This window comes from Pseudonaja textilis, chromosome 15 (genome assembly GCF_049901715.1).
Source record: "Pseudonaja textilis isolate UNSWEBS1 chromosome 15, rPseTex1.2, whole genome shotgun sequence".
NCBI lineage: Eukaryota > Metazoa > Chordata > Lepidosauria > Squamata > Elapidae > Pseudonaja > Pseudonaja textilis.
In genome coordinates, this window is record NC_142004.1 from 8,955,429 (window position 1) to 9,099,607 (window position 144,179).

General features: G+C 42.8%; 1 long non-coding RNA gene across 1 annotated transcript; it reads right to left on the bottom strand.

Moving 5' to 3' along the window:
- Positions 1–13,754: 13,754 nt before the first annotated feature.
- LOC148124645 (uncharacterized) lies at positions 13,755–97,185 on the bottom strand. The gene is made up of 3 exons (XR_015739585.1): positions 97,088–97,185; positions 54,708–54,795; positions 13,755–13,841 (listed from the first exon to the last, which is right to left on the bottom strand). It is a non-coding gene; the product is annotated as an uncharacterized LOC148124645 (long non-coding RNA).
- Between the last annotated feature and the right edge of the window lie 46,994 nt (positions 97,186–144,179).

Below are 144,179 nucleotides of genomic sequence, written 5' to 3' on the forward strand. Positions count from 1 at the left end.
GACATACTGGCACTTCCCTGTATTGATATAACTGTGGGCAAAAGCTCTGGTATTTTAGCGACAATCTTTTAAAGATAAGAGTTGGAATGTACTTTCGCTTTCAAACCACTGCACTGCTCTTCCAGATTCCCCCCCACTTTTTTAATGGCGACTACTAAAACAGGCATAGGAATGTTTTATGAGTGGACATAAAGTTTTATACTCTTGGGAAAAATAATGTCCCAGGAGTTTCTTTTTCTGGTTTGGCCAACTGGACGGTTGAACAGTCCCTTCAAAATTGCTTAGCCCTTTTTATAAACCCTCAAATGAAGTTCCTGGAAACTTTTGGAGCTTGTTTGAGAAACGATGATGAACCATAGCCCACACCCTACTCTTAAGATTGCTGTTTCAGAAGAAGCCACCAGCCTGGCTTAGGCTCCGCGGGATGATCCTCGTCCCCAAGCACGGCCAATTCAACCTCTTCCTTTTCTTCTGTCGTTAGGGAGACCGCCATCCATCCTGGTGTCCGCAGAAGCGAAACCTTCTGGAGAAAAGTGTGCCTGGGCTAGGAGAAGACAACCAACTATTAGTCCTCATTTGGGTGTTTAATTGACAGTGGAGGAAATGCAGAACAATGGGCCCATTGTTTTGTTATGGGCCATAAACTGTTTCATGAGTGAGTCATTCTGAGTAATTTGATGAGATCTTCACATATCTCTCTCTCCCTCCCTCCCTCCCTCTCTTTCATCCATCCATCCATCATCCATCATCCATCCATCCATCATCTAACTTATCTCTTATCTTGCACCCCCCCTCTCTCTCTCTCTCTCTCTCTCTCACACACACACACACACGGCTGAAAATTATATTCATCATCTTAGTTTGCTCTAGTTGTGTATACACACATTTATTTCATCAAACGGGTTAGTTTGGGAGTATAAAATTTAGGCAATTCCATGGATTCTCCTCCCTTTCCCCCTTCCCCCCCTCTCTGTCTCCCTTTCTCTCTCTCTCTTTCTCTTTCTCTCTGTCTCTGCTGTCTACTGTCCATAGTCTACTATCCATAATGGCGTAAGAAACACTAATTAATATTAATGCGTCTGAGTAACTAATCTACCGTTCACTGAGGGACTCATTTCTTCTTTCCTTCCCTTGGGGGAATCTACTTGTTGCCTTGGACAAGGAGTTGGGAAAATGGGCTCGCGTGGGATAATCTCAAAGCAGCAAATAAAACACAGGGGGAGTTAATTAACACCCAACCCTTTACGCCATGATTAATTACGGTTCGGACACCAAGTGAAATAGCAGGTAAGATTTAACCGCCGATAATTTTCTTTTTGCAGTCTCTCATATGTTTCCCCCCCACCTCTGGTTCTTAATTATTTTTGGACTTCCACCATTAAACGTTTGCTAGTTATTTAATCGGAGATAGTAAACATGAATGTGGTGTTTACGGAGGAAAACCCTTGTAAATCATCTCTGGTACCAATCCGTTTCACATTTGCTTTTTCACGTCTCCAACTGCGATCCCATTCCAACCTCAGTTGGTGGCTGGTAGTTTTCAAAATGGGCTGTTTTACGATCCAAAAGTGAAACTACAAAGGCATTAACAAATACAGGTAGCCCTCGATTTACAACAGTTCATTTAGTGTAACGTTCAACGTCACAACGGCACTGGAAAAAAAAGTGACTTATGACTATTTTTCACATTTACGACTGTTGCAGCATCCCCACAGTCACGTGATCAAAATTTGAATGCTTGGCAACTGGCATACACTTTGTCAGGGCTCTGGCAGTTACCCCCATTTAAATCATGAGTCTAGAGCCAAACTTCCAAAACTTAAAAAGGATTTATTAGGAGTAAACGTGCCAGCACTACCTGGGTGTAGCCAACTCTGAGTCACATCATGCACTGTCACCCTTGACCCTGGTTCCCCCCACCCCACCCCCTGGGTGTATCGTGATTCATATTCTCTGCGATGGCCCAGGGTGGGATACAAAATAAACACAGGCACAAAAACAGGTGAAGCCCCTTTAATTCCTTCAACTTGGCTTTAAAGCTCCAAATATCCTTGACCGGAGACAAGAAAAACTCCCCCACAAACAGTTGCAAAAAGGAAGAACTTCTGTTCAAACTCAACATACATATAAATTATAAATAGAAAAAAAACAACACAAACCACAGTGAAGCAATTAAGGAAACCAGGCAAGACAAGGGCTTGAAGTTCAGAGAAGAGAAACTCAGAGGATCAAAGGCGTGGAGGTTAAAACATAGGAAGAACGGCTGCAGGTTTTGGGCTAGCTAGTCTAGAGAAAAGAAGGATAAGGAGGGACATGATAGCAGTCTTCCAGTATTTGAGGGGCTGCCCCAAAGAAGAGGGAGTCAAGCTGTCCTCCAAAGCACCTGAGGGCAGGACGAGAAACAACAGATGGAAACTAATCAAGGAGAGAAGCAACCTGGAATTAAGGGAGAAACTTCCAAACAGTGAGGACAGTTATTCAGTGGAACAGAAGTTGCCACCAGAAAGCGTGGGCTCTCCATCACTGGAGGTTTTTAAGAAGAGACTGGACAGTCACTTATCTGAAACGGTATTGGTGAGCAGGGTACTGGACTAGAAGACCTTCAAGATCCCTTCCAGCTCATTCTCTTCTAAACAGAATGCAAAAAAAAAAAAATTGAAGTTGTAAATATATATTTTGCATTATATTTTAATATTTAATTTTTTGCTGTACGTTGGAAAGAGTTGGAAGTCAACGCTTCCCTTCCCCCCATTTTTTTCTTTGAATCCTGCACCCCTCTTTCTTCTTCCTTTATTTTCATTGTATTTTACAGTGTTCTTTTCTTTTTCAATATAGATTCTTTATTTTTAGTATATAATGTAAGAGAATGTTTATATAAGTTTCAATGTCTATCTAAACAGGGCGTTGTCTGATTACGGTTAATTTAAGCAAGTCGTCATCATCATTATCATACTGTTCATTGATAGTGACCATATAATATCAGTATTTTCTCCACATAATAGTAATACTTAATTGTTCTTAAGTGTTCTTTTAAACCTTAATAAAACATTGGAAAAAAACAGAATTGGATTGTTGTTCAGCCCTGTTTTACTCTTCAGAGAAGTTACTCTATCAGTTAAATGATCTCTGTTTTGCATTTTGTTTTTTGAAGTCCTGGTAACTCTTATATGGAGCTATGAGGAGGGAGCCTTTTTTCCTGGCTCTTCCGCTCTTTTTTTCCCCTCTGGTTGAGAAATGGGCTAATTCATGACACGTAGCTTAAAAAGCAAGTCACGAGGGCTATGGATGACTTCTCCGTTTCCCTCTGGCAGCTCCCATTATTTCGAATCTGTTGCAGTCATTTGGGATCACTTCACTCACAATATGGGAAGTTGTTTTGATGATACTGAACAATCTGTTCACTTAGATGGATAACAAGGTACACATGGCTTCAGACCAGAGAATAGATAACGCTTATTCTCTACAGGGCAACAATTTAAGATATTCATATATTCATTCTCTCTCTCTCCCTCTCTCTCTTTCTCTCTCCCTCCCCTCTCTCTCACACACACCCTTCTTCCCGTTACAATGTGTGCCTCGTGCCATCTTTGTAGTGAAATTGCATTTCAATCAGCTTCTTTTTTAAAAATATGGAAGGAGTTATGTTAAAACGTGCTATTGGGAAGGATGTGTGTAGATTCTCTCTCTCTCTCACACACACTCTATTTCTCTCTCTCTCCTCTTTCTCTTTCTCTCTCCGTCTCTTCTCTTTCTCATCTCCCTTCTCTCTCTCTCTCTCTCTCATTCTCTGACTCTCTCTGGTTTTCTTCTCTCTCTCTCTCCTTTCTCTCTCCCTCCCTCTCCTCCCCTCTCTCTGTCATCTCCATCCCTCTCTCTATTCCTCTATCTCTTTATCTATCTGATGGCTATGCCATCTTTATAGTGCAGCTGGATTTCAATCCCTGTGTCAGAGAAAGAGAATACAGAATAACAGAGTTGGAAGGGACCCTGGAGGTCTTCTAGTCCAGCTCCCTGCTCAAGCAGGAGACCCTGCACCATTTCAGACAAATGGCTGTCCAATCTCTCCTTAAAAACCTCCGGTGTTGGAGCACATACTTCTGGATGCAAGCCACTGCATTGACTAATGGTTCTCACTGTCAGGGAATTCCTCCTTAATTCCAGGTTGCTTCTCTCCTTGGTTAGTTCCCCTCCATTGCTTCTTGTCCTGCCTTCAGGTGCTTTGGAGAATAAGTTGATACCCTCTTCTCCATGGCAGCCCTTCAAATATTGGAAGACCGCTATCATCTCACCCTCTCATCCCTCCCTTGGTTAGACTACGTTGCACAATGGAAACTTGAAGCTGCCGCTCAGCCCTAAGGAAGACTGAAGACTGATACGGAAAACTCCTACAGATAGAATCAACTAATGGAAAGAAATGATCCTGCTTGGTGGTCAAAACCCATCAGATGCTCCTGTTTCTTGCTAAAGCATCTTTTACCTGGCCCTCCCCTGGAGAATTAGCTCCCTGTGACCTTCCGCAAGGTGACGGTACTTTATCCCAAATATAGCACAGTCTGGACACTGTTCTGGAAGAAAGACAACCATTCTACACGGTCCTTAATAGAGGTTCCTCTCTCTTTGGTCTGATTTATAAGCTTCTTTGCCTATGATGGATTCGATTTGCAGCAGGCAGCTGCTCGGCAGAGAAGGGTAAGAGCCTTATAAATCTCTCCCTTGACCAATGTGTTTCAAAAGGGGCCCTGCTTCCTTCACTGATAATGTTGTTTTCCCATTAGATTGGTTTCATGCCGATTTATTACCCGTGAGACTCACCAATGGGCAGTCAAGAGTAGTAGCTCTTTCCTAGTACACTTTCCTAGTACTCTTTCCCATTGGTACACTTATGCATGCCCTTTACAGACCTCTTAGGAAAGGGGTGAGCTCAATAGTAGACAGTCTAAGGTTAAAGTTTTTGAGGTTTGGGGAAGAAACCACAGAGTCAGGTTGAGTATTCCAGACATTGACCCCTCTGTTGCTAAAGTCCTATTTCCTGCAATCAAGTCTGGTGCGGTTAACCTTGAGTTTGTATCTATTGTTTGCTCTTGTGTTGTCATGGTTGAAGCTGAAGTATTCACTGACAGGTAGGACATTGCGATGTATGATTTTATATACTATACTTAGATCGGACCGAAGGCAGTTTAGTTTTAGGTTTTCTAGGTCTAGAATTTCGAGTCTGGTGGCATAAGGTATTCTGCAACGAGTAGAGGAGTGGAGAACTCTTCTTGTGAAATATTTCTGGACTTTCTCAACTGTACTAATATCAGATACGTAATGTGGGTTCCAGACTGATGAGCTGTATTCGAGTATTGGTCTAGCAAATGTTTTGTATGCTCTAGTTAGTAGTGTGATATTACCAGAGAAAAAACTACATAGGATTAGGTTAACAACTCTTAATGCCTTTTTGGCTATGTAGTTACAGTGGGCTCTAGCACTTAGATCATTAGAGATGAGAATTCCAAGATCCTTGACAGAGTCTGGATCATCAACAAGGTCTTGACTATTCAGCTTGTATTTTATTTTCTGATTTTTTTTTGCCAATATGTAAGACAGAACATTTATTTGTTGAGATTTGAAGTTGCCATTTGTTTGATCATTCTGATACATAGTCAAGGTCTTTTTGAAGAGTAGCAGTATTGTCTGTGGTGTTGAATAGCTTTACATCATCAGCGAAGAGTACGCAGTTGCTCTAAATATGATCACAGAGGTCATTTATGTAGAGTATGAAGAGAGTTGGTCCTAGAACACTGCCTTGGAGGACAGCACTATTGACAGGTACAGAATTTGATAGGACGCTCCCATTTGTTGTCTGTTTGACAGGAATGCTTCTATCCAGTTATGCAGTTGTCCAGAGATACCGTAAGATTTTAGTTTTAGTAGTAGTTTGTTGTGTACCACTGAATCAAAGGCTTTACAGAAGTCTATGTAGATTGCGTCTATTGCTTTGCCCTGATCGAGTTGTGTAGTCCATATGTTTTTGCCGTGTAAGAGTTGCAGATTGCAGGAAAAAAAATTTCTGAAACCAAATTGTTTATTAGAGAGTAGGTTGTTTGTTTCTAAGTGGAGGATGATGGATTAGTTAATAATTGATTCCATGATTTTACAGGTGACGCAGCATAAGGAGATTGGTCTGTAATTTTCAACTAGGCTGGGGTCTCCCTTTTTGAAGATGGGGATGACTGTGGCTTGTGACCAAAGGTTAGGCAAGGAGCTGGTCCTGAAAGATTTTTCAAAGATTTTCCTTTCCTTTCCTTTCCTTTCCTTTCCTTTCCTTTCCTTTCCTTTCCTTTCCTTTCCTTTCCTTTCCTTTCCTTTCCTTTCCTTTCCTTTCCTTTCCTTCTTTCCTTTCCTCTCCTCTCCTCTCCTCTCCTCTCCTCTCCTCTCCTCCCCTCCCCTCTCCTCCCCTTCCCCATCCCACCCCTTTCCTTTCCTATCCTCCTCCCCTCCCCTCTACTTCCACATCCCATCCCATCCCTTTCCTCTCCTCTCCTACTCTACTCTACTCTACTCTACTCTACTCTACTCTACTCTACTCTACTCTACTCTACTCTACTCTACTCTACTCTACTCTCTGCTTCTCCCTATCCTTCTCCTCCTCTCTTGCTCTGGAAAGGATGGTGCCATACTTACAGCCTTCTAAGTTTGCATCTAAACTGTATGGGGGAGAGAGGTCCTATGTTCCTGTTTAATCTAAAGAGCCTCTCTGCCAAGATAATCTCTATTGGCCTCTGTGGAGCTCGATTCATGCCAGATTTGGCCTCCATTGTGCATGTCAGCTATCAGACTTATTTATTTATTAAACCCCACTTAGACAGCTGCCCATCTAACTCCTGGGAGTCTGGGTGGAAAGGGAAAATGAAAGCGAAATACAATGATCCAAATCAATTAAAAGGAAAATAAATGGAGCCGAGGCCCTCACAAAAATCTCAATGCCAACATATTGTGCAGAGTCACACCAGAGGGTGATATTGGCTTAATGGCTAACGCTAATGGTATTGCCACTCTGCCAGCCCAATTAGCTGTTGGCGTGCATTTCTTTTTCCTCTGCTATGATATTATTGAGATTGATTTGCGTATCTTGTTGGTTCATTTTATTAATAGAAGAGAATATCTGTAGCTCAGGGTTGATCTGTAAGGTCCCTGGTGCTATCTGAGTTTAGCTGTTTTCTTGCAGACATTTCATAACCCAACTAGGGAATGTCATCAGGGCTAGAAGGGGGTGGGGTTTGTAGGGAGGAGGAGGAGAAGGAAGAGGACTCTGGGTCCTTGGGCTCTATGAGCTAGGTGGCTTTCTTGCAGACATTTATTCACCCAACTAGGTAATCTCATCAGTGTTAGAAAGGAATGGGGGTCACAGACAGGAGGAGGAGGAGGAGGAAAAGGAAGAGGAGGAGGACTGAGAGGTCCTTGCTGCTCTCTGAGTTGTTTTCTTGCAGACATTTCATGACCCAACTAGGCTACATCATCAGTGCCCTGGTATAATTCCTTGTCTAATTTATGCAGTTTTCATCTTTGCATCACTTTCTTCCACCTGATTTCCATCACCCACTAGAGTGACCATTAAATTTCCAGTTAGCAGGACAAGCGAGAATGAAAAATGGAGATTCCATAATTCTCTGTCTTTCACCAGGATGAAACCTTTCTTAGGCCCTCTGTTCTCAAGTGACAGTCCTACATTTCTGACCCTGTCTTTGAACATCCTGCGAAAGAGGAGTTGAAGGACTCACAAACCATCTTTGCAACATTCACATTTCCCTTGAATCTCAAGCTCAAACTTTCTTGGTGTCACCTACCTTTCAAAGGGAGACAAGTTCAAAGGAAGACGGACAGGCCTAAATATTTCTAAGCCTCCTAAACAAAACAAATATTTTTAAAAACCCAGATTTATAATTTAATCTGAAAAATATATCATTGATGGCCTTTGGAGTTTCGACATCCCAAAACAGCAGGTCCATCATTCTGCCTTCTGTGGCTTAGAATCTTTAGTATTCCGTTCTACTTATCAATATAAATAACTTCAAACACTTATCTGGATTCTAAAAGTATCCCATACATGCTAACATGTTCTCTTCCCAGCTTAAAGGTTGTGTGTCTTTAGTGGGCTCTTTTGTATAACCTGTTTTACTTTGAATTGGTCTTTAGTTGGCATTTAAGCTTTGAGAAATAAAATCATGTACATTTTTGTACAAATCTTGTACATTGTCAAAAGCCAACTCCCTGGATGTTTTGGGAAATCAGATGAGTAATGAAACATCTGCAAGAAAAAAAACCAAGCATCAAGGACTGACAGTCCTCCTCCTCCTCCTCCTCCTCCTCCTCCTCCCTGAAAACCTCACTCCCTTCTAGCACTGATGATGTTACCTAGTTAGTTCATGAAACATCTGCAAAAATACCATCAAGCTCAGAGACCACCAAGGACGTCACAGTTGTCGTCGTCCTCCTCCTCCTCTTCCTCCTCTTCCTCCTCCTTTTCCTGAAAACCCCACTCCCTCTAGCCCTGAAGATGTTACCTAGTTGGGTCATGAAAAATCTGAGTGGCATTTTAATGTTCTCATCAACTTGAGAGCACCCCTTCATTTCAGTTGCACATGGCAATCACAGTCCTAATGTTCAATGTCGAGCTGAGCGCTATTTGCAAACAAACAAACAAACCCACGCTTTTATCTCCCCTAAAGTAGGTAATTCATCATCACGCAATGAATAAACAGGCACGCTTTCATTGCTTCTTTTACCTGTGTCAACCCCAGCACTTAGATTTCCTTGGAAATGTCATCAAAGCATCCAACCCTGCAATCAAAGCCCATCAAATAGCTCTTTTCAAAATTCAGCATGAGACAGTAAATGAATAGCAATTTCCTGACAACAAGCAAGTCCAAACTCTGTCTCTCCAATTGGTCGGTCATGCTACAAGGAGACAAAAGAATGACTGAGGAAGCATGTTAAGTCAATCTCTCCACCCTGTTTGATCAGCAGATTAAAATCCCAACAGAAGACTTGAGCCTGGGGACGATGTTACACTGCCGCTGGGTTCCCATGTCACTCTCAGTTATGGGTTGTGGAGTCCTTGGTGCATCTACAAGCAAACCACCAAGCAATTGGTGTTTGCTGTTCTAGGAATGTTGTTTCCACATTCCAAACTTCAGAACCAGCTTTTAAAATAATATTTATGGTGGGCGTGTTGCATGAGGTTGACAGCACAGCCAGTTTCAGTTACACTGAAATTAGACACCTCCAGTGCTTCTTAGAGCAATGAATTGCCTAACATAATTATCTGTTGCACAATAGAGTAGGGTAGAGTAGGGTAGGATAGGGTAGGGTAGAGTAGAATAGAATAGAGGAGAGTACAGACTATAGAAAATAGAATAAAATGGAATGGAATGGAATGGAATGGAATGGAATGGAATGGAATGGAATGGAATGGAATGGAATAGACCAGAGTAGAGTAGAGTAGGGTAGGGTAGGGTAGGGTATAGTAGAGTAAGGTAGGGTGGAGGAGGAAGGAGAATGGAATGGAATGGAATGGAATGGAATAGAATAGAATAGAATAGAATAGAATAGAATAGAATAGAATAGAATAGAACAGAATAGACACGCCCACCTCAGCCACTCCCAGCCTGGTTCCCCGAGGTCAAACACAACGCTGATACAGCCCTCAATGAAATAGAGTTTGACACCCCTTTCCTAGACCCATTTTGTCAACCCTCTTTCTGGCTCGTGCAATATGCGGGTCCTCGCGGAGCAGCTGATCCAGTTCTACAGAGGAATTATTTAGTCTGTCATCTGCACCTCTGTAACTGTCTGGCTTGGCTGTGCAACCCAACAAGACAGACACAGACTTCAGAGAGTAATTAGGACTGCAGGAAAAACAATTACTACCAACCTCCCTTCCGTGAAGGACCTGCACGAATCAAAAAGAGGGCTGTGAAAATATCTACAGACCCCTCACATCCTGGACATAAACTGTTTCAACTCCTACCCTCAAGATGATGCTAATAGAGTCCTGCACACCAGAATAACTAGACACAAGGACGTTTTTTCCCCCCGAACGCCATCACTCTGCTAAACAAATAATTCCCTCAACCCTGTCAAATATTTACTAAGTCTGCATTACAATTACTATTATTATTAATCCTCTCATCCTTCCTTTCTCTCATTTCTCTCATTTCTCTCACTTATAACTGTATGACTGTATCCGAACAATTTATACTGACTGTTTCCTAGTATGATTTGATTGCTTATTTGTACCCTATGACTATTATTAAATGTTGTACCCGATGATTCTCGACCCCTGGTGAATGTATCTTTTCTTTTTATGTACACTGAGAGCATTTGCACCAAGTCAAATTCCTTGTGTATCTAATCACACTTGGCCAATTAAAAATTCATTCATTCAATGGAAGGCAGGCTGGTTGCAATAGTTTTATTCCGCAGTCCTAATTATTCATTGGAGCCTTTCTGTACTGGTCCTGTTTGGTTGCTATGCCAAACCAGAATGTTAGACTACTTTTAAGGCAGTTTTGTTGCCTTAGTGAAATCAAACTCCCAATCACTCTTTCTGCCTAGCTCTATTTTAAAATGACAAGAAGGGGAGGGGAAAAAAAGTTATATTGATTATTTTTTCTCTGGGCAAGAAATATAAATTCCTCTCTTTGGGCAGATGAGGAGGGGGACATAAACCTAGCTAGACATTTGAGGGATGGAACAGCCTTATCTTGCGTTTGCCACGGGAAATGCCTGGAGCTTTGTTCAGATAGAGAGTTCCGTGTGTTTGTGATGAATTACTTTATTCTTTTGATTGCTCTGCAAAGCAAGGCAGAAGCAAGGGTTGGACATTCTGCCAATCTCATTTTGTGCTGGGGTTCTCTTTTTTGTTGATTTCTTCGATTGGAATAATACTAATTAAAGGTAGCAAGGATCTGAGGATATGCATAGTTGTTTCAAAAACATTTAACCAATTCTTGACTTAGTCCTAAATCTTCCTCCTCCTCCTCCTCCTCATTCTTCTTCTCTTCCTCCTCCTCCTCTTCCTTCTTCTTCTTCCTCCTCCTCTTCTTTCTCCTCCTCCTCCTCCCCTTCTTCCTTCCTTCCTTCTTTCCTTCCTTTCTTTCTTCCTTCCTTCCTTCCTACCTTCCTCCTCCTCCTCCTCTTTTAATTAAAGACATTCTTCCAGAAACAATACAAATTTTAAGTAGTTAAAATAAGGAAAATGAAGAACAGTAAGGCAAAAATGAAAAGGGAGAGAGGAGTAGAATTAAAGATGATATAAGCCTCTCTCTTGGCTCCCTTCTTGTAAAACACATCAATATCACCATCCTAAATCTCAGCTTCTTTATGGCTTCAATAAATATCTAATATGATCACCCTAAATATTGTCTGCTTTCTGTTCCCCTCCCTCTTCAATGGAAGCAACTTATTTTTCCATTGCAGTAATGAAAAAAAGGAGTAAATGTTGACACAATACTAATTCCCAACATTAACCAAAAAACTGACAAGGAACTCAGAAAAATCTCTATCAATTGACAGAGATCTAGAGTCATTTGAGATGAATTTCAAAGCCCCCGAAGAGCACCATGTTGCTTTTCCCCTGTGGGCAATCTTGAAAGATGCATTGTCAGTTCAGCTTTATATAAGATAGAACATAGAAAAGTACAAGGGACCTTGGAGGACTTCTAGTCCAACCCCCTGCTCAACCAGGAGACCCTAGACCAGTGTTTCTCAATGTTCGCAACTTTAAGATGGGTGGACTTCAACTCCCAGAATGCTCCAGCCAGCTATGCTTGTGGACTTCAACTCCCAGAATGCTCCAGCCAGCTATGCTTGTGGACTTCAACTCCCAGAATTCTCCAGCCAGCTATGCTTGTGGACTTCAACTCCCAGAATTCTCCAGCCAGCTATGTTTGTGAACTTCAACTCCCAGAATGCTCCAGCCAGCTATGCTTGTGGACTTCAACTCCCAGAATGCTCCAGCCAGCTATGCTTGTGGACTTCAACTCCCAGAATTCTCCAGCCAGCTATGCTTGTGGACTTCAACTCCCAGAATTCTCCAGCCAGCTATGTTTGTGAACTTCAACTCCCAGAATGCTCCAGCCAGCTATGCTTGTGGACTTCAACTCCCAGAATGCTCCAGCCAGCTATGCTTGTGGACTTCAACTCCCAGAATTCTCCAGCCAGCTATGCTTGTGGACTTCAACTCCCAGAATGCTCCAGCCAGCTATGCTTGTGGACTTCAACTCCCAGAATTCTCCAGCCAGCTATGTTTGTGATCTTCAACTCCCAGAATTCTGGGAGTTGAAGTCCACAAGTTTTAAAGTTGCCAAGTTTGGAGACCTCTGCTATAAGGCAACATAATCCTCTTCAATGCTTTGATAAGTGCTGGGGTGGGGTGGTCTGTCTTGACAAACATTTTGAGACAATGTTGGGAATATGCTTATTTTGAGAAAAATGTCTTCTATCCAAAGTTACTTTTCTCAATCGGAGCAACGCAAAAACACACATGCACACACACACACAAAGTGAAGTATTTCTCTTTCATACAGGCACTCTGATTGATATTTTATATTATGGCAACTCTTGTTAAACTTAACTAGACATTGGAATGCTCCCTCACATGCTAACTATATGGATTTTCAGCAAATATCAGTTGTTGCCGCTAAGGGTTTGTGCAAAATAGAAAAAAGCAAAACTGACAACCAATAATTCATGTTTATTAGAATGGCCGTATCTCTTTTGATTGAATAGTATGATGGATTGGGTTTCTTTCTTTAAATGTTTTTTTGCAGTCCAATTTTTTTTTTAATGGAAATACATTTGTGATGACTTTTTCAATATTATTTTGAGGGAAGCAGAAAGATGAATGGAGCACCTCTAGGATCAAACTGTCATTTCCTGATTTTTTTTTTTAATGGCCATCAATTTCCATAAATTCTCCAAACTGTATGCCCCAAATATGCAACAAATAAAGGTTTTCCCAATGTGCAGAAGACCTTGTGAGACTTTGCCAAAGATGAGGATTACCAGGAAACCAGAAGGATGATAGCTCTCATTTTGGTCATCATGATAATCAGAGATAGTTTTATCTGTCTGTCTCTAACTCTATCTTTATTTCTCTGTCTGTCTATCATCTATATATCTAATCCATCCATCTAATCTATCTAATCCATCTATCTAATTTATCTATGTAATCAATCAATTCATCCATCCATCCATCTAATCAATCAACCTATCTATCTAATCAATCATTTCATCCACCTAATCTAATCTAATTAATCTAATCTTATCTAACGATCTATGTAATCAATCAATTTATCCATAGCTCCATACATCCATCTTATCTATCTATCTAATCAATCAATTCATCCATCCATCTAATCTAATCTATTTAATCAATCAATTCATCTATCTATCTATCTATCTATCTATCTATCTATCTATCTATCTATCTATCATCTGGTGGCCATGTGGACATTTTGCATTTCAAAGTTATTCCACAACTTTTATGAAGAATAAATGACATACCGTCCTTTCTGTGAAATTTCCGTTAAAAAGAAACCAATCAAATGGAATTCTCACTCATCCACACTTACAAAGAAGTTAACACCACCTTTGGTTGTCCTTGTGGCAAGGGGGTAACAAGGCAGAGTTTCATTTATTTTCCAAGCCCTTTAAAACAGACCTTCTGATTTCAAAGAACGAAGTGGTATTATGAAGTGAGTCTTTACCTTGACTTATTTCCATCTGTATACGTTGGGGAAATCTCTCGAATGTCATATTTATTTCATATCCTTCCACTGATTGTTGATGATAGTCTAAGGTCACAGGAGAAATAGAAACAGGGGTTGACTAGAAATACAACTGCAAATATGCATTTCTGGAGAAATGACTGTCTTTTTCTGTAGACCTAAAAGCCTTCCTTAGCTGTACTACAGATGCAGGACAGAAAACTGGCCAGGATAGGATGTGAACTCTAGCCCCAAAGATGTTTTTTTTTCCAAAGACAACTGGACTTTCTTGGTTTTTTTTTCTCTTTGAAGCTTCTCATCCAAAAGGTTTCTTCAATTCTCCAAACTTGAGAACTGAAGAATCTTCTCGGATGAGAAGCAAAACGCCTTCAAAGAAAAACCAGAAAGTCTAGCTGCCTCTGGAAAAAAAAAAAAAAGCACTTTTGGGACAACCACGACCTCGGTTGTCCAATTCAGCATTGTTGTCAATTCATAAAACATTTCTATGGTCTTTTTAGAGTTGCCAACAGAAACAGATGGGGGGAGCAGTGCAGCTGTTCGGAAACAGAAGGTGCATTCCATAAATAGTTTTTCAAAGATAGTAAGTAGGTGACTGAAGTTTCTGCCAGGCAAAATTCTAACTGGAGAACATGATTGATGACTCTGGGCTATGGATGTGTCCCATTGGAGAATGTGAATTACAATACACCCAGAGGGGTGGGGGGAAAACCAGGGTCAAGGGTGACAATGAATGATGTGTCTCAGAGACGGCTACACCCAGGCAGTGCCAGACATGTTAATTCCCAATAAATCCTTTTTAAGTTTTGAGAGTTTGGCTTGAGACTCATGATTTAAATGGGAGTAACTGCTGGAATCCTGACAGCAATGTCTCTAGGCTGATTACTCGCTTGACTCCACCCCCAGGCTTTGCCTGTCCTGACCATTGTCCTGTAATTGAAGATATCATTTTGCACAATCCCAAAGTAATTCTACTTATATTTAAGGTTTGCTTACACTAAGCTTCTGTTCTTGCAGATGAACAAGTAAGTATTTTGAGTAAATATTGAGTAAATATGAGTAAATATTTGAGCATCTTTAACTTCACTTGGCTTTAGTTTTGTCAAGAGACAAGGCGAGAGCTTTTGAAGTCCTCTGGGGAATTAAGAAACGCCTGCTATTAATTCTAAGAAGAGCAAATTTAGATAATGCAGCTTGTGTAGCCAACTTTGCCTGTGGCCAAGTTTCTTCGGAGAATATTTATCTCCTGAGATGAATAAGATGGACACATTGAAAAATGTTCACACTAGATACTTTTATGTGGCTGGCATAAATATCTTGCCCAGACTTTTCTTAGCTGAGTGGTGTCAAACAATAGTAATTCTGACGCATCTGAGCAGAAAATTAGATTTCTTCTCATTTTGAAAACTGATCAGAAGGGCACCATTCATACAGATTGGATTTTTAAAAATTAATTGCTCAAGAGGAAGAAACAAAACAGATTCTTGGCAGGCTGTAATCAAGATGATCAAAACGCTATCAGAACTGGTTGTCTTTTATGGATTAAAGACCGTCAGTCTCTCTGCCACGTCCAAAGGAACATTCTCGTTTGCTCTCCTTATTTGTATAAAAGCGACATCCATTTACAGAGATAATATTGGACGCAGGGAGGGCGTATTGATTCAGTTTCCAATAGCTGATAATCTCAATCAATGACTCTTTTGGAATTACAATTCAAGTACGATTATAACTGCAAGAACATTTCAAAACTAGAGAAACAGGAAAAAGCATCCCAAATAAAAATGATTAAATAATTAACATGAGTAAACATTCAAATAAACACAGGTAGACCTATTTATTTTATTTTTGTCAATTGCTTACAAGATAATAGGTATAAGTAAAAACATAGTTATGAATACATGAAATGAACACATATAAGAAAAATAAAAAGAAACAATAGGACAGGGATGGTAGGCACGCTGGTGCGCTTATGCACGCCCCCTACAGACCTCTCAGGAAAGGGGTGAGGTCAATAGTAGACCGTCTAAGGTTAAAGTTTTTGAGGTTTGGGGAAGAAACCACAGAGTCAGGTTGAGTATTCCAGACATGGACCACTCTGTTGCTGAAGACTTACGAGAGTTTGTTCAGTGACCATTCAAAGTTACAATGGCATGGAAAAAAATGGCTTATGACCATTTTTCACACTTACGACCTTTGCAGCATCCCCATGGTCATGTGATCAAAATTCAGAGGCATGGCAACTGACTCAAATTTATGACAGTTGCAGTGTCCAGGAATCACCTGATCCCCTATTGTGACCTTCTAATAATGGAATGGAATGGAATGGAATGGAATGGAATAAAATAGAATAGAATAGAATAGAATAGAATAGAATGGAATGGAATGGAATGGAATGGAATGGAATGGAATGGAATAAAATAGAATAGAATAGAATGGAATGGAATGGAATGGAATGGAATGGAATAAAATAGAATAGAATAGAATAGAATAGAATAGAATAGAATAGAATAGAGTACAATAGAACGGAGTGGAGTGCAATGGAATGGCATGGAATGGCATGGAATGGCATGGAATAGAATAGAATAGAATACAATAGAATAGAATAGAAGAATGGAATGGAATGGAATGGAATGGAATGGAATAGAATAGAATAGAATAGAATAGAATAGAATAGAATAGAATAGAATAGAATAGATAGAATGGAATGGAATGGAATGGAATGGAATGGAATATAGAATGGAACATAAAGTGGAGTGGAGTGGAGTGGAGTAAAGTAGAGTAGAGTAGAAAAGAATGTAGAATAGAATATAGAATAGAATGGAATGGAATGGAATAAAATAGAATGAAGAATATAGAATAGAATAGAACAGAAGTTGGAAGGGACCTTGGAGGTCTTCTAGTCCAGCCCCCTGTTCAAGCAAGGGACCCTATACCATCTCAGACAAGTGACTGTCCATTCTCTCATTCTCCCATTCTCTTCATGCCACACCCCCGAATCACCGCATTATTTATCTACGTACACACACGCGAAATCAGATGATGCATCAGAAGTCAGTTTATTGAGATTCTAATCATGCTGATCCATGACCACGTTCCAGACAGAGATGGCTCGCCTTCCTCCTTCTCTTCTCATTTCGCAGAGTTTGTCTCTGGCTTGTCAAAGAACAGACAGAACAAAACGTGGCTTTAAATGCTCTGCGAAGCTGTGCCACAAGGCTCTCCTCTGGCTGAGCCATCCGTCTTCATGAATATATTACGCAGGTATCACAAGGTGCTTACCATACGACTCTGCAAATTTGATCAAAGCGTGGATCGCATTAGGTTTTTCCGAATTTATAAAATTGTCACTGGAGTGGCTCAAGCGTGACATCGGCTGATGGACAAAGTCACTGAGCTCTGGTTTAAAGCCACCTTTGGAGAAAACTCAGCCTGCCCTTGGTCAGTTTGTCCTACAATTGAAAACCAGCCAATGGGTCAGTAAACGAAGTGAGGGTGTACTAGAAAACCACAGACAGGATTTTCACTATTGCCGGCTCCTTGCAATTTTTTAATTGGAATTTAAGCTACCTGGAAAAGCAGCTAATAACTAAACGTTCCGTAAGGAAATAGATTTCACAGTGTTTTCAGTGTCCAGTTTAAGGTGCTCACCTAGAAACCAGGAGACTGTGAGTTCTAGTACTGTCTTAGGCACGAAAGGTGCTCACCTAGCAACCAGGAGACTGTGAGTTCTAGTACTGTCTTAGGAACGAAAAGTGCTCACCTAGCAACCAGGAGACTGTGAGTTCTAGTACTGTCTTAGGCACGAAAGGTGCTCACCTAGCAACCAGGAGACTGTGAGTTCTAGTACTGTCTTAGGAACGAAAAGTGCTCACCTAGCAACCAGGAGACTGTGAGTTCTAGTACTGTCTTAGGCACGAAAGGTGCTCACCTAGCAACCAGGCGACTGTGAGTTCTAGTACTGCCTTTGGCACAATTGGTGTTCACCTAGAAACCAGGAGACTGTGAGTTCTAGTACTGTCTTCAGCACGAAAACCGTTTGCAGCATCCCCTGGTCACCATTTGTGACCTTCCCAGCTACCTTTGACAAGCAAAGTCAATGGGGGAAGTTGGATTCCTGTAACGATTATGATTCACTTAACAACAGCAGTGGTTTTCTTAACAGTCCTGGCAAAAAAATGGTCATTAAAATTGGTAAGATCCGCTGACCAACGGAGCACTTTTCTCATCTCATTTGGAGGTGACTGGATGGTGGGGAATGGAAGGATTCCGTTCCAAGTTGAAAGCAACTTTCCATTCCCCACCATCCAGTCAGAGCTGAAGAAGCTTCTCGGGTAAGAAGCAAAACACCTTCAAAGAAAACCCAGAAAATCCGATTGTCTCTCGAAAGAAAAGCACCTTTGGGACAGTCGTGGCCTGGATGACTGAGAGCCTCCATAGACATCAATCTGGATATTGTGCCCCTTGCAACTTTTACATATAAATTATCCAATATACATAAGTGCGCAGCATTCACTAATGGTGACATTAATATGGTAACTATATACATAGGAGAAAGATTTGGTCCTGATTGACTACAGCATGACTTGTAAATGTAATTTAGCTTGGCCAAGGATGATTCTCTTTTGGAAATGAATATTTAAAACAAAACATGAGCCAATTTGGGAGAAAGCGAGGGGAACTCTGATTGCAAACACAGGTTGAGTTTATACGTTGCGCTAACCCACGATTTGGAGGGGAAAAGTCAGATGGTGTTGAATAGCAATAGCACTTAGACATATATACCACTTCACGGTGCTTTACATCCCCTCTCTAAGCGGTTTACAGAATCAACATATTGCCCCCAACAATCTGGGTCCTCATTTTACCCACCCCGGAAGGATGGAAGGCTGAGTCAACAAGCTGGTTCAGAATCAAACTGCTTGCAATGGGCAGAGTTTGCTTGCAATACTGCATTCTAACCACTGCACATCATGGAAGGGGAGGAATGGAAGGAATGAAAGGAAAGGAAAGGAATGGAGGGAGGGAGGGAAGGAAGGAAGGAAGGAAGGAAGGAAGGAAGGAAGGAAGGAAGGAAGGGGGGAAGAGCAATAGCCCTTAGATTTATACACCTTGTCACAGAGCTTGCCGGCCCTCTCAAAGCAGTTTACAGAGTCAGCCTCTTGCCCCCAACAATCCAGGTCCTCATTTTATTGACCTTGGAAGGATGGAAGGCTGAGTCAACTTTATTGCATTACAGTGAAATCATTTCTTTATTTCTCCTTCCTCTTGTCTGTTTTGAAGAAAGGAACCCTCAATATTTTTTCAATGAAAAGACAGAAATGGCGCTCAAACGAAAACCAGTTGCATATGGTTGGGTTTTTTTCCCCCGGTCTTCCAACTCCAGTTTTTTTTGATTTGTGAGGGACGATCCTGTAATATTAAGTCACCAAAGGAATTGCAATTTGCAGGCTGATGTTTCCAACATCCATATTTTAAAACCCACCCTTTTGTCCCTTATAAAGAATGGTAAAATAACATTTTTTCTCCACGGTGACAGCATATATTCCCTGGAAAGATAATTATCTGCCACTTAGACATGAGGTGGCTGTATTTATTGCCACTATTAGTCTTGGCGGGCTTGTAAAAGCTAAGAACAGCTAACAAATCCACTCGGCAGGTTGTGGAATCAGAATTATGCATATCCCCCCAAAACACTGGTCGTCCATCTGAAGCGCTGCAGTGATAACAGCAGCACGGAAGGGCAGACATGTAATTCCTTTGCAAACCAGACAGGTACGTGAGACAAGACAGCTGTCAAAAAGCAAAGCAATTGGAGGTCAAACCTAATCGAAATATTCTGTTTTTTCCTGATCTGGAAATCCAGGCTCATTTAGATTAGAGAAGGAGAAGGTATCTTCTCTTTATCCTCTCTGTTGGACAACCATTCTCCAAGGACCCTCCCTCCCTCCCTCCCCCCTCCCTTCCTTCCTTCCTTCCGTCCTTCCTTCTCCCACTTCTCTTCCTCCTTCCTTCCTTCCTTCCTTCCTTCCTTCCTTCCTTCCTTCCTTCCTTCCTTCCTTCCTTCCTTCCTTCCTTCCCCTTCCCTTCCCCTTCCTTCCTTTTCCTCCCTCCCTCCATTTCCTCCTTCCCTTTCTCTCCTTTCCCCTTCCCACCTTCCCCTTCCTTCCTTTCCCTCCATCCTTCTTTCCTTTCTTCCTTTTCCCTCCTTCCGTCCTTCCTTCTCCCCTTCCCCCTTCCTTCCTTCTTTTTCTTTCCTCCCTTTCCTTCCTTCTCCCCCTTCCCTTCCCTTCCTTCTCTTTCTCAACCTTCCTTGCTCCCTTCCTTCTCTTTTCCTTTTCCTTCCTGGTTCGAAGTTAATGAGGGGGGTTTCTGCCACTCAAGGGAACTTACAACCTGAGCCCTGTCCCTCCCAGTCCACCTTCACCCTGACATCACTCTGTTCCCCAAAGAGGATTGTTTCAATAGCAAAAAGACATCCACCCTCTTCCCTTGACCGTTTTCTTCTTAAACAGTAAGGAAAACACAATTTCCCACACCGAAAAAGTCCAACTGAAATTCTCTCCTGCTTAAGGAAGGCAATTCAAAAGCCCATTTTCTGTTCACAGTCAGAATGGAAACGGATAAGGGGGGGAGGGGGATGGAAAATCGAGATGAAACTCCCCTCTCGACTTCATTTGCAAGAAATAATTGACTTGGTTCCCTTAGTTAGTTGTTTTTTTTCCTCAAGTGGGAGTATAACAGCTCGGCATAATTCTTTGTAATTTGTCTTTCTCTCCCTGAGGATCTTTGGAAACTGAATTTCTTTTCCTAGCGACGGAAATCCAGAAACCAGAGAAGCGCATTTGTGATGATGGCCTGCTTTTGGAAGAGAGGCTGGGGTTTTCTAGCAGGTCAGGGCTGAAATACAATTCCCTCCTCTGCCAGGAACAGGCGCGGTACCTGCCAGACATTAACCACCCATTCTGGACAGTGCAATCCTGGATTCAGGCTAAGCCCTCTTCCTCTTCCTCCTCCTCCTCCTCCCCTCAAGTGGCAAATGGGGCCAGGTAAAAAATGGATCAACACACACACACGTACACCCGTCCATCCCTTCTCCAGTTTTATAAACATTTGATGGAATTTTAACCACAAGATGGGCAACAGATGCAGCTTGGTTTACCTGCATTGGACAGAAAATCTCTCCAGAATAATTTCGTATTTTTAACCCCTTTTCCTCCCTCCCTCCTTCCTCCCCCTCTTTCTTCTTCCTCCCTCCCTTCCATTCCCTCCTTCCTCCCCCTTCCTTCCTTCCTCCTTCCTTCCTGCGTCCCTCCCTTTCTTCCTCCCTCCCTCTCTCTCTTCTTCCTTCCTTCCCTTCCCTCCTCCCCTTCCTTCCCTTCCCCTTCCTTCTTTCCTTCCTTCCTTCCTTCTATCCTCCTTCCCTCCTTCCTTCCTGCATCCCTCGCTCCCTTCCTTCCTTCCTCCCTCTCTCTCTTCTTCCTTCTTTCTGTTCCCTCCTTCCCTTCCCCTCCTTCCTCCCTCCCTCCCTCCCTCCTTCCTTCTCTTCTTTCCTCCTTCCTTCTGTTCCCTCCTCCCTCCTTCCTTCCTGCATCCCTCCCTCTCTTTCTTCCTCCCTCCCTCTCTCTTCTTCCTTCTTTCTGTTTCCTCCTTCCCTTCCCCTCCTCCCTCCCTCCTTCCCTCCTTCCCTCCTTCCTTCCTTCCTTCCTTCCTCCCTCCCTCCTCCCTCCCTCCCTCCCTTCCCTTCTTCCCCACTTTTGAGTCAGCGTGAGCAATTGCTGCTCCAGTTTTCCCATTGATTTCTGCTCAAAATGAGTTAGCTGAAGCCAGCCGGAAGAGGCGCCTTTAAAAGCTGCACCCAGCAAGAGCCACTTTTAATCAGGTAGCATTGAGCTCTCACCTCTCTTGCACGCCCTCTCCTTTAAAAGGAGAACAGAAAAGAAAAGAAAAGAAGAAAAGAAAACACCCTGCAAAGCCCCAAAACCCTCAACTTGAACAAGGCCTTTTAGCTGCAGTTTTATTTTTGAAAATCTCAGCAGAGATCAAAGGGACGGGGGAAAAATGGGGGAGGCCAAGGACCCGTTTCTTGATTTTTCTACTTGACCTCAGCTGATTTATGGAAGTTTCTCAGCAAAGCCTTGATTGCCTGAATGGAGGAAGAGAAAAACTCGTCCTCGGTGTTGCATAAAAGGGAACAACGAGATCACCGGGTCCTGTGGTTCTTCTCCTTTTCACACCCCGTCTCCAAGTAAGGTCTCGCACAGGAACCCAACAGCACGTCGAAACAACCAAATATATAAAACCGTCAAGAAATCCCGCGGCAGAGTCTTAACTTTCCGCAGAGAACGAGGAAGTCAACTTCCCTGAAGAGCTGGACTGCTGTGTTGCAAAGCGTGGAGGTTAAGCTTTCCAAACCTGCCCCGGGGTTTTTCTAGCAGGTCAGGGCTGAAACAAAATTCTCCCCTCTGCAAGGAAACAGGCGAGATATCTGCAGGACGCTAACTAGCCATTCTGAACAGTGCAATCCTTGGTTCGTGCTCCTCCTCCTTCTCCTCCTGTTTCTCTTCCTCCTGCTCCTTCTGTTTTTTCTCTTCCTCCTCCTCATTCTCCTTCTCTTTCTTTCTTCTCCTCCTCCTCCTTCCCTCCTCCTCCTCCTTCTTCTTCTTCTTCTTCTTCTTCTTCTTCTTCTTCTTCTTCTTCTTCTTCTTCTTCTTCTTCTTCTTCTTCTTCTTCTTCTTCTTCTTCTTCTTCTCTTCCTTCACCTCCTCATGCTTGTCCTCCTTCTCCTTCCCATCTCTCCTCCTCCTCCTCCTCCTCCTCCTCACCTCAGGTGGCAAATGGGGCCAGGTAAAAAATGAACCCAAAGGGTCACCAGATCCTTTGATCCTACTCCTTTTCACACCCCATTTCCAAGTAAGGTCTCACAGGTGAATCCAACAGCACACCAAAATATATAAGCCATTTTTGTTTCTCTTCTCTGCAGTCTTTTTCTCAGCATCTTCTGGTGACCACAAGTGGACATAGTAGCCCAAGTGTGGCCTCACCAGTGCACTACAGAGTGGTAATATCACTTCTCATGATCTTGATGCTGCATTAGCTTTTTTTGGTTTTTTTGGCGGCTGTGGCATTCATTGTTGAACACTTATGACTTTTAGAAACCATTGAGATGGACCTTAATGGATCTGTAGCCTCTTGTATGGCTCCTCCCAGAGATTCAGGAAGTATCATAATAGATGCTTTCAGATTAGTCCTCCTCCATTCAAAAATTTTAGTAAGGAATTCTCCCCCCGGTTGCTGGGTGGGTGTGGCCTAGCCGGCCTCCTGCACCAGAGTGGGAAGGGGTGTTTTCACCCTCCCCAGCCTCTGGAGGCTTTCCTTGAGCCTCCGGGAGGATGAAATGGCCTCCTCAGACTCCGGAGGCTCTTTGGAAGCAGGAAATGTGCCCATTTCCTACCTTCTCAAACTTCCCGGAGGCCCAGTTTTCGCCCTCGTTGAACCTCTGTGTGCACCCTGCACCTACCTGTATCCAAAATGGGCCACACGGGGACTCCGGGGAGGGGAGGGGAGGGATGGGCAGGGCCAGCCAGTGGGATTGGGGGGTTCTCCAAACTGCACACAATCTTAGCTAGAGGGCTCTTCCGAGCCCCTGCGCACCCCCAGCAGCCCAGCCCTGTCTTTGCCCTGGGCAAAGGATTAGACAATTTCATTCATGACTGGGTGGGCGTGGTCGATGGGTGGTGCGGCCACCTGGATGCCATTCCCTGGGCATGGCTGACTGGGTGAGCATGGCCAGGTTGAAGCCACTCCCCCAAACTGCTGGCCTGATCTTTCCTCTTCACATTGGGTAGTTGAGGACAGCACCGTGGGCTGGATCTGACCACATGGCAGGCCAAATCCAGCTCACAGGCAGTGGGGGGGTATGCTGCCGGTTCGCACTGGTTGTCGAGATCTGGTGACACTTCAGTTGGCCCCGCCTACCCACCCCCCATCTTTTCCTGTGCTATATTTCCTTTGTTTGTAGCTCGGCTGATAGGTGCAGCAGAGTGGATTGCCGTGCCTCAAACATTACTCACCTCAAGCCAAAGTCACACGGGGCTGGGCTCCTTACATTTTCCAGCACGGCCCCACGGCCCGGATCTGACCACATCGCAGGCCTTGAGTTTGACAACCCCTGGACTAGATGGTCTCCAAGGACCCAAGCCGTACATTTCAAGATAAATTTTTGAGAGCTGGTTTAGACTCAGTCTGCTTCACAAGTTCTACAGGGATCTTTCCCCAGGTTTTTCACAGCTTTTGATCCAAAGCCATGGATATTTCTTTCTTTTCCACCTCTGCCTTAACTGAATTTCCCATGTTTTATATTCTTTAGAAGCAGAAGTGACCTGAATCTCTTAGATACTTCAGAGACATAAAAGACCATTTCTTAATTAAAGGGGAGAAAAACAGACAGCCCACTTTTCCAATCCTTCTGCCATTTTTTTCTTCCAAGCCACAAATCTTTATAATTTAATTTCTTGCTATGTGAGTACGGTAAATCTTTCTTTTAAAAAAAATCCTTTTAAGGAGACACAGTTTATCTTCGTATATTTGTGTGTGTATGTGTGTGTGTGTGTTTTGTCAACAAGGAAGATCATAAAATTAAGAAGCAGCTAATTTAATTTGTCAAGTGCCTGGCCCTCGTATGCCATTTAGGGGTATTCGTATAATATTATTGATTACCAGGAAAGGCTGCAGCCTAGGAGATGAATGCGGGGGAGTGTTTGTATTTGTCTGTAAGACGTGGCACATCACAAACAGTGTGATGCTGGGTTTGTGGGGAGGGGGCAGTATCTCCTCCTGCACTTGAAACGGAGATAAGGGATCAGCTTTGAAAGCAACTGGGGAGAAGTTTGGCTAAAGCAGAACTAAAGACCTGCATTCTTCTGGTCTGCAAAGTTGATTGAAGTATGAAGACTTCCTTGAATTCATAGGAAGTGACTTCTGCAAATGCATTCTCTCTCTCTCCATCCATCCATCCATCCATCCATCTATTGCCTGTCTATCTGTCTGTCTGTCTGTCTGTCTATCTATCTATCTATCTCTATCTGTCATTTTCTCTCTCTCTCTATCTATCTCTATCTTTCTATTTGTCTGTCTATCTATCTATCTATCTATCTATCTATCTATCTATCCACCCATCTATCTATCATTCTCTCTCTCTTTCATTATCTATCTCTATCTTTCTATTTGTCTGTCTGTCTGTCTATCTATCTATCTATCTATCTATCTATCTATCTATCTATCTATCTATCTATCTATCTATCCAACCATCTATCTATCTATCATTCTCTGTCTCTCATTCATTATCTATCTCTATCTTTCTTTCTATCTTTGTCTATCATCCTTCCATTATCTATCTGTCTGTCTGTCGTTTTCTCTCTCTATCCTTATCTATCTCTATCTATCTTTCTATCTACCTTTGTCTATCATCCATCCATCCATCCATCCATCCATCCATCCATCCATCCACCCATCCATCCATGCATCTGCCTGCCTGCCTACCTACCTACTATCTTTGTCTATCATCCACCCATTATCTATCTGTCTGTCTGTCTGTCTCTGTCTGTCTGTCATTTTCTCTCTATCATTATATATTTCTATCTTTCTATCTATCTTTGTCTATCATCCATCAATTATCTATCATCTATCTAATTATCTATCTATCATCTATCTATCTATCTATCTATCTATCTATCTATCTATCTATCTATCTATCTATCCATCAATCCATCCATCCAATATTTTCTTAATAATTTCCTCCTGTGATGGTATTTTCTCATCTTTCCAGTCTTTAGCAAATACAATCCTAGCCGCTGTTAATACATTTACAATCAGGTATTTCAAGTCTTTATTATATATTTCAGGTAAAATTCCCAATAAAAATATTTCTGGTTTCAAATCTATATGCTTTTTTGTCATTTTTTCTAACCATGTGTGGATTTTAGTCCAGTATTAGCATCCGCACAAGTCCACCACATATGGTAATATGAGCCAGGTATCTGATGACATTTCCAACATTTTTCGGATTTATTCTTGAACATTCTTGCTATTCTTGTCGGGGGGAAAGTGCCACCTGTGAAACATCTTATACAAATTTTCTTTATATGCTGTTGACATTGTCATTTTATAATTTTGAGACCACAATTTTTGGCATTTCTCTAAATCAATCCCATATCCAAGATTGTTCCCCCAAGCAATCATAGTTTCTTTAACTTCTTCTAGTTTAATTTCTAATAAATATCCATACAATTTTTAAATCACCTTTTCATCAGTACCTGTCAAAATCTTATCTAAGTCAGTCAATTTATCATAGAAACCTTCTGTTTTAGAATCTTTATCACACCCTGAATGGATTTGCGCATATGAAAACCTATTCATCTTCATACCTTGTTCCTCTAATTTTTGCATAGATTTAAGTTCACCCTTTTCATTCAGTATTTCACCATATCTAACCGTTTGTTCCTTTTTGTATATTATAGGATAAGAAAATGCTTCAATAGTCGATAGCCAGACTGGAATTTTCAAATAACATTGTCTTTTAATCTTCTCCCAGTTTAACCACAGAGACTCCCGTATATAATGTCTTCTAAAGTACTCCTGTGTTTTAATTCCTTTATACCATAAATGTCATGCTACTTCTTGCAAGCGGTTCTTCATATTCTTTTTCTTTTCCCTCTCCTACCTCCTCCTCCTCCAGATTGTCCTTGGCTGAACAGCAGGGTTAAAATGCATCTAATCAGTTAAAAAAAATAAAATGTCATTCATCTGCCCATGGCGGGCCAGCTTTTTAAAGGAAAATAATGAGAGAACAACAGGGCCCTCTCAATTAGGCCAGCAGTTACCCTCCATCATGGCCTTTCTAAAACAATGCTAATATAATGCTGTCACCACAAAAGCTCATAAAATTGTGATTCAGCTGGAGGACGATTATTGAAAACACTTCCACTTGCCCTTAGAAAGAATGAACGCATGCGGGTTGCATGTTTGCAACGGAGCAAGACGGAAGGCGACGTGCCTAAGTCTTAAAAAAAGCACTTTTTAAAATTAATATTCTTCATTTAAAGGGGAACGTTATTTTCTCCGTGACCTTTTAAAGTTAACTCCTACTTTCAACGGGGAGAAAAACCCCAGCCGGCCGAATGGTAGCAATCCCTTTGCTAAAATCGAATTCACACCGTGATAGAATCCGAGTGGAATTGGTGGCCTGCTAATTCATCGATTATTTCATCAGCTAGTTTTGACAGCTGCAGCTGCCAAAAAAGCCAGTGCAGCCCTAGGCTGCTTTAACAGAAGGATAGAATCAAGATCACGTGAAGTGTTAATGCCACTTTATAATACTTTGGCAAGGCCACACTTGGAACACCGCATCCAGTTTTGGTCACCACGATGTAAAAAAAAGATGTTGAGACTCTAGAAAGAGTGCAGAGAAGAGCAACAGAGGTTACAACATATGATGAACGGTTGCAGGAATTGGATATATCTAGTTTAATGAAAAGAAGGACTAGGGACATTTTTATTTTTATCTTTTTGTCAAACATGTACAAGATAACAAGTATAGGTATGAACAGAAACAAGAACAAAGGAAGTAAATACAGATAAATGGGGACAGTAAGACAGGGACAGTAGGCACGCTGGTATGCTTATGCACGCCCCCTTTAAGGACCTCTTAGGAATGGGGTGAGGTCCACGGTAGACAGTTCAAGGTTGAAGCTAGGAAGGGTTGAGGCTGTAACAACAGAGTCAGGTAGGGTGTTCCAGGCATTGACCCCTCTGTGGCTGAAGTCATATTTTCTTCAATTGAGTTTGAAGTGGTTTACCTTGAGTTGGTATCAGTTGTTTGCCCGTGTATTATTGTGGTTGAAGCTGAAGAAGTCATTGACAGGCAAGGCATTGTAGCAGACAATTTTGTGTACTATGCTTAGATCGGACCGCAGGCGGCGCAGTTCCAGATTGTCCAGGCCCAAAATTTCAAGCCTGGAGGTACAGGGAATACTAATGTGAGTGAAGGAGTGGAGTACTTTTCTCAAAAAAATACCTCTCAACCCACTCAATTGTGTTAATTTCCGATATATAGCGTGGGTTCCGGGTGGACAAGCTGTATGGCATGATAGCAGCGTTCTGATATCTCAGGAGTTGCCACAAAGAACCAACGAAGCAAGAAAGAGGAGGATCTGGTGGGGTTTTGACCACCAAGCAGGATCATTTCTTTCCATTAGTTGATGCTATCCGTAGGAGCCTTTCGTATCAGTCTTCAGTTTTCCTTGGGGTTAAGCAGCAGCTTCAAGTTTCCATTTTGCAACCTAGTCTAACCAAGGGAGGGATGAGGGGATGAGATTACAGCAGTCTTGCAATATTTGAAGGGCTGCCATGGAGAAGAGGGTATCAACTTATTCCCTAAAGCACCTGAAGGCAGGACAAGAAGCAATGGAGGGGAACTTATCCAGGAGAGAAGCAACCTAGAACTCAGGAGGAATTCCCTGATAGTGAGAACAATCGATCAGCGGAATTACTTGCCTCCAGAAGTTTTATGTGCTCCAACAGTGGAGGTTTTTAAGGAAAGAGTGGACAACCATTTTGTCTGAAATTCCTTCTTGAGCAGGGCGGGTTGGATTCCAAGGTCCCTCCCAACTCTGACAAATTTCCAGGTCTTCTGAAAAAAAAAAAAAAAAGCTTTCTGAAGTGGGTAGAGGATCCATTTTACCCTCCCTGCTTCCCTGAATAAAGTGTGCACGAGCCGGGTGCGTTTTGAAAACAGCTATAATATTCCTTGAGGAATCAAATTGAGGGCAATTTCTGCTACGCCCGATCAGCATCCTTCTTGCATTCTGTCTTTCTTTTCAGTTTGTGTTATTTTTGAAAAGTTGGAATTACTTTTCTATATTAGGTGGCGCCTAAGTCCCAAGGCAAAGCCGGGAACAGCTGAGATTTTGCTCGGCGATGATAATCAAAAAGAGAAGGAATCTAATAATTTGTTGCTTAGGAAAGCACATCCCACTTTCAAGCCATTATTTGTATTCAGTGGAGCTTGGGGCTGTAGTCTGCTTTAACTGGGGCCCAGATTATTGGGGGGTAATATGCTGGCTCTGTAAACTGCTTAGAGAAGGCTGTAAAGCACTGTGACAAGGTACATAAGTCAAAGGGCAATTGCTATTATTATTATTGTTCTTTTCCCCCTTAGTTCTTCCTTCTTTTCTTTTCTCTTCTTTCTTTCTTTCTTTCTTTCTTTCTTTCTTTCTTTCTTTCTTTCTTTCTTTCTTTCTTTCTTTCTTTCTTTCTTTCTTTCTTTCCCATCCATCCATCCATCCATCCATCCACGATATGCAGTGATTAGAATGCAGCATTGCAGGCTAACTCTACCAATTGCCAGCAGTTTGATTCTCACCAGCTCAAGGTTGACTCAGCCTTCCATCCTTCCAAGGCCGGTAAAAAGAGGACCCAGATTGTTGGAGGCAAGAGGGTGGCTCTGTAAACCACTTAGAGCACTATGAAGCGATATATAAGTCTAAGTGCTATTGCTATTGTTCTTTCTCTCCTTCCTTCCTTCCTTCCTTCCTTCCTTCCTTCCTTCCTTCCTTCCTTCCTTCCTTCCTTCCTTCCTTCCTTGACTCTGCCCACTTCCAGGTGTTCAATTCTGACCGGTTCAAGGTTGATTCAGCCTTCCATCCTTCCGAGGTAGGTAAAATGAGGACCCGGATTGTTGGGGCAAGAGGCCGACTCTGTAAACCACTTAGAGAGGGCTGTAAAGCACTGTGAAGTGGTATATAAGTCTAAGGGCTGTTGCTATGGCTATTGACCAGGATGTTGGGATTTTTAAACAGATTAATAGAGTTGAAAGGGGCCTTGTAGATCATCTAGTCCAATCCGCCACCCAAGCAGGAGACCCTGCACCATTTCTGACAGATGGCTGTCCAGTCCCTTCTTGAAAGCCTCCAGTGATGAAGCTCCCACAACTTCCGAAGGCAGCTTCTGTTCCATTGGTCCTTCTCTTCCCTAGACTAGCCAGGCCCAGTTCCTGCAACCGTTCATCATATGTTTTAGCCTCCAGTCCCCTAATCATCTTGGTTGTTCTTCTCTGCACTTTTTCTAGGTGTGTTTTTTACACTTTTTTTACCTGTGTTCAGGAGCATGCTACCTCTGGACATTGGGGTTCAAATATATAAGTTGTGGGTGATGAATAAGTTCATCGGAAGTAGAATTTGAAGAAGTCAACCCATGACTGAAGGAGGCAGCTCCTCTCAGCGGTATCTGGAAACGATTCCATTTGATTACTAAGTTATAAACTTAACAAAATTGTAATATACCCGCCCTCAATATATTCCTCCAGTCCCCTTTGGGGAGGGCAGGGGATGGGAGGAAAGTGAATATATATACTTTGCTACACCTTTAAAAGCACAACTATAATGACATGGGAAAATACCTGAACAAAGCTGAATACCATACATGGAAGTACCCACGAAAACTTAATTGACGTGCTTAACAATTCCCTCCGTTCCCCCATAAATGACAAGGATGAAGAAGCTATTTTTTTTTGTTTTTTGTTTTAAAAGACAATCTGGGGATTTGGTTTTAATGCATACAAATGCCAAGTGAAAAGAGGATTTTCATCTTGGTAATGAGGAATATATCTGAAGAGGGGGAGAAGGGGACGGGTGATCGACAGGACGCGTCTCTTTCGACATTATTTATGCATGAGCGAGCGATGATTAGAACAATGCTAGATATGACTTTGATGCCACAAAGGGGTGGGGGGTGGGGGGCTGGAACCGGCGGGCAGGGGGGGCATGCTTTGCATTGCAAATGTCAAGGCCCTTTGGGAAGGGAAGGCACAAAAGCAGCGCCACCTAGTGTCCGTCTTAAGACCAGAGAGTCCAGTTCAGCGCCAGCATAAAGGCCACGGTCAGTTTGACTGGTTGCCTTTTTTGTCCTAGCTTGTCATCAGAGGTTGGCTAAAACCCTGAACTTCCTTCAACCCCTTCCCTCCCTTCCTCTCATTTCTCCTTCCTTCCATCCTTCCTTCCTCCCTCCCTCTCTCCCCCTCATTCCCACTTTCTTCTTTTATTCCTCTGCTTCCCATTTCCTCCCTCCCTCCTTCCTTCCTCTCCTTCCCATCTCCTTCCTCCCTCTCTCCTCTCTCTCTTCCTCTCCTTCCCATCTCCCTTCTTCTCTCCCTCCCCCTTCCTCTCATTCCCATCCCTTCCTCCTACCCTCCCTCCTTCCTTCCTGTCATTCCCATCCCTTCTTCCTCCCTCCCTCCTTCCTTTCTCTCCTTCCCATCTCCTTCCTCCCTCCCTCTCCTTCCCAACTTTCTTCCTCTCCCTCCCTCCTCCCTCCCTCCCTCCTTCCCATCCCTTTCTCCCTCCCTCTCCTTCCCCTCTCCTTTCTTCCTCTCTCCCTCCCTCCTTCCTCTCCTTCCCATCTCCTTCCTCCCTCCCTCCTTCCTTTCTTCTCGTTCCCATCTCCTTCCTCCCTCCCTCTCCTTCCCATCTCCTTCTTCCTCTCTTCCTCCCTCCTTCCTTCCTCTCCTTCCCATCCCTTCCTTCCTCCCTCCCTCCTTCCTTCCTCTCTTCTCATCCCTTCCTCCCTCCTTCCTCCCTCTCCTTCCCATCTCCTTTCTTCCTCTCTCCCTCCCCCTTCCTTCCTCTCCTTCCCATCCCTTCTTCCACCCTCCTGCCTTCCTTCCTCTCCTTCCCATCCCTTCCTTCCTCCCACTCTCCCTTCTTCCTCCCTCCCTCCTTCCTTTTATTCTCATATCCTTCCTTCCTTTCCTTCCTTCCTTCCCAAGTCAGATGACTCCATCGCATGAAATCTCAGCCATTCCAGTAATGCCAAGAACGCAAAGGCATTATGCGCAGCGTTGTGCTACACATAAGTCTTTGTGTAGTAGTAACGCCATGTTGTCGCATTATCACTTTTCTGCATTGTTGTGATTTTTCACACCATCTTCGGGGGCTCCCGGGCCTACCAGCCCTCCCCTTCGTTTTCCCTTGGCTGCTGTGTTACATTCCTTGTTGTTGATGCTGTTTAACAGATTGTTTTCCTTCATTCAACGACACGCTTTAATTTGTTTGCACACAGCCAAGAGAACTATTGTCAGTGAAGAGGGGAAAAGAACCATCCATCCATCCAAAACTTTCTGCCTTGACAACAGCAAATGCTTTTGCCACGGAGCAAAGAGCCAGCTTGGGCTGGTGCGAATGTCAAATGAGAACATCTTTCTGGCAACAAGGCCGTCTTGGAGAAGGAATACTGTCAGGCTGTAGCGGCAAGCAAGGAAAGATCTCCAGACTTTTACACACACACACACACACACACACACACACACATATAAAACCCTCCAAAATTTATGTTCAGGCAGACTTCTTCTGGCACCTTTGCAGCTCAAGAGAAGAACAACAGACGTGAGGCATCTCGCCCTGGCAGAGCCAACTTTGAAAAGCCTCTTAGGCGATTTTTCTTTTTTCTTTTTGCGTGCAACAGAGAACATAAATCTACTTTCCAGCTCAGCCTGCTGTACTTGAGAAACCTGTGCTGAAAGGTCTGTCCATCCTTCGGTCGGCTATTTCAACCCTTCACCTTCAGAACCAAAAAAAAGAAAGAAAGAAAGAAAAAGTATGACATATGAGCAAGGAAAGCCACCAACTTCTAACTTCTTAAAACAGTGCCTGGAGATGATTTTTTTTTCTTTTTCCTTCTCTGCAAATTGATCTGCCTTGCAACTCAGGTAGAATTCGGCCGTGGAATTTAATTTAGTTTAAATTTGAATAGGCAAGCACTCCTGGTACCAGCTGCCGTTCCCGGGGTGGAAATATTCCTTAATAACAAGCCATTTGCAATATTAAGTTCTTTCTGAATGTTCAATTACTCGTCAGATACAAAAAAAAAGAGAACATTAGTGGCTCACTCCAGCCCCTTTGGGAGAATTCGATGGCTCAGTCTTTTGCCATCTGTCGGACAGCGTTATGAACATGATGGCGGAATGGAGTTGGGAAGGTTGCTGGTTCTGGTTTTTAAAAAAGGAAAAATGTGAAAAGTAAAGGTGAAAAGGTGTGAAAAATGTCTTTTTTCTTTTTGAAGTTTTCCACCACGGTAAGGGCCCTTACGCAGGTAGTCTTCAACTTACGATTGCAATTGAGCTTGACTTTTCTGTTGCTGAGAGAATAGAGTTGGAAGAGACCTTGGAGGTCTTCTAGTCCAACCCCTTGGTCCAGCAGGGAGACTTTATATGATTCCAGACAAACTGCTGTCAAGTCTCTTCTTAAGTGATGGAGCATTCACAACTTCCAGTGACAAGTTGTTCCACTGTTTAATTGTCCTCATGAAAAGCAAAATACTAAGAGGGGTTCCTTCCTTAGTCCTACTATCGCTTCCTTCATCCGAGCGAGACTTTTGGTGTTTGTGCATTCTATACCGCTCACAGTGTCCTCTTTCATCTTCTTTTCACAGATGACACTGACATTTATTGCACACATTCTGCCTGCATTGCAAGTAAAGGGATGGTGCATCGGGAACAGGATGATGGTATTTGTGTAACACACTTGAACAGGTATTTTCATGGTCATGATGTGCACTGAAGATGGCGTTTGATTTCATTGTACGAGGTGCAATGAGAATAAAGTAAACTAAACTAGTCCTTTAATCATCTTAGTTACTCTTCGCATTCTTTCCAGAGTCTTAAATTGTTCCCATCCCATCCTCCTCACGAATTTCTTCCCCCACCGGATCCCTAGAGACAGGAAAAAATTGGAATTCTTCTGAGATGGAGAGAGCCAGTTGTTGAACGAACATTTCTCACCACAAGTGTTAAATGACGCACTGTCCACTTATCCACAGTGGGTAAGTTAACAGTTGTTTTGTGAATCTGGCTTTCCCACTGAGTTTGCTGGTCAGAAGTTTGCAAAAAGGGCTCACATGACCCCAGGATGAAGCAACCATCATAAATAAGAGTCAGTTGTCAAGTGTCTGAATTTTGATCGTGGGACCATGGGGATGCTTCGATCAGTGGTGGTATTCTATCGGTTCAGCCTGGTTCTGCCGAGCTGGTAGTGCCGATGAACAGCGGAGACGGAACCAGTTCTCTCTGACTCTGCTGTTGGGCCAATCCACACAGGCGTCTGTGCTAATTTTTTATGTCCTGCTTTTGAAGCACAGATGCTTTGCAGGGCACAGCAGACTGTCGCGCGGCATCTGCTGGAGTGACAGGGAGGGTGCAGGATTGCAGGAGGTGTCTCTCTCTGCACCTGGGCAAAATGCGTGTTTGGCGCACGTGCACAAAGTGTGTGTGCATGTGCAAAGTATGCCCACCAAGGCACACCCACTGTGCCGTTGTTAAAAAAAAAAAATTGAAATGCACCACTGGCTTCAATGGTTGTAAGTGTGAAAAATAGTCCTAAATTACTTTTTTTTTCCCAGTGCCATTGTAACGTTGGTCACTAAATGGACTGTTGTAAGTCAAGAACTGCCTATAGTTCTGCTGGAATCGAGGCGGGTGCAACCAGAGGGGTGCACATCTTTGAAAGAGCATCTAATTCAACTGAGCTTTGGTTGAAGGTGCCATTTGGGTGAAATGCAGAGATGGTATTGAGCTGGTTCCGATCAGTTCTGGAGAATTGGTAGCAGAAATTTTGAATAGTTCAGAGACCCGGCAAATCCCGCCTCTGACTGGCCCCGCCAACCCCATCTCTTCTCTGCCTCCCATTGAGTCCCAGCTGATCGGCTGGGTCTCCTTTGGTTGCCCTGCCCAGGATAACGGAGCTGGAAAGCAGGTCAGTAGAGTGAGGAGGGAATGGGGATTTTACAGTATCCTTCCCCTGCCATGTCCACCAAGCCACGCCCATGGAACCGGTAGTAATTTTTTTTAAATCCCACCACTGGTGAAGTGGTATATCATGGTGGCCCAGTCCTTCAAACCCCCAGAGAGACATGGCTGTCCTGTTTTGAGCAGCAACTGGAAAAAAAAAAAAAGGATTCTGCACATCTCAACTGTGGTGCCTCTTCTGACATCAATTGCTCTTTCCTAACCTTTTTCCAAGGTTCCTCACACTACTAACCTCCTGGAAAGCCACTAAGTTCTGAAGGTCCTTTGGGGAAATGAGTTGTCTGAGTAAGCTCAATCTTAAAACCCCCTCCAGTGCAACCCAAGCAAGATACTAATTAAGTTGAATGACTCCTGCTACTTAATTTACACCTTTTGATGTGGTTCCAAGTCCCTTTTATCTCAACAGGTGGGTTTGTTTCATTGTAAAAAAAAACTATCACTCAGCTTAAAAGCACCATACTTCTCAACCAAATACCAATTCAACCCTGTTCATTAAGCCACCATGTTCTTAACTATCATTGAACATTCACATATGTGTCTCCTACAGATGTTGGCTAAACTAACTTCGCTGAACTCATATATAGTCCTTTGGCCAATGTGCTGCTACAGATGTTGGCTAAACTAACTTCGCTGAACTCATACATAGTCCTTTGGCCAATGTGCTCCTGCAGATGTTGGCCAAACTAGCTTTGCTGAACTCTCTCTATATAGTCCTTTGGCCAATGTACCCTTGCAGATGTTGGCTAACTAACTTCGCCGAATTCATACACAGTCCTTTGGACAACCTGTAGTTGAGATTTCATTGGGGAAGAACAGACTATTGACAAAGTACAGGAGAGCTTCCTTCAACGGGTACTTTCCAGATGTGTCAGATTACAAGCTGTCCAGAGGTGGAAAGGAACCAGATCTCTTAAGGACATATGGCTAGGAAGATTATTTTGGAGCATCAGACACGACAAAGGGAGAGAAAGATACGAGTTGGGTTAAAGATCTTTGGAATATAGTTATTGTCTAGAGACTTGATGCATGAATAACGGTTGGCTGCTTCCAAGCAAGGATTTCCTTCTGTTATATTCTCTTTGCACATTTGTAAACCCAGCACAGATGCCACAAGATTTCAATCCATTCTCCTCCATGGGAAAGAGATTCCAGCTTGATCCCTGGGATTTTTGCTGCTGTGGGAAATGCATCATTGTGGCTTCCAGACTGTGTTTAGACCAGATTCCAGGAGGGATGTTTACAAGTCCTGCCTCTCCGAATTCCTGCCTGGAATGCCAATGTTCTGGTTTAAGTTGGCCTTGCTTCTCGCGTGAAATGAATGCATTAAGAATTTGCCATGCTTGCCTGCTGAAATCCAGAAATTCTCTGAAACAATTTGCTTTGCTGCATAATTCAGATCAGTTTCTGACTCCCCGCTTCTCTTCACCACACAAATAAAACACCCTCCAAGGTACGGTGAAGCAACAGCCTAGACATTACAAGGCTAGACAAAAATAGGAGTCAACCTAAGCAGGTGAAGGCGATGGAGCTACAAAGAGTGAAAGGCTTCTATAGTCAGAAGAACAGAATAATAAAAGAATAATAGACTTGGAAAAGGGACATTGGAGGTCTTCTAGTCCCTGCTCAAACAGGAAGCCCTGTACTATTTTAGACAAATGCTTGTCCAATTTCTTCTAAAAACCTCTTGTGATGGAGCACCCACAACTTCTGAAGACAAGTTCTTCCACTGATTAATTGTTCTAATTGTCAGGAAATTTCTCCTTAGTTCTAAGTTGGTTCTATGCTTGATGAGTTTCCACCCGTTGCTTCTTCTCCTGCCTTCAGGTGCTTTGGAGAATAGCTGGACTCCCCCTTCTTTGTGGCAGCCCCTCAAATATTGGAAGACTGCTATCAGGTCGCCCTTAGTCCAGTGGTGGGATTCAATTTTTTTTTTAATACTGGTTCTGTGGGCTTGGCTTGGTAGGCGTGGCATGGCTTGGTGGGTGTGGCAGGGGAAGGATACTGGAAAACCCCCATTCCCTCCCCACCCCACCCCGCTAACCTGCTTTCCAGCTCCATTCTCCTGTGCAGGGCAACCAAAGGAGACCCAGCCAATCAGCTGGGACTCAGGAGGCAGAGAATAGATGGGGGCGGGGCCAGTCAGAAGTGGTTTTCCAAATTACTCCAAATTTCTGCTCCCGGTTCTCTGAATTACTCAAAAATTCTGCTACTGGTTCTCCAGAACTGGTCAGAACCCGCTGAATCCTCCTTTTCATGAAACTAGACACACCCAATTCCTGCAGCCATTTTTTCATATGTTTGATCCTCCAGCCCCCTCATCATCTTGGTTGCTCTTCTCGGCACTCTCAGCTCAATCCTCAGAATTTCCCATTAAAGGAGGGAAATAGCAAAAGATGGAAATGACATCATCGCCAAGCCATGGAGGACCACTGCAAATCAAACGGACAGTGGCATATTGCAGGGGTGCCCAATTCCTCCTATTTGGAATTGGGCTGCATGAGGGGATGGCCGGAGCATGAGCGCGCATGCGCACAGCTCAACCTGCATTAGCGCTGGGCCAGTGGACATTTGCATGTAAGTGTGCTGGCCTACCACTCATGCTTGTCAGTTCCCCTCTCTGCGCCCAACAGCTGGGCTACCAAGCTGCAAAGTTTGAGAACCGTCGACATATTTGATTCATAAATGGTTCAGGCGCAAACAGTTTTTTAGACGGTGTTCGTAGGGCAGAAGGATTTTTCAGAACAGCCAATCCATAATCCTGACTGACCTCAATTAATGCTACGCCTAGGACTTTGCATTTAGTGGTCTTTGGGGATGGGTCTTATTTTAATTCAAATTTTAGATGACCCCACTCAGTTTGGGACACCATCTGCGACTCCATTCTGTCAAGGGGAATTCCAACCCTTTGTCCTAAAAAAAGATCCTATGAAGGTCAGCCTGGCTTCAGAAGAGCGGAAGATGTGGCGAGGAGAGTGGCGTGGTAAACCCGGGACATTATGCATACGGTGACATCATCGTACAACCAGCATGATAATGAATGATACCATTCATGTCATTTGCAGGTATTGGGAGCAAAACACCAAGAACAACATGATGTATTCCTCAGAGTAATTTCTTTATTGCTGTTTGCCCATAGGCAGGAATCTTGCCAGACTCGAGTACACTCTACATAATTACCAACTATATCCCGTGAAGGTTTGGAGAGGAACCTGAGCTGCTTTCTGCATAGCAAGGACTCAAGGCCGACCTGTCTCTTAAAGGCTCTTTGGTTAAAGGGCCCTTCCTTCCTGTAACTCTGCACCAGATTCTACCTCGCTAGCGAACATCAATCCTATGACGCAACTGAAGGTTGTACCGATGCTTTTGATTGTTAGAAGACAAGATGGATATGGAGCCTTGGAGACCTGGTTTTGCCAGAGGGAGAAAGGGGCCCATCAAGGAGCTTGTTTGATTGCTTGCAGTTGCTGTTGTTGTTGTTGGGTTTACTCTTTGTATATTCAGTTTCTAGTTTTTGTAAGCTGCCAGGAGACACTGAAAGTGAGTGGGCAGCCATATCAATCAATCAATTAATCAATCAATCAGTCAGTCAGTCAATCAAAGAAAGAAAAGAAAGAAAGAAAGAATGAAAGAAAGAGCAAGCTTGAGTGATTCTATAGAGAGAATATTGGCTGCATATCAAGGAGGATTTAGAATTAGTAATCTTAAGAAGCAGATGAGAATTTCTTGAAGTTCTTGGTGATCAAGGTTTTTTTTTTTCTATCCCTCCCCTTGTAGCCTTGGTGACATTTAATTTGAAATATCTGCTTAGCTAACTTTTCTTTCTGTGAGCAATTTGGAGTGCATGTCTATGCTTTATAAGTCAGCCACTCCACATGTTGCTCTTAAAAAAAACGCCTTCCTTTTGAGAGCTCCAGCTGCGTGATGAGACTTTTGCCCTGGGGGTCTCTGTGCTGCCCCACTGAGTATAAACCTTTCTTCCTCTTCTCAAAATAAAAATCTATCTCACTCCTACAATGGGGTGCCTCACGTCTCAGATCCTTCAAAAGATGAGGCGAGGTTTTAAAAACTGGGACCAGATTTTCCTTTCTCAGCTAGCTGCAATTCCCACCAGGCGGTTTGACAGGAATAATCCCAAAAACCTGCTTTTTAGTTTGCCAAACGGTGTGTCTGGCTGCCTTTCCACCCACACTTATACAGTAAAGCCACAGCTAACTGCACACATGCAATGCTATTACAGCAGAACTGCTCAACTCTGCATCCGTTGAGGAGGAGGAGGAGGAGGAGCAGGAGGAGGGAGGAGGAGAGAGAGGGGGAGGGGGAGGAGGATGAGATGTAGGAAGAGCGGGAGGAGGAGGAGAGGGCGAAGGAAGAGGAGGAGGGGGAGGAGGAAAAAGAAATGGAGGAGGAGATGATGGAGAAGGAGATGGAGGAGGAGGAGGAGAAGGAGGAGGAGAAGAAGAAGAAGAAGAAGAAGAAGAAGAAGAAGAAGAAGAAGAAGAAGAAGAAGAAGAAGAAGAAGAAGAAGAAGAAGAAGAAGAAGAAGAAGAAGAAGAAGAAGAAGAAGAAGAAGAAGAAGAAGAAGAAGAAATAATTAGAAATCTTACTATTCATGATGATAACCTGCTGGTTTTCACTGAAGAGCCCTCCCAAAATAGGGGAAAAAAAACCCCTCGTTACAACAATTGCAAGTGATTTACAATTCAAAGCAATCTGAGAGTTTTAAAGAGCCATTTGCAGTTTTAAACAAAGAGAACTCTCTAAAACGCCAGATGTTCCCACCATAAACCATCTTAAAACTTCATGACCCACGGGCACTGACAAGGAAGCAGAGCTGAAGACCAAGCAGCCCGGATTTAATCGGGAAACGAAGTGAGGCCAAAGCTGAAAACTTAATAAAGCCAGATGCCAAACCCTATATGAATAAGAAGTAGATCTCACAGCTGGGAGCCTTGGTGGAAATTGCACCAGTAATTGTGAAAAAATAGAGGATCTGCTATACAGGGACGTTATTTTTCCGGGGATGATGATGAAAAAGAGAACAGACGGGGGGAGAACAGCGGTTCTTAGGAATTTTTGCCTGATCATCATTGAAAGCCATTGGTAGTCTCTCCTTGGGATGGAACCGGGGCTGGACTGCTGGGGATTCTGGGCAGTTCAAACAACCCCCAAATCCCACTCCTGGATAACCAGGCCCACCCGTCCCCTCCCAGGAGTCCCCATGTGGCCCATTTTGGATGCAGGCAAGGGCAGGGTGTACGCAGAGGCTCAGGGAGGGTGGGAAACAGGCCTCCCAGAAGTTCGGGAAGGCCGGAAATGAGCCGGTTCCAGCTTCCAAAGAGACTCCAGAGCTCAGGGAGGCCATTTTTGCCTTCCTGGAGACTCAAAAAAAGCCTCTGGAGTCCGGGGAGAGCAAAAACGCCCCCCCCTCCCCCGCCATGGTGCAGAAGACCGACTAGGCCACGCCCACCATAGCCACACCCACTCAGCCACCAGGCAGAGAACCCATCGCTCTCATTTTTGAAGCCGACTCCTGGATGGAATGGTCTTCCACCCAGAGCATCTCCTAACAGACACACCAGGTTCTATCCATCATCTAGCTTTCTCTTTTCCCCCCATCCTGATTGCTTCATTTTTCTCTTCATTTCTCCCTCCTTTCCCTCTCTGGCGCTTGGAAGGCGAAGCTCTTACAACAGCATCGGGACGAAAGACAAAGCTTTCATCGGAAAGGTTTTTATCACCTTGGTATCACAGCCGGCCATCTTTGCCATCTGGTTTGGAACCACAGTTAAAAAAAGAAAGAAAACATAGGCGGCAGGATCAGCGGTGTGATTCAAAATTTTTTGGTACCAGTTCTGTAGGCATGGCTTGGTGGGTGTGGCATGGGAAGGATACTGCAAAATCCCCATTCCCTCCCCACTCCTGGGGGAAGGTTACTGCAAAATCCCCATTCCCATTCCCTCCCCACCCCACTAACCTACTTTGCAGCTCCATTCTCCTGTGCAGGGCAACCAAAGAAGACCCAGCCGATCAGCTGGGACTCAATGGGAGGCAGAGAATAGATGAGCGCAGGGCCAGTCAAGAAGTAGGATTTGCTGGTTCTCCGAACGACTCAAAATTTCCACAACCAGTTCTCCAGAACTTGGTTAGAACCTGCTGAATACCACATCTGGGCAGGATCCAAAATGGGCCGGTCATCAAGACCAAAGTCTTTTTGTCTTCTGAGTTTCAGACTCATACTGGATCCCATCTCCAGGGAATTTCTCTCTAGCAGAGTGTGTGCTTTGGTCTGTTCTGGGTGTGGTATTTATGTGGTGCTTGTTGTGTGTGACTTTTAGATGTTGGTGGCTGGCTAGTAAGCATCAGCTCCTGAGTACTGGACTGGTGATAGATCAACACTCCTATTGACTGATGAGGGGGCCTGTTTCCCAGGCTTCAATCACTTCTCTGGCTGTTTTTGTGCCTGCCCATCCAACAATCTTAATAGCTGCAAAATTGAATGTAGGTTGGATCCTGCCACATTATCCCGGATACGTTTATTCACCTTCTTTCATGAGAAATTATATATCTGTTGACATAGAAGATACGCTCAAAATCCAGATGGATCTTGATAGACTTGAACACTGGGCCCTATCTAACAAGTCCTACACTTAGGGAAGAAAAACCAAAAGGACACATATAGACTGAGTGAAACCAGGCTCAATAGCAGTAACCGTGAGAGGGATCTTAGAGTCTTAGTGGACAACCAGTTAAATATGAGCCAGCAGTGTGCAACAGCAGCCAAAAAAGCTAATGCAATCCTAAATTGTATTAACAGGGAGACAGAACTAATATCACATGAAGTGTTAATATCACTTATAATGCCTTGGTTAATCCTCACTTGGAATACAGCATCCAGTTTTAATCCATATTATAAAAAAGATGTTGAGACTCTAGAAAGAGTGCAGAGAAGAGCAACCAAGATGACTAGGGAGCTGGAAGCTAAAACATATGGAGAATGATGTTTGTCTAGTCTAGTAAAAAGAAGGAATTGGGGTGACAGGATAGCAGTGTTCTAATACTTGAGGGGCTGCCCCAAAGGAGAGGGAGTCAAGCTATTCTCCAAAGCTCCTGAAGGCAGGACAAGAAGCAATGGATGAAAACTAACCCAAGGAGAGACGCAACCTAGAACTAAGGAGAAATGTTCTAACAGTGAGAACAATTAGCCAGTGGAATGGGTTGCCTGTAGGAATTGTGGGTGCTCCATCACTGGAGTTTTTTAAGAGATTGCACAGTCATTAGTCTAAAATTGAATAGGGTTTTTGGCTTGAGCAGGGGGTTGAATCTCCAACTCTTATTCTGTTGTTCTGTTAAACTTCATCTTTTTTTAAAAAAAAAATGGTTTGAAATAACACTTCATGCTGTCCAGCAGAGAGTCAGATGAGATTTGGGCTCAGCTCTGTCAAAGGAGTTGAGAAAAGGTTCAGAAATTTGACAATTCCTTCTGCGGAATTAGCTTCCTTCCAAGACACGGTTGAATATCTTGAATGTAAGAAGCTTTCTGTGGAGAAAATAAGCTTCTATTTTTGTCTTATTCTGAGTTGTGTTATTTAGGCAGGTCTGCTGGGCCAGGCAAAGAGGACAGCTGTGGCTAGATAAGGCGTAAGCTGCTGTGACATGGCGAGATCACAAAAGCTAAATCTATCAGCCCGTGAGTGATATTATGGTCTGTTATTTCACTTAGTGGTGAAGCAATGACAAACTTGAACCGAGTGGCTGGGAAGGAAACAGATGTTTCCAATATCATCAGGGTAACACAATATGACAGTCGCGGGGTTGGAAAATATGAAAAAGGACGTGTCACCTTCTCAAGCACTGCAAAGCCAGACGTTCTTCTTTTCACAAGGGAATAAAAAGCGATTAGCAACTGGAGAAAGGACGCTTTGGAAACCAATCCACTAAGGCGGATAGGTGGTTGTAGGGATGGTGCCTACAAATAGGTAAAAGTGTGATGGACTGCCGGCAGGGGTGGGATTCTACCAGTTAGGATCGGTTTGGGTTGAACCGGATTTTAAATTTACACCTGGTTCATTGAACTGGTAGTTGAATCGATCGGCAGGCTCCTCCCACCCTGCCCCTCTCCTCCCAGGAGTCTCCACGCAGCCCTTTTTTGATGCAGGTAAGGGCGGGGCATGCATGGAGGCTCAGGGAGGGTGAAAAACAGCCCCCCTGGAAGTTTGGGAAGGCAGGGAATGGGCCCATTTCCGGCTTCCAGAGAACTTCTGAAGTCCAGGGAGGCCATTTTCACCCTCCCAGAGACTTGAGGGGCCCAGAGAGGGCAAAAACGCCACCCTCAGCCATGGTGTAGGAGGCCGACTAGGCCACACCCATCATGGCCACACCTACCCAGCCACCCCACAAAGAACCCTTTGCTAAAATTTTTGAAGCCCACCCCTGAACTCTACACTTAGCGGGAAATGGCCTTGGTTGGAAGACCTGGCCCAAAACTCTCCACCAGGTATGCATTACGTCCCATATGACGGTGTCATCTCATGCACGATGTCACTTCTCCATCCATGTTCCTCTCTGGATTGTTAAAAGATTCTTACATTCAGTGTTCTCATCCAAAGCCCCTAAGTCCCTGAAGAATTTCCTAAGCATTTACATGCTACTTTATTTTTCACAAGTTGCAGGGAATGTTAAGTGAAACTCACCACGTTGTACTGATAACCACATTAATTAATGAACCATCTTTCGCCTTATTGATGCAGTGATGAATGGTTAACTTATTCCAACGCATGAAATGAAAATTTGCATACCAGGTTAGACACAAGAGGGCTTAATCGTTGTAGGGCCAACTGCTGATCTAAAAAGTTACAATCTTGACATCCTTTACTGGGTTTTGAGTCAACAAAGGACAAGGGATACAGCTGCACTTTTGTCGAGTAGCGTGTTAGGTATCATGCTGCTATCATCAGCCTGCATAACCGGGGGTGGGATTCTACCAGTTTGCACCTATTCGCTAGAACCGGTTGTTAACATTCTAAGCAGTTCGGAGAACCGGTTGTTAGAAGAAATTACTAGGCTAATCCTGTAAGGAAGGCAGGAAGGAAACATTCTGGTGTTGCTTAGAGAAACTGCCTCTCCATTAACCCTTATTACGTTCTTGGCAGGACTAGACTTCCTCTCTGGAGTTTTTTTCCCTCCTTTGCTGGTACTGTGCTTGCGTGGAGTGACCATTCAAAGTTACAATGGCACTGAAAAAAGCGACTCATGACCACTTTTCACACTTATGACTGTTGCAGCATCCCCACAGTCACGAGAGGCCAGGCAAGGAGATGCGTGCCTCAATGTGAGTGATATTGAGTTGGCCACACCCAGCCAATAACATGACCCCCAAGCCACGCCCACCACCTAAGCCAAGCCCACAGAACCGGTTATTGAAAAATTTGAATCCCCTCCCTGTGCATAACCAAAGATGTGGTTTACATATCTGCTTGAAGAGATCAAAGGAGGCTTAGAATCAAAGTCACACCAAGTATTAGTACCGCTTAATAAAGCCTTAGTATAGGGACGCCGTGGCTCAGTGGCTAAGGCGCTGAGCTCGTTGATCAGAAAGGTTGGGAGTTTGATGGTTCGAATCCCTAGCGCCGTGTAATGGAGTGAGCTCCCATTACTTGTCCCCACTTCTGCTAACTTAGCAGTTCGAAAGCATGTAAAAAATGCAAGTAGAAAAATAGGGATCCCTTTGGTGGGAAGGTAACAGCGTTCCGTGCACCTTTGGCATTCCGTCATGCCGGCCACATGACCATGGAGACATCTTCGGACAGCGCTGGCTCTTCAGCTTTTGTAACGGAGATGAGCACCACCCCCTAGAGCCAGAAATGACCAGCACATATGTGCAAGGAGAAACTTTACCTTTACTAACAAAGCCTTAGTAAGACCATACCTGGAATAGTGCATCCAGTTTTGGTCACCACTTTACAAAAAAGAGGTCGAGACTTTGGAAAATGTGGAGAGAAGAGCAACTAAGACGATTAAAGGCCTAAAGACTACAGATAATGAAAGTTTGCAGAATTGGGTTTGGCCAAACTACAGAAAAGAACTAGGGGTGACATGATAGCAGTATTCTAGTATTTGAGGGGCCGCCAGAAAGAAGGGGGGGATGTCAAGCTATTCTCCAGAGCACCAGAAGGAAGGACAAAATTCAATGATGGAAACTAATCAAGGATGGAAGCAACCTGGAACTAAGAAGAAATTTCCTGACAGCGGGAAGAATTAACCAGTGGAACAGCCGGCCTCCAGAAGTTATGAACGCTCCAACACTGGAAGCTTTTAAGAAAAGACTGAATGGCTGTCTAAAATGGTATAGGGTCTCCTGCTTGAGCAGGGGGTTGGACTAGAAGACCTCCAAGGTTCCTTCCAGCTCTATTCTGATTGATTGATAATTGTTCATAACTGCACACACTGCAAAGTCCAGCTTTTTTTTTTAAAAAAAAAAAACAGCCACCTTCGTTTGGCAGCCAGTGGATTCAGGCAGCAAACGCTCATGCATCAACTTGCTTGCAGCGTGCACATATATGCCAATTCCTCAAGGAACGGAGTCGAGGCAAAGGTGGATAGTCAATATTTGGAATTGATTTGGACCGATTCCAAGGGTCAAATTGATTGGATGAATTGAATGGATTCGGACTGAGTCAGACTCTTTCCTGCATGTGTATTTTAATAGCCTGAACGATTTGTCAGCCTAACCGTGTAAACTGGGTAGAAAACATGGTCTCCGATGAGCTAATTCTACTTTCTCGTAAAAGCTAAATGAAGTGAGTCTCAGATCCGTTGCTTCGTCTCACTGAGGAGAGGTCAGTCCAAACAGTTCAGGGTAGAGCAATCAGTTGGTGATTTAATTTAGTCCCGTGCCCTCTGTGCTAGGTCATCTAAAAAATTTCCCACTTGATGGACATCAATTCTTGTAGTATGAAAGAAGGATGGAGTGGTCATTGTTATAGGCACAAGGAATCAGGTTTGAAATGGTGGGAAAACAAGGAATCGAGCCCACACAGAAGACAGAAATCAGAATCAGAAGACAGCTGGAAGGGACCTTAGAGGTCTTCTAGTCCAACCCCCTGCTCAAGCAGGAGATCCTATTCCTATATACCATTTCAGACAAGTGGATGTCCAGTCTATTCTTAAAAGCCTCCAATGACGAAGCACCTACAGTGTCTGAAGGGAAGCTGTTCCATCAATCGTCCTCACTGTTAGGAAGTTTCTCCTGAATTCCAAGTTGCTTCTCTCCTCGATTAGTTTCCATCCACTGTTTCTTGTCTTGACCTCTAGTGCTTTGGAAAATAAATTGACCCCCTCCTCTTTGTGGCAGCCTCTCAAATACTGGAAGACTGCTATTGTGTCTTTTCTCTAGACTAGCCAAATCCAAATCCTCCAACCTTTTTTCATATGCTTTAGCCTCCAGGCCTTTAATCTTTGCAGTTGTTCTTCTTTACAGTTTTTCCAAAGTCTGAACGTCTTTTTTGTAATGTGGTGACTAAAAACACGTTAAGTTCAATTTATTGCCGTACACAAGAATCTAGTCAACTAATGGTCTGCACTAAATTGGTACTAGATGAGAATCAACAGAATTCAAGAGGGAATGGATTTAGATAATTTGTGGGAACATAACGACTCTGGGCTGTTTCCTCACTTGACTTCACCCCAAGTCTCTGCATGTCCTTCTGCCATAATAATTCAGATTTCAAGGTTATTCTTAGATCTCTTCATGCTTGCACTAACTTTAATTACTAGAAATCTTGGCAAGGGAGTGCAGAAAACCAACACCCACCCTCCAGAAGAATGGAACATTTTAGGAAATATTAAAAAGGCAGAATATCATATTTTCCTGAAGGAGAAATGGAGAAACATGCTCTCAAAGATAGAAAGCAGTCTTTCTTAATAGCCGCAGCAGATATTTTGTGCCCATTAAGAAAGATTGGGTCAGCCTATAAAGAAACCAGCCCCAAGCAGAAACTGAGGAGGCCAGTTTTTAGAAATGCAGATTTGGTAATCCATCCAGAAAGTGGATCAAGACAGAAATGCAGAAAAGCATCAAGTAAAAGGTTGACAAAATTAGCTCAGAGAAACAGCTAAGATTTGCATTTCTCCTTTTGCCTATAGAGCCAGATATGACCCCTACATGACCCCCATAGGAATCTGACAACAGCCAATAGAATATTAAAGGACATGTTCTTGCATAGGAACAGCAAGCTCAAATACAAAGCCCAAAGAAGGCATAAAAACCCACCCACTCTCAACTCCATTTTGTCAGCTGCCCAGAATCACATGTGGTTCTGTTTCATCAATAAACCATCTTTCCAATCAGCCTCCATGTTTCCAGTGTCTTTCTCCCAGCTTGGAAGTGAACCAGATGGATTTTCCTTCCCACAGGAGTAACACCTACTTTATCCCCGTTCCAGAAATTGCAATGCTACTCAGTTCCATCTCATACTTGTCCTTCCTGAAGGAAGGCTATTCAATTCTCAGTACATACTACAAATTAAAAAGAAAAAAAGAAAAAGGAACAGTTAGATTTCTCTATTCTCTCCATAATTAGTGCCTTTGTGACATTTTCTATTCACTCGGCACCTCACATCATTCTATTAAAGGCTTGAAGGAACAAAGGGCTACAAGCTGTTGAACTATGAAATCCATGCCATCGTGTGTTTCTAAAGATAAGTGTGTGTGTGTGTGTGTGTGTGTGTGCATGCGTGTGTGTGTGTGTGTGTGTAAGTTTGGTCAGAGCAAAAGACCAGTTTTAACTAGCACTCACTTAAACACACACACACACACACACACACACACACACACAGAGTCACACGCAAATTGTATTAGATAGAATCTATCTGCTATTAAATTCTGAATTTTGTGCATTAGAAAATCGGAAATCCCCCAGGGTGGATGTTGCTAAGTTAGTTTCTCTTTTCTTTCATTTTTCTTTCTGATCGGCGCATCTGAAATTCTCCACTACATTGATTCAGCACCTGGTTGTCACCAGAAATGGTTTCATCTTTTCTCCCAAGCTAAACAAAACCAAATCCTTCACATCTTTCTCACAAAGTATTTTTCCCTTATACATTGGCTGGGCTCCTAACTTCTGCTAAGGGGTGGTTTGTCAGAACTATCGTGGTATGTTGAACAAATCATAATTATTTTGGTTCACTCATCACACTAAGGGAGTAACTCCAGAGGCAAAACAACCACACCGTAGCTGGGTACAACTTGCAAACTTGTGCATTGCGTATGGTAGCTGAATTGCAGTCAAGATAGATTAAGCATGCTATCTTGTTTGCATTTCAGCTGGGGAGGTACAAAATTAGAGTTGGTCATCTGGAAGCCAACAAATGTCATGCATTTTGAAGGAAAATGAGAGAATCCTGAAATCTACTTGTGTTGGGCCCAAAACCATACATTGTCATGCCCCTGGTGGAGATTGACTCTGAGGGAGAGGAGAAACAGCCGACAGGGAGTGGAAGTGTGGCTCCGGAGGTTGTGGAGGAGGCTGGGGAAGGGCAGAGGCCGGCTGAGCAGTCAGAGGAGGACCCAGGCCCATCCCCTCTCCATCCTAGGGCACGCAGGGAGGAGAGGATAAGGGAGAGACGTGGTCTCCTCGGGTGGAGAGGGCCTTGATCCTCTTCATGGGCTGCAGCTGTGACAACTGAATAAGAGTTTGGGCCTGCGTACTGGCAAACGCTGGAAACAAAGCATGTAAATGTCTCCAGTTTATAGTTCCTCTCTGGCATCCTTCCCAGTGTGTGTTATCTGTGGGCATCCTCCAGCCCTTATCTTGCCTGGTTTGTGTTGCTTTTTCCCTTCTTTGTGCAACTGTCTATGAGTTTTTTTGTCTTCCATCAAAGATATTCAGAGCTTGGAAGCAAAGTGAAGGAATAAAAGGGGCTTCACCTGTTTTCTGTGACTGTGTTCGTTTTGTATCTCACCTTGGGTCATCGCATACATGGTGATTCTTCCAAGCTAAGTTCTTTATTATTTCATACCTATAAATAGAATCTTGCAGACTATTCAGGAACTATTAGGGAGGAGCAATCCTCACCTGCTTTCTCTCACACAAACTATCTGAACAGAGTTCTCTCTTACTCGTCAGGAATGCAGCTCCTCCTTCCTGGGAATCCAGAGTATATTCCAACACATATTTCCAGATTGAGGACTCTACTCTCTGCATCTATAATATACTCTGGAAACTATGAGGGAGGGGCTGTCTTCACCCTCTTTCTCTCACATGTAATATCCAGGCTGAGTTGCCTCTTACTAGACTGGAATACCCCTTCTCCTGGGAATCCAGACTACATTCCGCCACATCTTCCCAGATTGAGAATTCAACTATCTGCTTCTACAGTATACTCTGGGACCAGTAGGGTGAGGCTGTCTTCACCCTCTTTCTCTCACACATAATATCCAGGTTGAATTGTCTCTTCCTCCTCTGGAACACATGACCTCCTTTCTGTGGAGCCACCTCTTTACTACATCCCATCATAACTTGCCTCACGCTTCCTCCTTCTTCAAGAGAGTATGTCTAGTCTGATGAAATGGATGAGAGTGACATGATAACAATGTTCCAATATCTCAGAGGCTGCACAAAGAAGAGGGAGTCAAACTATTCTCCAAAGGGCAGGACAAGAAGCAACGGGTGGAAATGGATGGAAACTAATCAAGGAGAGAAGCAACTTAGAACTAAAGAGAAATTTCATGACAGTTAGAAGAATTAATTAGTGGAACAACTTTCCTCCTGAAGTTGTAAATGCTTCAACACTGGAAGTTTTTAAGAAAAGATTGGATAACCATTTGTCTGAAGTGGTGTAGGATATCCTGCCTAAGCAGCGGATTTATTTATTTATTTATTTTTGTCAAGCAAGTATGAGAAAACAAGTATAAGTATGAACATAACATACCTGTTTATACTTATATGTTTATATGAGTATGAATAAATGGATAAATGGGAACAGTAGGACAGGGACGGTAGGCACTCTGGTGTGCCCTTACAGACCTCTTAGGATTGGGATGAAGTCTAAGGTTGAAGTTTTGGGGGTTTGGGGAAGAAACCACAGTCAGGTAGAGTATTCCAGGCATTGACCACTCTGTTGCTGAAGTCAAGTTTGGAGCTGTTTACTTTGCGTTTGTATCTATTGTTTGCCTATGTATTATTGTGGCTGAAGCTGAAGGAGTCATTGACAGGTAGGACATTGTAGCAGACAATTTTGTGCATTAAGCTTAGTTCAGACTGTAGGCAGTATAGTTCCAGAAGACCTCCAAGGTTCCTTCCAATCCTGTTATCCTAAAAGGGGATGGGGATGATAATTTGTGCCCGTCAACCCTGGTGTACCCACTTTCAAGCAACCTGGTCCTTGTAGGTCACCATCTGGAATGGCAGTAGGTTCCGCCCCTCCTGTAGGTAGAATCCGTCTAGTCTATTGGATTTACAGCTCTTATATTTCCTGCTTCCTGCTTCTGAGAAATATTTGGCTCTTAGAACATCCACCAACGAGAAGTCAGTCCAGGCTAGCAAGCTTCGATAGTTGCCTGAATGCCAGTTGTCTTTCCACCGTGGCAGAGAAAGACTAGCAGGAGGTAAATTAAAAATACAAACAAAACAAATACAAACCAAGCCTGCCTCATAAATATTCCACGGAATGTAAAATACGGATGTGTTGTAGTTGCCAAGAAGTTGGGTCAGTGAATGAGGTTGTTAATCAGGTCTTAGCAAGCTGAAGTCAATGTTTTTCCACTGGGGAAGATTTCGTCTCCAAAAGGATTGGAGACACAAAGAATGAGGTTTTGAGGTTTTTTTTTTTAAAAAAAAAACTTTAATGCTCTTTCAGTCCAAGACTCCTTGACTAAATCTTCTCGCTCACTCTGAAATTGCGGCTGGGGATTTTTTAAATCCCTACCTCCAAGTTTAAATTGAATTATAGAAACCGACAAAGGTATATAAGATGAGCCAGGGAGGTGAAATTAATCTATATTCTTTTAGTGTAAAAGTTTGGGAAGGTAGAACTGCACTGCAGAAGAAAGACGGTTTGGGAGTTTCTGGAAGGCAATAGTGACAAACGTCTTGATGTTGCTTGGAAGTCCTTCAAGTGGGGCAGCAGAGTGAATTTTCCAAACAATAGCAGCTTCCTTTTCTCATAATCCTGACCCTTACAACTAATAAGGGAGAAAATTATCTCCTCTCTTTGACGTACAGCTGAGAAACTCACATTGACTTTCAACTTGTTTGACTTAAGTCATCCGTAGTTATTCTGGTTGGGTGTGTGTGTGTGTTGGGGGAGTTAAAGGAAAAAGGATGCAGATGACCAGCTGTCTGCAAGGAGTATAAATCCTTCCATTCCCCACCGCTCAGTCAGAGCTGAAGAAGCTTCTTGGATGAGAAGCGAAACGTCTTCAAAAGAAAAAAAAAACAAGAAAGCCCCATTGTCTCCTGAAAAAAAAAATTTTTTTTAGGACAACCATGACTTGGAAGACTGAGAATCTCTACAGATTTTTAGCTGTACAATTTGGGATGAACACCTTTCGAATGGTGTGGGAGTTATGAATGGATTTCCAGAGGGAAAAATTGCAGACTACAGGAACCATTTGCACCACTCAGGTGACCCTGAGGACACAGATAAACCTCCAAGTGGCCTCAACAACCCTCTCAAAGGATGCAAATGACCAGCAAGGAATATAAATCCTTCCCTTCCCCACCATCTAGTCAGAGGTGAAGAAGCTTCTTGGATGAGAAGTGAAATGTCTTCAAAGAAAAACCAGAAAGTCCCGTTGCCTCCTGAAAAAAAAAAAAAAACCACGTTTGGGACAATCATGACCTGGATGGCTGAGAATCTCTACAGACTTTTAGATGTACAATTTGGGATGAACAACCTTTGGGAACAGGAATGGATTTCCAGAGGGAAAAATTGCAGACTACAGGAACCAGGAGCACCACCCAGGTGACCCTGAGGACACAGATAAACCTCCAAGTGGCCTCAACGACCCTCTCAAAGGATGCAAATGATCAACTGTCTGCAAGGAGTATAAATCCTTCCATTCCCCACCATCCAGTCAGAGCTGAAGAAGCTCCTTGGATGAGAAGTGAAATGTCCTCAAAAGAAAAGAAAAAAACCACCAAGGAAGTCTAGTTGCCTCCTGAAAAAAACATAACCAGGACCTGGATGACTGAAAATCTCTGTAGACTTTTTGCTTCTGCCCAAGTACTATTAAAATATTATTTTAGGATAGAGACTGATCTTTCTTTGCCATTGCTACAGCCACCCCTGATGCTTTATATTTGCAATTCAGCCCCAAGCAGTGCAGCTACAGAGCATGGAGGAAGCAAGTACATTTGTTTTTCTCTTCTTTTTTTTTCATTTAAACATATTTCACATACATCTATTAAATCGGCAGCCTCCAGACTTTTTGGATACCAGAGACTGGTTCCATGGAGAGAGGTTTTCTCACCGCCCGGAGAGGGTGTAGTTTTGTGTCCTGCCTGCATGGGGCTTTGTTTGTTTGCATGGCCCAGTTTATGGCATGATGTGGCCCGGTGCCGGTCCACGAACTGGGGGTTGGGGGGCCCTGTTGTTATGCCCCCGTTGGAGCCTGAATCTGCAGAGGAAGATGAATTGGAACTGGAGCTGGCGGAGATCGAGGGGGCGGCTTCATTGGCTTCGGAGGAAAATGGGGAAGAGCAGGCCCAATCAGGCCAGGGCCTTTCTGGATTGGGATGGATTGTAAGTGGGGAGGAAGTGGGGCAGGATGACCAAGAGAGGCTAGCAGTGAGACAGAGCTCAGGCGATGAGCAAGGACCACCCCCTCCTGATCCCTGAGCACGGAGAGTGGAAAGAAGGCGAGAACAGCGCAGACTGACCCGACTACTTGGGAAGAGAACACCCTGAGGACCGAGACAAAAAGAGACGTCGTGGGGAGGGCTGTTTGTTGGGAACAAATGCTGACTTCATGGAGTGTTGAGTGCCAACGTTTGGACTTTCCTGGATCCCTTGCATTATTTCTGGATTTCTGGATTCCTTGCATTCTTTCTGGATTTCTGGTTTTCTTGCCTTGCTCCTTTGCTTCCTGGATCCCTTGACATGCCCTGCTGGATTTCTTGCTTTGCAGCCATGGTGCTCACAGCGTTGGGCTGGACTATTTGCAGCCAGAGGCTGCTGGAGGTGTGTACGCCTCTCTTTCTCTCTCTCTCTCTCTCTTTGTGTAGGTATATGTGTGTGTCATCACTTTGCTCTGGTACTTTCCAGAAATGCACGAACATTTGGGGCAATTTGGAGCAATAAAGGGGCGATTTTAACTACATCTCCCTGTGTTGCCTCTGTGCCATGCCCGGGGGTCATCGCACACCTGTTATAACTGATGCCAAGAGGACATGTATTGATTTTTTTAAACTTTGGCTTCACAGCAGGCAATCCTTTTTTCTCCCGATAGCTGTAGCTCTACCCCTGGTGACTGTATACACTTACAGGTAAAAGCCAAAGAGATTATGAATAGCATCCACCACAAGAAAAAAATAAAATAAAACCAGTCATCTTTGAAGCCAGGCGCACATTTCATATGCCTCCTAGAACTCAAAAGTTTTATGGAGCAAGTCAAGCTCGATATTCCTTCCTTTGTTTAAAAAAATCTGCTTTTATAAAAGATGCTTTCCATCTTTTGTGCTTGTCTAGTGGGCAAACAACTGTGTAAAATATTTGACATATTTAAATATTAAATTTATTTAAATATTAAATATTTACATATTTATATGTGCCTACATTCACACACGCATACCCCTACACAAAGAGAGAGAGAGAGAGAGAGGGAGGGAGGGAGGGAGAGGGAGAGAGAGAATGAGAGAAAACAATAGGCAGAAATATAGGTATTCCTCGATTTACAACCACAGTGGGGGCCAGAATTTCAATTCCTAAGCAAGACAGCTGTTCAATGAATCACATTCAATTTTACAACTATTTTTTTTTTGCCACAGTCATTCAACAAATCACTGCAGTTGTTAAGTGTTTTGTGTATTCATTCAGCAAACCCAGATGCCTTCATATACTTGTTGGAAACTGCCTGGAAAGGTCACAAATGGTGATCAGTTGATCCCAGGTGATACCGTGGTACATGTGAGGACTGGTCCATAGTCACATTTTTCAATACTGTTGTAATTTGGTTGCTATATGTCTATTGTAACTATCACAAAATGAATGGTTGTAGTGGAGTAGTAAAAACTAGTCAACAAACTCCTCCTCCTCCTCCTCCACTGCACTCCTAAAAGATGTGTAAACTGCATGGTTCAATATACACAGCACTCTTTTTGAGGCTAAACTGGAATTGGGAATAACACTTAGACTTATATATCACTTCACACTGCTTTACAGCCCTCTCTAAGCAGTTTTACAGAATCAGCCTATTGCCTGCAACAATCTGGGTCTTCATTTTACCGACCTTGGAAGGATGGAAGGCTGAGTCAACCTTGCCAAGCCAGTGAGAATCAGTTAAGTAGTTTGTATGTGGCATATGGAGCAAACCTTACAAAGATCAGAGTTACTCTGGAAGGACAAGACCACTGTGGCTTCTTTGTTTGGGTAGCATATTTTCTGAATACAAACTGTTAGGTTTTGCTAAACCAGGTTTAAGGCAAAGATTGCTAACTGTCTTGTGAGCTCTGCCCATGAAACCACAAAAAAGTGCATTCATTTGGGTGTTCTCCATTTTAGAAAAATCTGTGGATTTCCCTGATGGGCAGAATTACGGAGAGTTGAAAGCACAAGAAAAGAACCACCCCATTTTTGAGAGTGGGATGTGTAAACCATTTTTCTTATTACTTATGGAAAATAATGTCAGTGGCTAGGAGATATTAATAGGAACTTGTTCCATTTATCTCTCACTCTTTGGGCACGTGTCCAATCCTCACGAACCACGTTAATGCTGAACAAGGCATCTTTGGAGTAGAAGATGCTGCCTTTCACCCTCTTCTCACATTAGAGACTGGATTTACACATGACCTTTAAACAGTATTATAATTTGCTTGGCTAGACTTTGCCAAGTGTGTGAACCCAAATGTTATAATGTTTAAATCATACCTTATGGCAGAGATGGAAAACTCATGGCCCACGTACCACCTCCGGTCTCCAAGAAGTCTTTTCCAGCCCCTGGCATAATCAGAGGGGTCTGCGAGGAAAGGCGAGAGGGCCAAATTAGGAGAGCACCTTGGAACACGGTGACCAGAGGTGGGTATTCAGCAGGTTCTGACCAGTTCTGGAGAACTGGTAGCAGAAATTTTGAGTAGTTCTGGAGAACCAGCAAATACCCCCTCGGACTGGTCCTGCCAACCCCATCTGTTCTCTGCCTCCTGAGTCCAGCTGATCGGCTGGGTCTTCTTTGGTTGCCCTATGCAGGAGAATGGAGCTGGAAAGCAGGTTAGTGGGGTGGGGAGGGATTTTGCAGTATCATTCCCCTGTCATGCCCACCAAGCCAAGCCACACCCACCAAGCCACGCCATGCCCAAGCCACGCCTACAAAACCAGCAGTAACATTTTTTTGAATCCTGCCACTGATGGTGATGTAAGGTCCACCTGGTTGATGAACATATAAAAGCAGACTTGGTGTCTTGAGGATGATAAACCTAACCGTCCATTGGCCAAATTCCTTCCCTATGGTCAGTCCCATTCTGGAAACACTTGAAGATATTTAAGAGTAATAATACTCTTAATAATATTTCCTGGAAGTAAGAAGGGTTTGAAAGTAAGGAGGGTTTGAAATGGGTTACTCAATAGGAATGTGGGAAGAAATATTTTGGGAAATATTAAAAAAGGCAGAATATCGTATTTCCCCTAAAATGAAAAAAAAATCTTAAGGGAGGCAGAAACCAACCCCAATTTCCTTGCCCCAAGCAGAAACTGAGGAGGCCAGTTTTAGAAATGCAGACTTGGTTATCCTTTCAGAAAGACTGGGTCAAGACAGAAACTCAGATAAGCAACAATGAAAAGGTTGACAAAATTAGCTCAAGACAAACACCCAGGATTTGCATTTCCTCTTTTGCCTATAGAGCCAGCTATGACCCCTACATGACCCCTACATGATCCCCAGAAGGTATAAAAACCCACACACTCTACGCTCTATTCTGTCAGCTGCACCAGAACCACAAACCTTGGTAGTTCTGTTCATCAATCAATGGAGCTTCTTTCCAATCACCTCCAGACTCCATTTTATTTCCAGCACCTTTTCCCCAGCTTGGAACTGAACCAGATGTGTTTTTCTTTTGACAGGCACATAGAGGTAAAGAACATCTACATACCATTCAAAAGAGACAATCAAGCCCAAAAGGAAACAAAATGACCTAAACATCTCCTCAACAGCAATCAACGCCCAGATGGGCAGAGATTAAGAAGATTAATATTAGACCAACAGTCAAGAAACAGAAAAAAATTCTCCAGTCAAAAAACTACCAGACAAACAATAACAGTCAACAACTTAATCAAGGAACTACCAAGAACACTCTTACCTACAGTGACAGGGTCAACCACTACTGGTATATAAACAGAGAGCAACCCTTGATCTTTTCTGATGATGTTACCTAGTTGGGTCAAGAAATTTTTTCAAGAAATCAATCAAGCTCAGAGAGCACCAAGGAGCCCACAGTCTTCTTCCTCCTCTTTTCTTCTTTTCCTCCATTCCACAAATCCCACTCCCTTCTAGCACTTGATGATGTTCCCTACTTGGACCATAAAATGTCTGCAAGGAAACAAACAAGCTCAGAGAGCACCAAGGACCCCACAGTCCTCCTCCTCCTCCTCTCCACAAATCCAACTCCCTTCTAGCACTAATGACGTTCCCTAGTAGGGTCATGAAACATCTGCAAGAAAACAACCAGGTTCGGATGGCAACAAGTTTAAAATTTAAATACAGTCTAAAATTTCTAGCTTTTCCTCACTGCTGGTTTCTCATCCCACAAACCCAAATCCCATGGACTCATATGGGTTCAACCTCCCTTATCCCCGAGAACGAGTGAAGTTGGCGCACTCTTCAAGCTATCATCATGCAATATGATAATTCAGAATGCTAAGCTGATAGCATACTGTTGACACCTAGTGGAAGTCAGAAAATACTAAATGCATTGTAGCCTAGAATTTGAAACAGAATCTCTTCACCTTGAGAGAAATTAAGAGTGCTGTCCCTGAAAATATTTTGTAGCCTCTTGGTAACCCAGTTTGTTGTAGATACTATTTCAACCTGGACGTGCATCCTCTGGCCCAACTGAGGAATGACAGACTACCCAATGGTGGAAATACTCGATAATACTTACAAGGGCAGAATAGTTGGTAAAGTTGATAGAATCGACTGAGATAGGGAAATTGATAGCCTTATTTAGAGGGGGAAAAACCCCATCAATTTTAACTTCATTAAGTTTAACTTTATTAATGCTAGTTGGAAGCCTCTTGTGGACTTTTTTATGGAACAGGAAAAAAAAATTAAATTATGATGCATGTAATGAATGACTGGTAATATTAATAGATTATGAAAAATGGATGTGGTGTTGTAACCATACAGTAAGAATCGAACGCAAGTTTCATTACTATCTGTTGTAAAAGAAGTTGGAAGTTATTCTTTTTTTTGTATTTCTGTTTCTTTCATTCTTCGGTTGCCTTTTTGTCCTCTCTCTCTTTGCTCTTTCTTGTCTTCTATTCTTTTTCTTGATTAATAGGTCCTGTTAGTTTTTCTCTTTTTGTTTAACATTTAATAAAGCTTTTTTTTTAAAAAAAAGAGAGAATGATAGACTAGGGAAGACTTCTGAAACCTGAGACGCAGCAGGATTCAGAGAGAAAATATTTCTGACAAGTCTCCCTTAGGCATGTTAATTACTGTATAAGTAACCCAGAGATGAATTAACACCTTGGTCTGAGCAATAGATTTTATTCCTGAAACATTTCCTACTATCGCTTCCTTCATCCGAGCTAGACTTTTGGTATTTGTGCATTCTACCCAGCTCACAGTATCCTCTTTCATCTGCTTTTCACACTGTTCCTTACACTGACATTTATCGCACACATTCTGCCTGCATTGCAAGTAAAAGGATGGTGCATCAGGAACAGGATGATGGTATTTGTGTAACACACTTGAACAGGTCAAGTAAAGATTGGGGAGACATGAGAGCAGTCTTCCAATATTTGAGGAGCTGCCACCAAGAGGAGAGGGTCAACCTATTTTCCAAAGCACCTGAGGGACAAGGGATAATGGATAGAAACGGATCAAAGAGAGATTCAACCTGGAAATAAGGAGGAATTTTCTGACAGTGAGAACAATCAACCCATGGAACAGAAGTTGCCTTCGGAAGTTGCGGAAGATTCATCCCTGGAATCTTTCAAGAAGAGACTGGACTGCCATCTGTCAGAAATGGTGTAGGGTCTCTTGCTTGGGTGGCGGGGGGGGGGTTGAACTAGATGACCTACAAGGTCCCTTTCAACTCTGTTAATCTGTTAAGCTTTGGCTTCATTGGACAAACTGGGTAACTTTGAAGATGTGACTCTCCCTACCAATTCCCAAACAATTCGATGACCCTATTATAAAAAAAGAAGATGTAGAAACTCTGGAAAGAATGCAGAAAAGAGCAACGAAGATGATTAGGGGCCTGGAGGCTAAAACACACGAAGAATGGTTGTAGGAAGTGGGTATGTCTACTCTAGTGAAGAGAAGGACTAGGGGAGACACAATAGCAGTGTTCCAATATTTGAGGGGCTGCCACAAAGATGACGGGGCCAACCTATTTTCCAAAGCACCAGAAATCAAGACAAGAAGCAACCGATGAAAACTAATCAAGGAGAGAAGCAACCTAGAACTAGAGAGAAATTTCACAACAGTAAGAACAGTTAACCAGTGCAATGGCTTGCCATCAGAAGTTGTGGGTGTTCCATCGCTGGAGGTTTTCAACAACAGCCCCTTGCCTTGAATGGTATAAGGTCTCCCACTTGTGCAAAGGACTGGACTAGAAAACTTCCAAAGTTCCCCCAACTCCGTTACTCTGTAAATTCTGTATATAAGAGAGCAGTTATGTTGTCTGTTGAGTGGATTATTGATTGCAACTGCCAAAACAGAACTTCGAAAGAAACAGGAAGGCCAAAAACCCTGGTAGACAATTTCTGTGAAATCTGGGTCGTGAGATTCTCAAGCTCAGCTTTAACAGCCATCTCCTTGGCGATGTGTAATCATTGTGGCTTGGATTAAATCCCTAGAGAAGATCTCAGAAAGCAAGTTCTCCATCCGAGGAGCTATTTAAAGGAAGTATTGTGTAGCTAGAGCATTTGAAAGAGGCAACATGCTGTTTTGTTGAAAAGGAAAAAGGGTCACACCTGCCAAATCAATTAAATCAATCAAGATTTCATACAAATAATCTCTTTGGCTCCAGGCAGGCAAGGAGACAATACCAACTGCGATCGGATTTAAGAGCCACTAAGACTGTAGTGTGATAAAGTGACATTTAAGTCTTGAGTCATGGCTAAGCTGGTTGGTACCTTTATAAAGCTTTAATCTTGTGTATTTATCAGGGGAAAAGTGACACTTTTTGGTGTTTTTTTTCCCTAAGAAATTATGCATCAGATTTGTCTATGATTGAAAACAAAACAAGATAACAATAATAATAATAATAATAATAATAATGACAACAACAATAATGATGGTAATAATAATAATAATAATAATAATAATAATAATAATAATAATAACAATAATGACAACAATAATGATGATGGTAATAATAATAATAATAATTATTATTATTATTATTATAGAGCACAACAGATGCAGATACAATTCAAAATCTTCACATCATGTGCATGTGGTACCTTGCTCAACAGTAGTAACTCTGAGAGGGATCTTGGAGCCCTAGTGGACAATCATTTAAATAGGAGCCAGTCGTGTGCTGCAGCTGCCAAAAAACCCAGCACAATTTTAGGCTGCATAAATAGAGGGATAGAATCAAGATCACGTGAAGTGTTAATACCACTTCATACTTTGGTAAGGCCACACTTGGAAATACTGCATCCAGTTTTGGTCGCCATGATGTAAAAAAGATGTTGAGACTCTAGAAAGAGTGCAGAGAAGAACAACCAAGATGATGAGGGGACTGGAGGCTAAAACATATCAAGAATGGTTGCTGGAAGTGGGCATGGCTAGTCTAGTGAAGAGAAGGACTAGCAGTCTCCCAATGTCTCAGGGGCTGCCACAAAGAAGAGAGAGTCAAGCTATTCTCTAAAGCAATGGATGGAAACTAATCAAGGAGAGACGCAACTTAGAACTAAGGAGAAATTCCCTGACAGTCAGAACAATTAACCAGTGGAACAAATTGCCTCCAGAAGTTGTAAATGCTCCAACACTGAAGGTTTTTAAGAAGAGATTGGGAAACCATTTGTCTGAAATAGTATAGGGTTTCCTGCCTAAGTGTGGGGGGGGTTGGACTAGAAGACCTCCAAGGTCCCTTCCAACTCTTTCCCTCGTTTGGGAAAAAAATAAGACTATTTTTAATAATGATGTTTTCAGAGTGGGGAGCTACTAATTACTCTTGCTTTCTGCTCATTCCTTAAGCAAAATAGCCTTTGGACTGTATGTTTAGGTTTAGGCACCGCCCAACTAATAATATGAGTGTGAAAATGTATTTGCATCTGGAAGTCTCCCACTTTTAGGTTCATATATAAAAGGGAAGAGAAGGGAGAAGTCTCAGAGAGGGGCTTGGAGCAAGGCAGCTATGGATGAGAAGAAGAAGGAGACGAAGACGGTGACTTAATGCTTAGAATAATTCAAGAGCACCATCTTGGAAGAGACACCGCTTTCTCAGGGCTCCCCTGGGCTCTGGTGTTCCTATGAAATACTTTGCAGTTGATTCTCACCGTCTAAAGCAAAAGGAACAGGCACACAACTTAACAAAACAATGTCAGCAAGAGAGAAGCGTTTTAACAACATATGTATTTCAGATGCATACATTGATTTGTTTGCTTTCATGTCCGGGACACGAAGGTGTGATCAATCAAATGTCAGCATATTCCCTATGAAATTTGGTCTGGAGTATTAAAGCGGTTTTTTAATTTTTTTTTAAAAAAACTGGTTCCTATTTGAAGAAGTAGACGAATGTAGAGTAGAGTAGAGTAGGGAATAGAATTGGGAATTGAATTAGAATAGAATAGAATAGAATAGAATAGAATAGAATAGAATAGAATAGAATAGAATAGAACAGAACAGAACAGAATTCTTTACTGGCCAAGTGTGATTGGACACACAAGGAATTTGTCTCCGTTGCAGACACTCTCAGTGTATATACTGTACAAACAACAAAGTGATAAGTCACAGATCATAAATCATAAGATGCAATCATAATCATATGATCCAAACCGCATGATAGATCATAAGATACCAATAGAGAAAATGAGAAGGATAATTGTAATACAGCCCTATTACATGGGTAAATATCTTTAACATTAAGACAGTGCTGTGGGAGTTAGAAAGTGTAAAGGAATCGAGCTTTCATCAGTCCCTACGTGAACATTTTATTATTAGATTCTTCTGTGCTACATATCCAGAGGTGGTATCCAGCCAGTTCTGACCAGTTCTGGAGACCCGGTAGCGGAAATTTTGAGTAGTTCAGAGAACTGGCAAATATTGCCTCTAACTGGCCCCGCCCCCATCTCTTCTCTGCCTCCCATTGAGTCCCAGCTGATTGGCTGGGTCTTCTTTGGTTGCCCCGCACAGGAAACTGGAGCTGGAAAGCAGGTTAGTGAGGTGGGAAGGGAATGGGGATTTTGCAGTAAATTTGTTGGAGTCTTCTGCGTGTGACAATGTCCTGTGGTTTGCAGGAGAAATTCTTTTGGGATATTTCTTCACTAGTAACAAGATCAAAATAACAAATCTTTGGGATTTGACGAAGGCATCTTTGTTAGAAGATGCCAAGCTGACGAGAGGGATCCCCATTCTCTACTCCTCCCAATGCCTGCACGAATTCCTTGTGGGGGGCGTGGGGAGAGAGCTTTCCAGCATTTTTTTTTTCGATTGAGGATAGTTAAAAATACAGCAAAACAGCTCCATGGAGACTGCTACGTTTATTTTGGGGCATTGGAGCTCAGCTGATAACGATTTCTAAATAAAACCCAAAGAAAATTTAATAGAATTGGTTTGGAAAGATCTAGCTAGTAGCAAGATTGCAGATTTATTTTGGAAATGGAAAGGTGGTGTCAAGTTGATGGTCTTGATAGCTAACTACAGGATGGAGTTAGATATTTTATGCAAGTGTGTTCCAACCTTTCTGTGTTCAACCCAATGAGTTCAATACGAAAGTTTTTAGAAGCTGGCTGTGTCTGGTCTACGGAACAGAAGGACTAGGGGGTGACCTGATAGCAGTGTTCCAATATTTGAGGGGCTGCCCCAAAGAAGAGGGAGTCAAGCTCTTCTCCAAAGCACCTGAAGGCAGGACAAGAAGCAACGGATGAAAATTAATCAAGGAGAGAAGCAACCTAGAACTAAGGAGAAATTTCCTCACAGTTAGAACCATAAAGCAATGGAATGACTTGCCTTCAGAAGCTGCGGGTGCTCCAGCAATGAAACTATTCACGTTTCCAAGAAGAGACTGGACAGCCATTTGTCTGGAATGGTATAGGGTCTTGTATTAAGAGTTTTGCAGCGATAATTCAGAGCCAGAACAATAAACACGGATGGCTGATGCTTCATTTAACATCTTTATAAACCTAAGTAGATTTTACAAACCAGTTGTAGATTTCTCAAGCATGGAGCAAAATCAGACAGAAACAGAGCAGAGCTCCAGTCTTCAGCAAGCAAGCAAGCTAAGTTTCATCCTCAATAGATCAGCAGGCAAACTGCAGATTTGCAGAGCTTAACATAGAGCCACGCCTAGGCTACTTTTAGTTTCAGTTTCCAAACAGTCCTCATTGGCTGATTTAGTTGCTATGCCTATTCATTGGCTAACCTTGTTACCAAGCTCTATTCCAGGTCATGAATATACCCTGACATCTCTTTCTTCAGCATTGAGATGGACTAGAAGACCTCCAAGGTCCCTTCCAATTCTGTTATTCTGTATTCTTTCCCAAAATCAAGATTTAAATAGTTTGAATTTGGCAAACATCCATCGCCCTTACTCCGTCTACCTTTGGCTGTTGTGCCTTGAATAAATGTTGGTGGTTTTTTTTTATTTATTCAGATGGTTCACCTAAGGTTCACTGTAAACAGACCCTGAAGTTGGACATGCAACACTTAAAAGATGCCCAGAGTTATATCCTCTATAAATTCCAAAATGGTACAGTTGGTTCTTAGCAGGTTCCTCCTCTGCCAAGGTCAAAACCGAAAGACCCCAATCATTAAGGATGCACCATCTATCACTGGCAGGATCTCAAGGTCCCTTTCTATAATTTATGACACTCTTCCTAAATGTGTGCCTACTCAAAAGGAAACCCACTGATCTCAGCGATGCTGGCTCCTTCCCTGCTCAAGCCAAGCTGCATTAGACAGCTTAATTGCCCAACTCCTTGTGTATTACAGAATTGTTAGTGTTTCCTCCTCCCCAGGGGTAAGAAATAGACTTAATTGGCTTTGAAAACAATCCTGTAATTAATATGAGACAACAGTCTGTTCAGAGGTTAAGAAATCACTTCCTTCCAAGCTATTTTACGAACAGTTTGATCTCACAGAGTAGCTGCTGACTTCAAAACCTCCAATGTGGTTTTGGAAATGTTTTTTTGGTGTGTGTGTGTGTGTGGGTAATCTCGGTAATCTCCAAGAAGGTTGAGGTTATGGTTAACCCAAGGTACGTGGCTAGCCTTCCACGGTTTCGCTGCAAATGAGTTTGGAGGAAGACATAATTGCCATGTCATCTAGCCACAGTGCATAAAAAGTTGAGTCTTCACCTTGAAGATAAGGCTTGCCTGCTCCTTATCAGCGTGTGGCCCTGGCAGATTCCATTTAGATAATTTCAGTCCTGATGACCTTGGCATGCGTCCCTTTTAGACAGAAGAGATTAGGAAGCTGACAATAATAGCCTTTCTCTCTTGGTTTCTCTATACAGCTGCTGTAAGGAGAGAAGTTTTTAATAAAGCCACTGTCTTAAGGATTAACCTGTAAAACCGAACAAGGATTTCTCTTCAGAGCTGTTAACACAGCCGCTTCTTTTCCCAAGGTGACGTAGCTGCGTTGCAAGGTGCTGGGCTTTCATCCACTCCACTTTTTCCAAGGCTTTTTGCACAATGATTAAGATTAAAGCGAGCAGATTCAGAGTGATGAAGCTCCAGGGCTATAGGTTCAGTTCTTGGAAAAGAAGTAAGAGTGTGCCAAGAGAGGAGGATATTTAGAGCTCAGGCACGAACGGTGGTGTCCCTGGTGCTCTCTAAGCTTGGCTGTCTTCTTGGAGACGTTTTGTTACCTGACGAGGTAACATTTTCAGTGCTAATGAGAAGGCGGGCTTCTCCCTTCTAGCACTGATTATATTACGTAGTCAGGTAATGAAATGTCTGCAAGAAGACAAACCAAGCTGAGAGAGCACCATGGACCACACTTCCTCCTCCTCCTCCTCCTCCTCTCTTCTCCCTCCTCTCCCTCCTCCTCCTCCCTCCCTTCTTCCTTTCTAGCACTGATGATGTTGCATCAAAGAACGTCTGCAAGAAAACATCCACGCCCCAGAGAGCACCAAGGACCCAGGTCACAATGTATTCGACATTAAAAAAACAAAACCGGGAGGGGACACATTACTTCCTACATACGGTCTGCAACTTCATATCTGGAGCCATTCCGAATAACCCTACCACCTTATCCTTTGTTGTGTGAACTTCTTACCGGTCAAAGAAATAGGAAGAAAACCAACTCCCCCCTCGCTAAACATGAAATATCCAACTGCCCTCGAAACCCACCAACGGTTTCTCGTGTCAGCCACAAATTTTGGCCCCACAATTCTTGACCTGATTCGAGCAGAACGTATCCATTCACAGGCGAAACCTATGGGCAAAAAGGCATCCACAGTGCCCGCTGGATAAAAACCAGTCTATCCCATCCAGGAGAGAAAAAAGATAAAGATGTTCTCATTCACAAATCCCTATTGATTTTGGGGAGGGGGTGAGGGGGGGTGAGGAGGGGGTCACTTCCAGCAGCCAAGGATGTCTGGTAAAAAGCCACTTGTACAAGGGGTGTTGTTATATTGATAGAAAGTCAAAGGTTGAAAGACAAATGGCTTGTTCCATCGTTAAAGACTTGTTCAGGAAGAGAAGTAATTTTTAAGACAGCCTACCAGGAAGGGAGTAATTTTAAGACAGTCTACAGGAAAACAGGAGCAATTGATTTAACCCCTTGTTACCTGCATCCCTCTGTGCAGGAGAAGCCCATCCCGTTCCTTTCTGGTTGGGTAGAAAATTTTGGGTTCCAGTTCTCCTAAATTCAATCTGCATGGCCAAATGTCTCCAAGAAATTCCAGCACTGATGTCTAGGCACCTTGCTGAAGTCTCTCTCTCTCTTTCTCTGTCTCTCTCCCTCTCTCTCCCTCTCCCTTCCTCCTCTTTCTCTCCCTCCCTCTCTCTCCCTCTTTCTCCTTGTCTCTCCATCTCTCTCTCTCTCTCTCTCTCTCCCTCCCTCCCTCCCTCTTGCTCATTCTCCTTCCCTCATCCTTCCTCTCCCCTTCTCTCTTCATTTCCTGCCTTCCTCCCTCGAGGTGGTGTAGTCTAGTAGTTCTCCCCATCTCCTCACCCCATATTTGCTCCGGACACTCCATAAAAGTGTCTCTGGAGATTTCTCAGTCATTCAGGTCATGGTTGCCTCCAAAGTACTTTTTCAAAAGGCAACTGGACATTATTTTTCCTTGAAGACGTTTCGCTTCACATCCAAGAAGCTTATTCAGTTCTGAACGAATGGTGAAGAATGGGAGGATTTATATTCCTCGGAGTCATCTGGTCATTGGCCCTTTGAAAAAGGAGTGCAAGAGGCCAACTACCTTAAGATTGAACATCCCTCTCTCAACCGAGGGGGAAGGATGACACCACCTATCTCCTGCTTACAACACAGTCATTTCAACAATTCCCAGAATTATTCATTTGCCTTATTCAGGTGACCCTGAGGCCACAGATAAACCTCCAAGTGGCCTCAACAGCTCTCAGAAAGAGTGCTAATGACCAGATGACCACAAGGAATATACCTGTCTGTTGGCAACTATAAAAATGGGCATAGAAAATGTTTTATGAGTTGACATGAGATCCTTCCATCCTCCACCATTCAGTCAGAACCGAAGAAGCTTCTTGGATGAGGAGCAGAAAGTCTTCAAGCAGAAAGAAAGTCCGGTTGCCTCTTGAAAAAGCATCTTTCTATTAAGACACTCAACGGAAGTCTTTGAAACATCAAGAGACTTTCAATGCCTTTCCATGGTGTGGAAAGGAGAAAAAACAAACAAACAAGTATGACATTAAAAAGAAAATATTATGGCAAGTAACATCTGATTACTGAGTTACCTACAGTAGTATTGAAGTGCCTGAACCAACACTCTTCGGGTATACACAGAACCACCGTGAACTGCAGTAATCACTATAATTTCAGCACTGATTTACACTACACCATGAGTTCAATGCAGCTTTCCTTTCCTCCCTCTCTGATTAGATGTTTATGACAGGGGCAAATGTTTGGAATCCCAGCTGGGTCCTGCATGGAAATATTGATATCGACGTATCCCTGAATTACTTCCAAGAAATTATAGCTTAACACCCATCTCAACTAAACCTTTCTCGATTTCTTTCCATTTTGGTCTCTTGGTTTTCTTGCACTTTTTTAGAGCTCTGTGACCTGAGGGAGATCATATAATCAGAGATTGAAAAGGAGACTCTGATCTTTGGATACTACCTTTAAATACATTGTCGAATTCCCACAACTCTAAAGTTGATAGTGCTATCTCTTGTTTTTTTCCTAGGGGTTTTGAGGTCATGTTGCTACACTTTGCTTGGAAATGGAAGGACGTCTTGATATAGAAGAGCATTTCTGCAGCTCAGGGTTGAACTGCAGACTCCTTGGTGGTCTCTGAGCTTGGTTGGGGTTTTTTTTGCAGACATTTCATGACCCAACTAGGGAACATCATCAGTCCTATAAGGGGGGCGGGGACATGCATAATGCAGGAGGAAGAGGAATGGAAGGAGAAAGAGAACCGTGAGGTTACTGGGTGGTCTCTGAAATTGGTTGGGCTTTCTTGCAAATATCTCATGACCTAACTAGGTAACATTATCAGTGCTAGAAGAGAATGGGGTTTGTGGAGAGGAGGAGGAGGAAGAGGATGACTGTGGGGACCATAATGCTATCTGAACTTGGTTGTTTCTTTTGCAATGTTTCATGACCCATCTATGTAACGTCATCTGAGCTAGAAGAGAGTGAAGTTTGTTTTCTTTTTATATACTAACAATTGTCTTGTCAGTGTTGGTGGGAATGCTCCTTAGGCTGTTCTTTACTGAGTTGGTAGCAGAGGTGGTATTCAGCAGGTTCTGACCAGTTCTGGAGAACCGGTAGTGGAAATGTTGAGTAGTCCGGAGAACCGGCAAATCCCACCTCTGACTGACCCCGCCAACCCCATCTATTCTCTGCCTCCCGTTGAGTCCCAGCTGATAGGCTGGGTCTCCTTTGGTTGCCCTGCACAGGAGAACGGAGCTGGAAAGCAGGTTAGTGGGGTGGGGAGGGAAGGGGATTTTACAGTATGTCCTTCCCCTGCCACTCCCACCAAGCCACGCCCACCAAGACACCAAGACCCACCCATAGAACACCACGCCCATCAACCCATGTCCACAGCTTATCATTGGGTTCTTCTTTGGTTGCCCTGCACAGGAGAACGGAGCTGGAAAGCAGGTTAGTGGGGTGGGGAGGGAACGGGGATTTTGCAGTATGTCCTTCCCCTGACACTCCCACCAAGCCACTCCCATCAAGCCGCACCACACCCACCAAGCCACGCCCACAGAACTGATAGTAAAAAAAAAAAATTAGAATACCACTACTGGTTGGTAGTTCCTTGATTGGGATCATTGTATTGGGGGAGCAAACCCTACTTTTGAAGGGCAGGGCAGACATGTAATCGCCCCTGTGGGGACACCACATACTTCAACCAATAAAGGGAATGTTCTTAAAGAAAACCTCCCTGGATATCACTGAAGGGAGGGGCAAACTTCAATTTTGGTGGCCCACCTTAGCTACGAAGGTGAGCAGGTTGACAGTTCTAACCTGTCTCTTTTACAGTCTCCTGAGTTGCTCTTTTCTGCCGACGAATAACAAACACGTTTGGCCCCCACCGAAGAGAAGTGGCCTTCCGCTTTGTATCGGCACCGTCATGCCGGATGATTTATGGACGGCAGCCTAGCACAAAATGTGTCCCCAACCTTCCGCCTGCTCCCCCGGGGCCCCCTCTAATTCACCTTCGACACATTTTATAATGACTAGAGCCCTAAAACATTTGATGAAACAAGAAGGCAAAACCTCCACCCCTGCTTTCAGCGAAGACAAATCCCAATGCCCTGCTCTCGGTTTGAACAAGCCTGTCCAAGTTTTACTGTTTTATAAAAAAAACCGTAGTTAGGACACAGCTCGAATACTGCAACCCAATTTGGGTCACCATTCTACAGGGGTGTCAAACTCATGTCATCATGGTGGCATCGGGATTTTTTTCCCCCTTTGCTAAACCAGATGTGGCCGGCATGTGATGCATCCAGCCCGCAAGCCGGGAGTTTGACAGCCCTGCCATACCACAAAAAAAAAGACGTTGCGACTTCGGAAAAAGTTTAGAGAAGAGCAACTAAGACGATCCAAGGCCTGGAGACTAAAACCTATGTAGAATGGAGGCAGGAGTTGGGGTCTGGCTAGTCTACAGAAAAGAAGAATTAGGGGTGATATGGTAGCAGTATTCCAGTATTTGAGGGGCTGCCCCAAAGAAGAGGGGGTGAAATTATTTCCCAAAGCACCTGAGGGCAGGACAAGAAACAACGGATGGAAACTAATCAACTTGGAATTGAGGAGAATCTTCTAGGACTATTAACCAGTGGAACAGCTTGCCACCAAAAGTTGTGGCTGCTCCATTACTGGAGGTTTTTAAGAAGAGATCGAACAGCACCTTGTCTGAGATTGTATAGGTTCTCCTGCTTGAGCAGGGGGCTGGACTAGAAGACCTCCAAGGTCCTGTTTTGTTCTACTCTTCCTTCTTCCATTCCATTCCATCCATAACATGGGGCAACACTTGCTTAGCAACAGAAATTTTGAGCTCAATTTTGGTCATAAGTCAAGGGCTATCTCTTACGTGTAGCACCTTGCATTGTGTATATGTGTATACCCTGTTTCTCCAACAATACACCCCCCCCCCAATAGGAAGACCCAGCATGTTTTCTAGGCATAAAATGAAATTAAGCCCCTCCCCCCAAATTTAGGCCTAGTTTAAAACATGCGAAATTGGGGGGGGGAAGGGGGGGGGAACTTGCCATTAGGAGTGACCCGCAGGCAGCTACGCCTCACCATCAGCCGCTCCTAACAGCCAATCAAGGTGGAGGACAGAGGGCTCCCTTACCCATACCAAGCGCCTTTGCTGCAGACCTGGGTCAGCAGGTGGGCGTCATTGGCGTGGATGTCTGGCAGCATTTCAGCCGCTTCTCAGGCCTATGTAGCTTCCACAGTTCCCACTGGTGCTGGCCCCTCTCTCGCCAGCGCTGTCTCCAAGAACAGCGGCAGCAGCGGTGGGAACCATGGAAGCATTTCAGCCTCTTGTTGGGTGGGGGAGCCGCCTCCGTAACTTCCACGATTCCCGCCGCTGCTGCCGCTGTTGTTGGAGAGAGAGGGACAGCTGCAGCTCGGCCTGGGCGCTTGGAAGGCAGGAACGGGCTGAGCACCGGGACTTTTGCAAACTTGCAGAGCCCGAGGCTGGAGCGCCAAGCGTAGCAGCAGCAGAGACGCTTGATTGGTGTTTCTAATATCTTCTGTCTGTTTTGTGGCTTTTTTTGTCTTGATTGGCTGGCAACATTGTGTTCCTGTATTGGAGGCTTTTAGTGCGGCTTGGCTCTGAGTAAATGGACAGCTATCATTTATTAGGAAGCTAGGTTTCATCTGGGTGCCTGGTTGGGGTGTGTTTGAGCTGGAGGTGTCAGGAGGAATCTGTTTGTGCCCAGGTGTCTGCCTGGCTTGTGGTGTGGTACAAACCCGTGAATATATATATATATATATATATATATATATATAGACACACACACATATATATCTATATCTGGAAACACATCCAAAGAGAAGGAGTTTTAACCAGTGTGATTTATTTGGCTGGACAAGGCATCGCCCTGAAGTCTCTCTTAGTCATTTTTCCTTCACAGAGGTGTAACTGTGTGGGTAGGTGTCTGTCTTTATAGGTTGTGTGCACTAATTGGGACCAAAAGTCATTTCAAAAGCATGCCAAGAGCTCAAAATCTTTCTCAAAACCCAACTGGGCTCTATTTTAAGTTACAGTGGAGGGAGGAAGGGAAACGAAACAGGAGATTTTGGATGGCAGAAGTGGCAAGGTTCAAATGAGAAACTAATGAGATGCTGGTGGGGGAAAAAGGCCCGAGGTCCCCAAATCAGGTTTTTAAAGATGTTTCTCAAGTTGTGTTTCTTTAAATTTAAATTATTTTTTTTCCGAGATATAATTAGGGAAGAGAGATGTTTCTTGTAGGTGTGGAGGATGTTCAACCATCTCTTCGGGCAGCTTGGTTCAATGGCTCTCTGCTTCCTCTGAGCTCAGGTGGCCTGCTCAAGGACTTAGCCAATATCTAATCAAACTTTTTCTGCTAAATTTACGTTGATAATTGCAGGTTTTTAAGTTGGAGATAATTGCATAATTGCAGGTGTTTTAGTTGGAGATAATTGTATAATTGCAGGTTTTTAAGTATGGTTTTTCCCAGTTGCAATGTATGGCTGCGAAAGTCAGATCATAAGGAAGGCTGAGCACCAAAGAATGGAGGCCTTTGAACTCAGGGGCTGGAGAAGACTCCGGCGAGTCCTTTGGACTGCAAGGCCATCCAACCAGTCAGTCCTGGAAATCAACTCTGATTGCTCTTTAGAAGGCCAGATCCTGAAGATGAAACTGAAAGACTTTGGCCACCTCAGGAGAAGGAAGGACTCGCGGGAGAAGAGCCTCATGCTGGGAACGATCGAGGGCAATAGAAGAAGGGGACGGCAGAGAAGGAAGTGGCTGGAGGGAGTCCCTGAAGCAGTCGGCGTGAGCTTCAATGGACTCCGGAAGATGATAGAGTACAGGAAGGCCTGGAGGAATGTTGTCCATGGAGTTGTGATGGGTCAGATACGACTTCGCAACTAACAACAACAGAGTTGGAGAACTTTTCCTAGCTTCTATGGCCAATAAACAGGGCTGGATCCTGCAATGGAAGAGGAGATGGTAGGTCTATCAAGATCAGGTATAGGCAATATTACTAAGGGAGAATTGATCCTTTCTATTGTCTTAGCCATGGCAACATAGCAGCGGAACAGGAAGGACCCTCATATTGGCCTAGCAAAGACCCTGCTTAAATTCTTAAAATCTTCAGCATTCAAAAGTAGCCTACTAAAGATCAGGAGGCCTGGAATTTGTGGGAAGTTGTAGTCTCAGATGACCAAGGCTAGAATGTTAGTAAAAACCGAGTTCAAAGTTCTTCCTTTCAAGGCAAATACAACCAACAGTTGTCATGAAATCATCTGTCATTATTTTAGGAGATAATCTTCTCTTCTCTTCTCTTCTCTTCTCTTCTCTTCTCTTCTCTTCTCTTCTCTTCTCTTCTCTTCTCTCTTCTCCTCTCCTCTCCTCTCCTCTCCTCCCCTCCCCTCCCCTCCCTCTCTTCTTTTCTCTTCTCTTCTCTTCTCTTCTCTTCTCTTCTCTTCTCTTCTCTTCTCTTCTCTTCTCTTCTCTTCTCTTCTCTTCTCTCTCTCTCTCCTCTCCTCTCTGGGTCTTTACCCTTCTAACATTCAGCCAGTGTCCACTGGCTCTAATCCCCTGATCTTCTAGCCTAAGGGTCTCCATACTTGGCAACTTCGAGACTTGTGGATTTCAACTCCCAGAATTCATCAGCTAGCCAGACAAGTCCACAAATCTTAACGTTCGCAAGTTTGAAATCCTGTTCTAGTCCGAATACATTTGCCTGTTTCCAAAGGCCTTCCCGGAATGAAGTGGAATGATTAAAACAGGGGTGTCCAACTCGTGGCCCATGGGCTGGATGCGTCATGTACTGGCCATGCCTACCCTCAGTTTAGCGAAGGGGGGACATCACGACACATCATGTGACAACAACGTGAAACTGCGAGTTTGACCCCCCTGGATTAAATGTAGGATTTTGAACGGAAAACTTAACATTTGAGTACTGTTGGTGAACTGCCAGCCAGGCTAGTGGGAGGAGTCAAGTGAGGATCTAGCTGGGAGTCCTTGCACAGCCACAAGCAGCATAAGCTTAACCTCTCCCATGATTCACGAATCCTTACTTGGTTGTTTCCTGGGGAAGGCAAGCAGTTTAGGGAGATTCTTGTAACATAGGGGGTAGGAAATAAAGTTATTTACTTTTGCTATTCATTAATAGCCCTGGTTGCTTGCACCTGACAGGTGCCTTCTGCCTCCCCCTAGCTAGCTCTAACCTTTTCCTTGCTCTTTTATTGGCTGGTTCAGGCAGGTGAATGGCTTGCCAGGATGATGGCATTTTTGTCCCCAAAGGGAATTTGTTAATCACGACTCTATTTTCTGAAAGCGCAAAGCTCTTATTCCATTTCACCTCTCTATGATAGACAGAGTGCAGTTCTCCTAAAAGTTCTGGACTGTTACTTAATATAAATTGTTCGCCGTTTCCTGCCCTTCACCTTTCTCGTGTTAATGCAGTATCAGATCAATGCATTACTCTTTGTCCGAGTTGTTTTCGTTCAGCTAGCTGTTCCTGCCTCTTCTTTGTTTCCCCCCGTCACCTTCTCCTTTCTTATTTCCTTCCTTTGCTTTATTGGGATCAAGAACATTTCAGTGGCAGAGTTCACCAACAGCAGAAACGCCAGCCCCTCTCTAAAAAAAAAAAAAAACATCACAGCATTGTTACCAAGGAATGAACACATTTGTACCAAGGAAATGGCTCCTGGATGCCACGTCTCCCAAACCGACACCTGCCTTAGCAAATATTGAGGGACGCAAATATTGAAGAACATTGCGGTGGCTCAGTGGCTAAGACGCTGAGCTTCTTGATCAAAAAGGTCGGCAATTCGGCAGTTCGAATCCCTAGCGCCGCATCATGGAGTGAGCTCCCGTTCCTTGTCCCAGCGTCTGCCAACCTAGCAGTTCGAAAGCATGTAAACATGCAAGTAGAAAAATAGGGACCCCTTTGGTGGGAAGGGAACAGTGTTCTGTGCACCTTATCGGCGTTTAGTCATGCCGGCCACGTGACCACGGAGACATCTTCGGACAGCGCTGGCTCTTTGGCTTTGTAACGGAGATGAGCACCGGCCCCTAGAGCCAGAAATGACTAACACATAGGTGTGAGGGGAACCTTTACTTTGGCAAATATTGAATGGTCCAGGAGGTGGAATCTTCTATTTTGAAATTTGGATGCTCAAGCCAGAATGGAAAAAATATATATCCTGGTTACAGACCAGAAGATTTAAGAGAGACTCAGGAATCAACGGGAGGGCTGTTTTGAACTCTGCCAACTGTAGGTAGTGCTCAAGTGAATCACAGCAGTGATTAGGTCAGTAACAGATTCTTAAGTGAATCTGGCTTCCCCATGGATTTTGCTTTCTCAGAAGGTCACAAAAGGGGATCCCATGACCCTGAGACACTGCAACCGTCATACATCCGAGTCAGTTTGCCAAGGGTCCAAATTTTATCCACAAGACGGCATGGAAGTTGCAACAGTCATCAGTGTGAAGAACTGTCAAAAGTCATTTTTGTTTCAGTGGTATTGTAACTGCCAACTAAGCAAACTGTTGTAAGCTGAGAACTACCTGGATCAGGAAAGAAACAGCCACGGAGTGATCCTAATGGACAATCCCTTAAACATGAGCCAGCCTTGTGCAGCAGCAGCCCAAAAGGCTAATATATCCTTGGTTGTATAAACAGAGGCATAGAATTAAAATCACGTGAAGTATTAATGCCGTTTTATAAATCCTTATTTAGGCCACATTTGGATTCTATTCTAATTCCAATTCTAATTCCAATGCCATTCCATTCTGTGCTAATTCCATTCTAATTCTAATTCTAATTCTATTTTTATTCTATTCTATTCTGTACTAATTCTGTTCTATTCTGTGCTAATTCTATTCTATGCTTGTTCTGTTCTGTGCTGTGCTTGTTCTCTTCTCTTCTCTATTCTAATTATTTCTGTCATTATCTTGTCTTGTCTACCTTACCCTATCCTATCCTAATGCATGCACACTCTTCTGAAAATATTTTTAAGATGACTCTGCAGTTGCCAGAGAAATAAAATCCCCCTTGGCCTTTCCAGAGGATCCACTTTGTTCCAATTTCGGGAGTCATCACATTTTTGCAAAATACGTAAATAGAGAATGAACGAGTTCTACTCGAGACTTACAGTAGTATATAACAATATTCTGGGCGAAGAAATATGAGTTTGAAAGGAAAGGCTTAAACAGCTGTTGCTCTCCATGAAAAGCACCACCAACAGCTGGGATTCTGACCCTCTGATTTGTTTTGGGTCAGAAAACAAATTGATTCTACTCCAATTCCCTCAATTAATAATATTTTCATAGAATTCCTTCACTTTGACTATTCCATGAAAGGTCCCCTCTTGTTGCAATGGAAGACTATTTTTTTAAAAAAAAAAATAGTTGCACATTTTGTTGTCTTTTCAGATTTACCTTTCTGGGAACACTGAAAAAAAAAATCCCTCTGGTTTTCACTTTTATGATGATGTATCAGAAATTACTGAACTCAACTAACAGCCGGCAGACAATAGGAATTAAAAATGTGGTCTCTTCAGCACCTTGGAGAGCTCCTGGCAATTGCATACCCCGAAAATAAGGCCGGATCTTATTTTTTTGCTTCAAAAGACACATTAGGGCTTATTTTCCAGTTGGGTCTTATTTTCAGGGAAACAGAGTAGATGATGTTTCAATAGAAGTTATAGCTTAAGGAGTCCCTAAACTATAAATATAACCTGTCTAGATATGGTTGCAAAGCAGGGCGTTGTTAATCTTTCAAAACAGTCCATCAATACTGTGAGCAGAGAAATCAGGTAACCAATATTTTTTTTCTAGAAAGACTCCCGTAAGAGTTTGATCTAGTGGTTAAAGCACTAAATCTAGGAGATGCTGAGTTCTAGTCCTGCCATAGCCATGAAAGCCTGTTGGGTGACTTTGGGTGACTAATCACCAGGTGATGGTGAGTTTTATTTCTGCCTTAGCATGAAAGCTGTCTAGATGACTTTTGACCAAACACCAGGAGACTGGGAGTTCTAGTCTCACCTTAGGTGTGAAAGCCAGCCGGGTGACTTTGGACTACTCCCTCTCTCTCTCAGCCCAATCCCATCTCAGAGGGTTGTTGTTGTTGCGTGGAAAATAAGAGGAGGAAGGAGCATTGGATCTGTCCACCCACCTTGAGTTATTTGCAAAAATAATAAAGGTGAAAATAAGTAAATATAAATAAACAATTCCACCAAGTCACAATTCCCACCAGGCACTAGCACTAGCAGCAATATGGAGAGACATCATGAAGTCCTTCATACTCAAGGCAGAAAGTCAAGGAACCCCATAGACTTCTTCAGGAATACATAGATTGCATAAGATGGGACAGTCGCACACCCTTCTTCATCCCAATGGAACTAAAGAAACCAACATTACATTCCACCTTTGAAAATTTCACTGTACTACAGCTGCTCCCAACCTTTGGGGCACCGGGGACCGGTTCTGCAGAGAGAAGTTTTTCCGTGGACCGGAGAGGGTGTGATTTCGTATGCTGCCTGTATCCTGAAGATGCAGATTGTTTGCATCGCCTGGTTTCTGTCATGCCACGACCCACTGCCAGTCCATGGACTAGGGCCATGACAGCAAACCTATGTCACGCATGCCAGAGGTGGCACACAGAGCCCTCTCTCTGGGCACGTGAGCCTTCACCCCAGTTCAGCTCTGCCGTACATGTGCGCACACTCCCGCTGGCCAGCTGGTATTCAGGCCTCTGCTGCGCATGGACGCCCCTCCCTACATGCAGAGGGTTGAGCATGCATGCCCAGGGGGCACATGCACTGCACTGGGGAGCATGCACACATGTGTGGGGGCAGGGTGCATGCACAGGGGACTTGCACACATGCGTGGGGATTACGGGGGTCATGAATGCATGTACAGGGGGCAGGGTATATGTGCGGGGCACACATATACATTGAATTTGGAGGATGTGCATGCACGCATGCACATGCTTTGGCCACTTGGTGCCAAAAAGGTTAGCCATCACTGGACTCCTGCTCCACCATACGAATGACTCATGTGCTGTCCAGCCAGTGTATGGGAATTGGATAGTTAGGTAGCAATTGTGAGCTGTCCCCTTAAGGGAATGCATCATGGTAAATGAAGTTAAGGTATCCTTGGGAAATGTAGTCCATGTCACGTGACCACATCTGTAATCCTGATTGCTTACTAAATTGACCCTCGATGGGTTGGAGGAGTTTTTCCTCACTCTTGGCTGAACTCATGGACTCATGGTAACTGTTCTATTTCTACCACTACGAGATGAGAGAAAAAGGATAGTAGATAATCATCTTTTTACCTACAAGACAGATATGCAAAGGATTGGTCATTAAAGAAGAACTTCATCACAAATGTGAGTTATGAGGATTCCTGATGAACCAATAAAAGTACTTCGTTATGGATGTTTTGTGGAGTTTATCTATCTGCATCTGTACAGAAGACAAATCTACCACTGTACAGAATACAGAACGGTAAAAAGATGATTATCTGCTATCCTTTTTCTCTCATCTCGTAGTGGTAGAAATAGAACAGTTACCACGAGTCCGTGAGTTCAGCCAAGAGTGAGGAAAAACTCCTCCAACCCATCGAGGGTCAATTTAGTGACCAATCAGGATTCCAGATGTGGTCACGTGATATGGACTACATTTCCCAGGATACCTTAACTTCATTTAACCATGATGCATTCCCTTAAGGGGACAGCTCACAATTGCTACCTAACTATCCAATTCCCATACACTGGCTGGACAACACAACTCAGTACAATTTCAGAAAAAAAATATATTGCCCGCTACAACCTACAACCCCTCCTGCTATTTCACTCTTGCCTGGCTAAAAGTCTTCAAACAGAAACAAAATTACTGGTAGCAACTTTTCAGTTGTTTAATTCTGAGATACATGTAGCTTTATTTATTTGTCTATCTATCTGTTGACCTCTTTCTCTCTCTTTTTAAAAAATAAACTCCGCAGGAACCTTGGGGTACAAATTTCACAAGCCAAAAGGTCTTTCCCCATTTAGTTTCTTACTGTAGCACAAACTTTTGCACACCAATAAAAATGAACAGCGTGTTTCCTCAGGCAATCCAGGAGAGCAAACCTTTAAATAAATATTATAGCATAGGAAGGAATTGGTGTCATGGCTGCTATTTTCTCGACTCGCAGATTTATTGCCTTGGAAAAATGAAATCTTATTTTATACCCCCTTTTATCTATCAGCAATTGGAACGTATGGCTACAGACATAAATTGGTTCTTCAGTTTAAATGCTTTCCTGAAACCACGAGGAGAGCGATACGGTTATATATCATTATTTATTTACTGAATGTACTTTTACAGTCTTTTCACCCTGATTCTTTTCAACCCGGATCAGTTATTTTTCTGGATGTCAGGGTTGCGTGGATGGCAAAACGGAGAGTGCAAGGAGAGAATTATGACAAAACCAAAGCTTGAAAGTTGCAGCGAAAAGGTGAAACAAAGCCCAATTTCACAAGGGGTAGGCATTATTAATCTTGAATGTTTAATTCGATCCTTTGGAAGTCGATCAAAGGGTCGTTTGCTGCTCACGGAGGGACAGAAAAGGTATCAGTTTGGGGAGGCTTGTTGCTCAACATCAGAAAGGAAACTGTTTTAGACCGTTCTGTAAAGTAGATGAAAGGATGGTGTCATGCCCTTGTCGGAGTCTGATTCGGGGGGTGGGGGGAGATTGAGCAGCTGATAGGGAGTGGGAGTGTGGCTCCGGTGGCTGTGGGAGAAATGGGGGAAGGGCACAGTTCGGCTGGGCATTCAGAGGGCCATCCACTCTTCATCCTAGGGGCACGCAGGGAGGAACGGAGAAGGGAGTAATGTGGCTTATGGGAGAGGAAAAGGCCCTGATCCCTTTCATAGTTGCAGCTGGGAGAACAAGATATAAGAAGGGCATTTGCACACAGCACTTGCAGGAAGCAAAGTGTGCCTTATCTTGGTCGAAGCTTATCTGGGTTCCATCTGGCCATTCAATGGACATTTGCACAACTGACCTAACCGACCTATTTCTCCAATCGTCTTGAAGGCTGGAACCAGCATGGCTTGGTTGAATCCCCATTTCAGAGCGCAGATTCTGAATCAGCTCTTGGGCAATTGGTCTGTCCCTTCCCTGGTGGGGTTGTGGGGCCATTGGTGCAAGTCTGATCACTTCCTTCAGAAGCCAGGCGACCCTTGGGCTGCATTTACACAGCACGTTGCACACCAGAGGTATACATTTGTGAGCAGAAAGGAAATGCATGCTGTTTTTCTACTTCAAGAGGCCAGTCAGATGCCTTAGCCAGTTGCAAAATTATTCAGCTTCTGGAAATTATTTAGCTCCCGCCACAGAGAGAGAGAGAGGGAGGGAGGGAGGGAGGGAGGGAGGAGAGAAAGAGAGAAAGAAAGAGAGGGAGGGAGAGAGAGAAAAAGAGACAGGGAGAGTGGGGGAGGGAGGGATAGAGAGAGAAAGAAAGAGACACAGATGGGGAGGAGGGAGGAAGAGAAAGAATGAGAGAGAGGGAGAGAGGGTTGGGGAGAGGGGGAGGGGGAGAGTTGGGGAAGGGAGAGAGAGGGAGGGAAGGAGAGAGGGAGGGACGGACGGAGGGAGGGAGAAAAAGAGAGAAAGAGGAGGGAGGGAGGGGAGAAAAAGAGGGAGGGAGGGAGGGAGAAAGAAAGAGACACAGATGGGGAGGGAGGAAGAGAAAGAATGAGAGAGGAGAGAGAAGAGAGGGGTGGGGAGAGGGGGAGGGAGAGAGGAGGAAGGGAGAGAGAGGGAGGGAAGGAGAGGGAGGGAGGGAGAAAAAGAGAAAGAGAGAGGAGGGAGATAGAGAGAGATAAGAAAGAGACAGAGAAGGGAGAGATACTCATAAGCACATCTTCTGCAATTCTGAAGTCGAAGTGGAAAAGCAAAAATAAATGTCCAGCTTTGAAAGAGATCCTTTGATGTTTTTCCCACTGAAGTTCTGAAGTTTTAAAGAGAGAAGCACTTCCAGTTTTTACAGTTGACTATTACACAGGTGGAGTTGTAGAAATGTCTACAAGCCTATCAAGTCAGCCATTGCTTCCCCCCTCAGAACATAAAAAGGAATGAAGGCATGGTCCATAAAAGAAAAAACAAATCAGTAACTTTTGAACCCACCTTTTTTAAAACATGAAATACTTCCTTTCAAGACCAACCGATTCCTAGCTGGAGAGAGAGCGAGAGAGACAGGAAGGAAAGGGAGATCCCACAGCTGCACCCAGTCTGGATTACCATCCTCCCAGCCAATTACATCCGAGTTTGCAAAATAGCCAATCAGGTATTATCTGATAATTAGCCCCTATTATTCACACTCATGGCACTTTATTCCAGGAACCATTTTCCTACCTAGCTAGCAACAAACACATGAACTGCCCTGAATGGAAATCCCAGAGAAATCATTTGTGTTTCCTTGGTGACAGACAGAGCTTACTCAAGTTATGTGATTTAGGTGTGGTTTGGCAAACTCTTGAAATAATACTGTATGTGATTCCAGACGATAGGTGTTCTGTATTAACATTCTTGTAAACTCACATTCCAATTGGTCCGTCCAGACCGCAACCCGATTGGTTCACTGAACGCCTGTGATTGGAGCGCTAAGAATCTACCGCGATTGGCTGAGCCGATCGCGGGAGATTCAAAGCGCTGCCATTGGCCGCCAAGCCGCTGGCCGGCTGTATAAAAGCCAAGCGGCTCGCACGCTTTAGCCGTCCTTGTTCTGAAGTCACAATAAAGAGCTGACTGTTCACTTTCGCGTCTCGCCTCTTATGTGACCCGATCCACCGATCAAACAATAGGTACGATATTAACAGAGTTGGAAGGGACCTTGTAGGTCATCTAGTCCAACCCACCCTGCCCAAGCGGGAGACCCTACACCATTTCTGACAGAGGGCAGTCCAGTCTCTTCTTCTTGAAAGCCTCCAGTGTTGAAGCTCCCACAACTTCTGAAGGCAACTTCTGTTCCTTTGGTTGATTGCTCTCACTGTCCTCCTTATTTTCAGGTTGAAATTCTCCTTCTTCAGTTTCCATCCATTATTATTATTCCTTGTCTGGCCTTCAGGGGCTTTGGAAAATAGCTTGACCCCCTTCCTCCTTTCTGTGGCAGCCCCTGCAATATTGGAAGACTGCTATCCTGTCTCTCCTGGTCCTTCTCTTCACTAGACTAGCCAGGCCCAGTTCCTGCAACTGTTCTTCATATGTTTTAGCCTCCAGGCTGTTGATCATCGTAAAGAGATTCAGATCAACAGAGTTGGAAAGGATCTTGTAGGTCATCTAGTCCAACCCTCCCTCCCACCCAAGCAGGAGACCCTACCCCATTTCTGACAGGTGGCAGTCCAGTCTCTTCTTGAAAGCCTCCAGTGATGAAGCTACCAAAACTTCCAAAGGCAACTTCTGTTCCATCAGTTGATGGTTCTCACTGTCACTGGCAGGTGGAGAAGTGATTTCACCCAGCAAAGTTATGGGGGGAAGTGTGTTTGCTTAGTGACCATGCTGCTTCACTTAACAACCACTGCAAAAAAGGTCATAAAATCAAGCATGACTGGGAGACATTGAAAAATACAGGTAAGTCCTTGGCTGATGACCTCGTCAGTTGGGGCCAGAACCCCTCTGGCTTTATTGTGGTCATTAGGTCATTAGGTCATTGATTTTATGACCTTTTCTTTACAGCAGCAGTTGTTAAGTGAAGCAGTATGGTTGCTAAGCCAATATACTTCCCCAAGGACCTTGCCAGGTGAAACCAATTCTCCTGGGAAGGTTGCACGTGATGATCACATGTGATTATTGGACATGGCATCTGTCATAAATACATGTCAGTTGTCTATTCCAGGAGAATGGAGTCAACTTGCCTTGGAGGAGTCTTGGTCTTAATTTCATTTTCTTCTGGTTATTTGGTGGGGTAATAAAAGAAGGGAATTAACCCCATTGGAGGATTAATAGACCCACTTTACTATTTAATTCTCCCTCTCCTTTTAAAAGAGATAATTAGCTAACTTACTAGCAGGATGTGGGGAGGCTGAAGGTGTCTTAAACAGACTGGTGTTAAGCCAATAAAGTTTAAGGAAGGAAGGAAAGAAGGAAGGAAGGAGGGAAGGGAAGGGAAGGGAAGGGAAGGGAAGGGAGGGACAATGAGAGGGAGGGAGAAGGAAGGAAGGAAGAGACAAGGGAGGGAGGGAGAAGGAAGGAAGGAGGGAAAGAAGGAAGAAAGGGACAATGGGAGGGAGGTGAAGGAAAGAAGGAATTGACAATGGGAGGGAAGGAGAGGGAAAGAAGGAAAGAAGGGACAATGGGAGGGAGGGGGAAGGAAGGAAGGAAGGAAGGAAGGAAGGAAGGAAGGAAGGAAGGAAGGAAGGAAGGAAGGAAGGAAGGAAGGAAGGAAGGACAACTGAAGTTTACATCTTACTTTTGTCCTCTGAAGATGACTCTGGAGCAAGCTAATACGAAATGTATTAGCCATCCTTCCATCCTTCCTCTCTCTCTCTCCTTCCTTCCTTCCATCCATCTTCCTCTCCTCCTCTCCTCCGCTTACTCCCTCCTTCCTTCCTCTCTCTCCTTCCTTCCATCCATCCAACCATCCATCCATCTCCTCTTCCTCTCCTCCCCTCCCCCTCCCTCCCTCCTTCCTTCCTCTCTTCTTCCTTCCTTCCCTCCTCCTCCTCTCTTTCCCTCTTCCCCTCACCCCCTCCTTCCTTCCTTCCTTCCTCCTCCCTCCCTTCCTTCCTTCCATCCATCCATCTCCTCCCCTCCTTCCCTCACTGCATCCTTTCTTTCTTCTTCTCTCTCTCCTTCCTTCGATCCATCCATCCATCCTCCTCCCCTCCTCTCCTCTCCTCCTCTCCTCTCCTCCCCTCACTCCCTCCTTCCTTCCTCTCTCTCCTTCCTTCCTTCCATCCATCTATCCACCCATCTCCTCTTCCTCTCCTCTCCTCCCCTCCCCTTCCCTGCCTCCTTCCTCTCTCCTTCCTTCCTTTCATCCTCCTCCTCTCTTCCCCTCTTCCCCTCACCCCCTCCTCCCTCCCTCCTTTCCTCTCTCCTCTCCTTCCTTCCTTCCTTCCTTCCTTCCTTCCTTCCTTCCTTCCTTCCTTCCTTCCTTCCTTCCTTCCTTCCTTCCTTCCTTGTGTTCATTGTCTCCCTTCTCTCCCTCCCTCTCCAGAATTTCTCCTTGTCAGTTTTATACTCGGGTTCTTTTAAGGTAGACAGGTTCAAAATTGCCAGTTGTGCAAGGGGGAAAAAAAGAGAGTGTCATTTCCCTTCCATTTGTCTCAGGAAGGCAAATATTAATATGCAAAGAACTATATAATTTACCACCAGCTATGGAAGCCAGATCAGTCTGTAGTGCTCAGCATTAAAGAGAGAGAGAGAGAGAGAGAAAGTTAGATAGCTAGATTGGAGCTATAATTTATACATTTAAAGATTTAGAGGGAAAAAGTCGGAGAGGGAAAGCCGCTTACTTTTTTTTTTTTCATTATTGAAATTAAAACTTCAGCAAAGCTTCTTCAGCAACCCCTGAGAGCATCTTTTTTTCTTTATGACATGAAAAGAAAATGCTGCTTCATCGCCTTCTCTGGCCTGCAATGGGATGAAACTGGTGCTGGCAGGAACCAAACTGAACTTCCTCTCCTTATGTGAGGCCAAAGAAACTTGCTGGGAAATGTGTGTGCAGGGGTGGGATTCAAAATTTTTAACCACTGGTTCTGCGGGCGTGGCTTAGGTGGTGGGCGTGGCTTGGTGGTCATGTGACTGGGTGGACGTGGCCAACTCAACACAACTCACATCGAGGCGCGCATCTCCTCGCCTGGCCTCTCATGACTGTGGGGATGCTGCAACAGTCGTAAGTGTGAAAAAGGGTCCTAAATCCCTTTTTTCAGTGGCGCTGTAACTTTGAATGGTCACTCCACACAAGCAAAGTACCAGCAAAGGAGGGGGAAAAAAACTCCAGAGAAGTTCCTGACACAGGAAGTCTAGTCCTGCCAAGAGTGTAATAAGGGTTAAGGGAGAGGCAGTTTCTGTAAGCAACACCAGAATGTTTCCTTCCTGCCTTCTTTACAGGATTAGCCCAGTAATTTCTTCTAACAACCGGTTCTCCGAACTGCTTAGAATGTTAACCTCTTGTTCCTCTGCCTTCCTGCTGCCAGACTCCAGAGGCAGCACCCCACTCCCAGATGGTCCTGGCCCCATCCCTGCATCACACACAGGACCCTCATCCGAGTCCTCTCCAGACTCCCTGATGGGCCCTCATTCTTCCCCACGGTCCGATTCCGGCTGCCAGCGAACCACAACAGTCAGGTATTACTATGGATGAGCTACAGCTTACAGCGATAAGTTTTCTTTTTTAAAATTTTGCTTTCCTAATTTTGCTCAGTTTAGTGTGTGTCTTTGTACGTACAGTCCTTTGTACATACGTGTCTTTGTACGTACAGTCCTTTTGCCCATCTGAATGAAAGGTGTGAAAATGCTAATAATTTGTATAATTGGGAAGCATCATTTTCAATCATTTAGCCGTCCACGTTGGGGAAAACCAGAATGGCTTTGCTGTGTGCTCCCTCTGGGCGCCTGTAAACCCAGATCAAAGCCCCCAGAAAGGCATCCTTGAACCCAATTTCCTCCACCCTGGATGAAATTTACAAAGCTTTTATTTCACATCAGTGGACTGATTTGAGGCCTACTGATCTTTAATTGCAACAATCCATTTTCACATGGGCTTTGGAAGCGATTTTTATGCTCAGCGAACTGGTTACGTGACATGGATATAATAATAAATATCTCTCGGCACGGTTCAGGTAAAAGAAGGCAAAGTAGTTGCCACCTAACAATGCCAATTGTCTAGGGCAAATGTCCCTACAGGTCCTGCCTTTGAATTAAGCTCATTTTTTTTAAACAAAAAAGGCATGAAGTCCAACATGTATTAGCTTAGCTAAGAATGTGAATAGGGAGCCCTGGTGGAACTTGTAGAACCAGGGAAGCCCATCTAAATAGGGACTCAAGATTTCACCTCCTGAGGATATCAGATTAATGGAGGAGACCTTGTAGGTCATCTAGTCCAACCCCCCACTCAAGCACTACAACATTTCTGACACCATCAACCCATTCTTGTCACAAAGGAATGCCAGAACGGAATCCAGAAGGCTGATCAACTGGAATTAAGGAGCTAAATAAGAACCACGGATATCTGATCTTGAGAACATCAAGGTAGAAAAAGAACTCCATGAGATGGATCCAAGTAGTACACCTTCTTCTTCTTCTTCCTCCTCCTCTTCTTCTTCAGCTCCTCTTCCTCCTTCTGTTCATCTTCCTCTATCTATCCATCTATTGTCTCCATCACTATATCCATATCTATCTATATCTATCCCTATATAGTTATATCTATACCATCCATCTCTCTCTCTCTCTCCCTCCCTTCCTCTCTCCCTCTCTCCCTCTCCCTCTCCTTCTCCATCTCTCAACTATCTATATCTATCAACTCTCCTATCTATCTATCATCCAGGGGCGGGATTCAAATTTTTCAACAAACGGTTCTGTGGGCATGGCTTAATTGGTAGGCGTGGCTTGGTGGTCATGTGACTGGGTGGACATGGCTTGGTGGTCATGTTATTGGCTGGGTGTGGCCAACTCAATATCACTCACATCGAGGCACACATCTCCTTGCCTGGCCTCTCATGACTGTGGGGATGCTGCAACAGTCGTAAGTGTGAAAAATAGTCCTAAGTCGCTTTTTTCAGTGCCATTGTAACTTTGAATGGTCACTCCACACAAGCAAAGTACCAGCAAAGGAGGGGAAAATAAAACTCCAGAGAAGTTCCAGAGACAGGAAGTCTAGTCCTGCCAAGAATGTAATAAGGGTGAACGGAGAGGCAGTTTCTATAAGCAACACCAGAATGTTTCCTTCCTGCCTTCTTTACAGGATTAGGCCAGTAATTTCTTCTAACAACCGGTTCTCCGAACTGCTGAGAATGTTAACAACCGGTTCTAGAGAATAGGGGCGAACTGGTAGAATCCTATTTGTCTGTCTGTCTGTCTGTCTGTCTGTCCGTCTGTCTGTCTGTTTATCTATGCATGCACACATACATACATATACAGTACCTACCTACCTACCTACCTACATACTTACATACTTCTTCATATCTAGGAGGTCCCCGTGAGTTACTCTGGGGAGCAGTCTATTTCCTGAGGTTCCTTGGAACAAACACATGATAGCACGTCTCCCTTAAGCAAAACTAATTTCACAACTAATTGTTGTGCAGAAGGCTTCTCCCATGCCAGTCAATGCTAATTCCACTTGTGCTTGATGCCTTTAATAATTCAAAGTTTATATTCATTTACAATGTTTAATAAAACCAAGGGAGAAGCGTGTGTCTTTTTTTTTTCATGATGGAACTTCATTTTCCTTATCTCCACTAAGTTGCTTCACAATGACTTGGGGTGTCACCCGAATCTGAAATTGATGGTTTGGGGATAGCACATGAGTTCAACACGGTTATTATTAACCTTTTTTTTCTAATTAAAAAGTAGGGAGAGAATCAGCTCTCGGCCCCCAACCGAAAGTCAAACTGTAATAAATGCCGGCGTTATTTTATTTTTATTTATGCCAGGAAAAGATAATTAAATGTCCCTAAAACAAATGTTCTCTGCATGAATTTTGGAGTTTTAACAGTGAATAAACTCCTCCGGGAAAGGGAGGAAAGAATCCAAGATAATTCACATGAATAAAAATGTGTCAATTGAACTATACTTTTTAGTGATGGATGGTTCAGATTTATTTGATGCTGTGGGTGTTCCAAGGTTTTTCTTTCTCTCTCTCTCTCCCTGTTACACTTTGCCTCATTATGCAGATTTGAGCTAATGTGCAGTGGCTCCTGGAAATATCTCATTCTGAGATGTGGTTGTTGCAGCCCATTAGATGCTAACAAACAGATAACCAGGGAGAGAGAGAAAAAAAGTCCATTCCCAACAAGAGAAACAATGAGAGCTCTTCAAGGTAGTCCATTTGTGAAGAAACCCTCAGAAGTACTAGCTGTAGTAGCTCTACTTTAAGGTTACATTAAAAGGAATCTTACTGGACTGAGAGATGAAGGTATAAGATAGATAGCAAAGGAAGAGAGGGAAGGAGGGGGAAAGAAGAAAAAGGAAGGAAGGAATGGAGAGATGAAGGGAAGAAGGCATAAGAGAGATAGGAAGAGAAGGATGAGAGGGAGAAAAGTAGAGAGAGAGGGCAGGAAAAAGGAAGGAAGGAAGGAAGGAAGGAAGGAAGGAAGGAAGGAAGGAAGGAAGGAAGGAAGGAAGGAAGGAAGGAAGGACAGAGGGAGGAAGGAAGGAAAGAAGGGAGGGTGGGTGGGAGGAAAGGAGGGAAGGAAGAAAGGAAGGAAGGAAGGAAGGAAGGACAGAGGGAGGAAGGAAGGAAGGAAAGAAGGGAGGGTGGGTGGGAGGAAAGGAGGGAAGGAAGGAAGGAAGGAAGGAAGGAAGGAAGGAAGGAAGGAAGGAAGGAAGGAAGGAAGGAAGGAAGGAAGGAAACTGAAAGTCCCAGCCTCTCATTCTGCAGCATGATTTTATGACTGGCCACTGCAAGGGTTGTGCCTTTAAAAATATTAGAGATGGCACCCGGCCACCAAAGCCATTTCTCATTTGAGGATATTGCTATTATGAAGAGAGCCTCTACCATTTATCACCGATATCTGGTAACTCAGCTGTCACTAAGAGAGATGTCATGGCAAAGCAAGAAAAAAAAAAGAACCCGAAAGCATCGTACCAAAACGCTTTCATCCTTGCAGGTTCGCTGTATGTACAAACAAAATACTGCAGCAAAGCTCATCCAATCTGTCGGGAATTAGCCAACGACTCTCTTTGCCGGAAATCCATTCCTCCCGATGCCCAAAATTGTCTTGGGTTCCAGCATTTGAAATTTTCCCTGTGCTGCAAATTTCCCTAGCTTTTCTTCTCTTGCATCGGTGATATTGTCTGTTCAGGGAGAGGGCAAGTATTTTCCTTTGCAGAGAACTCAGTTAATTTACCCAAATCGGTCAGCTTTATGCCCCTCGTCCCCTAGGTGAGATTGGCCCATTTTTCTCCAGTTGAATATTCTTCTCCGATCGCAATTGGAACGCCTTGGTTAAAAAAAAACCTAGAATTGAATGACTCCCAGCAGACTCATGGTACACAACCATCAGTTGGCAATGAAATAACATGGGAAGGTAATTAATCCTTTCATCAAAGTCTTGGCAAATGGAGACTAAAGCATTTTTGCTCCTCCGGTTGACGGTTGTCTCCCTCACAGCTCCTTTTCTTGGGGTTAACTTGCAATAATAGTATAAGCAGTGGCTCATATTTTTGCAATAATATATATATGAGAGCTTATGCACCAAAGACAAATTCCTTGTGCGTCCAATCACATTTGGCCAATAAAGAATTCTGTTCTGTTCCTGTTCCATTCCTGTTCCATTCCTGTTCCATTCCTGCTTTATTTCTATTCTATTCTATTCTATTCTATTCTATTCTATTCTATTCTATTCTATTCTATTCTATTCTGTTCTGTTCTGTTCTGTTCTGTTCTGTTCTGTTCTGTTCCTTTCCTGTTCCATTCCTGTTCTATTCTATTCTATTCTATTCTATTCTATTCTATTCTATTCTATCCTATTCTGTTCTATTCTTGTTCCATTTTTGTTCTGTTCTGTTTTATTTCTATTCTGTTCTATTTGTCAGAATATTCATGAACTGGCAGAGACATGGTAACAAGGTCAGCCAATGAATAGACATAGCAACTAAGTCAACCAATGAGAACTGTTTGAAAACTGAAACTGGAAGGAGCCTGGGCGTGGCTCTGTATTAAGCTCTGAGCTCTGAAGCTGCAAACTAGTCTGAAAGTCTGAATCAAAACTGAAACTATTCTCTGCTGTTTTCTCCTCTGCTTGTGTTTTCTCTGTAACTGCTACCACTTGGAAGAATCTGCTGTTGGTTTTGTAAATTTACTTCACATGTTATTATGTATATAAAGAAGTTAATCAATCCTGCAAAGTCAGTTATCTGTGTGTGGTTTCTGGATTTGATTTCTTGCAACAATTCCAATTCCAATTCCAATTCTATTCCTATTCTAAGAGTGGCTGAAATGGAAGAGCCAAGAATTTTCCTGCTCGCGACCAACAATTTTGCCTTGGAATATTAGAAGAGAGCTTTGTGGTAGGTGAACTCATGTTGATGGCTATAGCCCACAAAGATTGTGCCAGCTAGGTATCCTCTTCAGATGCCATGGTTCTGTCTGGTGGGGGATGGTGATTTATTGAGAGAAAATAAATAAAAATGCTTTGATCTCCTTGACTTGATTTTAACACAAACGACATTACTAACACCAAGCAAATTCTCTTGTGTCCTTTTTTTTCTTGAGAGAGGATCTTTGGATCTTCTTGTGGCCCGCCAGCAGCCAGTGGAGCTGCAGACTTGGACAATGAGAAGGTTGGGAGGAACATGGGCCAGCCCTGGTGTCTGGGGAAGGCTCACATGAGTGCTCTGTGTTGGAGGCAGAGATGGGGCCAAGGCCATCCGACAGGTATCAGCTCCCTTTGGAGTCAGAGATCAGTGGGGCAGAAGAACAGCTGGAGCCTGTTCCCAGTATGCGCATGCACAGAGCTGCCAGGAGAAGGGAACAGTTAAGGAACACAGATCAACTAGGGAGTAAGGCCACAGGTGGACAGTGAATGGCCCCTCTCATAGAGGGGCCATAAAGAGGAGCGAAATGGGAGTGGTGTTTGCAAGAGACAATTAGTTCAATTCATTAGGGTGAAGATCTATTCCTCACTTCTTGCCAAGTATTGTCTTGCTACAGAGTGGCATTTGGAAGATATCGGCCTGGCAGCTCTCCAAGCCTGATAAAGGTTCTGTAGTTGTGAAATCTCTTTAAAGACTGTTGGGTGGGACTTTGCTGGAGAGGAATTCCCTTTAACCTAAATAAAATGGGGTTTTATTGGGACGAGGAGTCAGCTTAGTGCTTTTGGGACGCCTAGGTCAGAACACTTCTAAGTTATCTCCTAGAATTCCTAGAGGTGAACCATCCTGGTTAGAAAAATCTAGAAGTCTTGAATTCCAAGAGTCGGAATGAGCAAAATAGGTCCATCTATCTTGAGTAGGAATTTCTTGGTAGGCATCAACAGGTGAAGATCAACATGTCACTCAAGCCCTCGATCTATTTCCTTCTACGTCTTATTCCTCCTACCATGGCTACAATGATGGGTTTTTAATGCTTCTGTTTTAACCATCTGACTAACCTACCTATCAACTTAAGGAGTGGTAATTTAGGCTTTAGGCTTTCTCTCTCCGTGAAAATTGTTAGCTCTTGGTTTCTTTGACAGCAGTTTCCTCTCAGAGCATATAAACAGGCTGAGAAAAGAGCGTTCTTTGGGGTCATTTCCCCTAAATAAATGACATTTACAGCCTGCTGCCTAGGATTCGAAGGTAAGATATAAGGGAGAATAAGAAAAGAAAAAACAGAAACTTTGGTTTGTATCGGGAGAAATCTTGTGGGAATTTAGATTTTGATATAAGTGCTACAATATTTGAAGCAGCCTTCTAGAGTTTTGAGGGGCTGTCACTGAGAAGAATGGGGCAACCTATTATTCTCCAAACACCTGAGGGCAGGATAAGAGGTAACAGATGAGAGAGCCAACCTAGAACAAAGAATAAATTTTCTGACAGAACAATTAATCAGTGGAACAACTTGACTCCATAAGTTGTGGGTAGCTCCGACATGGAAGAGATTGGACAATCATTTGTCTGAAATGTTATAGAGTCTCCTGCTGGAGCAGGAGATTGGACTAGATCAGTGGTCGCCCCCAATGGGCCCGGGACCACTGGTGGTCTGCGAGAAAATGTTGGTGGTCCTCAGAGAAATGTTATCCCCAAAGCACCCCAGAAAGCAATTAATCCAGGTTGCGTGGGAACACAAGGCTGCACCACCCACATGGCCACGGGAACACAAGGCTTGCCTCATTTGCATTGTGAACAACAACACGAGGTAGTGAGGGGAAGGAGGAAAGGGCAGAGGGGGAGAATTTGCCTGGCCACCGGGCTGCTTCTTTCCACTTCTTTCTTCTTCTGCTTTTGGCTGCACGCAAGGAAAGCAGCAAAAGTCTTTCTTTCTCTCCCCCAAACTCCACCAGAAATGAGTCTTTGGGACCCTGCAAGGCCTCCTGGTCCAAGAGGCTGCGCCATTCTGGTGGAGTTTGAGGGGGAGAAAGAAAGACTTCTGCTGCTTCTGCTGCTTTCCTTGCATGAAGCCAAAAGTCTCTCCCTCTCTCTCTTCCCCTGGGAACAGAGCTGGAGACGGTATTCTGCGATCCCAAATAAAGAATGATTGACTAGTAGGAAAACGGGGTGGGGAATTTCCCTGCAGAGTTTTTGGGGGGATTTTCCCAGGGTCTCTGGTCCACGGGATTTAAGATGATGAGTTTGATGGTCCTTGAGGTCCAAAAGGTTGGCGACTCCTGGACTAGAAGACCTCCAAGGTCCCTTCCAACACTGTTATTCTGTTAATCCGGCTATTTTGCATATACAAAATCCTAGCAGATGGGAAAAAAAAAAACAGTATCCCTTTTCTCATGGGCTCAGATTCCCTGTTGAGTTTTGCACTTGCAAAAATAGACCTCGTGAGTGAAGAGACTGGGTAACTTATTCAGTTCTTTTTGGGGTGGAATTCATGCCTGTGGAACTTATTGGGATTGTGTGCACATGTGTGTTTTAGTCCACCATCGCCATCCTGTTGCACAGCAGCTTCACACAATTAACTTTCTTCACCTTGCCAACACTCCAGGAATTCATAGCACGGGTTTGGATTTTTGCACATGTCAGAAGCTTTAGAAGTTAGTTTAGAATAGAATCGAGCTGGAAGGCACCTTAAAGGTCCAGCTCCCTGGTCAAGCAGGAGAACCTATATACCATCCCAGACAAGCGACTGTCCAGTCTCTTCTTTAAAACCTCCAGTGATGTCATAGAACCACACCTGTTTTTAGCTTATATCGCTACCTCGTTATTATGGGTTGATACTTTTCTTTTATGCCTTATGATATATAATTTATCTTTGGTCAATCCAATTATACCATAAGGTTATAAGGTTATGAAAACAAAAGAAGATCTTGCAAACTGTTAAAATAAGAATGCTTGTTACCTTGTAACCTCTTTCTTTCTTTCTTTCTTTCTTCCCCCTTTCTTTTTCTTTCTTTTCTCAAAATTCTTTCCCTCTCTTCCTCTCCTCTTTTCTTTCTTTTTTTCATTTTGCTTATTTGTGTATGTATTGTGACTGGTTTTAATTGTAAAAATTAATAAACTATATTTTTTAAAAAAACCTCCAGTGATGAAGAACCCAACAACGTCTGAAGGCAACTTCTGTTCCACTGGTTCATTGTCCTCACATTTAGGACATTTCTCCTGAATCCCAGGTTGCTTCTCTCCTTGATGAGTTTCCAACCATTATTTCTTGTCCTGCCCTCTGGTGCTTTGGAGAATAACGTCAGCTTTGGAAGCTATTTGAGATTCGATGCTCCCATGCTGCTAAAATCCGAAGAAAGTGGGAGCGGGGATTCAACTGAGTATCTCTAAGTAGACAAAATAAAATTCTTTTGTTAGTTCAAGGTCATTGAGTATGGCGCAGAATGAAATACGAATCTTACTTTAGGACGGATCGTGATTGGGCCATGTGATGTCATGACGGCCAAGTGGGGGATGGATTTGTGGTTTTGAATATTGCAAGGAAGCCCGAAAACTTTCAGATTCAGGATTCCACAGATGTGCCAGTTTCTATCCAAATAAAGGTATCTTTGAGATATGTCTGTCTTGGAGTTATTGATTTGGAATGGAGGTTTGCTGGAAGGCTGACAAATAAATTAACCGGCTCATCTTTGTGGCAGCCCCTCAAATACTAGAATACTGCTATCATGTCAGCCCTAATTCTTCTCTTCTTTAGATTAGCCACACCCAAAACCTGCCTCCGTTCTTCATATGGTTTAGTCTCCAGGCCTTTGATCATCTTAGTGACTCTTCTCTGAACTTTGTCCAAAGTCTCCGAGGTGCTTTCAGGTTGAAAGGATTAGCCGGTGATATCACTGTTGCCCTGGGAATGCCCCTTTGGAGACTTCTCTCGCACACCCAGCAAGAGTTGGAGTGAAGGACAAGAGCTCAACCCTGCCCCAGTGCCCCAAGACAGCTCTTGGGGTCTTGAACACAGGCTTGCTAATCTCCTGCCCAGTGTCCCAACCACTTGAGCCACTGTGCTCCTTATGGGTCCGGATAAACCTTATGTCAACTCATAATATATTTCTAGGGTCTTTTAGAGTTGCCATCAGAAAGGGAGGCACTTAACCCCATTTAAATCATGAATCTCGAGCCAAACTCCCAAAACTTCAAAAGGATTTATGGGGAGTTAACATGCTGGCACTGCCTGGATGTAGCCGACTCTGAGACACATCGTTCATGGTCAACCTTGACCCTGGTTTTCCCCCCACTTCCTGGGTGTATCATAATTCATATTCTCCAATGGGACACATCCATAGCCAAGAGTCATCAATCGTGCTCTCCAGTTAGAATTTTGCATGGCAGAAACTTCAGTCACCTAGTTACTATCTTTGAAAAACAATGAATGGAATGCAGTTTTGGTTTGCAAGCTGCCACATTGCTCCCCCTTCCCTTTCTGTTGGCAATTCTAAAAGACCATAGAAATATTTTATGAGTTGACACCTTATCAATCTCAATTCTAGGTTTGTAGGAATCAGGTTGAGTTGGTGGCTCAACTCTTTGGAAGTTATCTCACTTCACAAGCAAGAATTCCAGATGTGAAGGCAAGGCAATAACTCAACATGGTTGGGAAGACACCAGGAATGCAGATAACCAAAGTCAACACAAGACAAACTCACGTTTGCTCCCAGCAGACATCGCACTCAGCTTGCATCTTTTTTAAACTCCCTTCCCAGCTGTGGTTAATGAAGGAGCAGGGCCCTATCCTCCCCTGTAAGTCATGCAACCCACGTTGCTCCCTTCTCCGTTTCTCCTTGCGTGCCCTAGGATGAAGAGGGAGGAGGCCTGGGTCTTCCTCTGAACACCCTCTCCCTTGTTCTACCTCTTCCCTGCTCTGCCCAGCTGGACTTTGCCCTTCCCCAGTTTCCTCCACAGCCAATGGAGCCGCACTCCCACTCCCTGTCAGCTGTTCATCTTCCTCCTTGGATTCAGACTCCAACAAGGGCATGACCCTTGGATCATGAGGTGATGTTGGAGAGCAACCATCCTAGCTGGGAGGAGGAATCAAGCAAGGAATTACCCTGGACTCCCTATGTAAGCACAACAGGTCAAGGTTTTTTAGAGCTTTATTTGGACATTCCCAGGAAAAAGCTGCCTGGGAAGAGAGAGATTCCTATGAAACAGGCATGGAATAATAAAGTAACTAGTTGGAACTCTACACGTGTGGGTCAGATTTTCTGCAATTCAGGCTTTGACGATGGAGATGGAAGGGAAGAAGGGGAAGGTTTAGCTTGCATCAACTATTTAAAATAGATCTTCCTTGCCTATGTCCGAATGGGTTGACATTGAGTCTTTTCAGACAAAACACAGTTACCAGTAGCAGAGAACATGTCTAGTCCATCAACATTGACACTGGAAAAAGAAAGTGAAGTCCACTCCTTTAGAACACTAATGAGGTTACCTAGTTGGGTAATGAAATGTCTATAAGAAATCAACCAAGCTTAGAAAGCTCCAAGGATCCCACAGTCCTCCTCCTCCACCACCACCTCCTCCTCCTCGTCCTTTCAAATACTGCTGAAGTTACCTAGTTGGGTCATGAAATGTCTTAGAAATCAACCAAGCTTAGAGAGCTTCAAGAACCCTACATGCCTCCTCCTCCTCCTCCTCCTCCTCCTCCTCCTCCTCCTCCTCCTCCTCCTCCTCCTCCTCCTCCTCCTCCTCCTCCTCCTCCTCCTCCCTCCTCCCTCCTCCTCCTTTGTCTCCCTCCTTCTTATCTCTGCAAACCTCATTCCCTTCTAGCACTGATGATGTTCCCTAGTTGGGTCATGAAACATCTGCAAGAAAATGAAAAGATCAGAGAGCAACAAGGACCCCCAGTCATCCTCCCCTCCCCTCCCAAATCCCCCTCCCTTCTAGTACTGATGATGTTACTTAGTTGGGTCATCAAATGTCTGCAAAAAAAAACAACCCACAAAGTTCAGAAAGCGCTAAGGACCACCAACCCCAGTTCTCTTCCTCCTCCTCCTCCTCCTCCTCCTCCCCCCCCAAACCCCACTCCCTTCACTTACAATGTTACCTAGTTAGGTCATGAAACATCTGCAAGAAAACAATCCAGCTCAGAGAGCAACAAAGCTCCTGCAGCCATCATTCAGATGAACCACAATCCATCCATGTCAGAGGTTCTGAAGGTGGATCAAAAACTGTTATCTGAAGATGGATGAACAATGCTTCTGGTTTGCACAGGAACAAGATAAGAGTGGGTTGGAGTCTATAAAAAAAATGAAGTATGAGAATGGATTTGGGTGAAACATCCCCGCCTGCCAAACAACATTCACATCAGGAACTGAATCTGATAAATTGCCACCCCTTTCCAAATTCTATGCACCTCGCAATGATCTTCCCGATGGATAAATATGAAATTATTGGCAGGGCTCGATTCTGGATGTGCTTCTCCATTGTCATTAAACTGATACAATTGGAACACCAATTCAAGTATCCTTCACTTAATGGTTCACCCTTCGTGTAACCCATGGGTCCATTTATTTGAAGCATCAATTACAAACTTGACACTTTTATGGGGTCTCTCTCATTTTAATAGGGTTTCAGAGCCACATTATGATCAGCAGGAGAAATGCTTTGTTCAGGGAAGGAGACAGTAATCACTCACATACCAGTACAGAATAGTAAATGACATGGTTCTTACAAAACCTGAGGTGGGATAGAGGAAAAAAAAACCAAGCTTCTAGAGCCGGCTGAAGAAAGACATTTGAGAATGACATGAAAGCTCATTCTTTAGAGTTAACTGACATCATCGATCCATCAATTAATGTGTTGGGTTTGGGGATTGGGGTGGGTTGTTTTTTGTTTTTTTAATTTGGCTTGGTGCCTTCTGAAATAAACTTGCCTTCCTGGCTTTTGTGTGGAAGCTTTTATTGCCTTCTCAAGGGCAATCTATTGACCCTACAGAGCACACAATGACAGCTCCAAATGCCGTCATTGTAGGTGGAAGGTTACGTGTGTTTAGACAGTAGACATTAAATATTAATCTAGTGTGTCCATTCCAGGTCCAAAAACGCAGCTCGCATCATGATTACCTTTGCTAGAGTCAACCAAGGTCCTTCTAGTTGGGCATTTGATGACCAAGGTCAGCCAGACAGATATTTTCTGAAGCTCATGAGTTAAGATGCAAGATCTTTGAAGCCCCCACCATCTACTCAGCATAGATAAGTAGTAGAACTCAACTTCTGAATATCAAGCTTGCGTTGGGTTGTGGTGGGTTGACCTACTTTTGACCCACTGATTTATTTCAACCCCTTTTCAAAAGGCTGGTTGAGGTCACCATAAGGAGCAGAAGACTCCATCAAGTGACTCATTAGTTGAAGCAACAACCGTATCTGTCCACCCTGAATGCCCTCCTAAACCCCTTCGCTGCACTGTGTGTGAGACCAGGAGTAAAACAGTGGTGGGATTCAAAAATTTGTACTACTGGTTCTCTGAATGTGGCTTGGTGTTTAGGCTTGGTGGACATGGCAGGGGAAGGATATACTGTAAAATCCCCATTCCCTCCCCACCCCACTAACCTGCTTTCCAGCTCTGTTCTCCTTTGCAGGGCAACCAATGGAGACCCAGCCGATCAGCTGGGACTCAATGGGAGGCGGAGACTAGATGGGGTGGGGCCAGTCAGAGGTGGGATTGGCCGGTTCTCTGAACTACTCAAAATTTCCACTACCGGTTCTCCAGAACTGGTCAGAATCTGCTGAATACCACCTCTGAAGTAAAGGAGTCATTAACCACGATTCCCCTCCAGAGTTTTTGCAATCCTGGAATTTAAGGGAAAAAAACGGTGATGTTCCACTCTTTTTATAATGTGAAAGCCATTATGGTTAAAATAAGCCTTTTTCTTACACAAACGTACAGAAAAATGACTGCATTTGTGTGTGTTGAAATAGGCCATTTTCTGCATTCTCATGATATACACAACTACTGCCTACTGAGTTTCCACGACACACTAAACCACAAAGGGGAAACAACAACAATCGAAGATTAACGTTAATCAAGAGAGGTTGGTTTTGTTTGAGCAGGTGGTTTGGTTCCAAAGGAAAAGAGATTATTTTGATCCATTGTTCCCAGTGCAGATTCCACAACATTTTCCCCTGGAAAAATCACATTTTGATATTTTATATTGCTATATCCTACTGAAAAGAGGATTGCTCCCTAAAATATATTCGCTAGCATCAAATATAGTATCAAACAGGAGATTTTTGGGGGTATTAGAATCATCCCAGGATCGAATTAGGTGAAGGTATCAAGGTTTTGGTTTCTTTATTTTTCTTTCCAAATAAATTGGCCAAGTTAACCAATCCAGCATAGATTTTTGTTCCCCATTTAATTTATTCCGATCCAGAAATCTTAGCTGAATGCAATTTAATTTTCTTTCACTATATATAACGTATTTTAAAAACTGATCAAACTTCTTTGTTCCTTCCTCTTTTCTTTTTCTCTAGGCTGTTTTTTTTTTCTATTGAGAATGCCTGAAAAAATCTGCTCACCAATTTAACAGATTAAATTAAATGGCTGTATCAGGCAGTTTCACTTGTCTATAAATTTATCCTTACTAAAATCCATTCATTTATACAAGCTTCATTAAATTAGTAGATGCAGAACCTGATCTCAGCATCTATCATTCTGTTCCTTCTTGGTTTTTTTTTTTTAATATATATAAAAAGCTGTCCTTTATTACACACTTCTAATTATTAATACTGACAATTTCTGTCATGGAATTTATCATGGAAAGAAGCCAATTTACCTGTATTATAGGTTGAAATGATGGGGTTCTTTGCTGCTTTTTATCCTTGCTTCTCCAACCAGGCAATGTTAGCCTTGCGTTTCCTCTTCCACATCTCATCACACCTGGTGTGGTTTTGGGTGAAGAAAAAGATAAGAAACATATAAATTCACACGCATGGGAGAAGACCTCACCCCCGTCTCTTTGGTTTTAGGTCTTATTTGAGTTTTATTCAAATAATAATCTCATTAACTTTTTTGTATTTAAAACATAGAATAACAGGGTTGGAAGAGACTTTGGAATTATTCTGTTCTGTTCTGTTCTGTTCCGTTCCGTTCCGTTCCGTTCCATTCCATTCCATTCCATTCTATTCTATTCTATTCTATTTTATTCTATTCTATTCCATTCCATTCTATTCTATTCCATTCCATTCCATTATTTTTATTTATATAGCTACTCAACTCAAGCATACTCTTGTCTTGTCTTGTCTTGTCTTGTCTTGTCTTGTCTTGTCTTGTCTTCTCTTCTCTTCTCTTCTCTTCTCTTCTCTTCTCTTCTCTTCTCTTCTCTTCTCTTCTGTCAGGGCTCCAATGGATGCTCTAATTAATTCATGAGCCTCGAGCCAAGTTTCAAAAGAAATCCAATTATTTATTAGGAGCAACATGTCGGCACTTTCCCCAAGTGCAGTTGATTCTGCCCCACGTAATTTACTGTTCACCTATGATCCTGTTTTCCCCCTCCTCCCAGGGTGTGTCTTAAATCACATTCTCCAACAAAGCACTTTCAAGGACGTTGGAAAACATGCCTCTTCCACTGGACTTGGTAACTTGAGACACAATCTGGAGGAAGGTATGCATGGAATGTGCTTCTGATCATAGCAACGAATTGCTGCATCAGATCTCCCCGCCTCCTTCTTTACGGCAACTCAAGAGCAAGACAGGAATGCTTTACGAATTGATTCTCTTCTCTTCTCTTCTCTTCTCTTCTCTTCTCTTCTCTTCTCTTCTCTTCTCTTCTCTTCTCTCCTCTCCTCTCCTCTCCTCTCCTCTCCTCTCCTCTCCTCTGCCCTACCCTGCCCTAATCCTATCCTATCCAATATCCTAGTAAACAATGTTTTTAAAACCTTTTGTAAGCCTCCCAGAGTTGCTTTATCAGTGAGGTGGGCAGCATATAAATTAAATCAAGAATTAATCCAACGTCTTCATTTTCAAAACCGACGGAACATCGTTGCAGCCAAAGAGGGGGACATTAGCTCACCCTGTCGATTTATTCAGCCTGGCTGCATTCCTTTATTCCCATTAGAAAATCCAAAAATGAGGCCACCCAAATATCACAAACAGAATGAATTAAGGTGCCGTATTATTATTCACAGGCTAGGGGCTACCTTTTAGAAATGACAAAAGAGGAAAAAGCAAGGGATGGTCCATAATAATGAATGTTTCTCAAAGAAAATGTAATTAACTGATAGATCCCCTGGAATGCACACATCCAAAATTTAAATTTTCAGCCCTTTTGAAAAGCTTAGCTGATTCTTTTGTCTTTCGGTTCTGAAGAAGGATATCTGGCATTCTAACACAATTCTTTCTTTCCCTCCCTGGCTTGTGTCTTCCTGTTGTAATAAACAAAGAAGACTGATTCTTATCTGCAAAGACATCACAAACCATCAACGCATCACAATAGACCATACCGAGGGGGAGATTAGAGAAGAAAGGACCATATCTGATGGTGCTTCCATTAATTTTTCATTCTTAATTAAGAAACAAATTATGAAGTTAGGTTGGCCATCAGAATCCAAGGATGACTTCTGAAGGAATTTTGAGGGCATCTCCAACAAGTTTCAGGGACCACTCCAGAAGACCAAGCCGGTTGAAGTATCTTGTTGCCTACAGAGTTGTGGCTCTTGGACTAGACTTGCACTCTAGATCGGGGGTTTCCAACCTTGGCAACTTTAAGCCTGGAAGACTTCAATTCTCAGTATTTTGCTTTGCTGGCTAGAGATCTTCTGTTTTCCGGTTTATAGAATACAAGAAGCTGCCTGTTCACCTTGGTGCAATATCATCCTGATTCTCTTGCATTCAACTTTATGTTATCTCCCTAACTTTTGTGTCATGTATCTCCTTCTCTGACAGCCTCTCGTCTACATGCTCCCCACCGTGACAAATGTCGCTCTTTTCCAGAGGACAGAATGCTAAATCTTGATACGAGATGAACAGGAATTTGATTTCATCCCAGCTTTCACTTCCCTGACGCCCCTCCCTCCCTCGCTCCCTCCCACCCCTTCCAATAAAACGGAGCTTCCAGCTGTTGCAAACAGATCCATCACCACTGGTTGAACTTCTCCTAAAAGAGACCTTACCGTTTTTTTCATATTTCCTTCAGGCAAGCTGAGCAACTGAAAATGAGAGAGGTTTTTTTTTGTCTTTTTTCAGATTGTGCCATGGAATGAAATCTATCCCGAAGTCGCTGACAAAGGACTTTACTCATCCATCTTCCAGCCTCACCCCGTTTTTTAAAACTTTCACTGTAACCTTCCTGTCTTCTGCTGGTGCGTATAAGGAGATAAGAAAGAGAAATAAGAAATAAGGAGAAATTACAATCTCATGGCGATTGGCCCAAAGTCATCCAGCTGGCTTTCGTGCCTTTGGCAAGACTAGAACTTCCAATTCCCTGGCGAGTGAGCCAAAGTCAACCAATTGGCTTTCGTGCCTATGGCAGGACTAGAACTCCCAGTCTCCTGGTGATTGGCCCAAAGTCACCCAGCTGGCTAAGGCAGGACTAGAACTCCCAATCTCCTGGAGATTGGCCCAAAGTCACCCAACTGGCTTCTGTGCCTATGGCAGGACTAGAACTCCCAGTCTCCTGGTGATTGGCCCAAAGTCACCCATCTGGCTAAGGCAGGACTAGAACTCCCAATCTCCTGGAGATTAGCCCAAAATCACCCAACTGGCTTTTGTGCCTATAGCAGGACTAGAACTCCCAGTCTCCTGGTGATTGGCCCAAAGTCAACCATCTGGCTAAGGCAGGACTAGAACTCCCAATCTCCTGGAGATTAGCCCAAAATCACCCAACTGGCTTCTGTGCCTATGGCAGGACTAGAACTCCCAGTCTCCTGGTGATTGGCCCAAAGTCACCCAGCTGGCTAAGGCAGGACTAGAACTCCCAATCTCCTGGAGATTGGCCCAAAGTCACCCAACTGGCTTTTGTGCCTATGGCAGGACTAGAACTCCCAGTCTCCTGGTGATTGGCCCAAAGTCAGCCAGCCGACTTTCAGGCCTTTGGCAGGACTAGGACTCCCAATCTCCTGGCAATTGAGCCAAAGTCATCCAGTCAGTTTTCATAACCACAGCAGGACTAGAATTCACTGTCTCCCAGTTTCTAGTCTGGTGCCTTCACCTCTACAATTGTTATTATCTTAGGTCTTTCCCCATCTGTTTTTTTCTCCCACAAGACAAGAAAAAAGGGGGGGGTGATGGAATGAGAAGTTAGTATATACATTTTTTAAGGATTTTTTTTTTCAGCCTGTAGTTTCTCTTTAGCTCATGGCCATGATTCTTCTGCAGGCCTGGAGACTGTTTTCAGATTTCAGTAAAGGTATCGATCCGGGTCGGGAAACTTATTTCCTGTCCCTGTTAATTTACCTGCCACGGCGGCTAGATAAAGGCTCGGCCTTCTATCTCGAATTGAATTCAGGGTAGATACCTTCTTAATTTATGCTTTGTTTATTTTAGAAATTACTGGGACGGGTTTCAAGAAGTCATAAAAGTGATGAGGCAGGAAGAGGAACAGAGAGCTGGCATTCAACTCCGTTTCATTTGGGCATCTGCTCTCTGGGCTTCGTGCAAAGAGAGTAAAGCGGGGAGGGGAATGCATTTCTCAGGGGACTATTTTTCATACAGGAAAAGCAGCCAAGCATTTTGAAATATTCTGAATTAAGACCTTGCTTTCCCTCTCCTCTCCTCTCCTTTCCCCCTTCCCCTATCCTATCCTCTTCCCCTCCCTTCCCCTCCTCTTTTTTAATCTCTTCTTTTCTTCTCTTCAGTTTTTCTTCTGTTCTCTTTTCTTCTTCTCTTCTCTACTCCTGTTTCATTTCTCTTGTTTTCTTTTCTTCTATTTCTCTTCCTCTTCCCTTCTTCTCTCCTATTCTCCTCTCCTCCCTTCCCCTCCCTTCTTTCCCCTCCTCTTTTTTTCATCTCTTCTTTCCTTCTCTTCAGTTTTTCTTCTCTTTTCTTCTTCTCTTCTCTACTCCTGTTTCATTCCTCGTTTTCTTTTCTTCTATTTCTCTTCTCTTCCTCTTCCCTTCCCTTCTCCTCTCCTATTCTCCTCTCCTCCCTTCCCCCCCTTCTTTCCCCTCCTCTTTTTCATCTCCTTCCTTCTCTTCAGTTTTAAATCTGTTCTCTTTTCTTCTACTCTTCTCTACTCCTGTTTCATTTCTTGTTTTCTTTTCTTCTATTTCTCTTCTCTTCCTCTCTTCCCTTCCCTTCTCCTCTCCTATTCTCCTCTCCTCCCTTCCCCTCCCTTCTTTCCCCTCCTCTTTTTTCATCTCCTTCCTTCTCTTCAGTTTTAAATCTGTTCTCTTTTCTTCTTCTCTTCTCTACTCCTGTTTCATTTCTTGTTTTCTTTTCTTCTATTTCTCTTCTCTTCCTCTCCCCTTCCCTTCTCCTCTCCTATTCTCCTCTCCTCCCTTCCCCGCCCTTCTTTCCCTACTCTTTTTCTTCTCTTCTTCTCTTCAGTTTTTCTTCTGTTCTCTTTTCTTCTTCTCTACTCCTGTTTCACTTCTCTTGTTTTCTTTTCTTCTATTTCTCTCCCTCTTCCCTTCTCCTCTCCTATTCTCCTCTCCTCCCTTCCCCTCCCTTCTTTCCCCTCCTCTTTTTTCATCTCTTCTTTCCTTCTCTTCAGTTTTTCTTCTCTTTTCTTCTTCTCTTCTCTACTCCTGTTTCATTTCTCATTTTCTTTTCTTCTATTTCTCTTCTCTTCCTCTTGCCTTCCCTTCTCCTCTCCTATTCTCCTCTCCTCCCTTCCCCTCCCCTTCTTTCCCCTCCTCTTTTTTCTTTTCTTCTTCTCTTCAGTCTTTCATCTGTTCTCTTTTCTTCTTCTCTACTCCTGTTTCACTTCTCTTGTTTTCTTTTCTTCTGTTTCTCTTCTCCCTTTCCTTTTTCTTTCGTTCTCTTTATTTATCTTTTCTTTTCTCTTCTTTTTCTTCTCTTGCCATTTCTTTTCTTAATAGCTACATTTGGTTCCTGCTAAAGTGGAGACTCAGGGCAACAGTCTCTTTTTCATCCACTCCCAAACTGAGCTGGACATTTATACCTTAGAACACCCCACTTGCAGCTCTCAAGGCCCTCCAAGACTGCACAGCTGAAATACATGGACATTTTTGCTTAGATTTTTGAACAAAATAATAGAACAGAAATAAGAAGGAGAACGATTTCTTAGTCCCTCCGTCCCTCCCTTCAAATCTCCCTCCAATCGTACAAAATTCAGTTATAACGGGTTTCTGGATCAGACGGGGATGGAGGAAACAATTAGCTAGCATTTGGGGAGCTTCCTGAGCCTATTAGGAAAAAGAAAACTCGAGTTTTAGGTTTTCGGAGTGAAAGGAAATGGAATAAATGAATGAAATAATAGCAGAATAATCGAAAAGCACTTCCTGTTGTCAGAGTGGTAAAACAGCTCTATCCTTGGGTAAAGAGTTTTCGGTCTATTATGAAAAGTGCATTTGGGTGGAGGGTAAAATGTCAAGGGAAAACTGGTCTAATTCACTTAACGGCTTCTGTCATTAGCCAGGCTCAGGTGATCAATACTTCACAGAGGGAAGGACTTGCTTTCTGCTGCCGCAAATTAAAGCCGGGGATGGAAGGAGCAGCGAAGGGAAGCCAAGGAATGGTCTGGAGGTTTCTCAGAAAGAGTTGGCATCCTTCAATCTGCTTGAGCCAAGAGACCTTGGTGGGTGGGCTGAAAACTCCAGTATTCTCACCTGTACGATTTGATAGCAAGAAATGAAGGTAGAAGAGTGTAAATAAATTGCAACAACCTTGACAAATTACCTGTATTAAGGTTGAATGATGCTTGATATTTTCCAAGGGGATTAAGTCCCTTCTTTCTTTCTTTCTTTCCTTCCTTCCTTCCTTCCTTCCTTCCTTCCTTCCTTCCTTCCTTCCTTCCTTCCTCTCTCCCTCCCTCCCCTTCCTCCTTCCCTCCCTCTTCCCCCCTTTCTCCCTTCTTTTCTTCCTTCATTTCTCCCTCCCTCCCTGTCTTTCTTTCCTTCTCTCCTACCCTTCTTCTTATTCCCTTTCTTCCTCTCTCCTTTTCTTTCTTCTTCTCTTTCCCTCCCACTCCCCCCCTCCCTCTTTCCTTCCTTCCTTTCTTATTTCCTTTCTTCCTTCATTTCTCCCTCCAGCACTGTCTCTTTTTCCTTCCTTCCTTCCTTTCCCCATCCTTCTTCCTTCTTCTCTTCCTTCCTTCCTTCCTTCCTCTTTCTTTCCTTCCTTCCTTCCTTCCTTCCTTCTCTCTCTCTCGCTCCCTTCTTCTACTTCTCCTTCCTTCTCTCCATTCTCCTCCTCCCATTCCTCCCTCCCTTCTTTCCTTCCTTCTCTCCCTCCCTCACTTCTTCTTATTCCCTTTCTCCCTCCCTTCTTTCCTTCCTCTGCCTCTCTTCCTCCCTCCCTCTCCCTTCCTTCCTTCTCTCCCTCCCCCAATTGAGTAGCATACTCTCTAAAAAGTTTCAAAGCCTAATGGACAAATATAAATATAAAATATAAACACATACATACAAAAGCCATTTTTGCCTCCGCTTTTAGAAATCTCATATCTGTCAGCACCAGGGCCTCAAGCGATGGTGAAGATCCTATTTGCAGTAAGTCATAATCTTGTGATCAAGGAAGGAGAAAAGAAAAAGTGCCTCATATTGGGGTTTTTTTTTTTTTTCAAGCTAACAAGTAATTTTCTTCATCTCAGCATGAGTCCACCGTCCTCGTCCTTGAAGTTTCCCAAAAACTGCTTCTTGATGTGTCTTTAAAAGAGGGCCTGGACAGAGAGTACCAGGGACCAATGTTGAATGACTAATTAACCAAGTAGGATGTGTAGAGGGACCTCAAACATGGACACTGTGTGACGTTTCCTCCTCGAGGCTTCTAGTCACCACAAGGGTGGGGATATTTTGCAGCAGTTAGACTGGACTTCCTAATCATCAGCCAAGTTAGATTTCATCAGAATTATATTCCACCTAGTTAAAACAGAGGAACCAAACGACTGAATTCCCGTTTCAGTTCAGAAGCCGTTTATCTCAGAAACAGCAGCTCAGTCGTGCCCCAAAAAATCTGAGAGAACAATGTGTCAGGATGTTTAAAGCACACACAAATAAAAATAGGCTGGAGAATTCTATCATTGTTTCGAAGATACTTTAAACTTACCTCTAATTCTTGGTTATAATTTCTTTTTCCAAGTTTCTGTGATTCGCCTTTTCTTGAGCCTTGACATATAACGAGATTCCTGAGAGTCAAACAATATCACATAACACTTGGAATGACTTCAAGCTACCCATTATAGGGAACAGAACAGAATAAAAGAGTTGGAAGGTACCTTGTAGATCATCTAGTCCAACCCCCCCTCCCAAGCAGGAGACCCTACACCATTTCCGACAGGTGGCAGTCCAGTCTCTTCTTGAAGGCTTCCAGTGATGAAGCTCCCACAACTTCTGAAGGCAACTTCTGTTCCATGGGTTGATTGCTCTCCCTGTCAGAAAACTTCTCCTTATTTCCAGCTTGAATCTCTCATTTTTCAGTTTCCATCCATTATTATTCCTTGTCTGGCCTTCAGGTGCTTTGGAGAATAGCTTGACCCCTTCCTCCTCTCTGTGGCAGCCCGTCCAATATTGGAAGACTGCTATCCTGTCTCCCCTGGTCCTTCTCTTCCCTAGACTAGCCATGCCCAGTTCCTGCAACCGATCTTCATCTGTTTTAGCCTCCAGTCCCCTAATCATCTTGGTTGCTCTTCTCTGCACTCTTTCTAGAGTCTCAACATCTTGAGGGAGATATTCAAACATTTATTATTTATTAATGGAATTCATATACCCCACATCTGTCTATCAAGTGATCCAGAAGATATGAATTCTTCTGGAAGATGTCATTTCCTGTCCACTCTGATTTTTTTGGCCATTGATTTACCACGAAAAGCAGTGTTTTCTTCCTTTCTACCAGTATGTCCACCTTCATTTGTTTTTTCTTTTTTTAATAGATCAGTTCATCTCAGGGAGAGAAATGAATTCTGTTATAATGGATTATTACATCTTCAACTTTTGAGATTCTTAATTATGCTTGTCAAAGTGGAGCTGTCAAAAACCGTATTCCAGGAATATAAACTAAAAGAACTTTTTAAAAGGGGGAGGGAATTTAGCAACTGACCTATTACTCTTCTGGAAAATGGAATCAGGATGGAGCTACTCAAATACAAATTGACGCAAATATATTTTCATACGTTCTATCTCTGTGGTACTTTCAATCTTACAAATGTTTGACCTTCCCCAAGGGCTTTGGGAAACAACAGAAGCTCTTATTCACAATTAAAATGCACATGGTATTATTGCGGGATGAGTTGAATCTATCAACACACAGAGAATGAAAAGCAGAGGGAGGGTGGAGGTGAGGTGAGTTTTAAAAATGAAGACAAACGATTATTTCAAGGAGGATGGGTTGGGTTGCTCAACCTGTCGTGTTGACTTATTTAAATCTAAGATTCTATCACTCCTATGAGGACATTTCAAATGTTGCCCTGATCATCTTCTCTTCCTCCTCTGAAATCTATGTATTTATTTTATTTATTTTAGGGGATTATTTTACATGGTCCTCCCCTAGCATTGATGATGTTTTCTAGAAAGGTTATGAAATATCTGCAAGAAGACAACCAAGCCCAACCAAGCTATCTGCAAGAAGACAACCAAGTACCAAAGGCCCCATAGTCGTCGTTGTCATTGTCCTCCTCCTCCTCCTCCTCCTCCTCCTCCTCCTCCTCTGAAATCTATTTATTTATTTTTATCCTACCTTTAGTATTTGTATACATAAATGACTCAGGGCAGTGAACATATCAAATAGCAAATTGCCCCTAATAATCTGAGCCCTCATTTTACCAACCGCCGAAGGATGGAAGGCAGAGTCAACTTTGAGCCAGTAAGAATAGAACTGCTGAACTGCTGGCAGGTGGCAGTCAGCAGAATTAGCCTGCAGTACTGCATTCTAACCACTGCGCCACACCATGGCTCCTTGGCTCCACCAAATACTCCTTCCTTCTCCTGTTTTTCCCTCCTCAACAACCCTGTGAAGTGGGCTGGGCTTGAGAGAGGCTGAGTCGAAAGGGTGGATCTATCGGATCTTACTAAATCATCTTCTTTTAAAGACCCCATAATTCCTTGTGGGGTGGAGTCTCGGCAATTGAATGGAGCTAGCAGAGTGTTTTAATGGCCAGATGCCCTTCTTGTTGCCAATGCAGAGTTTTGTTCAAGAGATATATTCTCAGTGTGCCCAGAGAGAGAGAAATATCTGCCTTTATCTAGGATTGAACCCACAGCCTCCTGTTTGTCAGGCAAGACTGTAGGCCACTGCACTGCTCTACTGGATCTTACTAAATGTCCTCATTAAATGACATTTCTCAGCCTTTCAGTTAACATGATGAGCAGTGAGAGATCCTGTATTGATTTTGATCCAGCAACATAGTCACTACTTTCCGTCTTCTTCTGGATTTGAGTTAGTTGACCTCTACAGGCTTTCTCAATTCCTGGCAAATAGAAATTAAAAGACACTTGCTCCTGGGGAAGAAAGCTATGGCAAATCTAGACAGCATACTAAAAAGCAGAGACATCACCTGCCAACAAAAGTGCGCGTAGTCAAGGCTATGGTTTTCCCAGTTGCAATGTATGGCTGTGAAAGTTGGACCATAAGGAAGCCTGAGCACTAAAGAATGGAGGCCTTTGAACTCTGGTGGTGGAGAAGACTCCTGCGAGTCCCTTGGATGGCAAGGCAATCCAACCGGTCAGTCCTGGAGATGATCCACCCTGACTGCTCTTTAGAAGGCCAGATCCTGAAGATGAAACTCAAAAGACTTTGGCCTCCTCATGAGAAGGAAGGACTCACTGGAGAAGAGCCTAATGCTGGGAACAATCGAGGGCAAAAGAAGAAGGGGACATCAGAGAAGGAAGTGGCTGGAGGGAGTCAATGAAGCAGTCGGCGTGAGCTTAAATAGACTCCAGGTAGAGGACAGGAAGGCTTGGAGGAACATTGTCCATGGGGTCGCGATGGATCGGACATGACTTTGCAACTAACAACAACAACAAGTCTTCTGTTGTGTCTTTGGGCAAGGTTCATCTCCTGACTCAATGGCCCTCCCTTCCCAGCTGTGACATTTGAGCATTCCTGTATCTTAAATACTTCCAATAAACACCATAAAGCAAGCAAGCGTGCTGGAAAATAAATCACACTGAGACACATCTGAGTAAGTGTCTAATCTGGTCTCCTCCACAAAAATCACCACTCTGACTCCCTAACTTCTTCTTTTCATCTTTTTTTTTTTTAAAAAATAGAGCCTATCTCAGGCGGGCCTTAGATATGTTAAACTTTGATGCTCCGCTAAGTCAACAGACGATAGCTGTTGTGCACGGATGACCTTAATGTCTGGACCACCTTCCCACCCAACCCCTTGAATACTGGCTTATAATTCCACCCACTAATTCCGCCTCCAGTGCAGTTCTGAAATTGGAGAATATCACTCATCCCGTTGGTAATTATCACTGTTTTTGATCACTGGGTTTAATCAAACACAGGAGAGACCATTGGTTACATACTTCTTCGATGTTCCTTTTACAGAGGGAATACCCTTTCAATAATTGCTAGGTATCCTGGCCGTTCCAACACTGTTTATCTCCAGTGGCTGCTTAAGGACGAACCGTCCATACGTACAGCACAGTTGGCTAGATTCTGTGTAGCAGTACTGGAAACGTGTGTATAGTCCACCATCGCTATTTTATACAACAAATGTGGCAAACCCATTGCTCTGCTTATTCCTTTCGTTTTTAGTATTAAACTGACAACGGGCCACAGAGTTTATGGATCATAATTTTTAGTATAGTTAGACTGTATATAATTGACAGACTGGATTTTATCATAGATTTTAGCTGTTATTTATTATTTTATACTAGAATTTTTAATTGTATATTTATGGAGTGTTTTTATCTGTTCTGGTCCTTGACTGTAATCAATTGAATTGAATTGAATCAGACACTGTGTTAGAAATTATGTTTTTATATATAAGCACCACAGAGGAAACAAAGAGCACAGTCACCATGTGCTTTACTGCTCAACTATTTAACTGTAACAGGAAACAGGAAGCTCTACTTAGAACAAAAGAGCATAATACCATAGATCCAAACTTGTAAACACTGCCATCTACTGGCTGAATACAGCTGTAGTTGTTGCATATAAATACAGTACATTCCAACAATGAATTCCAATACACTGGCAATTATAGGACGTCAAGGCCACATTACCTTCAGCCGTACAATGATCAGAAGCATGTCTTGTATGAAGAAATAGTTTAATGAGCCTTTCTTTACTTGCAACAGGCATCAATGGTGCCTGACTGGGTTTGATCCAGAGACAAGGAGGGAGGAGACATCATTATGGAATACCAGAATTAATCTTTCATCTTCAAGGGCCACTGATTGTAACTGTTTTCATGGATGCTTTGAAAAGGCAAATGAGAAGATGAGATGAACAGAAGAGGAGAAGGCAGGGGACAAGGAGGTGAGTGAAAAGGAGTTGCGTGGACAGAAATGCTATCCATCAGCATCGAAACATACAGGTAAGTCCTTGACTATCAACAGTTCATTTAGTGACCATTCAAAGTTACAATGGCACTGAAAAAAAGTGACTTATGACTATTTTTCACATTTACGACCATTGGAACATCCCCATGGTGACGTGATCAAAATTCAAATGCTTGGCAACTGGCTCATATTTATGACAGTTGCCGTGTCCCTGGGTCACGTGATCCCCTTTTGTGACCATCTGGCAATCAAATCAATGGGCAAGCCAGATTCGTTTAATGACTGTGGCAAGGAAGGTCGCAAAATGGAGCAGAATTCATTTAACAACCACCGGTGTCTCGCTTACCCACAGAAATGTTGGGCTCAGTTATGGTTGTTAAGTCGAGGACTACCTGTGTTAGACCTGCCTTCCAGTGAATGCCAAATCACAAAACTGTTTCCAAAAATACCTGGAAGGACTGGAATTAGAATTCCGCGGCTGAGCTGAAATGATGACCCAGAACTCCAGGGACTTGTAGGGCCAACCCATCCTGGAATATCTGTGCCAATTTTTTTTAAGCCAGAGGCCTGTCTCTTCCCCTCTAAATGGCATTGTTAAGATAGTGTTGACCTGCTCCGTTGCTTTTAATGGGCTCTATTTATAACTGTTCCTCTGCTAAATGTGTCGAGTCGTAATGAATGGAAAGGCTGTTTGCGATGGCTCAGCGTTTTCGCCAACTTCACTGGGAAACGCCATCTGGCTTCTCGTTCAGTCACAGAGCTAACCATTATTTAAAGAAATGGATGCATTTGGCATTATTAAAAGAGAGAGGGGAGGGGGGGGGTTATGTCCTGGATTGCTACTGCGAAAAGATCTAGAATTTTGTCAGTCTGTCTGTCTGACTGCTATCTCTCTGTATATATCGTCTCTCTCTTTCTCTCTCTAATCTTCCTATCTATTATCTCTCTTTCTCTCTCTTGAATCTTTCTATTATCTCTATTTGTCTGTTTATACCTATTCATCCATTCTCTCTCTCTCTCTCTCTCTCTCTCTCTCTATCTATCTATCTATCTATCTCTCTATCTCTCTATCTATGTCTATCTATCAGTGGTAGGATTCAAAATGTTTTACTACCAGTTCTGTGGGCATGGCATGGCTTGGTGGGTGTGGCTTGGTGGGCATGGCAGGGGAAGGATACTGTAAAATCTCCATTCCCTCCCCACTACTGGGGGAAGGTTACCACCAGTTCTCTGAACTACTCAAAATTTCTGCTACCAGTTCTCCAAATTCGTTCAGTACCTGCTGAATACCACCTCTGCTATCTATCTATCTATCTATCTATCTATCTATCTATCTATCTATCTATCTATCTATCTATCTATCTAATTGTTATGTCCCTGGAACTCTAAGGAGTTCCCACTCAGGTCCGTTCGCGTTGCGGGGGCGGCTGCCCCCTCGCTCATTGGTTGGTTCTCCCCAGCAGCCAGCTATAAAAGCAGGCTGCGGGGTCCAACCAGTTGCTGATCGCTGCGAGCCAGTTCCAGGCTTGGCTAGCACGTTCAGTCCTTTATTATCACAATAAAGTAATTGTTGCACCCATGCTCTGGTTCAGCCTCTCATTACCCAAACTTAACACTAATCTATTTAATCTATCTATCTATCTATCTATCTATCTATCTATCTATCTATCTATCTATCTATTCTATCTTACATCTATCTACCTACCTACTTACGTACCTACCTAATTTATCTATTTTATTTATTTTATCTTCTATCTATCTATCTATCTATCTATCTATCTATCTATCTATCATCCATCTATCTGTTATCTATCTATCTATCTATCTACCTACCTACCTACCTATCTAATCTATCTATTTAATCTATCTATCTATCTATCTATCTATCTATCTATCTATCTATCTATCTATCTATCTATTCTATCTTACATCTATCTACCTACCTACTTACGTACCTACCTAATTTATCTATTTTATTTATTTTATTATCTATCATCTATCTATCTATCTATCTATCTATCTATCTATCTATCTATCTATCTATCTATCTATCTATCTATCTATCTATCTATCTATCTAATCTAGCAAACTAACTATCTAACCAACCAGTCAGCCAACCATCTGGTTCTTCCTGTTCTAAACTGGACAGATCTTCTATGTATAGTTGGCTTCTCTAGTAAGGTTAGACTTACAGACTTCTGCTGTAAAGAAGTTGTAGTCAAATGCCCAGAGAGTCAAGATGTATTTTCACTTCTGGATTGATGGTGTAGACACCAGCTGATGACCGTGATGGACAGAATGACAATATTAGCCTTCTAACATTACCACGGTCTGTATGCTTTTGTCAAGATTCTCTTGATGCCGGGTAGCAATTATAAGCACTCACCTGTTCTTTTGTTGAAAGGCAAAACACTACACGCACAAAAAGTGGATGCCATTATGATCGATCACATTAACATTAGGGGAACTTGAGTGAATAATTTTTTTTAAAAAAAAAATAAGCCCAGTGAATATGCAGATCAGCCTTCAAGCCTTCACTGCCTTCAAGCTACCTTATAAGCATCCAACTAAAACACTGCTACCGTTACATCAAAGTTACTTTTTCTTTAGCACTTTCTTCCTTGTGCACACACCCATCAATCATGTAAGGACTGAGGGAAAGATAATAGAATTTAAAGCTGTGACACATCATGCATCACAATATGGCATAAACTCTGAAAATAGAGTTCAGCAGAGGACCGACTGCAAGATATCAGATTTAACAGATTTAACAGATAATCAGAGTTGGAAGGGACCTTGTAGGTCATCTAGTCCAACCCCCTGCCCAAGCGGGAGACCCTACACCATTTCTGACAAATGGCAGTCCAATCTCTTTTTGAAAGTCTCAAGTGATGGCGCTCCCACAACTTCCGAGGGCAAGCTGTTCCATTGGTTGATTGTTCTCACTGTTAGAAAGTTTCTCCTTATTTCCAGGTTAAATCTCCCCTTGTTCAGTTTCCATCCATTATTCCTTGTCTGACCTACAGGTGCTTTAGAAAATAGCTTGACACCCCCCATCCCCGCTCCTCTTTGCGGCAGCCCCTCAAATATTGGAAGACTGCTATCCTGTCTCCCCTGGTTCTTCTCTTCACTAGACTAGCCAGGCCTAGTTCCTGTAACTGTTCTTCATATGTTTTAGTCTCCAGTCCCCTCAACATCCTGGTTGCTCTTCTCTGTACTCTTTCTAGAGTCTCAACATCTTTTCTGTAATGTGGTGAACAAAACTGGATGCAGTACTCTAGGTGTGGTCTTACTAAGGCTTTATAGAGTGGTATTAGTACCTCACTTGATCTTGATTGTATCCCTCTGTTAATACAACTTAGGACTGCATTAGCTTTTTTGGCTGCTGCTGCACACTGCTGGCTCCTATTTAACTGGTTGTCCACTAAGACTCTAAGATCCCTCTCACAGTTACTGCTATTGAGCCTGGTTTCACCCAGCCTATATGTGTGTTTTTGGTTTTTCTTGCCTAAGTGTAGGACTTTACTTTTCTCTACATTGAATTTCATTTTGTTAGATACGGCCCAATGTTCTAGTCTGTCAAGATCCATCTGGATCTTGAGCCTATCTTCTTGGGTGTTGGCTATTCCTGCCAGCTTAGTATCATCTGCAAATTTGGTAAGTTCCCCTTCTATTCCCTCAACTAAGTCGTTAATGAAGATATTGAAGAGTCCTGGGCCTAAGATGGAGCCTTGTGGCACCCCACTGCTTACTTCCCTCCATGTAGACTTAGACCCATTAGGGACTACTCGTTGAGTACGGTTTGCCAGCCAGTTGTGAATCCATCTCGTGGTGGAGCTATCTATTCCACATTTTTCTAGCTTACTAAGAAGTAGGTTGTGGTCTACTTTGTTGAACGCCTTGCTGAAATCTAAATATATTATGTCCACAGTATATTGCTGGTCTACTAATTTAGTCACTGTGTTGAAGAATGAAATAAGATTGGTTTGGCATGAACTGTTCTTAACAAACCTGTGCTGACTGCTAGTTATTACTTTACTTGTTTCTAGATGTTGGCAAATCTGTGTTTTTATTATCTTTTCCAGTATCTTCCTGGGTATTGATGTTAGGCTGATTGGTCTGTAGTTTCCTGGGTCTGTTTTTTTTTCTTTTTTTGAAGATGGGAACCTCATCAGCTCTTTTCCAGTCCTCTGGTAGTTCCCCGGTGCTCCAGGATTTTTGAAAGATATGGTGCAGCGGTTCTGAGATGACCTCTGCCAGCTCCTTTAAACTCTGGGATGTAATCCATCAGGCCCCGGTGACGTGTCCATCAAGATCAGACAGGTGTTCTCTTACTATTTTTTTTTTTTTTGCTTATTTTAACTTTTATTTCTGGTCTGTCTTTTACAGTTATGTTTTTGGTGGGTTGAGCTATAGTTTCTTCAAGTACTACTGTGCAAAATTTTTGGAGGAACTTGGGGGGGTGAGGGAGAGAAATCACAGGAGGAATTTGGAAGTATCCTCAGACAGATGATCAAACTGGGGAGGGGGAAAATGTCTTGGAAATGTCACCTTCAATCCCCTTCAGATATATTTTTTGTGGCCCACCGGAAGCCAGCAGAGCTGGCGGCAGATTCAGACAGTGAGGAGGTTGGGGCGGAACATGGGCTGGTCCTGGTGTCTGGGGAAAGTTCTGATGAGGGCTCTGCATCAGAGGCAGAGATGGGGCCAGGGCCGTCTGACAAGTAACAGCTGCCTTCAGAGTTGGACAGAAGTGGGGCAGAAGAACAGCTGGAGCCTGTTCCCAGTGTGTGCATGCGCAGAACTGCCAGGAGAAGGGAACATCTAAGGAACAACGGTCGACTCGTGAGTAAAGGCTCAGATGGATGGTGAATGGCCCCTCCCACAGGGGATAAAGAGGAGTGAAAGGGGAATGGTGCTTGCAGGAGACAATTAGTTCAATTCATTAGGGTGAAGATCTGTTCCTGACTTCCTGCCAAGTAATTGCTGCTACCATGCGGCGTTTGGAAGATATCGGCCTGGCAACTCTCGAAGCCTGATAAAAGTTCTGTAGTTGTGAAATCACTTTAAAGACTTTTTGCCGGGACTTTGCTGGAGAGGAAATTCACTTTAATCGAAATAAAAGGGGTTTTATTGGGACAGGGAGTCAGCTTCATGATCTTGGGAAGCCTTGATCAGGACAATACCGTCCATGATAGCTCAGCTGGTTGGGAGATGCTAGCAATCGCAGGAAGAAATCTCTCCTAGAAAAAGGCGTATTCCATTGTGTTGTTGACAACTCACGGAGGATTTATTACAAATTGATCCTCCCCAGAGATTTCCTCTCCTGTCACCTTCTGCTTTTAAAGAAGCAAAAAAGAGATAGGCCACTTAGTCCTCAGAGCCATCATCATAGCCTAATCAATAAGCCAATCACAATAACTTCATTTACTTTTCATTTAGGTCCTCTCACCTCAGGCGTTGGGAGTTCCTCAGAAGCTAGCCAGAAAACCTAACCAAGTTTGCAGCGTTGCTATTCGGTCCACGTAGGCAGTTTTGCAGAGATGATGAACATGATGTATGAGCGTAACCCAAAAGGCTAGGAATGTCAGCATATTTTAAATGGAACCATTCCAGAGCCTTCCTTCTTTTACCCTCTCTTTTTGAGTTTAAATTTCCTCTGAAAAACAGAGGCTTGCGAAACAGCATGAGTATCTCGGAGATAAAAAAAAAAAAGAGAGAGAGAGAGAGAGAAAGAAGAAAGAAAGACAGACAGACAGACAGAAGGAAAAGAAAGAAAGAAAGAAAGAAAGAAAGAAAGAAAGAAAGAAAGAAAGAAAGAAAGAAAGAAAGAAAGAAAGAAAGGCAGGCAGAAGGAAGGAAGGGAAAAAAGAAGGAAAAAAGGAAGGAAACAAAGAAAGAAAAAAAGAGAGAGACAGAAAGAAGAAAAAAGGTAGGCAGGCAGGCAGGCAGGCAGAAGGGAAAGAAAGAAGGAAAGAAGGAAAGAAAGAAAGAAAAAAAGAAAGAAAGAAAGAAAGAAGGAAGGAAGGAAGGAAGGAAAGAAAGAAAGAAAGAAAGAAAGAAAGAAAGAAAGAAAGAAAGAAAGAAAGAAAGAAAGAAAGAAAGAAAGAAAGAAAGAAAGCAGTCCTTATATTTATTTTTAGAGGGATCTTGAGAGATTGGAAAATTTAAAATTTAGACCACCTTCTGCTGAATAAAAATGTATCCTTGACTGAATGGATAGATAGACTAATTTGCTGGATCAATGCATTGTAATTTCAAACAAATTGCTGTCCAATCTTTCTTAAAAAAAACTCCAGTGTTGGATCACCCGCAAACCATCTGAAGGCAAACCATTCCACTGCTTAATGGTTCTCACTGTAAGGAAATTTCTCCTCAGTTGGTTCTCTCCTTCATTAATTTCCATCCATTGTTTCCTGTCCAGCCTTTGGGTGCTTTGGAGAATAGGTTGAGCCCTCTTCTCTGTGACAGATATTGAAAGATTTTTATCACGTCACCAGAGGTGGGGATTCAGTCGGTTCCGACCAGTCCTGGAGAACCGCTAGTGGAAATTTTCAGTAGTTTGGAGAACCGGCCAATCCCACCTCTGACTGGCCCTGCCGACTCCATCTCTTCTCTGCCTCCCATTGAGTCCCAGCTGATTGGCTGAGTCTTTTTTGGTTGCCCTGTACAGGAAAACGGAGCTGGAAAGCAGGTCAGTGGGGTGGAGAGGGAATGGGATTTTGCAGTATCCTTCCCCCAGGAGTGGGGTGGGAATGGAGATTTTTCAGGATCCTTCCCTTGTCATGCCCAACAAGCCACACCCAACTAGACACACCCAACAAGCCACGCCCAACAAACCATGCCCACAGAACAGGTAGCATTAAAAAAAATTGAATCCCATCACTGTATGTCACCCCTAGTCCTTCCTTTCATTCAATCATCTTGATATCACAAGACCCATCTAGCTGTTTCTCTGGTTACCTTTTTGACTCGTTCTTCTCCAGATGTGTAAGGAGAGGGACCCCATAGCCTTCCAGCTGTTGAATCACACTTCCTGGCTACAGAGTCGTAGCTACAGAAATCCTGAAGAGCAATTCTGTTCTGGCTTGACCAATCCCTTTCCTTGTTCAACAAAAGCCATCCTGATGCTAAACCCTGTCTTAATTGACTGATTAAACATCTAATCACCTTGGGTGTTGTTGTTTTTAATTATGAAGGTCAATGCAGCTTTGAAGATAGATGCCCTTCAATTTTATGGTCTCCTCTCAGCAACTCTTTTGTTGCCTGTTCCTCTTGTGTAAATAAACCATCCATCATGATGCCGGAGATTGGGAGGAGGCAAAGACATGAAAAGTCCTGAAAAGCTTTAAGTGTCAATCAGAGCTCTTATTTAAAAATACAGAGATGGGGGGTTAGCATTACCAAGAATAATTATCCGGTGACATTAAAAATGGCTATTCTGGCTGGGAACTATAGACATGGAAGTCCAGGGGGTTTCGGACTGAAGAAGAGCCATCTCAGTAGCTAAAAAAAGGCTTCCCACAAGGCTATGAACTAGGCATTTACTGTATCTGTGGTCCTTGAAAGTAACTGTATCTTTTCCCAGAACAGATGAGATTTGATTAGATATAGATACAAGCTCAAGTGTGTAGTAGTTTGGGTGATAAAAGGATTGCGTGGGCTTGTGATATTAAGGCACAGCATCGCTTTTAAACCTAGATCAAACTTATCTGCAGTTCTTGAAAGCAGCTGCATCTTTTCCGAGAACTGGATGCCTATCTTCAGAATTGGTGCTGAATCCTGGAAAAAGATGAGGCTGCTTTAAAGAGCTGTAGACAGGAGGCTGTGCTCACAATCAATCACACTCTCACACTTCAGAGCGTGGCTGTGGCTGTGGGCACAGCCTCCTGTCTACAGCTCTTTAAAGCAGCCTCATCTTTCTCCAGGATTCAGCACCAATTCGGAAGATAGGCATCCAGTTCTGGGAAAAGACGAAGCTGCTTTCAAGAACTGCAGATAAGTTTGATCTAGGTTTAAAAGCGATGCTATGCCTTGATATCACAAGCCCACACAATCCTTTTATCACCCAAACTACTACACACTTGAGTTTGTATCTATGTCTAATCAAACCTCATATGTTGATGCATGGCATGTTACCAAGAATAATGACATACCACTAAGAAAACGTATCTTGTGGAAAGTTTTGTCATGTATGACCTCCCTTACTAAAAGACCAACAAGTCACATGCTCAATTTAGCCAACTCCCTCAGTTCCAATACATCTTTTCATCAGCTATAAAAGAAGAGTTTGTTTCGTGATTGAAAGTATCTATGGCAGTTTCAGACAGATTTCTTTAGAATCATTTCACCCTTCTACCAAGGTCAAAATGTGAGTTTTGATCAAAAGAATCCAATATGCAGCCTTCTACATATAACAACATCTCAAGATTTAAAATGAATCGGAGTTGCTGGAAAAAAAAAAGACAAGATAGCTGGACAACTTGGTTTTTTAAAGCATAACTGATCTAATAAGTATGCAGTTGACAGTGGTTGTAAATGCATAAAAACAATTGCTGTTCTTTTTTGCTTATTTTGTTATACACCATTCAGTCCCATTATTTTCTCTTAGTCTGGGATGATCCCATTCACTGGAACATATGGAAAGAATGACATGGGCTATCAATCAGTAACGAGGCCAGGTTTAACATGTTATTATTGGTATATAAATTCCTAAATGACCTACTTTCTGTTAAATTTGAAAATGGAAGATAAACAAGTAAAAGAAACAACGATACAGGGGGCAAAAACACTTCCTAAATAACCTAAGATAAAGATTTCCCCATCATAAACCTGAAAAGCCCCTAAGGTACTTTGGGAAGGTTGTGTTTGGAAGCAAAAGTTTGCCAGCTGTGATATCAACTTCTAGCCCATTTTTGAGTCTTTGCTGTGTAGTTAATGCTTTTGGAAAATCAAGCAGTCTTGAACACTTAAAAATAATGGACTTTTTTTTGCAGAGCTTTAAATGGACTGGTGACTTAAGTTGGTTTATGTTTCTGGGGCCATTAATTTAGTGAAATAAGCTTTTTACAACATCTATCAAAATATTTGTGCCAACTGCTACCACTCTCATTCATAGCTCTCAGGGACATATCAAAATGAGATATCAGTGGACATCAGAAACTCCAACTGAGATCAAAGAACAGCTTATCAAATTCAGCCTACTGAGATTGACTAGAGAGTTGCTTCTCTAAGACTTTGAGAGCAAGCTGTGATAACCGTGCTTATCATCTTCCCAATTTGCTGCACTTTCTGGGAGAAAATTGAGTTAGTTGAAGCCTGCACAAATGTATTAGAACACGCCATGATGACGGTCAAAGGTATTGAAGAGTTGCCATGAAAATAAGTAGAGAGATACAGGAACTTAACCACATGGTTCTGATGTAGGGGAAAATGTCAAAATGGACCCCAAAAATAAAACTGTCCAAAGATGTTTCTTTGGTCATCTCCTAATAATCTTGCAGCATTGATGTCAGCCTTGGAAGCTGTATTTTACTTGGAAGCTTCAAGGCTGCCACATTTAGTGCCTGGGAATTTGGGAGGGCAATTTCATAAAGAGGTGGAAGATTAGACACAACAACATTCTTTCTTAGAAAGTCAAGGACATGTTTCCCTGCACCTGGAGGGGAGAGACTGGAGGATATCTCCAGTTAGGATGACGTTTGATTGGACCATATGATGGATGGTGGGTGTAGGGGATGGATCTTTGGATTTCTTTGGGGAAGGAAAAACCTGGAAGTCTCAGGTTTGAGTTTTCCCAGGTGTGCCAATATGACAACTCTAATAAAATGGAACTTTGTGGAAATACTTGTCTTGGAGTTTCTTGGGTTGGAGTTGGTTAATTGGAATGCTGACGGTTGATTTCTGCCATGGGAAGAAGTTGAACACTGAGATCATTGCAATCTAAATTCTGTTTTTCTTACCTTAATGCAATAACCCTTTTCTTTTTTGATGGTCGGGATTATAGCTCATCTTTGTCCTATCATGAACTTCTAGAAAGAGAGCAGAAAAGAAAATTATTAGGGGACTGGAGGATAAGTATACAGTGAACAGTTGTGGAGATATGTCTAGTCTAAAGAAAAGGACTAGGGTTGTCATGATAGCAGGCTTCCAATATTTGAGGGGCTGTCAGAAAGGAGAAAGGTCGACCTATTCTCCAGAGCACCTGAGGGCAAGAGAAGGAGTAACGGATGGAAGATTATCAAAGAGAGATCCAACTTAGAATTTAGAACAAATTTCCTGACAGTGAGAACAATTAATCAATGGTATGGGTTGCCTTCAGAAGTTGCGGGTGCTCCATTACTGGAGATTTTAAAGAACAGCCATTTGTCTGGAATGGAATAGGGTTTCCTGCTTGGGCAGTGGGTTGGATTAGAAGACCTGCAAATCCCTTGCAACTCTGTACTTCTGTAAAGTGGTGTAAATGACTCCTTTGGGGCATGTCCCATCTACAGACTGACCAGCTCTGCTTAAAATCCAGTCTTGGTTCCATCTTCCCAACCAAGGAAAGGCCAACCTGTTCCAATCACAAACAGTGTCATATTTATTAGATGAACCTGTTGCCTCTGAAAAGTACTGGTGCTCACTTGATTGACTTTCCAATATCGGCCAACTGTTGCTCATCTCTTTGCACTCCAGGTTGCCTTCTCTGGAATTTGTCCAACTCAACATGTGTTTTTGAGCATGGCCAAAACAAGAATGCCATCAACAGCAGGCAAGTGTTGGCAGCTGTCAAGGGCCTGCCGAATAGTGGAAAACTCACTCAACTTCAACACATTGCCAACCGACACACTTCTCAGAAGAACCCGCCTGCTGTCAAACAGCAGAAAATATATTTCAGTCCATGTGTAGGAATGCGTCTTGCATTTCCTAACCCGTCCCCAAGCACTCGCCCCTGTGGGATATCCTCCAAGTCTGTTTTACACTACAAACCCAAGTTTAGTATACAGGGTAGTATCTGTCTAGATGCTGGTGTTGTTCTACACACCCCCAATTCTCCATTTCAAGCTGTTCTGCTAAGGATAACAGGAGCTTTCAAGAAATGTGCAGATCTGAATATTCAAAGACTGTTCATTACTCAATAGCTGGAATGTGGCTCAGCAGGTATGCACAGGATTGCAAATGAGTTGCAAACGTGACACACTGCTGTACAGAATTCAAATTACCCCCCTCTCCCCCTTTCTCTTCAGTCCCCGTCACCTCCCCTTCTGGTTGACTCCAGTAAGCCACATTTTGAAACAATGGTGTTTATCTGATGCAGTGAGAATTTTCTTTCTCTACAGTGCCAGGCATACTCAAGCCTTAATCTTAGTTACCAACATTATTTGACAGAACAATAATGGGTTTTTAAAGGAGGTCATTTGGATGGTTTTCAAATATTGACAAAAAAGAGGAAAGGAGAGAGAGACAGAGGCAGAGAGAGAGAGAGAGAGAAATGGGAAAGGAAGGAAGGAGATGCAAAGTCTTTTCAATGGGGAAGAAGATCACAGCAATTTGGTGAAGAATTCAGATGTGAGAAAAAGATGAAGTCTATCCCTTAGCTGCAAAGTTCAATTTATTTGGGGGGTCTTTTAGCACGCCCAAAATGAATGACCTCGTCTCCTTCGACACGGTCTGATGGGCAGAATTATATGTCTGTATTGCTTTCTTTCTCTTGGTTCTGGATTGGAAAAGTTTGGAGAAGTTCTTCAGCCATGGAGGGATATTTAAAAAAAAAGACATACAAGAAAATTCACAGTGTCAAGGAACCGTGGGATGGACAACTCTTGATCGGTTGGCTTGAATGGAGATGCTCTTTTGATTTTTTTCCTTCTCTCTTCCTTTCCATGTCCTCTGACTCAACCATGATCAAACCAGGAACACCTTTGCAAATGATTGTAACCCCCGTCATTGTTTCTGCAGCAAGATTGCAGCCCACAGGAGTTTTTTTTTAATACTTCGGAAAGCTCTTTGGTGCTTTTATGTGTTAAACTAAGCAGAACGGCTTACTTTATGTGAGTTTAATTGAGTGTGTAATGTCACAATGCGGCCAGGTGTATTTATGGCAGAATATTCACATTTCAGCCATGCTCAGCAACAGTTGAGCCCGGATGAGATGAGGATAGCAGAAGAAGGTAGGAGAAGCCACCAGTCATGGGCACGGGTTGAAGCTCCAGTTCCTAAACTTGATTCAAAAGCAGCTTGATTGAAAGTCCTCTTTGGAATCATTTTTCAGATCAACTCCACCACTCAATGTGTCCCATTGGATTGGGTGGCCTTCTATTCCCAAATTGCACAATAGGATCAAAGCAAACTGATGCTCCAAACACAAATCTGAGTAGAGTCGCTTGTATAACCCTAAAGGTAAATGCTTCCCCTGTCCAGTCATGTCCACCTTAACGGGGGTGGGATGGGGGGTGATCATCTCTGTTTCTTGATCAAGAAAGCCAGCATTGTCTAAAGATATTTCTGTGGTCATGTGGCCAGCATGGCTATATGTCAAGGCACATGGAACACTGTTATCTTCCCACCAGAGTGGTACCTATTTATCTACTCACATTTGCATGCTTTTGAATTGCTAGATGAGCAAGACCTGGGAAAAGTAACAGGAGCTCATCCCATCATGCAGAATTCGGATCTCAAACCTGGGCTGTCAGCTTTCCAGCTGACAAGCTTAGCATCTTTAACCACTGAGCCATCGTACCCCTCTGTATAACCCTAAGACTCCCAATAGCTAGATGTTACATTCAGTATTTGCAGATAGTAAACTGTCAGCTGGTGCTCCATTCAAAATCCAAGAAAGGAATACTTAGACTCCTTTAATCAGAGAAAAGATATCTTTTACTGGAAATCAAGTGGTAGCAACAAAAGAATTCTGAATCTGAGAAAATGGGTGCGTAAATCACACATGCAAAGTAATGGCAATGTTCCCACCCCCAATAGTTCAATTGGCTCATCCAATTAAAAGTTGTGTATATCATCATGTGGGCATCTCCAGGTGGTGATGAGGCCTCTGTCAGTTGACCCTGACATATTTTGATAAAGGGTTGCAGCTGCGCATAGCATAGAAGCCTAAGCAAGGATCTACCCCCCACCCAGCTTAGACAGTTCTGGTTTGTAACACCTCCAGCTCACTTCCCATAACTATTCCCCCCTCCTCCCCCCGTTACTTATGACAGCCGAAAGATGCAAAGCAAAGGGAGAAAATCTTGAAGGCTGACAGTAAACAATGTGCAAGGTAACTCATTGTATTCACGTTTTCTTTACAAGCATTGATTTTGCTACTACGACATGCCTGGGTATGCCCATGTAGTATTGTCGTTGATCTGGTTGCTTCCAGGTGTGCTTCCAGGTGCTGTGGTTGTTACCTGTGAAGCCCTTCATGATAAAGACCCACTCAACCATAGAAGCTTTGTGGATTATACAGGTAACAACCACAGCACCTTGAAGAACCATCTATATCCCATGATATCTCTCTGGACAATTTGATCTGGCAAGGTTGGGAGTTTCAGAATTCCTGTTGCAGCATTTATGCAACAATAAAGCTCTCTCGAGAAGTCTATAAAACTGGGAAAGAAAGAAAAGGAGATGTTGATTAGCAACAAGACAAGGACAGTGACTATGAGTGTATTGTTGGAAAATCTTAGGGTTAGAGATAGATCATCCTGCAGAAGAGCTACCTATCTGGTCCTTAACAATTTGATGACATGTAATCAAATCTCTGGAGCCTCTAAGAGGTTTACTAGGTTTTAACAGAGTTAAAAAGGAACCAGCAACAATGAAGCCCATGTAATGTAGAAGCTAAGGCATTAGACTGGTGGCCCACTCAACCATAGAAGCTTTGTGGATTATACAGATACAGATTAACAGAATTGGAAGGGACCTTGTAGGCCATCTAGTCCAACTCTCCCCACCCAAGTAGGAGACCCTACACCATTTGTTGGGTCAGTCCCTCTTTCTCAGGTCAAGAACCAATTTAGTATAGCACTGAAGTGGAGACACCCAATTCAAGTCCAACCACAAGTAGAGAAACTCTCAGGATGAGTGTGGACCCGCCACCGATAAGCATGACTTCCAGCTTCTCTATTCTTCCTTCTTCCAAAAATAACTACACCTGTCTAAGGACTTAGAGGCAAGAACTACCCTGACTTCCTTTGGATGTTTTCCTTCTAGTTTAATGAAAAGAAGGGCTAGGGGTGACATGATAGCAGTGTTTCAATATCTAAGGGGCTGCCACAAAGAAGAGGGAGTCAAGCTATTCTCCAAAGCACCTGAAGGCAGAGAAGGTCAAGAAGCAATGGATGGAACCTTATCAAGGAGAGAAACAACCTTGAACTAACAAGAAACTTCCCGACAGTTAGAACAATTAATGAGTGGAAAGGCTTTACCTCCAGAAATTATGGGTTCTTCATCATTGGAGGCTTTTAAGAAGAGACTGGACAGCCACTTGTCTGGAATGGTATAGGTTTCCTCCTTGAGCAGGGGGTTGGACTAGAAGACCTCCGAGATCCCTTCCAATTCTGTTATTCCATTATTCTGTAAGTGAGTTGGCATTGGGGAAGAAGACATGTAAACATAAGCATAAATTCAGATTGTGCCGTTATTAAATCCAGCAGCATGAAATATACCAAGGGGCCTCAGAATTCTTTAAGCTTGTCACTTTTGGGGACAGTTGCAATTTACTGATTTAATAAAGGAAACATGGTATCTTAATTGCTTGCTACACATGCACGTGGCATCCATTTCTAGTGGATTTTCCTGACACGTGGCCATAAATGCAGCTTAAAATACGGCAGTCATGGCCTGACCTTCGGTGCGTAAGCCTCGGCCAGTATTACAATTTCTGGAGCATTTTTAGTGTCTTTCTCTTTTAACCAGCATCTTGGCAAAGATTGATTCTTCCCATAATCTCATCATAAAACATTCATAAACATTTGAGGATGGTGGGGAGAAGTTTATTCTGAGCAGTTTGTTTTTAAATTACTTGGAAAGTGTATGAAAGTAATTTATCTGAAATCAGTGTCAGGCCCTGCGGAGGAGAACAATTTAGCTTTCAGAGTTACTCAGAGATGGATGGTACTCCCAAGTTGTCCTTTTAATTAGAGATGCTGTCAAACTTCATTATCACCCATTTGGACCCAGCTTTGATTTATTTATAGTTGGGAAATGCAATAAGGGTGTGTGTGTGTGTGTGTGTGTGTATGGCTAGGCTTGCGGGGTTCTGCTGTCCAGGGGAAGCCTCTGCTCTCAGCAAAGTGATGTCCTTTTCCAGAACAATCAATTCATCTCCCTTCTTTCTCATTTCTTTCCACGTTCTGGAACAGCAGGCAGAGCTTGAGGGTGGAGTCAAGCAACTCATCAGCCTAGAATCAGTATGTTCCCACAAACTAAGTCCAACCCCTGCAGAATTACATTGACTCTCATCTAGCACCAATTTAGTGCTGATGATTAGTTGACTAGACTCTTATGTATAGCATGATCAACCAATCATGTAACCGGAACTTAATGTTCCCTCCTGACAGGTTCACACAGATAAAGATCTGGTTGATGTATTTACCCATCATGCTGATTAGGGTATTAAGTCTGTTTAAGACATGAAGTGCCAACCCAAACATCCATATCAAGTTAGCTGGATATGAAAGACCCAATCTCACAACTTAAAATTTCTTTGAATATTGTCTCTCTCCATCTGATCAGACTTAACTTGATCAGGGGCTATAAATTCTGCACAACTTCAGTGTTCTTTGATATGTTTGTCTCTGTGTGATAAATAGATAAATAGATAGATAGATAGATAGATAGATAGATAGATAGATAGATAGATAGATAGATAGATAGTACTCATCCAGTTCTGACAGGTTCTGGAGAACTGGTAGCAGAAATTTTGAGTAGTTCGGAGAACCGGTAAATACCACCTCTGGTTGGTCCCACCCCCATCTATTCACTGCCTCCTGAGTCCCAGCTGATCAGCTGGGTCTTCTTTTGTTGCCCTGCACAGGAGAACGGAGCTGGAAAGCAGGTTAGTGGGGTGGGGAGGGAATGGGGATTTTACACTATCCTTCCCCTGCCATGCCCACCAAGCCACACCACATGACGCCCACAGAACTGGCAGTAAAAATTTTGAAAACCACTACTGGATAGATAGATAGATAGATAGATAGATAGATAGATAGATAGATAGATATGGATGGATAGATAGATAGATAGATAGATAGATAGATAGATAGATAGATAGATAGATAGATAGATAGATAGATAGATAGATAGATAGATAGATAGATAGATAGATAGATAGATAGATAGATAGATAGATAGACAGAAAGATAGAGATGGATGGATATATGGATGGATGGATGGATAGATAGATAGATAGATAGATAGATAGATAGATAGATAGATAGATAGATAGATAGACAGAAAGATAGAGATGGATGGATATATGGATGGATGGATAGATAGATAGATAGATAGATAGATAGATAGATAGATAGATAGATGTAGATGTAGACATATAGGCATAGAGATATAGAAAATATAGATAGATAGATAGATGATAGATAGATAGATAGATAGATAGATAGATAGATAGATAGATAGATAGATAGATAGATAGATCCTCTAATTCAGGATAACATTCCAAGGAGCACAGACATTTCAGTATATAATGTAATGTAGTATAGTTTAATATAATTTAATTTGATCGTTTGGGCTTCATATGTAGAATATAAAGATGATCTGCCTAACACATCTGTCACCCCATTGATCATCAGGGATAATTCAGATAAACTGGCCAGCTAGGTGGGAATTCCCTTCCTACTTCTCCAGTAATGTTCATCTACCCTGAACCTTTATACTTTGTAGAAGAGGACAATTATTCCACGTAGGAATTTACTTTTTTTTCCATCAAGGAAGATGCCTTCCCTCATTTCGTCCTTGACTGTCAGGTCCAGGGGCAGAAATAGGAGATGAAACCTGTGAGAATTTGAAAAGTAATTATCATGGTGAAATGAAAATAGATTGGCAGAAGGTATGGATAGCCACTATCTCGTGTATTTTGGTTTTCTTCTCATCTGCCGGCAAAAGGTGCCCTATCCTCAGAGCTCCAGGATCATTGCTAGGTGGATTTTAGGTTTGGGTTATTTTTCCTCCCCTCTTTCAAAAGAACGTGTTGATTTGATAAGCCAGCATTTATCCATATTCATTCATGCCAACCCATGCCCTGTCTTGTAAAACAGGAGAAGACTGAAATGTTCGTATTCACATCAGCCAAGCTTCTCATGCAGCTTAGAAGCATGTCCATCAGACATGGGGCAGATCTTTCTGATTGTTGTTGTTAGTTGCAAAGTCATGACTGACCCACCGCAATCCTATGGACAATGTTCCTCCAGGCCTTCTACCATCTTCTGGAGTCTATTTAAGCTCACGCTGACTGCTTCAGGGACTCCCTCCAGCCACCTCATTCTCTGATGTCCCCTTCTTCTTCTTTTGCCCTCGATCGTTCCCAGCATCAGGCTCTTCTCCAGCGAGTCCTTCCTTCTCACGAGGAGGCCAAAGTCTTTGAGTTTCATCCTCAGGATCTGGCCTTCTAAAGAGCAGTCAGGGTTGATCTCCCCTAGGACTGACCGGTTGGATCGCCTTGCAGTCCAAGGGATTCGCAGGACGGACTTCTTTCTGATGGATCTTGTCAAAAAAGCTTGATAGATCTTGATAGAAGATCTTGATTGAAGAATACTACCTTATAAGCTTAAGTGTGTGAGTGTGTGTGTTGGTTTAAGGGATTGTAACACCCCTAATTTGTACTGAATGTTAGCAATTAACTGCAATTTAAAACATAATGCGTTGTGGGAGCTATAAGTGGTTTCTCATGGTTGATTAGCTGTTCAAATGAAACGGAGCTATTCCCTGGTTTCAAACGGAGGCATTATCCACAGCACACCCGGTTTTCCCTTTGAGGTGAGAACGGTTTCCCAAACATGGAGGTCATTAGCATCAATGTGTTTCTGGCTGTCTTAATTGGTACCTACATTCTCCTTGGTGTACCTGTTCTTTACAAAATACGTTGGAATATTTTCATAATTCTAAAAACATGTATTAAAAGGGTGAGCTGATAGTGTTGCTACAGTACTTGCAAGAAATGTTGCTTAGATCTCATATGTGGCCTAGGAATCAATTCAAACTTCTGAATCAATTATAAGGAAGGAGGAGGAGGCAATAGAAGGATGAAAGGGAAAGAAGAAGGATAGAAGAAAGAAGAGAACAATAATGAAAGAAGAATGATGAAAGGAAAAGGAGATGGCAAAGGAGAATAATGGGAGGAGGAGGAGGAGGAGGAGGAGGAGGAGGAGGAGGAGGTGGTGGTAAAGGAATGATGAAAGGGTGAGAAGGATAGAAGAAGAGAACAATAGTAAAAGAAGAAGGAATGATGAAAGGAGAAGGAAAAGGAGAATAAGGGGGAAATGAAGGATGAAAGGGAAAAGAAAGATAGAAGAAAGAAGAGAACAATAATGAAAGAAGAAGGAATGATGAAAGGAAAAGGAGAAGGAAAAAGAGAATGATGGGGGTGAGGAGGAGGAGGAAGCAAAGGAAGGATGAAAGGGAGAGGAGAAGGATAGAAGAGAGTAATAATGAAAGAAGAAGAAGGAATGATGAAAGGAAAAGGAAAATAACAAAAGAATAAAAAAGGAGGCAAAGGAGAATAATGGGGGGCAGGAGGAAGAAGAGAAGATGATGATGATTCAGGAATTCATTTGCTTCTAGCTATTCATGACCTGTTGGACAGAGGTGATATTCAGCAGGTTCTGACCAGTTCTGGAGAACCAGTAGTGGAAATTTTGAGTAGTTCAGAGAACCGGCCTGTCGGGCCCTGCCAACCCCATCTATTCTCCGCCTCCCAAGTCCCAGCTGATCAGCTGGGTCTTCCTTGGTTGCCCTGCAGAGGAGAACGGAGCTGCAAAGCAGGTTAGAGGGGTGGGGAGGTGGGAATGGGGATTTTGTAGGAACCTTCCCCTGCCATACCCACCAAGCCACGCCGTGCCACCAGGGGTGGGTTTCCACCAGTTCTGTCCACCTCTATAGAACCGGTAGCTCTGAAGAGCAGCAGACACAGAACCGGTTCTATGTCTGCTGATGTTTTTACCCATCCGCCCACCCGGGCTCTTACCTGTCCTTTATTTCCTGATTTTTTAAACTTCAGCTGCTATGCGAGGCACAGCTGCAATTTAAAAAGCAGGAAAAAGGGGCTTTTTGAAAGGCTGTTTCTCTGCACTCAGCATGCTGATGACGATTTACAGGCGCGCCGCCAGCAGTGTGCAGGAAAGCACATTGTAAATCACCAGACCTCATAAATGACCGAATTGGTAGTTAACCCTGTCGGATCCCATCCCTGCACAGCATGCCCACCAAGCCATGCCCACAGAACCAGTAGTAAAAAAAATTGAATCCCACCACTGCTGTTGGACATCATTTTACTGAGATTGTCATCAGTAGCTGCTTCTTTGAGTTCTTGTCCATATCATCAGGGATAGCTTCAAGCCATCCTATCTTCTGCTGAGCTCTTTTTGCATAATCTTCCTTTTTTTTTTTTGAAGCCTGGAGGTTTTCTCCAATGTTTCTTTCACACAATGGTCCAAAATACCTTTTCACGCTTCAGGGAGCGATCTGCTTTCCTTTCCTCTAGCGCCGAGTAGTTGGAAGCAAATTATTAGAATAGAACAAATGAAAGACCATTTAAAAGTGACAACCTCCAGTATTAGGCAGGTGAATTTTATGCCTTCTTGTCACTTTAACAGTGACTGTATGCCAAATTACCCTTGACAGATTTTAAAAGCAAGGATGGCCAAGAATATTTAAGGTACTTATGAATAAAACCTCTTCACTCGCAACAGGAGTTGAACATATTCCTTTTATTCTGCGCCCTTCCTGGAAGCTAGACTTCAGTTGGGCATTTTGGATTTTTCTTTAATTGACCGTTAAAGGCTATTTTAAAGAGCCCAAAGCTTGTGAAAAGGCATGAAAGCATTGCAGTGATGTCAAATGTAGGTCACCTCTGATGGGGCCACCTGAAGGTCAACAGAATTTATAGTTCTTCCTGCATTCAGTTGTATCTCTGCTTCTGTTAGATCAGCGCAGAAATCCCTAAAGAAATCAGGAATGGAGATGAGAGTTTGGTTAGAGACATTGTACGGTTTCACTCTTGCTCCCGGGGAGGAAAGCTATGGCCAATCTAGACTGCATTCCAAAAAGCAGAGACCTCACCCTGCCAACAAAAGTGCGTCTAGTCAAGGCTATGGTTTTCCCAGTTGCAATGTATGGCTGTGAAAGTTGGACCATAAGGAAGGCTGAGCACTAAAGAATGGAGGCCTTTGAACTCTGGGGCTGGAGGAGAAGACTTGGACTGCAAGGCGATCCAATCGGTCCATCCTAGAGGAGATCAACCCTGACTGCTTTTTAAAAGGCCAGATCCTGAAGATGAAACTCAAAGACTTTGGCCAACTCATGAGAAGGAGGGACTCCCTGGAGAAGAGCCTAATGCTGGGAACGATCGAGGGCAAAAGAAGAAGAAGGGGATGGCAGAGAAAGAGGTGGCCAGATTGAGTCACTGAAGCAGCAGGTGTGAGCTTCAATGGACTCCAGAAGATGGTAGAGGACAGGAAGGCCTGGAGGAACATTGTCCATGGGGTCGCAATGGGTCAGACATGACTTTGCAACTAACAACAATTGGTTTTAAGGAAGAACTCTGTGGCTATTCAATATTCTTTTCCCTCCCCGAGTGCAATCAAATTTTGATCATGGGGAATAACCGAGGGAGTCAGTTTGCTAAGTAATTCACAGAACATCTGTAGAGTGCTGTCAAATAGCTCCAGGCAATCAGAATACCCAACCAAATGGAATTCATTAGAATTACTAGCCTGAGTAGTTATAATAATTGGATAGATCCCATTGGTGAAGTGAAAAAGAGCTTGGATGCTCAGAAACTTGGATCTCATTTACATACCAGGAACCAAGTCCCCAAATATATAGAAGATAGATCCACTATGCAATTGCTAGGGGATGAGAAAGGAAGTTCTCCATTTAAAAAAATTCCCATCCAGAGATAGTGCACACAACATGTCATGAGTGCTGAAATATTAGAGTGATTGAACTATGCCTACTGCTGCCTTCTTAGACAATGGGGACTTTCTCTAGCAAAGAGTTCAAAGAATAATATTTCCGTGTCCCATACCAATAATATCCCATTTTTCCTGGAGAAGAAGTGGAATGCTATTCCCAGAAAGATGATTTCTGGTTAAAAAGGTAGGCAGGAGATTTGACCAAATGAATGATTGACCCGGCTAAACTGAGATAATTCGACTTTTATATAATTATTGAATCATAAAGTTGGAAGAGACTTAAATACTCTTACGTCTATTTCCTTGAACCCTGCAGAAAATGAAATAAACAAAATGTCAAAAAGTTATTTATGTGGTTACTTACCAAGCCCATCTAAATTATATTAATGTAATCAAAATATCTTTACATTCCCCAAGGCATGTCAAAAAACCTTCGAGCACTCCTAATGTTTGGAAATTAAAAATTGAAAAATTTGACACGCCCTACAACAAGATTATGCCATTCCCCAAAAGATGATTATCCAAACTCTGTTTGAAGCTTTCAGATAACCCTTCCATGCCAGGACCTAGTCTGGTGATTGACAACTCTTACTGTCAAGAAGTTCTTCCTGAGGTCAAATCTTGAACCTTAAAGTTCAAGGTTCATGAAAACCCTGAAGTTTCATTCTATTCATTCTAGTCTTATGTTAGGGAATGTTGTCCAGCTTCCCAGGAGGAAGGGGTTTCGTTCCAAAGCAGCAAGAGACAGCACAATTTAGATAGCTCGTGTTGGAGAAAGAGGGTGAAGACAATTCTTCCCTAGTAGTTCCCAGAGTATACATTTAATGCTGCAAGTAGACTGCTTGAGTTTGGCAAGATTCTGTCTATAGGTTAGAAAAATAAAGGAAACTGTTTAGAGAGTCTTTGGTTTTTGGAGTTTGACATCTTACACTCTAGCAAGAAGAAGTCTGAACTCTCTGCAATGGGACAATCCTGTAGATATTTGAAGACACTTATCGTGTCTCCTTTCAACCTTCTCTTCTATAAGCTAAACATTCTTAGGCCTTGATTTCTGGTCCTTACACGATCTTAATTGTTTTCTGGAGCAGAGGTCTCCAACCTTGGCAACTTGAAGCCTGGTGGACCTCAACTTCCAGAATTCCCCAGCCAGCTGGCTGGAGAATTCTGGGAGTTGAGGTCCACCAGGCTTCAAGTTGCCAAGGTTGGAGACCCCTGCTCTGGAGAGCTACCAGCCCTTGATCCAGTGTGCAAGCAGCATCAAAATCTAGAAGGTTTAGTGAAGTGTTTTCTGACCTGCAGAAAAAAAGGAAACCAATTCTCCTTTCACTAAGAGCTTCTTCTTTTTGTTTTTCCTTCTTTTAAAAATCTCTCCTGGTTTTACTGGAGCTAACAAGCGGGTTTTACCTACCGCTTACTTATGTTCAAAAGCTGCACAATGCAATCTCAGTTCCTGCCCAGCTGTCTGATAGTCTATATAAATATCTTCAGGGAGTTGTTGACAGACATTACAAAAGAAAAAAGAAAAAGAAATGGTGACCTCCAGAGACAGATAGACCGTGGGTCATTAATGGTCCTACGTTCCTTTTGACCATTAATTGTAAGATGTTCTCGGTTTCTGTGGAAAGGGGGGAAAAAATAGAAGAAAGGAACTTTGGCACAAAGCAGGGGAAAATTTGAAGGTCAAACTCCAACGGGTAGGAATGAAAACATCTGGCATTTCGCTGCAGCTTATTGAACAGACTGGCAGGGATCTAATACAAGATCAGCCAAGGAACAGCTGGCCATGTTCTTTAGGCAGTCCCTTAATGGGCCATTATAAGTTTATTGGTCCTTGGCATCATATCGTGGGTACAATATAAAGTAGAGCAAAGAACACAGCTGTGCTAATTTTAAATATTAAGATTCTCATCATTTGGATTCCTTGGAAACAGATATCAGCTCTGTAGACGCGTGGTTAGTGCTAATTATGTGGGGTTTGCTCTCAGCATGATGAGGTCTCCATACCCCTCATGTTCTCCTGACATGAAGCAAGCCATTTTGTAGAAGAAAGGGCAGAATCTAGGGCAGAGCACAAAAGTGGGGTCAGCTAGGATCCCTACGTAGCCACAAACTAAGTCTAACTCCCCTTGAGTGCTGTTGATCCATATTGAACTCTTAGCAAGTGCTGACAGTTAGTTGAGAAGATTCCTGCACATAGGCTTTTAGCAATAAATCAGATTAATTGAACCTTCACGTGTGGACTGGTCTTTCATGCCCGACACATTTCTTTGAATGGATAAGATTTATTTACTTTCTTCCCTGTTTTTCCAATCAGATCACAGTTAGAAACAAGGTCCATCTTCAGTCAAAACATCACCTATCCTGCGCATGGAAGGGGAAGGATACTGTCAAATCTCCATTCCCTCCCCAGTCCACTACCCTGCTTTCCAGGTCCATTCTCCTGTGCAGGGCAACCAAAGAAGACCCAGCCAATCAGTTGGGACACGGGAGGCAGAGAATAGATGGGGGTGGGGCCAGTCAGAGGTGGGATTTTCTAGTTCTCTGAACTGCTCAAAATTTCCATTACTGGCTCCCCTGAACTGGTCAGAACTTGCTGAATACCACCTTTGCACTGTGCGCACACTAGCTGAACCGGTTATTACACCAGTTGAATCCCATCACTGATCTAAATTAAGAACTCCACAATTTTTCTTTCCGAACCACAAATCTGCATTCACAGATTCATCTAGAAGAATCTATAGATTCATCTGCGTTCACCTCTAATAGATAGGGCTTTAGTAGATAGATCGTTTTTCCCAAAGTGGTTTTTCCCTAGTAAAATGTATTTTTATACATGTAATATATTAATACTGTGTCCAATAATCAGAAAGATAATACACATTTGGGGGTTGTATTTTCTGACAGTGTTTACAATATTGATGAATACGGTCATTCATTTCCAGCACGTAGATAATCTCAGAAAGTGAGAATTAAGTAAATTGGCAACAAATGGGAAAATAAATGATTTTCTCCCATGATTCTGATGAAATTCATTTTATTTATGGAGGATAGCTTGTTTAACTACATATAGAGGGCAAGTTTGTGTGTATGTGTGAGTGTACGCACATATATTGTATATCTTATTAGAGTATTATCATTTAGTCGTAACTTTGCAGGATTACTCTGTCCAGAAATGATACATGAATTGGTATAACTATTGTCATTAATAGAGCCAGCCATTAGGCTTGGACAAGAAATAAATATAGGCTTTGTGATAATTAAATATTATTCTAGCTATCACAAGAGTTCTCAAGCTTTGCAAGAAAACAAATCCCTACTGCAGGGGTCTATAGGCAGAGTCTGAAGTGAGCTTGAAGTGAACAATATAAAAAAGATGTTGAGACTCTGGAAAGAGTGCAGAGAAGAGCAACTAAGATTATTAAAGGTCTGGAGACTAAAATATATGAAGAACAGTTGCAGGAATTGGGTAGGTCTAGTCTAGAGAAAAGAAGGACTAGGAGTGACATGAGAGCAGTGTTCCAATATTTGAGGGGCTCCTACAAAGATGACGGAGTCAAACTATTTACCAAATCACCACAACAAGCAAAAGTTGGAAGCTAACCAAGAGAGAAGTGATGTACAACTAAACAGAGGTTTCCTAAAGGCGAGAGTAATCGATCAATGGAATAGCTAGCCTTCAGAAATTGTGGGTGCTTCCATCACTAGAGGCTTTCAAAAAGAGACTGGACAACCATTTGTCTGAAATGATATGTGGACACAGTAGAAGACCTCCAAAGTCCCTTCCAAATCTATTATTCTATGTTCTGCATCAGCTTTGAGAGAACTCCTGAGCAGGTTTCCAGTTTCTCAGTGGAGGGAACAAGCAAACGCACACACAAGCACAAAAATCAGATATTGTCCTCTATCTCAGTTTACAATCTCGCCCATTGTGGTATTTCTGAATTCATCTTCGCATTCCATCACGGAATTGGAAGAGAATCCAAGCTGAAATGCCACCCACTGATGGCGGTGGGAATTTGATTGATTTTAATTATTGATTTTATTTACTGATTTTTAAAAGTTATTACTGGCTTATCTTATCACACTGCTGCAGAGGTGGCATTCAGCAGGTTCTGACCAGTTCTGGAGAACCAGTAGTGGAAAGTTTGAGTAGTTTGGAGAACTGGCAAATACCACGTCTGACTGGAGATTTTACAGTATCCTTCCCCTGCCACGCCCACCAAGCCACAACCACAGAACCGGTAGTCAACATTTTTGAATCCCACCAGTGCATGGCTGAGCTTTATTTGAAGATACAAAATTCACCCCTGCCTTCTCCAATAAGTGACTTCCCAGCTGGACCAGGACTTAGCTTCCAGATCGCCCAATCAAGCTAGTGTACTTAGTTGTGAATGAATTAAGGAATAAATCTGATTTACATGGCTGCCGATCTCAATAACTGGAACTCTGGACTGTATACAATGATCAAGACACAATCCACAACATAGAATCCACAGTGTGGCAGTTAATGCAATAAGCCCAATCATAGAAAGGCACATCAACAGCAGCTGACAATCTGAAATCTCCACTTTACTGGCAGTGCCGTTTTATCTCAGTAACAGAATTGAGTTTTTTCATCCGTAAATTGGATTTCCTTTGGATTTTTACCCCCTACAGAGTGTAGCCTGTCACCTGCCACTTGGCTTTGCTTCTGTTCCCAGCTATTCTCTCTCTCTCTCTCCCTCTCTCCCTCTCTCTGAATTTTAATTACATTAGTCAAAGCTAATACAAACTAAACTTAGGGAAAGGAAAGAGAATGGATGGAAAGAATAAAATGTGCAAGGAGAAAAAAGGAGAGAAAAGAGAGAGAGAATAAGAAAGAAAGAAAGAAAGAAAGAAAGAAAGAAAGAAAGAAGAGAAGAAGGAGGAGGAGGAGGAGGAGGAGGAGGAGGAGGATAGAATGCAGGAAAGAAAGAAAGAAGAAAGAAAGGAGGGAGGGAGGGTAGAAGGAAAGAAAGAAAGAAAAATTCCAATTTCATTTTAAATTGTATTTTATCCAATTTCATTTTAAATTGCTTTTATCGAATTTTAGCAATCATTTGTTTTAGGAACTTTGCACTTTGATATGGCCCAAGGGCTAACCAATAAATAAAAAGAGATAAATAAAGAAGAAAGAAGAAAGAAAGAAAGAAAGAAAGAAAGAAAGAAAGAAAGAAAGAAAGAAAGAAAGAAAGAAAGAAAGAGGGAGGGAGGGAGGGAGGGAGGGAGGGAGGGAGGAAGGAAGGAAGGAAGGAAATATCATAAAGAAAAAGTAAATAAATGTTTAAAGAATTGACTTTCAAATTTCACCCCAACAAATGTAAACACATTTAGCAACTCTTCACACCCTATGAGATTAAACTGATAATTCTTCACCCCGTATCCCACCTCCGATGCTGGGTGTCTTATCAACTTCAACTTCTTCCATTCTTCCAACCCAATTCAATGGATGAATGGAGGGGGTAGTTTATCCAATTATCTGTGATTAAGTCATTATCGGGCTAAGCCTCACACCATTTTTTTTAAACCGTAACATTTGCAGGGTTAAAACACTCAACAGCTTTGTCTGCCAAATTCTGTTCATTTGTTCAATGTTATAAACATTTCATGGTGACCTTATCAGCTTCTTTTTTTAAAAAAAAAAGGACTTAACATGTAGAATATATCTTAATGTTAGGTATGCATCCTCTATCCTTTTTCTTTTAAAGCTGAATTTATCTTTGACTCCAGTCAAGGAGGCAGGTGTTAAAATTGCTGTAACTTTTAAATGACCATCATGAATAATAAGAGTGCAAACCTGTAAGACATTTAAAAGGCATTAATGACTTTTTTTTAAAGAAAAGACCTGAAGTTGGCCAAAAGATAAAACTGAGACATTCTTCCTTCAAATATTTTTGAAACTGAAATAAGGAACAGATGGGAACAGAAGCCTCCTAAATCACATTTTGAAATGGTTGCATTTCAAATTTGGGAATTCTGGATTTTGCTAGAAATATTTATAAAATCCAGGAGACAAGAGTTAGCAGAGTGGGGAAATAGATATATCAGTGATGCAATTCTGTCATCGGAATAAGCAACCTTTTCATGTGGGATTAAAAATTATATTTTAATCTTACTTAATTTCTTTCATATATTAATATTTGATTTAATTTTGTTTCTATAAACTGGCAATCCAATAAGTGTGTTCGTATATTAACTAAAGCCCTATACAAGAAAAACTCGGTTTGAGCCTCATTTTCATGTGAAGTGAATTTGCTTGGCAGTAACACTGATTTATCAGGTGATTTGGGATAATCAATCAATCTTTGGAAGAACCAATATAGCTGATATTGTGCAGAGAAGAGCAATAAAGATGATTAGGGGACTGAAGGCTAAAATGTATGAAGAATCATTGCTGGAATTGGGTATGTCTAGTCTGATGAAAAGAAGGACTAAGGGTGATATCAGAACAGTCTTCCAATATTTGAGGGGCTGCCCCAAAGAAGAGGGAGTCAAGCTATTCTCCAAAGCACCTGAAGGCAAGACAAGAAGCAACGGATGGAAACTAATCAAGGAGAGAAGCAACCTAGAACTAAAAAGGAATTTCCTAACAGTGAGGACAATTAACCAGTGGAACACAAGTTGCCTTCAGAAGTTGTGGATGCTCCATCACTGGAGGTTTCTATGAAGAGATGGGACAACTATTTGTCCAGAATGGTACAGGGTCTCCTGCTTGAGCAGGGGGTTGGACTAGAAGACCTCCAAGGTCCCTTCTAAATTAATTAAGTGGGCTGATGGCTTTCAACATATGAGATGCATATCCGTGGTTCAATTCTCTTGGGTAATTTGGCCTGGTCCACAAAGTGAGTAAAGACCTGGAATTTAAAGTCTGCTACATCCTTATTGATTTTTATTTTTACTTTTACTGTTCTGGGTGAATTGCTTTCTAATACAGCCTTGTAGTGTCCTTTTAATACATTTAAGACACAAGCAATGCTATTGCTGTACATACCATAGATGGTGTTTGTCCTAAAAGTGAATTTCTTCTCATCTCACGGACAATTCACTACGACTTGAGTTGATGTAGCTTCGATGTAATAAAAGATTGTCGATACAGATTAAAAATTAAAAGATTAAGACTGAAGGTCTATTCTCTCTAGAATCCAGTGAGATTTAACTTCTCAGTGGTTGGAAACGCAGAACCTCACTTCCCATGGATTTTTTTTACTGCCGCTTCTGAATTAATATTTCCCATAGAGGCTCAAATTAATATGTAAGGAAATCCATCTGATTTTTTTTGAAACGTCCAATTTTCTTATAATTCCTGGAGCAAGATGTTTGTTTGTTGTTTCTCCAGCTAAACAAGCGCTGGGAATCGTGGCTAAGTAAAGGTCTTCCCATCTGAAGTCTGGAGGAAAATTATGGAAGAAAATCCCTCTTAAAGAATGAATTATTTATATCATGTACATAGCCACCCATCTTACTTCCGTGATTCTGGGCACTTGCAAAATTGCTCTCCCAAAATACACCCCTAAAAAACCACCAACGTTAACAAAACAATAAAAAAAATATTTAAAACCTTTTTAAAAAATCTGCAAAACAGCACCATGATTTCCTAAAAGTACAATCTTCAGGCTCTACACCGACATGAACAGCTCCTCAGACCCACTTATTCATTGGGGTACAATTTTATTTAAAATATATGTAGAGATTTGTTTTAACAAGAATTTGGAAAGGAACAAGGCAGAATAGACTTAATAGCGAACCTGTAGGAGGAGAAGTGGCTGAGTCTGGGGATGGAGTTAAGAAAGGAATCAGCCTAGAATTCTTACATAGCCACAAACTAAGTTCAATCTCCCTTGAATTCCATTGACCCTTCTCTAATTCCAGCCAGGCATTAACCTCTAGTTGAGTAGATTTTGACATAAGAAAAATAGTAGAAATAGAGACATAGTACCAATAGCAGAAAAGATTTGTAGCTTAGGGTTGAACTATTGGGTCAATGGTCTTCTCTAAGCTTGATGGTTTTCTTACAGATGTTTCATAGAATAGAATAGATTTCTTTATTGGCCATTGACATTTCATTACCCAACTAGGTAACATCGTCAGGTCATGGGCATGATTAGCAATAGAGCAATTTAATTGGTCCTTCATGTGTAGACCTGATCTTCCTTGTCTGATGCAATGCAGACAAAATAATATTAAGACACCTTATCCATGCCAGAAAACCCCAGCCATCATTCAGATCTCAATTTAGAAGAAACTTTTCTCCTTGAATTCCAGCTCTTGATGGTGGAAAGAAAAGCTTGTCCATCAGAAGTCAACTTTTCGGGTCTTCTGAGGCAATGTTGATGTCAATCAGGTGAATGGAAAGTAGAAAATGATCTACTGGGCCAACATTTCATGGCAAACCTAGCTCTCCAAGAGATTTTCATCGCCATCTGCCGAGATGACTTGAGCAGCCTGCCAACAACTGCTGTCAATTCTCAAGGCAATAAATATGAGAAATGAATTTCTAAATATGGTAGATCTTAGCCCTTTTCTTGAGATGTTCCACAAATATGCCAGCTGCCAGAAAGCAAAAATATGTTCTTGGTCATGACAGCTTCTTGTTATGAAATTGCTCAGGAATAGGGAAGCTGCTAAACTGAATTTAAATATTTCCCCATCCCAGATCTCTGAATTTGTGCCTTCTGAATATGCTAATTGCAACGGATGAAACCACCAAGATCCCTTTTAAACAGGCTTAGACAATTATTCAGTCACCCATGTCTTTTAGTGCAAAGCTACTAAATTTTTCTTCTGTATGTATTAAGTCCATCCAGTCAAATTAAAAATATTTAAAACAAACTTTTTGCTGATAATTGCCCTTCAGGTTTTGTTCTCCCTAAGTCACCATGTTCAGATGGGTAGTCATGTACATTTTTGTTTTATTTATTTACCTGCCAGGTGTGAAAGATCAGGTCTAGGCAGGAAAGCTCAATTAAACTGATTTATTGCTAGACATATCTATCCAAAAGAATCTTCTCAACTGTTACTATCCGCTAGGAGTTAGATCCACAGAATTCAAAGGGGTTGGTCTTAGTTCACTTGTGGCTATGTGGGGATTCTAGGCTGATATCTCTTTTGACTCTGCCCCCCAGTCTGCCAGCTGTCAGGGTTCCAGCAATTGCCCTAATTAAATCATGAGCCTTGAAGCCAAGCTTCCAAAGAATCCAGAAGATTTATTAGGAGCAACTTGTCGGCATTGACCCATATGAAGCCATCTCTACTACACATAATTTACAGTCACCTGTGACCCTGTTTCTCCCTTCTCCCTGGGTGTGTCATAAATCAGATTCTCCAATGAAGCATGTTCATGGGCTTGGTGTCATCAATCACATTTTCCAACTAAGGATTTTCGCAGACAATAAATCCAGTGGCCTAGGCTACAATCTTTGTAAGAAAAGTGTGGAATGTACTTCTGGTTTTAATTGCCGTACTGCTCCTTCAGGTTTTCACACACACACACACACACGCACACCTGCTTATGGCAACTCAAAAATAGGAATGCCTAACGAGTTGACACCACCCCTTCTCTTATGTTTCCACATTTATTGAATTGAAATGAATTAATCTTCTAGTTTTGCAAGCGATTCTCTCTAGTACCACATCAGCTAGAAGCGCCCTGTCTTTGAAGGTCATTCTTGCATACCTCCCTAGGCACCTCTAAGAGGGCAGACATCATCTTTAGCAGGGGAATAAAACTTTCTGGACACTAGATTTCAGCAAAGGATTAGTTAACAGACTTTGGCTTCCTGCCTTAGTTGGCTGGGCTGGATTCCAGCAAAGCCAAATCATGTATCTTTCCTTGGATAATGGGATTGACGTGCATTGTGCTGTGTCCATGCCGAGTATAAAAGAGACAATTCTATGCAACATTATCTGATTAGGGGAGAAGAAGCATCTGCAGTAATAGCCTGCCGTATCTCACCATGAGATACAGAACAGAGACATCTCCTTTCTTACGTTTCTTTCTACAGGAGGCTATTTATTTGCTTCTAGGTTTGTGATCAGCCTGGGAGGAAAGGAAAGAGAGAGAAAACCAGAAAGAATAAGCAAATGATCTACGGGTTAGCTATGAAGGGAACGGAAGATTTCCTACAGAAAACCCCTGACAAAAAAACAGTGTTTGTTCACACTAGACTGTTGCAATGTTTATATTTTCCCTGGGGTTTGATTGGAAGGAACAAAATCCAGTTCAGTGAACAAGAGGGAAATGTAACAACCTTAGCAGAGGAAGAAACCCTGCTGAGTCAGATCCAGGGTCTGGTGAAGGCAATGATTTATTTCTCACCAAAGCCAAGCAGAAATGAAAACTGACTGTAACGGTGGGCAGGAAAGACCATGGGAGATTGTTCCAGGAGATGCTGCCAAGAGAGATAAGAGACTGCTTAGTCCAGAACTGCATAATGGGTAGAGAAAGATGCTTAGAGGCAGGGGTGGGATTCAAAAATCCCAGCAATCCGTTCGCTGCCCAGTTGCTGGGCGGGTGTGGCCTACTGGAACTTCTGGTTCGACCATTTCTCACCTTCCCCAGGGTCCAGAGGCTTCCCTCTGGCCTCTGGGAGGATGAAAATGGCCTCCCCGGGCTCCAGAAGCCCTCTGGAAATCAGAAACGGGCCTGTTTCTGGACTTCCAGAGCTTACAGTTTGGCTCATTTTTTGCCCTCTCGGAGTCTCCGCATGGACCCTGCACTTATCTGCATCCAAAGTGGGCCATGTGAAAACTCCTGGGTCGGGCAGGGTGGGCAGGGACAGCTGGTTGTTCAACTACTGGTTTGGCAAACCGGTAGTTTAAATTTAACATCCAGTTCGATCGAACCAGTCTGAACCGGTAGAATCCCACCCCTGCTCAGAAGGAAGCCTCCTTAGCTTCTCAGGCTGTAAAGGAGACAACTGTAATGGTATGAAGGAAAGACCTTGGGAGAGGGAGGCAAGTGCTGTCTAGGGAAATGGTCATGTAAGAGACAATATAGCCCAGGCATAATGGATGGAGTAAGAGGCACAGGAAGGACTCTCCCCAGTTTCTTAGGTTGTAAAGGAGACAGCAAGAGAATTGTACTTTCGGATTAGCGTGATTCTGTTAATGTAGTTTTACAATAAAATAGGATTAGCTCATTTGTTGCTGTGTCATATCTACCTGCTAAGACTAACACTGACCCACTAGAGCAATGGTTAAGAGGCGATACAGATAGATTGAATATTAGATTGGAATAGATGATACAGATAGAAAGCAATAGCAACAGCACTTAGATTTACATACCACTTCACACAGCTTTACAACCCTCTCTAAGTGGTTTACAAGTCAAAATATTGCCTCCAACAATTTGGGTCCTCATTTTACCAACCTCAGAAGGATTGAAGGCTGAGTCAACCTTGAGCCAGTAGAGGATCAAACGGCCATGCTGCTGGCAATCGGCAGTTAGCAAAATTAGCCTGCAGTGCTGCATTCTAACCATTGCACCACCATGGCTCATATAGATGATAGATAGATAGATAGATAGATAGATAGATAGATAGATAGATAGATAGATAGATAGATAGATAAATGGATAGATAGATATAAAGAAAGAGAGAGAGAGATGAATGATGGATAGATAGATAGATAGATAGATAGATAGATAGATAGATAGATAGATAGAGATAGATAAGATAAGATAAGATAAGATAAGATAAGTAGGTAAGTAGGTAGATATAGAGAGATGGATGATAGGTAAGATAGATAGATGAGAAAGAGAGAGAGGTGGATGATAAGATAGATAGATAGATAGATAGATAGATAGATAGATAGATAGATAGATAGATAGATAGGTAGGCAGGCAGGCAGGCAGGCAACAGACAGGTAGATGAGTGGGCAGACGGATGGACAGACAGATATATAGATGATATAGATATATCATCAATAAATAACAGATGGGGGCATCTCTGCTCCTTGAAATAACATACAGAGACATCTTTGCTAGAAGTCCCTGATATCCTCCTTATGTGGGAAAGCATTTGCTAGCCTTCTGCCAGACTGTAAGTCCAAAGGTTAATGTTAGTTTGTATTGTGGCGTCTTTGATCGGTGTCTGGTCCAGCGGAACCTCCATGAAAGTTACCTAAAGAGCAATGAATCTAGTTGGCTGCAATGCAATTACCTCCTTCCATTTCTGATTGTACCCAGAAGCCTTCAAGCATGTCTTCGTGTGGAAGGAGAGGAAAGAATTAAGCAGCCGGGAACTGGCAGTGAACTCCCATCCACTGAGTTAATTTACATGGGAGAAGACAACTTTAAAAAGAAGAAACCCAAAATCAATATAATGACCAAGTTCACGGTGAGAAAAATCAATCTGATTTTCCCAGGCAGCATTCAAAAACAGCTTTGTTGGTGGTTTTTATTTTTTTTTCCAGTTTCTAAAAAAAAAAAAAAAAAGATTTTCAGAAGTGGAATTATGTCTAAATAGATAAATGCTCCTCTTAAAACTGCATTTATTTATTTATTCAATGTATGTAGTTGCCCATCACAACCAATGAGCCTATTTATGAATTTACGAAGCTTTCCATCACCATCATGACAATGATTGTAGCTTTGGTTCATTTTTGTGAGTCTTCCCGCCCAATGATCTAATTTGCTGGTTGAGGTTCCTAGCCTCAAGTTCTGCAGATTTCTGTTCAGTGTAGTGGTTGAGATAGCAGGCTAGAATGTACGGATCAGAATCAGGATAGAGTTGGAAGGGACTTTGGAGGTCTTCTAGTCCAGCCTCCTGCTCAAACAGGGGATCCTGTACCATTTCAGAGAAGTGACTGTCCAAGAAACCAATGGTAGTCCAACATTTGCTATTTTTAAATCATCCAAACCAAGATAGATAGATAGATGGATGGATGGATGGATGGAAAGAAAGAAAGAAAGAAAGAAAGAAAGAAAGAAAGAAAGAAAGAAAGAAAGAAAGAAAGAAAGAAAGAAAGAAAGAATTCTTTATTGCCAAGTTTGATTGGAAACACAAGGAATTTGTCTTTTATGCATAATCACTCTGTATACATCAAAGAAAAGATACATTCGTCAAGAGTCAAGAATCACCAGGTGCAACACTTAATGATAGTCATAGAGTACAAGAAGCAATCAAATCGTAATAGGAAACAGTCAATAAAAATTGTTAGGATACAAGCCACAAAGTTACAGTCATGCTGTCACAAGTGGGAGAGGATGGGTGATAAGGAGTGATGAAAAGATTAACAGTAACAGTAGTGCAGACTTTATAAATAGTTGGACAGTGTTGAGGGGATTATTTGTTAAGCAGAGTGATGGCTTTCGGGGGGAAAAACTATCCTTGTGTCTAGTTGTTCTGGTGTGCAGGGCTCTATAGCATTGTTTTGAGAGTAGGGGTTGAAATAGTTTATGTCCAGGATGTGAAGGGTCTGTAGATATTTTCACAGCCCTCTTTTTGACTCGTGCCGGATACAGGTCCCTGATTGAAGGCAGGTTGGTAGTAGTTGTTTTTTCTGCAGTCCTAATTATCCTCTGAAGTCTGTGTCTGTCCTGTTGGGTTGCAGAGACAAAGAAAATAGTTTATCTCTAGCAAACTGGTCCAAGCCAATCAAGGTTTCCCCTGAAGATTTAGAAATTCTGTTCTGACATCACTGAAGACAAATCCTTGCAAGCGAAATGGACAGAATATTTTAAAATCCCCCCCAAAAGGCATTGAAATAAGGAATAATTTTTAAATAAAGTCTGTTTCAATAGGAGTCATTTTCTCTCTCTCTCTCTGTCTGGAAGCCTTGTCATTTCAATTGCGTTCTCTTCTTTGCAAAAGGGTGTAATGAAGGATTTTCTTTCAAGTACCGAAGCGGAGAAGACCTTTGTTTGGCATGTTTGAAAACAGAGAAGTTGAATGAAGAAAACATCTCAGGATCCTTATTATGATGAATATTATTATTCTTCTCTTTGACAAGCCGTCCTGTCAAAAAAGTTGACATTTCTTTGCTCAGTTTCAAGATAATTATGACAATGAAATGTAATACAATTCATCCTCGGATTATGACTCTAATGGAGTCTGCCCCTTAGGGTTGCAAGTGGTGATGGCCATTAAGCAAGACAACTTCATTAAACGAACTCCGCTTCTGGGTAAGGTAGGGAAACATGCTGTGCTCACCAAAGATGGAG